The sequence below is a fragment of the Tinamus guttatus genome, unplaced genomic scaffold, assembly GCF_059628265.1.
Source record: "Tinamus guttatus ecotype Peru unplaced genomic scaffold, ASM5962826v1 Tinamus_guttatus_pri_ptg000150l, whole genome shotgun sequence".
NCBI classification, from domain to species: domain Eukaryota; kingdom Metazoa; phylum Chordata; class Aves; order Tinamiformes; family Tinamidae; genus Tinamus; species Tinamus guttatus.
This window is the reverse complement of record NW_028288684.1, coordinates 9,600,706-9,703,890: the sequence shown is the minus strand read 5'-3', so window position 1 is coordinate 9,703,890 and position 103,185 is coordinate 9,600,706. Positions and strand designations below refer to the sequence as shown.

At 41.9% G+C, this 103,185-nt stretch overlaps 2 protein-coding genes across 2 annotated transcripts; both read right to left on the bottom strand.

Moving 5' to 3' along the window:
• Positions 1 to 4,250: 4,250 nt before the first annotated feature.
• On the bottom strand, positions 4,251 to 12,436 carry EEF1AKMT1 (EEF1A lysine methyltransferase 1). Its single transcript, XM_088522130.1, has 5 exons — positions 12,417 to 12,436; positions 8,236 to 8,386; positions 7,246 to 7,328; positions 5,912 to 6,192; positions 4,251 to 4,458 (listed from the first exon to the last, which is right to left on the bottom strand). The coding sequence occupies exons 2-5, from the start codon at positions 8,380 to 8,382 to the stop codon at positions 4,331 to 4,333; spliced, it is 639 nt and encodes a 212-aa protein (XP_088378256.1). The 5' UTR covers positions 8,383 to 8,386; positions 12,417 to 12,436; the 3' UTR covers positions 4,251 to 4,330.
• A 9,864-nt stretch (positions 12,437 to 22,300) lies between these two features.
• On the bottom strand, positions 22,301 to 90,533 carry XPO4 (exportin 4). The gene is made up of 23 exons (XM_088522300.1): positions 90,414 to 90,533; positions 71,883 to 71,988; positions 68,361 to 68,502; positions 67,960 to 68,098; positions 56,165 to 56,281; positions 55,210 to 55,363; positions 48,026 to 48,138; positions 45,382 to 45,539; positions 44,930 to 45,104; positions 40,442 to 40,618; positions 38,188 to 38,330; positions 37,944 to 38,089; positions 36,458 to 36,635; positions 34,625 to 34,784; positions 32,896 to 33,065; positions 31,811 to 31,985; positions 30,490 to 30,783; positions 29,737 to 29,917; positions 28,229 to 28,347; positions 27,120 to 27,250; positions 26,228 to 26,345; positions 24,926 to 25,018; positions 22,301 to 23,012 (listed from the first exon to the last, which is right to left on the bottom strand). Exons 1-23 carry the CDS (start codon positions 90,489 to 90,491, stop codon positions 22,815 to 22,817), a joined length of 3,465 nt encoding a protein of 1,154 aa, XP_088378426.1. The 5' UTR covers positions 90,492 to 90,533; the 3' UTR covers positions 22,301 to 22,814.
• Positions 90,534 to 103,185: the final 12,652 nt, after the last annotated feature.

The window sequence follows — 103,185 nt, the reverse complement described above, 5'->3', positions numbered from 1 at the left end:
CGCAGCTTGCATTTGTTTGGATTTTTTTCCTTCTTCCTTGCTCTCATCACCTCATGGATTTCTATCAGCTTGACCTCAACTGTGGCGTGACATTTTCCAGCTTCTGGCCTGCTGGTGACAGCCCCGCATGGGGAGGGGGCTCCTTGGAGTTGTAGCAAGGCTCCCAGGCTGCTGCCAGCAGGCAGATACGAACTGCCTCACTGAACCCCCCCGGCGGCCAATAAATGCAAACAATTCAAAGCTGAAACTGTCTGGCAGCTGCAGCTGATTTGAGAAAAGTTTTGTTGTGCCAGGAAAATCTTTTCCTTCAGTGAGGTTGTCCCTGGAACACATTAGGAGCCCCAAACCAGAACAATATTCTCAGGGTGGAGATTATTTTCTTCTCTGTATTAGTACTTAGCAGATATTGGAAAGGGCCTGTCATGCAGGACAGTGCCAACGCTGAGACATTAGCTGTGTTTTATCAGGCAGTAACGGTGCATGCGTGAGCAGCCAACAGGCCAGCAGCAGGAGCAAGGGGCAGAAGGCCAGATGTTACTTGTGTTCAGGAAGCCCACTCACCTTTGCGGGACAGGGCACAGCTACAGCCGCTAGGCCACACAAGGCACATCTCGTCCATCGTTACACGTTTTGCTGAGCAGCGCTATGAGCTATGCTTGTTCCTGCGGCACAGACACAGCTGGCAGCGGAGAGATGCCCCAGCTCTCATTGGCTGAAGTGGCTTTAGAAGCCCCAGGGTCCTGTGTTAGAGCTGTGTGCCCCAGCGCAGGGGCTGCTCCCTGGAGGTGGCAGTGACAAAACGCTCCAGCAGAAGAATCTCCCATTTGCCCTGCTGGGAGGAGGCCTGCATGCTGGGAGCAGGGGCGTCAGGGCAAGACGAGCCCAGCACCCCTAGCTCTAATGCCAATGAAAGCAGCACAGTGCACAGCGGGGCGGCAGGCACCAGCCGCTCCAGCAGCTGCCCTCGTGTCAGGCTGCGGCAGGACCCTCTCCCCGCACGCAGCCGTCAGCACTCACACCATCACGGAGGCCTCCTGTGCTGCCAGCACAGGGGAGAACCTTCTGGAAGAGAGGCGCAATGGATTACAAAGCCAATCTGAAAAAAAAAGGAAAGCCAATCACTACTTGACACCGATCAATCTTTTTTTGGTAATCTTATTACAGAAAAGATTTTTTTTATCACATTATAATCTTTTTAAAATTAACACAGCAACACAAAGTATAAATTCATTATCAGTTTTTCCAACTTTGTGACCTTTCCAGAAACACAGCTATTTCCTCAGAAAAAAGTATGACAGAAAGAGTTTAAATCCTATCATCGGTGACGGTGGCCAATGCTACCAGTTGAGCCCAGCTTGTGCAGCTGCCTGAGCTCACAAAGCTTTCAAAGAGGGAAGCCACAGAAAAGAGGCTGCTCTACTGAGGGCATCTGCAAAAATTTACGCGTGCCCTCATTTTCACAGGCACGCATCTTCGTAGGGCCTTTTTCCAAAGCAGCCTGGCCCACGTGTGAGCAGAGCCGGGCATTTCCTTGGTGATAGAACTAGACAGTCCGAGCGCCGCTGGGCTGAACGTCCCGAGGTTTATTTTGCTAAGACAGTGAGCAGCTCTCTGACGAAGCCTCTTCAAGGCTGAGGTGGGGAGCCCAACAACATCTTCAGCAGAAAGCAACAGACAAAATAAATGACCTTAACAGTGAAGCAACCAGACAGGTAAAACTTGCACCTGAAGAGCATGTTTGGTGATAAAGGTGATGAACACAACGCAGTTTACAGCTGCAAAGCAGAGATCTGTTCCAGTACTTACACATTTAACCTTGTTTCGCTTTCATGTTTTGAAACTCCAGTCACATGAAAGCAATGGCTTTGCCTTCTGGAAAGCAGCTTAACTCAGCTGCGTGTCACCAGCAGGCAGTAATTTCAGTGGGAGATTCTGGCTTCCATGGGATGCGTGGCAAGAGTGGTCTCTGGTTTGAAAGGTAGAACAGTACCAAGCACTTGCTTGCAGGACCCCTGTGAAGGCTCCATCTCAACAATTCCTGGGAGTTCTTCTGCTACTGCTCTTTCCTCTTTCCAGCACTACCTGCCACCTTCACACCCTGTATTACGTGGTGCTACCTACTACTGATCACTCTGGTTTCTGCCAGCATGAAAAAAGGCAAGCTCAGCATGATGAAACACAGGGGCACTGCATGGGCAGAGAGACAGAGGAGAAAATAAAACAGATGATTAAAAAGGAAAAGGAAAAAAAAGAAAAGAAAAAAAAGAAAAAGAGGGGTAGCAGACGCCTTAGGAAATGAGATGATCCCCTGGAGAGCAAGAGTGCGTTAGAAAGCTGTTTATGAAGCAGCCTTTAGTTCAGTCCAGACGCCGGGTGAGGGGGGCATGACCCCTGCAGCATCTCTGCCCGCTTGTTTATTCCTCTAAATGGGGGGCATCCACAGCTCTCCAACAGGAGCACTGCCCACAAAGGGACTGCCAGCCCTAACTTGCTAACTAACTTACTAAAATTCTTGTCTCAAAGCTTAATGAGGTTCATCCTCACCACAAAATACATTTCCCAGTATTTCCTTTTTGGAGCCTTCCTTTGCAGATGCAGCATTTCTGTTAGCCTTTTACATAATCCCAATACAAAAATATGGTGTGTAAAGACAAATATTTATGTGTCATACTTATAGCCGATAAAACTGTGGAATGCTTTGGAATTTAGCAGTCTACCCCAAAAAATCAGAGAAACCTGGCTTTAAAAATTCCCGAAGTTCCAAAAATATCTACTATCCCAAATGACTTTTTTTTTTAGTACAGTATCTGTTTTGATTGAAATTGACTGGAAGACAGCCAAAACCGCTTATATAAAACTTAACATTTGTGTATTAGAAACAGAAGTTCATCAAGACACTATGTTATACCTCAGCAGTCTTATAAAATCCAGCCATTTCTAAGATATTACTTTTCTACTTCTCTTGTTCCCATCTGTGGAACAGGAGGCAAAGATAAAAAGGGGATACTTGGGAAAATAAAGGTCTGTTCTTGAAGTTACAAACTTGACATACCCATAAATCATCTTTAACTTGATTTTGAAATCTATTAAAATGCAGGCATTGTATTTACTCAGATCCATTATGAGCCAAGATTTAAAGAATTAACGTGTACAGGCCACAATACGAGAAAAAATATCAAGAACAACTCAGGCTGAAACCACATGAGCGGTTTGAGGCACTAATGCAAGGTTTGCCTTGCCCCGTTTCTTACTTTTCTAGTTAGCACTTACTTTGTGATCTAATGTTGAGGATTCTTAATGAAGATAAATCTCCCTTGAAGAAGGAAAACCTTATTGTGCTTTTTTCAACAAAGCATTGGTTTTACAATAGCTCTGCAGAGCTTAACTCACCTGGTAAATAAAAAATACCCCATTTTAAGACAAAAAGCTCAGGAGGATTCGTTGCTGTAATAAAGAAACACTCCAAAGGAGATGCACTGCATGTCTGCAGAGAGATGCATGGTTACTTACAGCACTTTCTCCTAGTGCATAAACATTCATACACAAGATTACATGAGGACAATTAACAACAAAATATGTTCTACCTTTCAAAAAGAAAGCATGGATTTCTACTGAGGCTTCAGAAAAGGCAGACGACAATAACCACAACTTATTAAAAATGCCAATCTAGCAAACAGTGGGCAGTTCTTCCTATCCTTTCCAACTCTTGGGTAGTTGTAGGGATACCTGAAGCCACGGGAAAGGCCACCCCGGAAGGAGACCTTCATCTTCTTCTAGTTGGTCTTAAAAGAAAATAAGAGCCTGGCAGCTAATGAATCTCAAACAAAACAAACAAAGCCCCCTGACACATTCCGAGCAGATGTGTCTCAACCCTTTTACTAAGGTAGCATCACTGGAGGTTGAAGGAATATTCATACTCATACCTGTCCTCATGCTCCTTCTGCCACCCACTAGCCACCAAGCTACCCGTCTCTGTAAATCACCGCACCACTGTCTGTGAGGCAAGAACCCCTGAGAGGTTGTTTAGCCTCCAAAAAAAGCAGCTAAACCAAACACATTTCCGAGAGGTCACTGATGAGGCCCTGGATGGTCAAAGTACCCATGAGAAATAAACTGAAATGCTCACAGTTCACAGTTATTTAGCAGGTAAAATACAAGCTGCAGTCATTACAAATGCTCACATGTTTAAAAGAAAGGCTGTCACATGGTGTTAATTAGAGTTGGCCCAGAAAAAAAAAAACTCAGAGCCAAATATTAAACACTGAAAAATGCAGAATTCTGTCATTCGAAAGGAACTTGATTGCACACGTTAAAAATCTTCTTATGAAGGTCAGTCTAGTCCAGAGACATAGTTCACATAACATCGAAACTCATTGGCTAAATTGCGAGAGTGTCTTGGAATAAACTTGCACATCTTCACGCCAAGATGCTTTGCTGCCTGCTCCTCCATGACTGCACCTGCAGCAAAAAAAAAAAAAAAAAAAAAAGAGTATTTGATAAGAAAATCAGCAACAGAATGCCTGGAGCTTTTAGAGAGCTCCTCCCAGATACATGCATTTAGCTTAGCTTTTTAAGGAAACAAGGCTCAAAGGAACTGCAGTTTCAGCCCCCTCTAACAACTGAAGCTTTGGGAAATTTTAACTAAATCTGAAAGAGGTCCTGAAGATATTAATGTCCTCAAAGTTTAGTCAGATTAGGCAGACAGTAAAAATCACTGCCCCTTTTAGAGAAAACACAGGAATTTGGACTCCTGTTACATGCCAAAGAAATTACATGGTAGGAGTCATGGGAAATGCAAACAGATTACACGCATTGTACACTTACACAAACCCTACAGTGATATTTACAGCTACACTCTGAGAAATCTCTCCCTTGAGCAATATTTCCAAAACTCTGTAATCTGAGGGACCATGTGCCCATTGCAAGAGAAAAAAAAACTTTCTGTGAACCATCTCGTGTCAGGACTGTTATAACAAGGTGACAAGCTTTATATGTCCAGATACTCTTCTCATTTAGTCTTGACTTTGCAGATCTGTAAAATGTATTTTGTTTTTAAAGATGTTTCTTGAGACACCTTCAGATGTTTGACAGATTACAGTTTATGCAACACCAAGACTGATCCAGTCATTCAAAGCTTTTTAAATTAGTAAGTGCATCTTCAAAGAGCAAGGCCTGCAACTACAGGTGGTAGTTTTCTATTTTCGCAGCTCCCATCATTGGTATTTTATCTCTTTTAATGTCTACTTTAATTTTAATGCCTAAGAACTGATTAAAGTAATCCTCATATATATATAAATTCACATTACAGTTTCCATGTTCACCAGAAAGCAGCAGGTGATATGAATACACTTTTTAAAAGGCATGGTTAAAAGCACTCCATTTTACTGAGCAAGGGCCATTCCAACCTATTTGTCATTCTTTCTACTGTGATTCTAGTTCAGCTTAGGTATTGGTGAGAAGGAAGCAACAGTTTAAATCTTGTAGCTGCTGATTTTTATGAAAAAGGGTATTAAAATAATGTTAGCAATAAACTGCATCTATATGTTTCATAGCAAGACTTCAAGCAACCATCACGATTATAGAAAACATTCACTTTTCAAGAAAAAAATACTTCTGGAAAAGTCATAGGATTATCTTTCAAGTCTTCACAAAAATTAGGGAACACATTGTTCCGTGTGAAAAAGTTATAACGCTAATTTAACAGTTACAATACTCATTTATTCAGGTTAAAGAAAAGTTGAACTAAAGCCCTTCAGTGAAAAGTTTACCCTTTTCAGGAAAAATATTCTTCCTAGAATTAATTATAAATCAGTATTATTGAGGTAGTGTCAGTCTCATTTGAGAAACTGAGTTTCATAAGAACATTCAGATCATCATTAAGCACCTTTCTTCTCCCAGAAGACAAACACACCTGTGCAAAGCAGAATCTTTCCCTTTGTTAAGTATTTGATGGTCTCTGCGGTTTTCTCAAGACACTCCTCAGAGAGATAAGGTGGATCTGCTACTACGATGTCAAAACTGTGCGGCAGGAGGCTTTCAGGTAAGCTCAAAGGATTGTTATAATCATAGAAGACAAATTCTTCCCCATACACAGAAAACCTCCTGTCATATTCGAGTATGCACACGGAAATGGACGGGTCCTCCCGCTCTTTCAGCTTCTGGTACACGCTTGGGGCACTGATGCAGGCAATCCTGAAAAGAGACAACAACTCAGAACGCCAAAAGGTGACAAGCACAGAACTATCCAGAGCAAAGACAATTCCTTAAATTCTCAGGGCAGCTTTGGGTAAATATCTTAAGCATTTGTTCAAAAACTAACTAAGCTGCTTCTTCATTCTAACATATCTTACCGCAATTTTGAGATTCAGATTTTACACAGTAAAAAAAAAAAAAAGCACGCTATTGCAATAGTAATAGGAGAGAGGAAAACAAAGAAAAAAAAGAAAAAATAGATTCTTTCTTCGATAAAGATTTTGATAGGAATTGGCTTGAAAATTCTCCCAGACATATTTTTTCCTAAAGCTGTTTTTAGTCTATTGAAATGATAGAATATGTCTATCAGTTCCATATGCAATTTTGCATGACAGAATCCACAGGCTTGACTCACAACTGGGGCTCTCACAGGTGATCTCATTAGGTCCCTTCTCACTGCTGTAATCTAACATGTTATGACAACCAACCGCAACCGCCTGGTTCGCTTCTCCTTCGGAGAAGCGCAGAGGACTACCAGGGTCGTAACACCTCAAAAATACGTCTCATCACTTCAGTACAACTTTTGTAACTATGTGTGAAGCATTTAGGCCTTTAGCTATCCAACCTCCACACTACACGAAGACTTTAAGTGCAACTATATAGAAAAGCTTATTTCACAGAGAAATTGGAAACTTAAAAATCACTCTTTAAAAAAAGCTGATGTACAGCACTGTGTTGAATGAAAACAGAAAAGAAGTACAGGTCATATTACATGACATTAAAACACTGAAATCAAGGTCCTTAAAAAAAATAAAAAAAGGACTCACATGGCAGCACCTACAAAAGTCAGTGAAACGTTACATGGCAAGAGAGTCTGAACTATTAACTGTATAAATAAATAACGGCAAAGCACGTGCAGCACCAACTACCATGTGCACCACCAACTACATAAGTACCACCACGAAAAATGAATTAAACTTACACTCTCTTTTCATACATTGACTATTTACATAAAGCACAAAATAAATCTACAAAATAATAATTAGAACTTACTTGCCATCTTTTCCAGCTGCTGCAATAGCTTCATTAGCCAGGCAAGATGCAGTTTCCTCACTGTACCAAAACTGGCTCAGTTGCTGAGAAAAATAATAGACAATTATTAACAATGTGAAACCCTCCAAATATGCTGCGCACAGTCAGGTTTTGCTAGGCCGTCTTCGAGAAAACTAAAATCCACAGCAGCCTCTCAGTTAGCAAACTGTAAAGCTGGAAGGGAGGTGATTTTCCTGAAAGTCTCTTTACTTTCCTAATCCAGAATCAGGAAAATCAAGTAATACTGCGTCACTGGCAAGGTTAGCTCAAACCCAAAACGCAGATTCATGGTATTTGGTATTTAGGTATTCTTACATTGAGTTATTTTAGGAGAAGAGAAAGAAAGAACTTGGAAGAGTGACACCATGGACGGAAATAAAGGATAAAAACACCAATTGGAAAAGAAGACCAGAAACAATGTGACAATTGAAAATCTAAAACAACCCACAAACCCAGAATAGTGAATCAAAGATCAGTCAAGCACAAGAAAGAAAAAAACAAAGGAAAAAAAAAAAAGCAGTCATTCACAAAAACAGAGAAAAAATTATAGAAACCATACAATGCGAAAGGAAGGAGAATGATCTTGTTGTATTGTGCTTGTCTCAATTTCAGGGAGAATCTTCACTACTTTTAGATTCCAGACTGGAGTTAAAGTTTCTAGAAGGGATAGATATCTCTGTGGGCAGCTTTATTGCCCCTGTGTAATTTCTGCTGGAGCTCCTCCATACACGCAGAACAGAAAAGTATATCCAGATTTACTAATGCAAACAGCCACACAACTAATAAAAATAATCCTACAATATTATTGCTCATGAATACTGCCAGATTTTGCTGCTCTGCTTTTTTCATCTCATGATCTCTACAAAAGAAACCTGCTAACGGCTGTTCCTCCCCTCTGCGTCACCAGTGGTGACTGGGCTGGGCTTCAGTCATGGAGGTTTAGATTCCTACCCAGTTCTCCTCTATGGAGCCAACAGAGTATTGACTGGATCCCTGGGAGGTCTTCGTGCTCTCTCTTTGCTCTTGCTCCAAATAGAATTCCTGGAGGGCTGCCAGTGCTTGCGATGAAAGCTGGGGAATGTCGTCATCATCATCCATTTTTCTAGATATCAAACAGAAAAAAAAAAAAAAGAATTGTGAAAGCCAGAAAGCATTCAATACCAGCCTATTCTCCTACAGTAAAATAGCACCCATGGACACTGGGGGTTAGTTTAATACCTGAGCAGGAAGAGCTCTTTCCACGTTCAAAATGCATAAAATTGTGTATCAAAATATGTAGACTGTTTTGGAATGAACATCACCTCACTTGAACTCCCTTAGTGCAAAATACTCCTCTGAATGCTTGAAATGGTCTATAAAGTAAACAGAAGTGGACAAGAAGTTGTTTAAGGAGATCCTTTTGTAAGATAAGATGACTTGACAGAGAATCTGTGTTTTTCATGGATGAGAATTGGCCATAACTAACACCAAGCAGACACGGCGCACACTAAGGGAAGAGAGCAGCCACTTGCACACACAGCACGAACTGAGTTACGCTTCATGGTGTCACTTACCCCTGGGGCTCCCCGGCAGCTGAACAGCAGCCGAGCAGAAAGTGGGAGCGACCGAGCTCGTCCCAGGGGAGGGACAGTGCCACCTCGTGGAACACAATGGATGCACAAGAAATGAAACCCAAGAAAACTACTGGAGAAAACCAGGCAAAGGGTTTTCTTTCAAGAAACACTTTCTTTTGGCACTTGATCTAAGAATTACTACACAGCCAGGGCCTTTAAAAGAGCTTAAGAGAGTAAAAGGGCAATTACTGGGAGCACAGGAACTGTGCAGTCCTGTATAGAATCATAGAATAGAATCATAAAATGCTTAGGGTTGGAAGGGACCTCTAGAGATCATCTAGTCCAACCCCCCTGCACACGCAGGGTCACCTAGAGCACGTGGCACAGGACTGCATCCATAGGGTTTTGAGGATCTCCAGAGAAGGAGACTCCACAACCTCTTTGGGCAGCCTGTTCCAGGGCTCCGTCACCCTCACAGTTCCTGTGGAACTTTTGGTGCTTCAGTTTGTGGCCATTACCTCTAGTTCTGTCAGTGGCCACCACTGAAAAGAGGCCAGCGCCATCCTCCTCACTGCCTCCCTTGAGGTACTTATAGACACTGATCGGATCCCCTCTCAGCCTTCTCTTCTCCAGGCTGAACAGGCCCAGCTCCCTCAGCCTCTCCTCATAGGGCAGATGTTCCAGGCCCCTGATCATCCTTGTAGCCCTGCGCTGGACTCTCTCCAGCAGCTCCACATCCCTCTTGTACTGTGGAGCCAAGAACTGGACACAATACTCCAGATGTGGCCTCACCAGGGCTGAGTAGAGGGGCAGGATCACCTCCCTCGACCTGCTGGAGACGCTCTTCTTAATGCACCCCAGGATCCCATTGGCCTTCTTGGCCACGAGGGCACACTGCTGCCTCATGGTCAACTTGTCGTCCACCATGACACCCAGGTCCCTCTCTGCAGAGCTGCTCTCCAGAAGGTCAGTCCCCAGCCTGTACTGGTATCTGGGGTTATTCCTCCCCAGGTGCAGGGCCTTGCACTTGGCCTTGTTGAATTTCATGAGGTTTTTCACCGCCCAGTTGTCCAGTCTGTCCAGGTCCCTCTGGATGGCAGCGCAGCCCTCTGGGGTATCAGCTACTCCTCCCAGTTTGGTATCATCAGCAAACTTGCTGAGGGAGCACTCTGTGCCTTCATCCAGGTCATTGATGAATAAATTGAACAGGACTGGACCAAGGACTGACCCCTGGGGAACCCCGCTAGCTACAGGCCTCCAACTAGACTCTGCACCGCTGATCACCACCCTCTGAGCTCTGCCATCCAGCCAGTTCCTAATCCACCTCACTGTCATACTGCATGCGCATGTCATACTGCACTCTGCAGCTCGCACAGGGCACACAGGACGAGGACATGGAGGTGACCAAAGGCTCCCCAGCCCTTCCCTGCACGCAGCTACCTTGGCCCCTACAGCCGCCAAGCCACCCCATTAAATGCCATCAGTACAGAGCAGAATGTCTCCAAGGAGCACAGAGAAGGAGGCATCTCAGTGTACTCCTCACGGAGGCGCACGCTGCTCTTGTGGAGCTGCTCCCAGCAGATCTCTCTGCAGGCCCCGGCTGCCAGCCCCATCAGTCAGGCAGCGTCTCACCTGCTGCCTCCTGGCCCCCCTGCAAAACCTAAAAATGCTGTTTGGTAAACGCGTCAGCGGAGGAACACGCCGCTGTGCTGCTCTTGTTCACTCTTTCACAGTCCACTAAAGAGGTCACCTTACTGTAATAAAATGCCCCCTAGCTGGAGAGGGGAAAGACTGGCCAAGAAACACTGGTGCCACTGGAAAGCCACTCTGCCAGCCTCTGAGGGAGTGAGGGACGGACAGCACCAGTCCCTTGGATCTTTCACCAGCATGACAAAGGGCACATATGCAACTTCAGAAAGGATTTTATTCTACAGCAACTTGAATCTAAGGACAAATCGCACAAAACTTTGAGCAAAACATAACTCTGATCTCCCCAAGCCATGCAAAACGGCATCTGAGACACAGCTCATCACCTATGATGTGTGCAACACAGACCAGGGAAGGCAGGACTGTGGCACCCCTCCCTGCGGAAAGGCACCCGGCTGCGCCCCAGGAGGTGGCTGGAGACAAGGTCTCCATCAGAGGGACTGGATAGCGAGGAGAAGGGTTCACACGCGCCCCGCTGCCCCCAGGACAGGCTTCGCTGCACTCCCTTCCAGCTCCAGCTATTTCACACGTGCACGGACCTCAGCCCCAGGTCCCCAAAGAACGTGAAGGGTGGATGAAAGGGAAGGCTGAACCACAGACCTGGGCTTCTGGTTCACACTTTGTGAGCCACAAGCAGCTCCCCTGTCGCAGGTCTGAGGGGGATTCCATTTCAAGACTAAATCTGGACAGATTTTTATTGACGTCCATAGCAAATGGTTCATAAAAAAGCTGCATTAGAGTCATTCAAGGGCCAACAGAGACCAGTCTCTTGCCTCTAAAATAAGTCAAAGCAGAAGCCTCAGAGAGAGTCACAAGAGGCAAGCGTGTGGGTGCTTCCTCAGTATATATTCCCCGACTTTAACCATTTTTGACTGGGGAGATATTTCTGAACTTAAACTCATTATTTTGTGAATTTAGTTCTTTTCCGAACACTTTTTTCAGCCTCATTTAAATTCACATGAAGATGTTCTTAAGATTGACGGTGTTCCCTAATATAGCCTTCGAGCTTACGAAGAGCTTCTTGCCGTGAACGCGGCTACCACTTTGGTTTGACGGGGAGCTCGATCCCTTGCCCGCTCTCCCGCTGCTGTTTGGGCTGTCACAGACACTGAACCTGACCCCCTTCCCCACTCTGCAATCTCTTTTCCGTATGGAAGAGTCTTAACCCACCCCATTTAACCCATTTACTGTTTTACAAGTATCTTACCATATAGCTCATCCTCACTGCCCTTTTTGAAGGCAACTGCAGCTGCACATGATATTTAAGCTATAGGTGACCACAGATTTATACTGTGGCTTGGTGGTTTTTTTCCTGGGACATTCATTCCTTTCCTGCAAATATCTAATATTTGACATGCTTTTTAACTGCCACCGAGAACCAATTGTTTCATCTAATGATATACCTTACTTCCAAATTCTCATGCGTGAGCATGAATGCTCTTGCATGAAGAATATAACTATATAGAATTTAATGCGAAACTTCAGAGTATCTGCCAAGATCAGCACACACAGAACAAACCTACACACCAGATCCAGTCCCTACAGCAAAACAAAAAGTGGGGGAAAACAAAAAAAGAACAAAACAAAACAAACACCAAAATACGGAGGACCTACAGAAGGCTCAAACAGGGCAGGGAGGCATCACAAGACCAGAACAGCTTCGGAAGGGGAATGAACGAAGAAGCAACCGAAAGGCCCTGCGCCCTCGCCGCCGCTCCCCCCGCTCCGCTCCCCCTTTCGCACCCTCCTCGGCCGCGCAGGCCGTTTCGTTCCCCCTCCCCGCCCGGCCGCGGGGCGCTAACCGCCGCTAACGGCCGCTAACGGCCGCAGCCACGTCACCCCCGAGCCCACGTGCCGCCTCACCGCACCCACCGGCGGCCGGATCCCTCCGCACCCCCCTCCCCACCTCCCGCGGCCCCACCCCCCGCGGCGCTGCCGGCCAATCAGCGCGCCCCGATGCGCGCGAGTCCGGCCGGGGCGGGGCTAGCGCTTCGCGCCGGTGCGAGGTGCCAGAAGCTGCTCCGCCATTGGCTGGAAGGCGGCGGCCGCCGTTGCCATGGCCACGGGCGGATCTCGTCATGGCGGGCGGAAGTGCCATGGCGGCGGAGGGGGGTGTCGAGGCCCCACACAAAACCCTTCCAGTTCCCCTCCGCTGTTAAAGTGTCCCGACGCTCTTTTAAGATTTCTGGTTATTTCAAATGCCTTTCCAGAGCTCTGTTTCTTGCAGACTAGCAGGATTCAAGTTTAATTGTAGGCTTGCAAGGATAGTAGCTTTTACTGGTCTATTCCCTGTTTGAATTAACTTCCTGGCTACCTCTTTCTCATTTTGTGAAGGTACCATGTGCTTTTATGGCACTTCTGCTAGTCTGTTGCCTGAAAACAAACAAAACACTTCATAACTTGATTTTTTTTAGTTACTATTCCTTCCTTGTAAAATAAAGCCTTGCTGTAATAGTTCATATAAACTTTTATTACATATCTTTAACTGAGTCATCTTTAAATAACCTTGTAGCAGCTGGCCCAAGGGGTGTTACCAAATTAACCTGGCACCGGCATCTCCTGCTGCTGCACAGCTCCAGACGCTCCCACTAGCGAGGGGAACCTGCTGGGATCCCTTCCTTGCGCCCCTCCAAACCTCATCATTTGTGGCACTTCACTGCTTATGGCTGACTTAGAAAGTCACCTGCACCTGTGTCTACTCGTGTTACCACTGCTGAGGAAAATTAAACCCCGAAGTGCCCAAATCCCCCTTTCTTTGTGTTGCTGCATGAGTTACCCAACATCCGCACAGTATTACCAAGTGCTGTTAAGAAGTCCAGATAAGGGGCACTTGTGCTATCTAAAGTAATTTACCTATTTAATTATAAGGATTTAATACAAATTTGTAAAAGATTTTAGGTGGAAGATGTTATCTAAGACTGAAGAATAAGAGGGTAAAGGAGATGGGGCAGATACATAATTTCATAAAGTTCCAGATTCCCTGGGCAGTTGTCCCTCCTACGCCTAAGGATCCCCTTTCCTTACTAAAAGGGTTGCCGAGACCACACAGTTAAGCGCAGGTGCAGGCGGCTGGGGAGGGGCATGGGGGCAACAATATTTAGGTTATTATAACACGTTCCGCATTATTTGGCAGCAAGTTTACAGTTCAAGACTTGTCTCAAATCTGAGTTACAAGATGGCCTTGGAAGGGAAGATGGCCCTTTAGAAGGAAAATGGGTTGTCTTGAAACGTGACTTCTTTGTCGGAGAGAGGAAAGACAAAGCACAGAGATGGGAAGACCTGCAGAGTGCTCCCTGAAGGAAATTTCTTATGAATGGTCAGGTTTTCCTGTTTTCCAATCCTTTTGATCCTTTTTTTTTTTTTTTGGTTTACTGAGTCCTCTTGCAAAAGGACAAGCCATAGCCCTATGAAAGTGTATACAGTGTAAAAATGGTTACATTTTTAACTTTGCTAAAAAAAAAAAAATCAGTTTTAGAATCTTTGCTGTTGCCATTGTGTATATCTAAAAATTTATTAAGAGCTTCCTTCTCTCCCCCTTTCCTCCCGTTCTTGAGACAATTTTAGGCCTGCCAGGCCAACTGCACTTTCGCTTGGAATACAGCCAAGGCTGCAACGCGTCGCATTACAAGGACCAAGTCTAGCGAATGTCAACATGATCCCACTTCTGAATCAAGATGGAAAGTAACATAAAATGAAGTATTGTATTTGCAGAGCAACCTGTAATATCTCATCTGTGTAAGGGAAAACTCGACATGCTTTTTCTTACAATCCAGAGTAAAACACCCGCCAGGGCCCATCCAGGCAGTGAGGTGGGCCACGGGCATCACGGCTTCCCTGAGAGCTGAGGTTGCGCCACAGCGCTCATCGCCAGGCCGCCTTTTAGTGCGTTTCAGCCACGTCTCAGACCCAAATTCAGGCTCCAAATTCAAGTAGAGCAGTAGTTAACCAGGCCAGGGATGCCCAACTCCTTCCCTACTGGAGCTACAAACTGCTTAAGAAATCCCAAGGAAGAGAGTTTTTATCATTCCTCCCCGCTCTGTTGTCAGCCTTCGTGGGCCCTTTGCAGGCATTGCAGAGACCACAGAAAGGTCTATGAGACTCCAGCTTGGAAAATGCTCTCCTTAACTGGGGAAAACCCATGGCATTTACATTCTGGATGGGTTTTACAGGTCATTTTTGAAAAAAACGAGCGAAGTTGCCAGTACCCACTGCACTGCACTGCTGGCCACACTCTACCCCGGCCATACCATACCACAGCCATACCATATACCACATACCGCCGTCTCTCCAACCCAAGGGAATTCTTTGGCCAGAGCCTTCTTGTGCTCCATTTTGTCCACCCCCCACTCCCCGAACAAAGATGTAGTCACTCTGCCATCACAAGAACCAGGAAGGAAAATATATAAAATATATTTAGCAAAACCAGTAAAATTAAAGTGGAACAGAAAATGCAAAAAGTAGCAAACATTATGTACAGCAGCAGATTTTTTTTTTTTTAACAATTTTTCCTATAGATACTTCTGCACTCATTTCACACACTCTTTTTAAGGAGGAGGAAGAAAACAGAAATAGGCTAGTGTTAAGAAAGAAAACAATATTTCCCCAACAGCAAATGGGATTTATCATTGTTTTTGCTCTTGAAACTCCAATTCACACAATAGATACATCTGAGAACCATAAGAAGAGGAAAAAATTTTCTCAGTCCCCAGAATCAAATGACACTGTCCTCCTTTTACAGATTATATTGGTATTTTAAATACAGTTACACTCGCAGGATCTAGCCATTATCTGGCTTTCTTAAAGGATGTAGTAACATACATTTTAACTAAGATACAAAACAAGTGTCTAATTTTTCCAGCTTTCCTGAGGCTGAGTGAATTGTTTAAATACATGTGCGCTTATCAAAATCCAAGTTACAGTACATTTTTTAACAGTAGTTGTTAAGAAATCATGAAAGTGCATAACAGCCTAAGAGCAGGCAAAAGTACTTGAGAAGAACAGTCTTTCCTTAAAGTGGCAGGAGAACATGGACCTTCCCGGAGCAGCGCCCGGCGTGCGAGAGGACCTCCGGGATCTTCCTGGAGGTCTCGAAGTGGTGGGGTTTTGGTTTTGATTTCCCTCCCCCAGAGTAACAGACATCATTTGAATGAACAGAAGACCACGAAAGTAGTGGTGCACTACTAAAATAAAGGAAATATCCTGGCAGCTTTTTAAACCAGTAGATGCAAATGATGCTTTCAAATCAACACCTCCAAGGGAATCTAGCGGTGATTCTCATACACGGCGTCAGGGTGGGAGTGATCCGAATTCACCAGGGCCCTGGGCTGCCTGGCCCAAAGCGCCGAGTTACAGCAAAGGAAACCCCTGCACCTCCGTGCGAGCCCCAGGGGCGCCCCGGAGCTCTGGCACGCGGGACTGCTCCCGTCCCCAGCCGGCGAGGGACACACAGCGTGGGGAGATCCCCCCGGGACTCCAATGCCCGTGGAGAATGAACACGGACAAGGGACGCGGGAGCCACAGCAGGTGACGCCCACGGTGCAGAAGGTGGAACTTTGTCTGGCTTTGTCTGTCCAGCTTCTACCTACATAAAGATTTAATTCATTTAGTTCATGAAACTTACACTGGAATCATCAAATTTCGTCTCCAAAATAGCACTCTCTTTCCCTACTAAAAGTGTTGAATAAATTATAGAATTTACTAATCCCACTAAGATTACGCTGGTTGACAAATTCTGCAATGACACTTGTATTAAAGTTTCTTTTTCTTCCTACAGATCAGCTTGATTTTTGCATATGGTTTTTACTTTCTTCTCCTCCTTCCCTCTCCCCATTCATTTAAGGTCTCCTCCTTGTTGGCCAACAGTGCCAAATTCCACTTGGAGGGTTAAGATCTCCTACTTTCTTGCTTATTAAGTGGCAAATGGTGAAGAAGAAAAAAAACTAAGTCTGTAATGTAAAACTGAAGCAAATGTAAGTTTCATAAAGGCAAAAATGAGCTTTTTTTTTTTTGCATACACTTAAACAAGCAGATGCAGATAAAGGCTTTGTACCCAAGTCATTCAAGTTTATTCCAGACCTCGGATTTACGGTAAAGCAAAATAATTCAATTTTCTACATCAAGGGGTCTCTTGGATACGCTGCCGTTTTTCATTTTGCCAGCTGTTTTCAGGGATTTGCTCTTTAATTAATCTTAAATGTTCTGTCCTTCATCAAAATGCTCACTGAACTAAATCAGGCCAATATTTTATATTTCTTCAATAATTTTACTTCTGTAACCAATAAAATTCAAGCAATACATAAAACCAAGATACGTAGCAAGCTGTCACCATCATAGTCGTAGTGTAGTTTTACTTTCAGGATTTGTGAGGGTGTTTTTTTTAAGAAAATTTGAATATGTCAAGGGGAAAGAGCACAAACAGCTGCTGTTCACCCAAATGCAATTACATTATCACACATTAAGAACTGCTGCCAGGAACTGACTCTCCGAAATGCACACATTACCATAGTCCACTGCTGCCTATAACGTGCAGGGGAACACACTGCAAGCCTGGAGAAGACTCCCAGGCCGGGTATCACAACGAAGTATCTAGAATAAATCTACACAACCAATTCAAGTCCCAGTGATTTGTGGTTTTTTTTCCGGGTGTACAAACATCACCTACAACAGCAAGCAGGAAAGTCTCCATTAAGCTTTTTTGTTTGTATCTTTTCAGGATAGGAATAATATGTAGCCTCATTACATATTCATTAATAGCCACTATTGGAAATTTAAATATGTTTTATTTTATCCCAGTGTGAGATACTCCTGCCGCACACCTATTCACTTTTTTTTTTTTTTTTTTTTTTTTGCTATTGATGGAAAAACTCATACTCTAAGTGCTGATGTAAATCTCAAGTTACCCAGTTAATTTCAGCTGAATTACTGCTGGTTTATGGTAGCAAAAGAGCACAATGTTTAGCTTGAGGTTTCATAATGCCCATATTTTTGTCTCTGCTTTAAGGTGGAAGCCATAACAAATGCTATTTCAGGGATTCAACAGGTGAGAATTTAGAGAAATAATACTAAACAAGAATACGCACACATCACACATGGCCAAAACAAAAAAATAAGTCTTTAGTGAAAACAATTTTATCCGCCTCCTGCTTATCGATTTTAGAAATACAGAAAATATTGATTGCAAATTTGAAAATTCAGTTGTGATAAGGCTCAATTATACAGCCATTTCCCAACAAATTGTGAAATATTTCTATGCAACTTCATATTTCAACTGCACAAGTAAAACAATACTTGAAATAAAGTAGCACTTTAATCCCTGCCTTTTTATGCTTATTGTTTATAACCTCAAAATAGTACTGAATTATACATTTAAAATATTTACATACTTGGCAGCAGTACCAGCATTTATTGCCTTAAAACTGCAAGCTCACTGCAAGGAGATTCCTTGGTCTGCACAAAGGGAACAAATAAAAGTGGATTTTATTTCTCCTAATTATAAAATCTAGTCTAACTCAATGGGACATTGGATGCATGGAAGAAGGCTAGTGGAAGGTATTTGATTTCAAACACCAACCTGCCACGGACGCGGCAGGGACCTCAACGGGTAGTACCTTCTGGGTGCGCTTGGAAGGGTCTTCCCAATCTCTTGCCAGAAGGGTGAAGATGGCATGGCCCGTGAAAGGGAGAAACAGCAAAGCAGACGTCGTTTTCCAGGAGAAGACCAGGTGCATCCTGGTTCTCCACGGCTAGGGCACCACTGCCTAACAGTAAAGAAAAGAGTTTGCTTGAGAGCAGAGAGCTCACGGCTCCGGAGCAAATCGTGCTTCACGACTCGCCTCATGGTTGGCGCTGTGAAGTGCTAATCTGGTACAAAGCAAAGAGGGGCTTCACCTTCTACTAAATTAAGGTAATTAAGGTAAGGGTAGGCCGAGGAGGGAAACCCCAGTTCTCTACACTTGAGCCGTGTCCGCAGGCCCCGGCTCTACAGAGCCGGCCTGGTGCGCGTGGGGCAGGCGGGAGCAGCGAGCGGGGCCCGGTGTCGGCAGCGGCGCCGCCACCACAGTGGAGGCCCCGCAGGGAGGAAGCGGAGCACAGGCCACAAAACACCTTTTTACCCGGCTGTAATTGAACCCCCTACGCGTGACAGCGAGTTCTGCTGTCCCGCTGTGCGCGAGCCCCGGGGAGGACTGCGCTCCCGCTGCACCTGACACCTCTGAAAACCTTCTGTCTGCATTGCAGTAAATCTTACACCTTACAAGAACTAAAATTAAAATATTTAATATTTACAGAGCATTTCAGATCCTCAAATGCATTTATAGGCATAAACTAATCCTCACAACAGCCCTGTGAGGTAGGTAGGTATTGTCGCTATATATTTTATTTTTTTATTTTTTATTTTTGTAACAAAGACAGGTTCAGCGACTTGCCAATGGCCACGGTGGACCCAGTGGAAAATGTGATACAAAATTAGAGGAGACTGGCTCCTACTCCTGCACTTATATTCATAAACTACGTCCATAAAAAACACCCTTTATGTAATTATTTACCTGAAACGGAAGTGAAGGTGTTCTATAATAGAAACATGACATTTGTTTTTCTCAATGGTTTCACAGATCACTGAAAGCAGAATTTGCATTACCTTTCCCAGCATTAGATTATAAATGGACAATTGATTTTTCTGTGCAAGCTCATTTTCTACAACTACATGGCTTAAATAAAACGGGACTTTATCCAAGGGCTTTAGTAAGTGCTGTGCACTATCAAGGAGATGACCCAGATTCAAATCCCTCTCTTTCAACTAGTAGGATTTGGGCATGCCAAGAAAACGAGTTTCTCATTCCTGAGGAAAACAGTGAGCCCTTTATCACTAGCCAGTGAAACACCAAGTTTTGGGCAAGAAGAAGTAGCAGATCCTGATGGCAGTCAGTGAAGATGATTAAGGCATAACGCGAGTCAAAGTGGAAGTCTGATACAGCCTGGGCACATGGCCCTGCACTACGCAGGCCTGGAATTCATGATCCAGCTAGACAGTCAGGTTTGCCAGCATCAGAATAAATAGGTTGAGCCACAGAAAATTACCAGGCTAGCATGTGAAATAGCTATTGCCAGAGGGTAAGGGCTGGAGGAAGGGGAAATAAACTACTTGATTTCTTGAATGAAAACATCGAGGCAATAATCTATTTTAGCAAGGAAGTTTTGCGTCTAGACAAATATATTTATTACAGCTGTATTGTGCAGCATTTATATTTCTGAATAGCATGTGTTTTTTGGAAAAAAAAACACATGCATTTTTAAAACCATTATTCACTTTGCACAGTGAATGGAAAATCAATGCAGTGATGCTACAAAATTTCAAAACAGTTTCTAAATCCACTGAAAATGGTCTATGGATCTTTCTTATGGACTTGGATGAGCTTCGCATCTAGATCTACAGCAGCTGGATGTGCAGAAGGTCACCAAAGGATGGAGGGTGAGGGAGGATATCCAAGCCACACAGTTTACCTATATGAGCAGTCACCTACCCTGCTGAAGTATGAAATAAGGAAACTTATTCCCACAACCTTCTGTAGCAACTTCATAGATGTCACTAAACAGAAACATCTTTTCATTTGCTCTAGAAGAAAGATAAAAAAAGTATGGAAAGAGCAAAGTTGAACACACAAGAATGGAAGGAAAAAAAGGAAAAAATAACAAGATAGGAAGAATGTTGTCTAGAATAACATTACGCAATAAAATTATTTTTAAAAGACCCTTACTTGGGCAGCTTCCCTTTAATATATAACATCAATTTTAAATAAAGGGCAAAACAAAGTTATAAGCTATCATCAAAACTACTCTTTGAAAGCAATAGTTCATAATTAATTTAGCAGGTCTTGATACAAACATTGTGTGTCAGTGCTTCTGACAATACTCTGGGCCTGATTAGAGCACGGGGTTGCACATTACTTTATTCTGAGCATTAACTAAATTCATACTCCCAATCATCAGTTACAATATTCAAGAGGATTTCCTAATTTTAAGTTCATAAATATTTTTAAATATTGAGCAAACTTTAGGAAACGATGTCTGGGAACACCAGTTTTTCAGTCACACAACAAGGTTGAAAGTATTTGCCATTATCTTTTTGGAGACTATGGCCAAATTTGACACTTTTGAACCTCACAACAAACTAACAGGTCCTGCTGCTGCTTCTGTTCCTAGGCTTTAATGCCCCGCATCTGGGAGAGAAAAATTGAAAATCAAGTTTCAGAATTGCTGCACTACAGAATGCACAAATTCAACTTCTAGAAGCAGCTCTAACAACAAGCCAAAAACCCAAGCAGGAAAAAAAAATCTGATGTTGAAACAGTTTAGAAACAGGAGGATCCACTAGGACCATTATTATTAGTGCAAATGCACAGAAAACTTTTGAAGAGAAGGATTAGTTTCTTTTTCCAGGAAAAAAATGAGGGCCATATCCCCGTTCTAAAACACTAGGTAAATTGTCTTAGGAATAGAACATAGGTGGGAAGGTATATCATCTAACACATTTTATGGTTGCTTTTTATTGGATAAATCTGCCCTCACCCAGTTCTCATAAACATGCAGTTCTCACATAAATTAAAAGAGAAAAGTATCCTGACAAGATGGCATTTTTGGCCTTGCAGATCCATGCTTGAGACAGGTATGGATTTCACTAGAAAAGAAATGTAGAAAGGCCTAGGTTGCTTACAGCACAATAGTACAGATTTACGTCTTTTCAATTCTGACTATCGTGGCTAACCTTGAGATGAACAGCTGAAGGATGGCACAGATGCAAACATGATGCTATACACAGCCATGGAAAGGTGTATATAGTGTACATTTATAGAAAGGTCAAAAACGAACAAATAAAACCAAAAACACAGGAAACATTCAACAGCATCATCTAGCAGAGGTCTTAGCAAAAGACACACCTTCTCCTGCCTCCATGTGATTCCACAAACAAGGACTGTCACTAGACGTGCAGCCTTTACGTTTGCTTCAGTTTTCTCTGGCTCAAAAGCAGAGGCAAAGCCTGCCCAGCCACTCTCCCTCGTTGGTCCACTGCGCTCAGGGCACCGCCGCTCTGCTACGGTCATAGCTAAAGTGCTGTTATGAAAAACTGAGCAAGAGCAGAGCAGCAGGGAGGGCTCTACAGAAGCGGAGCTAGTTTCAGGAAAAGAAAAAAAAAAATCCCTCTCAACAGTGCAGATCTTGATCTTTCTCGACTCAAATCAGCTAAGTATGACCTTTGGGAGAAAGGGTTTCAAGCCCCTGTTCTAGCATAATTATTTTACCTAATGCCCTAACTTAAAAAGTTTGTGTAAGTCAATAATTTACACCTCTTGAGTTGTTATTGCTTTAGCAAACAGTTCAGTGTAGAAATACATTGCAGTCGTGTGCAACCTGAAGAAATCTAAACAGATACTGAAAGTAAAACTACACCTGAACCTTGCACTAGACACTCATTCCAAAATGACACATGGCAACATGAAGGGCTGCAACATGTACACAGCAGCTTAATGCCAACATCCTAACCCAACTCTGAAGACTCAAATCTTGCCTTAGATTTCTCATCTAGAGTACATGAACATTTTTTTTTTCTTTTAAATTAAGGCAAGGAAATGGCTACCGTTCCTAAAGTTCATTTCAGGAGAACAAAAATATACACCTTTTTTCTTCTGAACTTTAGGCAGCAGAACATAATGTAAAAACCTGCATTATGTTGAACATGCAACTTCAGGTTGACGTAGAAAAACAAAACTAAACACAAGTAAAATACCATTTGGTGTTTTCTTTTTCCATTGGAACACAAACTCAAACTTCAGAGAGGAAAAAATAAAGCTTAAAATCAGCTAAACTATTCAGAGCTCTGTATGTGTCTGCATCGCACTCTAACATGGTTTTGGGTAGGAAAAAAAACCTGTATGTTTATCCAGCTACTCATTTTAAACCAGTGAAGGGCAAAAGGCACCAAATTTATTTTTCATTGTGCCCATATCTGTTTGCACGTATATGGAAAGAATTTAAAGTCAGATTTTCTGTCCATTCTTTTCACACACAAGTATGACAGATTGCAGCTAACACATAATAGCAGAAGCTGATTCAAAGTTGACCTCTCCTATTCCACTGTGTTATGTTCAAACTTCCAGGCTCTCTAAAATCTGAGATGGCTGCAAAGAACCCAGAGACAGGTACAAGATTTAGTCAGCATTCAGCATTTCTCAGTGCATTTTGCAGAAAGGGTCTAAAGTAGGCATAGAGTTTTGTTGTTTATTTTACACAGAGAAGTCCACCAACATTTGCCATAAATTCTTCTAAACTCTTTAAGAAGGCCATCTTCTGCTTACGGTCCAGTGTGGGAGGAGTGCTGCTTGCAGTAAGCTTGTTGAAGGCATCTGCTAATCGCTGGTAAATTACTGGATCTTGTTGAGTTGATAGCAAAGTTTCAACTAGCTCTGAATATTCAGCCTGTTGAATAAACAACAGTCTTATTAACTTCAAACAAAAAATTGCATACAACTTCTCTTGCCAGGACAAAATCCAGAGTCAGGGCTGTGACAAAGAGCCACCAGTCCTGCTCTCCCTGCAGTCCAGTCTCACCCACAAGTGCCTTTCCCCTCTTCCAAAGCAGAAAAAGCCTTGCAGCCAGGCGAGTTTCTCTGGAAACCATGAGAAGCTGCAGAGCTGGGCACTGCTTTGGAATGCAGAGGGAGGAGAAGGCTTTTGGCACTCCCTTCAGGGTGCTTGCCAGCTGTCCCCTAGCACAGGCTCGTTTCTATAACCTGCACTTCTTCCTTCCTTGGAAAGGGCAGCTCAAACGACTGGAGCTACTCTATGTGCTGGACAAGGGCCTGGCTGACCAGGGCATCCATAGGAGGCCCCCAGTGCAAGCAGGGCGCACGCAGGAGGTGGAAGTAGGGCAGGGTACCCAGGAGGAACACAAACACGCAGAGAGGGCCATCAAAAAACAAAGTTCAACTAAACCTGAAACTGGCAAGGGACATGAAGCAGAGATTCTATCAGTCCATTAACAGTAAAAGAATAAAAAAGGGCAAGTGTTGCTGTATAGGGCAGGGGACAACACGCAAATAAGGCTGAGACACTCAATGCTTCTTTGCCTTGGTCTTCACCGACAAGTCTTTCCTCTTGTGACTAAAGGGAGATCAAGGAGGAGAGGAACTATGAGAAGGAAGGAAGATCGACTTAGGAACTGAGAATTCCTCTTGAGAAAGTTCAACCCATACAAGTCCCTGCGACTCCACAGAATTTATGCAAAAGCACAGAAGAAGCTGGCTGATGTCAATGCAAGGCTGCTTCCCAACACCTCTGAAAGATTGTGGAGACTGGAGGAAGTCCCCAGCTCTGGACAAAAGCAAATGTTGTACCGTTCTCCAAGAGGACTGGACAACTCGTGAAACTGTGGGCTGGTAAGTACCACTAGTCCCTGATGGGGCAAGAAGAAAGACTTCCTATAAGCCACTAGTAGGTACGTTAAGGAGGAGAGCAGTGGGGGTCGCCCTCCCTGGTTTCTGTAAGGTTTTTAGCAGTCACCCGTGGCCTCTTTGTAACCAAGCTGGGATGGTACAGTTTAGGTGAGGGGTCTATTACGTGAGTGAAAAACTGACTGAATCATCAGGAACAAACAGTTGTGGTCAATGACTCATTTTCTACCTAGAACCTGGTTCCAAGAGGAGCTCAGGGGTCTATCCTGGGACCTGTCCTGTTCATTACTTCATCAGTGACCTGAAGGATGACAGGAAATGCACTACCTTCATCTGTGGATGAAGGCCCATTGTGGAGTGTGTGTGAGGGGAAACAGCTGATGCATTTAGGAACAGGGCTGATGCATTCAGAGACCTAGACGGTCTGGAGGAATGGCTGACAAGAACTTCATGAAATTTGAAAAGAACAAATGCAAAGTTCTGCAACGGGAAGAGACTAGTGCCCTACAACAATATAGACTGGGAAGTGACCAAACAAACAACCAGTAAGTCAAAGAAAGGGATTATTTCTATTTACATGGCACTTCTTAGATTACATATGCCATACTCTATCCAGTTTTGGGCTTCCTAACACATGAAAGATTTTGATGAACTTCAAGTCCAGCCACCAAAACGGTTAGGGGCAGGAAGCACATAACTTACAAGGATAATTAAGCATTCAACAGCTCAGAAAGGCTCTGGAATATCCATCTTGCAGGCTTTCAAAATCAGGTTGGAAAAAAGCAACACAATCTATATTCAGTGTTGACCCTACTTTGAGCAAGAGGTTGGCTACAGATCTCCTGAGATCCCTTCCAATCGCAGTGATTCTGTGATTTCAGTCAGATGCACATTTGTCCACTCACAAGCAAGTGGTTTCCAAGTGCCTAAATGCCATACCTGATGCAAACACACTAATGTGTAGAACGCTTCACCTGCTGCAGTTGTCATTTCTGTATTGTGCTTCTGAAGTACCAGCATATCAAAGACCATCTGAAATCATAAAACAGGAGCAGTTATAGAAGTATTCTGAGATGTAGACTTAACTCTTTTGCTTTACTAACAACAGCTGTCGAACTTCACTTCTGATAATAATGAAGAACTTGCATTTACAAACATTATTTTATTTTTTTTTTTTAATTTTAGGTAGCAGTAATTGGAAAACAGGTTCTTTTAGAAGCTGAGTTTTGGCTTAAAGTCACAAATTCACACCTCAAAGCACTGAAAGCTACAGTGTTGACGTGTTTTCAGAAGGAAATAGCATCTCTTGCAGCTTTCCCCAAAAACCGCTGCTAACTCGGAAAAAAATATCTTCTAGAATAAAAAGAAAGCTTGTTCTTCAAGTTATGGAGATTCCCACAGCTCACAGAAAGCCAAAATGGGAGCAGATTAATATGGCCGATTATTAAAATTTAGAGAAAAGGCAGAAAGCTAGGTGAACTTAGAAGTAACACAAAAATGAGTAAAACTATTTGAAGATGTTTCTCATTCACTCAGTTTAGCTGATTCAAGCTCTTAATGAGCAATTCCCCCCAATAGTCTGGATGTCAGTTTGGCAAGAAAATGGAAGTTTTCAGAAAATTTGGCCTTAAGTGAAACTGAAATCTTTACTGAATCAGGAGAAAAGCACAGAAGTTCTCCAACTAGCTTAATCCTGATTAGCATGAACCTGGCTGTTCACTCCAAAATTCAATGTATGGTCCTTTTAGGATCAATGCATGGTCCTAAAAGGAAAGTCCCAAATATGACACTAGATTAAGAAAGGGCATAATTTATCAGATAAATTGAATAAATAAGAGCATTTTCTTTTTTTTTTTTCTTTCCAACTATGTTTTCTCTTGCCTAGACTTCAGTTCACACAATTTCTATTTCACAGCTTTTACAGCAAGTTTAACTGCTGATCACCTTCACTCTAGAACTCAGGCACAGAACACAGAAAAACACACTGCACTCCAAGAAGCAGAATCTTTTGTTGATTAGAGACAAATTATTTCCTCCCTCTGTGCTTCTATTCTCCTTTGTACTGTAGTCCGTGTCCTCCTCCTCCTTACAAATTCTCCTGCCAATTCTTTAAGTGAGGGTCTCTTTCTTAGTATTTCTGCATGGCAGCAATTAATCTTGTAAAACATGATCACTGCTCCGCTTCTTAACATTACCTATAAGCAAAAAATACCCCAAAGTAACATGAGATAGATAACTTACCTTAAGAAAGTGCCTTGTTGCTAGAAAGAGGGTTGAATCTGTTTCTTGTGCTTTTGCACACTGCTCTGCTAATGGTGTTACAGCCTCCAGGCAGAGCTGGCAAACCTCAGAGCTCATTCTGATAACACGTATTAAGGAATCAAAGTCAGATTTCAGTCTTGGACTTGGAGTAAAACATCCTCGACCCGTCACTCAAAAATGTCTTAAATTCTTATATGCTCCAAGATTTCTTTTTACTACAGCACTGTTAATAATATATAGCAATAATAAAGCAGACTATTGCAACTTTGTTGCCTTCTTTTATTAGCTACACACTCTAAGGTAACATAAGCCTCTCTGACATAACATTTTCAGAAAGAAGCCCTTATGGTCAAGCTCATCTGTTTCTGACACGTGCCGCAGATTAGTGAAAATGGTGCTCCCGTTATAAGAGGGAGAACCCATTGGCAACCTGACAGGAAATGCTCTGGAGCCAGCCCAATGGACAGCAGCAGTGTTTTGCATTGCCAGCTGAGAAACTAATTCAGGAATGGCTCTGGGATACCAGCTGGAGGCTTATGAAGTTACACACTCTGAAGTGAAGTAATGGAGGAGGCAGGAATGGCTGCCAGAAAAAACTTATGTGCTCAACCACTTAAATGCTGCATTTGAGCAACACGAGTCAGAGGAAACTCAGCTAATACGAGAATTGGAGAAGATGTTACAGTGAAACTTTCAATCATCAATGGAAAACAGAGATTAAAAGCTGATGACAGACACATAGTTATTTACACACACACACACACACTATACAGAAAATGAAAAAAACATAAAAGAAGAAATCAAAATTATAATGTGTTTTGTAAGATAACAAATCAAACATTTAAGCAGTCCCAAGCTCTACAAAGGATACGATGACATCCCTAACTCCAGTGAGTACATTAGGCTCTTAAAGAGGTCCTCTGGAAGCTGTGGAATTTTCTCAGGGAATATCTCACAGATGAAAGTGATTAATTTGTAATATTGATTACACAGGGATGGAAACTGTCAAAAGAAAAACATTATCATTTTAGATTAAGTAGCTTTATCCAGACATTATTTCCAGCTGCAAAAAGAGACAGGTCTGCTGCTTTCTCCTGAAAAAGACAATACTTATGGTAGACAACTTCAGAGTCATCAGTGGCTATAACTACATTAGCAAATAATGTGGTGTAATAGATGCAGATTTGCAAAGCCAAAAAGCTGGTAATGCCTCTGTACACATTTGTAGAGCTTTACTTCAGGGATGACCAAGTCTTGTGCTGTGCAGCAAAGCCTCATTAGCTTCTGCAGCACATAAGGGGTGCTCCTAGATCATCTCTTTTGCTTGGTTTTAGCTTTGCAGTGGTTAGGAGGGGACAACTAAGATGCACCCAAAAGGGGTGTCCAGACGCATGAAATACTGTCATGGTCACGCTGTTGTTTCATTTGTTACTGTTCTACTAACCAACTGCACATGATAACGATATGAAAGCCTACAAAAATGCAAAAAATAATCCAAGAGTTACTGTGTTCCTACCAAAAAGGCACTGCTATGCAACACTCAGCAGCTACAAAACAGAAATAGTAACTCACACAACATGAGCAGTTTTTTGGCCAACTTATCAAAAATAAAACAGTAAGTCAACAGCTCCCAATTTTTTTTGACTAATGATCACTGTTAATGCTCCCTATCAGAAAAGGGATTCCAGAACCCACATTTCAGTTTTGGCTAATTGTTAATCTACCCATATTCACTTATAGAGGAACAAAGTTTTGTCTTGTTTAGGCCCTTCTTGTACACATTTGGTATACATTTTCACATATATATTCTTCTTTTTCAAGCAATATCTAGAACTTGGGAAAAATTATTTGCCTTTAAAAGAAATGATAGAAAAAACATTCAATTTGTAGAAGTGGAATGCAATATAGAACCTATTTTTAGGAAGTTATTTCTATAACACTTTTTTTATTCTAGCAACTACATATTATAACTATACTTACCTTCAACAGATCTTGGGACATTAGAGGCAGGACTAGATTAACACCATATAAGACAACATCTGCTGCTGATACAGATCTATTTGTGGCTTGCCCAGGCTCATGTCCTCTAAATACTTCATCTGTAGAATAGATGAAATGTTTATATATATATATATAAAAGTAGCAAACATATTGAAGGAAGGGTCACATTTTCTTTAATGGAGACATTTTTTAAAAATAGAACTACTCCCCTCTTTCCAATTGACCAAAACCATGAGGCACTGTATTAAAATAGAAACTTATTGAGGAGAAACTGCCACATCGCTCTATACTTATATTCATTTCATAATCATGTAAGCACTTCAGGCACTTTCAAGAGTTACCTTCTACTACAGAAATCTGTATTTGTTTCTAATGATGCTTCATAAGCATGTGCATAAGCAGATAGTGAACAAATTATTATTGCATTTTTACACCAAATGTGTGCAACAGCTGCACCACAGTTTAATACATGAGGGGAAAAAAAAACAAGCTATTGAGGAAAATACTGTATGTTAAAACTTGACAAGACTGGCAGTTTGGCATCAACTGGCAGTTACTTTACTTTTATAAAACCTGTATTAATTCTGCAACAGTATCCAGACAAGCCTCAATATAGTTGATATGTGGGTATTATGTTTAGGCAGTATTCACATTCCTGTTTCATGGTGTTTTCTATGCAGCTAACACGCAATGCTTGGACTCAAAAGGGCTAAGTTACACGGTGCTGAATGGTCCATCCAGTGGACAAAGTCTCAGTCTGGTTCTGTATTGCTGTGCATGTGCAACAGAAAACTTGTTGGATTTGAGTCCAAGGTTCTCTCTCTTCCAAGAAGTACCTCAGAGCAGCAGTGAAGAATATCAAAACAATCCAGGCAGACTGAGTTTGTTATTGGTCTCATGTTTTCTGTGCAGCTGCACAGGACATGGAAAGATCTCCATCATGCCAACCTGTTTTCACTTATTCAAAAGCAATGCAGTATGGCCAGGTTACAGCTGGCAGCTCGTATTCAGGGCTAATGCAATTTTGGGTGGCAACAATATGAAAGAAAGCAACAGGCCAGAATGCAAAAAAAAAGGACCTCAAATTCAAACCACAACCACATAAAGTATGTTCTGTATATGAGGAACAAAAAAGAAAACAAAAAACAACCAACCAACCAACCTTCCCCTTCCCCTCCCCCCCACCCAGAATTGTAATAGTTCAGCATTCCACGAAATTTGGATCTTGTACTAAGATAATCCATCCCTCCTCTTGCAGTCATTTCTAGTTCTGACTTCTCTATGCCTTTTTTTTTAATACTCAACTGCTGCTACAAATGGGCCATACTGTGAAATGTTTCCTTTGCTACTAGCACATTAAATAGTAATTTTAATATGCTGATCTCATTTTCAATTTTGACTTTGCCTGGATTGAACACATGATCCCTAACATTTTTTACTGTTTAAGTATACAAGTTAAGGTTCATCAGTGCCCATCTGCTTCATACCTGTATCACTGAAATCTATGAATTCTTTTGACAGAAGATTAGTTAGAAGCTCCATGATAAGAAGGAGATCCTGGTACTGGTCTTCTTCTGCTGTAACATCTATCCGTTGTCGACCTAGATTATTCTTGGAATATACCTGAAGTAGAGTTAGGCAGGCCTCATACAAGTTCATGGCTTTGGCCTATTAAAAAAAAAAGTAATAATAAGAAAACCTCTATGTGCTAAAAATTACATACTTCGATATAATATAGTGTTATATGGTCAGTGATAGTTCAAGGTTTTAATTTCAGTTATGCTACCCCTTTTTTTTTCTAACAACCACACACAAAATCATAATGGATCGGCTATTTCAAATAATAAGAACACTTACAGCCATGTATTGACATGCTTTTGATTAAAACATCACTTTTATCAACATCTCAGTCTTAAAAAAGATAATTGCCAATAAAATCCCTAAAGAAGTCATCTCTGCTACCAAATTTTGCAGCCATAATTCACTGTTAGTCCATGCGTAGTTTGGAGTAGGCAGAAACGTTTCTAGACACAAAAGCAAAATTAGCCAACCAAAGACCAAAGTGCCCTGCACCAACTCAATTTCCTGACAATTTCTTGGTATCATTTGTACCGTATTTAGGACCAACAGGTGTTCCTGTAAGCAGTTTTCACCCTGCAGAATCTAAAACATCACTACAGTTTGTTTACACGCACACACATACCCTGCCTTCCCCTCCTCCTCCTTTTGGTTGTATTTACCTCTCCAAGATAGCAAATTTGCTTATGTGCAACTTCAACAAAGACTTCTATTATGAGATTAACAGTCTCTGGGGTGTTTTTGTATACTTCCATTAAGCCAATGCAATTATTAAGGAAGTCCATTAGGAAATTAAAGAGAATTGCTACATTATCAATCTGGGTAGCCTCAGCAATGCCACAGAGTGCTTCCAATGTAGCTGTGATTTCCTGCTTCACTTCCTCCTCTTGACAGATCTGCTGAAAGTTTTCTTGGTTTATCACATTCAAGAACCGCTGCTGAAGTGGCTGAAGAACCTCAAAAAGACAAGTCACACTGAGATAAGCACCGTATTATATGAATCAGAGTGCAGCTTTAAGTAATTCAGCAAACTACTTTGGCACAAAACTACAAGAACCAATCACTTCCAGATTGCAGTGGCTCAGTTAGGTTATTATGTGTCACATCAGTGTCAACTGAAACACTAGTGATTAATGATTCTCACTGAGCATTATCACCTGCAGGCTGGTTTCAAAAGCAGCACCTACATAGGTTATTTTGTAATGTATACACACATGAAAATACATTCCCTGACTCAACATTATTTGATTCTGTTCCAAATTCAGTGCCAGCAAACAAGAAGTTGTTCTGGGGCATCAATAAAAGTCCTAAGATGTTCACAATAATCTTTGTCATAGTATGATTCTGTATAGTACAATCTCTCTTATAACTTTTCACCTATTTACCAGCCCATATGATTGTGTTTGTAAACTGAACCATTTAGAAGTTCCCATAAAATAGTTAAATGCTTCTCCCAATTACTTCCAGTGCTTGTGATCTTACCCTTGATTACTCATTTCACCCCTTCGCTAATAAAACTGATTAAGTTTCTCTCAGAATGCTTTATAAATTTACATGATGCTTCCTGACCACATTTCTGCCTTCCTGGTAATAGATACCAGAGCTTTAAAGGCATTAAGGTGTGAAAATGCTGATAAGGGGGCTTCATTATTTTTCATGTGTTGTGGTGGTGGGGAGCGTATGTTTGTGTGTGTTTTTAAACTTACTGTCATTACCATTAAGTCTGAAAAATTTAATAACACCACCAAACTTAAAAAGGAAAAAAAAAAAAAAAAAAACATTTTGGGCAGCTCGCTGGTGCCCAAATATATAACTACTGACCTCCAGAGAACCATAAAAGAAGTCAGTATCAGATGTTCAAAAGATTCTGCAACAGCTGACTTCATCATTGCAAAATTTCCTAAACTGACTTAAAACTCACCTTTAATTCCAGAACTGTATTACTTGCTCAAGTAAAAGTAACAGAAGCATCAAATAGCTTACCTCTGTCCAGTACTGTTGTTTTGTTTCTGTGTCCATATGAGCAAAGCCTCCTAAAACTAAAGCTTTCATTAGTGTTCTTTGCACAGAGCTGGACAAATAGTGAAGAGGAGGACTTCGCCTTGCAAATTGTTTAGCTAAATTCCACCAGTTTTCACACTGAATAACTAAGTTTGCCCTAAAAGGGAGGAAAAAAAAAACAACCCTTTAATTAAAGAAAAAGCTTCACAAAATTGAATGAACAGACATCAGCAGTTGTCTTTTTATTTTATTTTAATTCTTTTATTCTAAGACTAAATAATTTTTTGACTTTCATTTGATCTCCCATCTAAGATTTCTAACACATGTACTCAATAAAATGGCTCAATTCATTTGGGAGAAAAAGGGAAGTACTCTAGTTTTACACACATGCACACAATTAATAGACATATTACATGGATTAAAAGCTTAGTCTCATTATGTCATGATAAAGGAAGCAGTTTATTCCTGAAGTAGCTCCTGTGGGCTTTAAAAATCTTTTTTTTCACCCCCCCTAAGAAAATCTCAAACATTTAATTCCTCAAACTTCAGAACAGTCTTTCAAAAGAATTGTGAATTCATGTTTACACATTTAATTGCATGTCAATTCACAAGAAAAACATTCAAGAATTGCTTGCTTCACGATTTCTAATACCGAAGAAAACTTTCCAATTTATCTGCCAAATTCTAGATAATTTTACAATTTTACACTGGCTTATGCTGATATTTGACCTTTCAGTCTTAAGCCTCTTGTTCAGCACAAATCAGCAACACCCCCAAAGCCCTCGCAATAAGAGTGGAGACCAGGAGAGTTTGCCTTTCTAGTGAGGCACAAAGGCAGGGGAAGGAGAGTGCACTTCTCAACAGTAACAAATTAGGTTACGTTTTGTCAAATCTTAGGTCTCACTCCTCGCTTTGCCACACCATTTTTTTCCCATTTATGGCAGGTTACTAAAGTCTTTTGACTTACAGACACGAATATGAAATGCCCCAGATCTGGATTACTTTGGCCAAAAAAATTTAAAGGAAGCAAAAGAAATGTTTTGACTTCCAGAGGTACAGCAACTTACCGCTCTCTCCTTTCCACTAATGTTACTAGCAGTTGTACAGTATCATTTGCAAGGTCCTGCTCTGAACTCCACACTGCCAGGTTACTGATCACTTTTTCTAAAAGGTAACCCACAATCCATTGGGAACCCTCTGTATCAGCACCAAATGCTGTACTAAATGGCAGACTTATCTATAAGAAAAGCATTAAAATGAGTGAGTTTTACAAAAGCCAGAACTCAAACGTGTATGGTAATCAGTCAGCAAATTCTTTTCAGGCTCTTACTTCCCTATTTAAAATACACAAAAGTTACATAGACAAAGGCAAAGCATACCTGGAATAGAAAATCTTTGCCAAATTTCCCCTTCAATTTTAAGCACAACATCCAAAAGAAAAAAAAAGCTTAAACCTCATTACAATTTGAGCATGACTAGCTTTTAGTGCTAATGAAAGTTTAAAAGCTTTAAAAATTAAAAGATCCCAACTTCACCTCCCAAAAGTAGTTCTAATAATTTATGAAGAAATTCCTTAAAATTAAATAATAAAAATGTTAGAAATATATCTAGCTCTTAATCTCAGAGGTCAGTTTTGTAAGAACTTATTTTCATCGCAGAGAATTCTTTTCTGCAATGTTCCTTCAATCTCTATGGAAAGGGGCCACATTCTGGTCCTAGCACATTAACATCTGCTTGCTTGAAACTGAAAAGTTCTCCCATCTTTATAATAAAGTTTCTGAAGAGTGAAACTCAAAGACTTTTAGTAATCGTGCATAGGCTTCATGACAGCATACCACAGTTATACCTAACTTGAAACTCCTAGTATTTTCATGACAGAGCGTAAGATTTAAATAAGAGTCCAATCACATGAGATACCATGGGTAAACACAAATTAAATGTGTGCTTTACCCAGATATTCTGTTTTGTTGCTTTGCATTGTTTTTCACGTACTCCAACTCTTTCCCATCTGAATTACAAAATCCTTGCTCTACTTTAAGTAGAATAACATGTTTTGAAGTAATCACAAGCCTTTGGGATCCCCAGTTTGGTTAAGGAAAGCCTTCCTGAAGCGTTAGTATTCTTAGTTGCTTCAGCAGTAGAAAACTCTTCCTTCTTAAGAGTTACCAGTCAGCAGGACCTCCTCTGGATGAGTGGCCTCTGTTAGCCAGCTGGGTTATAGTTAGTTCTATAAGCAAAATAGTGATCAAGGCCTAATGATGTTTAGTGCTGTCCAAACCAGTACCAAATTGCCCCTTACAACATAAATCAGCAAAGTAGACTGAGAACACGAGAGAGTGGGGAGAGGTGAGGCATGAGCATGACGTTAGCCAGTGTATAACCACCTTGCAATAGTGTGAAATGTCTAGTTCCAAATCATCATCAAGTTACTGACTGACCATCACCCACCAAGCACACACACTGTAGCAGAGATGGCCCTGTAAGAGCTGATGGATAGTGAGAGGCACTCAAAAATCACTGCGCTTAGCGAGTTCTACCCAGGAAACCGCTTAAGAGAATACTCAGTTACTTTGCTACGCTAATGGCTACAGAAATCACCTTTATGGCAAGATGTGCAAGTAGAGTCCCCTTACAATTTACATTCCTACTTAAAAGAAGAAAAAAAATCCACTTTCATACCAATTCAACCATAATATCTCATATACTAAAAATACTTAATTGAAGCTTAAAATAGCTACACTGACATCTGCATTACTGCTAATACTCACCAGATGGTTCATACAGTTGTGTCCTTACCTGATCATACAGCTTTTCGTCCACCAAGAGGTATGTCTTTGCCCAGCGCTTGAGGAACCATACGATATCTTTGCCCATCTGGGGACTCAGAAGATGTGTGAGATTTGCCCTTATTGCTCGAGATTCTACTTCTGAAACCCTTAAAATAGCAGATAACAACCTGCAGGATTTAAAATTAAGATGCCATGAGTATTTTGTGGGAAAGCAATGGGACTGCATACCAAACACTCATTTTTTTCCCATAAAATATAACGGATGAAACAAGGTAACAAAAATTATTTCATCACTTCACTCCAGCAGGGTAAAGAGCACCCGAGTTTACTGTCTTACATGGAGAGATAAGACAGACTAGCAAATACAAAGTCTGAATATGCATTTAAAGATAAGGCAATCATCTTCAACTATGAAATAACTGTAACCAGAGAACCCCTGCCAGCATTCTTACATCATGGGAATGATGAGAAATGGGAATTTTTCCAGCTGGATCACTACCTGGTGTGCTTGAAAAGCTTTATTTGCAAAGCTTTTTGCCTTTCTTGCATCAACCACTTTAGTTACAAAGCTTGGACTAAGTGTGCAGCTTTCACAGTGTGATACGCACTAAAGAGCAAATACAAAAATGACCACTTGCTTTTTACTGTTTTTATTATCACAAGCAATCTGGACTAGATGATCACCAGATGACTGCATGAATACAGTCACTCCATAAAACTGTATTAAATATTAGCTTTTATAGACTACTCATTCATAAATTTGATAAGAATGTGATAGTCCTCAATGAATTTAGGAGCTGATGGTGGTCCAATTCTTCAAGAAGTTTTAGAGCTGGAGACAGCCTCAAATCTCTTCACTTAGATCTGATTTTACTCCCATTTTCACTGAGACACTGCATCAAGAAATTTCATTTCTATTGACTTCTTCCTGTAGCTTGGCTAGATTGGTATGAATAAACAGTATTCAGACTCTAAATTAATTAACCCATGAAGCATATCTTTGCCGAAGAAGAGTCATTTTTCTAGCCTCTAGCAGAAGAATAAAATGCAAGCACACAACTAATCTTGGGTGAAGATTCTTCCATGTCAGCTAAAAATGAAACATGGTCTTCTCAGTTTGCATCTTCCATCATCAGGACTCCTTTGTGGGTATTACCATCTTGCAAAAAGAGAATGGAAATCCCTTATGCTGCTCCTTAGGCTAATATTAAAATGCTTACAGAAGTGACAACAGTCTTCCCCCACTGATGGCCAACCGAGCTATTACTGAGGCAGCAACTCGTGCTTTGGAAATCATCTGCTTAGGCCATGCATGTGTGAAATTCATTACAGAGCCTATAGTATGTTATCCACCTGTGTTGATTTTAAGGAGTCTTCATTAATTTAAGCCATTTTGAGGCACTTATTTCAAAGACTTGGTATCATGTTCTCCGGTACGACTATTTGCTCATGAATCATCTTAGCCTACTCATCCTCACTCTGAGCTGTAACTGTTTTGATGCTTTACTTCCATTCTTCCTCTTAATCCTCCTGATGAAGGGATCCCCTAGATTACGTCAACTTGGAAATTCATCTATAGTCATTCTACTTTTCTTTACTCCCAGAAAATGGCTTCACCTTTTCTGTCTTGTCTTAACCTCTCTCCTAAAATTGCCATAATATGCCTGTTATAAAAATCACTCTTATAAATTATTTGCTCTTAAACTAGTGAAAAGACACATTTCTTTTCCAACTTTAAATGTTTATATGTTACTTTTTTTTTAATTTGCAGAATTCCACACACACTCCCACTTTCTCTGAAAAAATATCTGGCATACTTCAGTGCACGATGCATTCTTACCTAATTACAGAATCTGTTCTGTTGTAACCTGGGATGGAAGATGCCTTTTCTCCTGGAGATCCCAGAATTTGAAGTGTTGTATTGATGTCAACCTCAGTTGAATGCTTAATGGAATATTCCATTACTTCTGGAGGTATTAGCGGAGTCTCTCCCTGAGTATCATTAGCCAAGAGGTAGCCTTACATTAAAAAAGAAAGAGCGATCACAAATTTCTACCCTACGGTAACTTATGGCCTTTGATTAGAGAATCCATTGATTTAACTGTAGACATGGCACTAGAATCAAACATTTGTAGAAACCCTGACTAACACTGCTTACACAAGGATATCTAACTTCAAATACGTAAAGCCATACCGCAGAGGAGAAGCTAAAATGATAAAAAAGACAGACTGAAAAATAAGCCACGAATTTAAAAACAAAGAGCAGCTTTGCTCTTTGTGCTCGTGTGAAAGTTCAACAGCTTTTTCTTCTATAGGATAAAAATAATTTTATACAATATTTTATAGCCACCTTTTTTCTTCTTCGGTCACGTGATAAGAAGTGCCCTAATTATACAGTTTCCCCCTATCCAGGGCTTCTGTTCTACTAACATTTCAGATCTGTTAGAGGGTTTCAGACACTCAAAAGACATGCTGTAACAAAGGAGTAGTAACCGCAGATGAGGTGAAGCAAGAGTTTTTACAGTACAATATGCTGTTAGGCAGACAGTTAACATTCATTCCAGATTCAGTCACAATATTCAATGTCTGGCCTTATAACCAGCTGACCTACAGATACAAACTTCACCCCACAGTGATACAAAAATATTGTAAGCGTATATATGTCAACTTCTGAGAAGTACTACTACATCAGACGTTCACAAAACATTTCATAATGGAATATACATTTTTCCTAACAGAACACAGATATTGCTATAGCTACTATTATTCTTTACAGACAGATGTGAGATCATTCCAGCTAAAAATCAGAAAAAAAAAAACAAGAAAAAAACAAGAAAAGAAAGAAGTTTCTATATTCAAGTTCCCTGAAACATAACCAGACATCAATACACAGATCAGCGGCACTGAGAGATTGTGGAATTTGCTCTATTCGTTGCCATCCTTGAGTAAAACCATTCTCCTGATCTCATGCTGGTTCCTCGACACAGTTGCCCGACCCCAGATAATACAATTGAAAGCTCAAAAACAGACTGATTACTTGTTCAAGTCGACCAACAGCACACCTCGAAAACATGTAAAATTAAGTCACAGGCATTTTCAAAAGACATACCTTATTCAAAGATTTAATTAATCTTAAATACTACCCTCATAGTACTTATGGCAGAAGAAAGGAAGATGATTTTTTTTTGCGACTAGAATATGTAAGATGAAAGCAACATAAAGGATTAAATAGATAGTCATTTGCTAGCAGTGGGCAAATTAGTATTTTTTTCATAAGATGTTCCAGTTTCATTAAGAATAGGCACTGCTTAAAGCTGTTCACTAACCTGTGACTAAAATAAGCCAATGAATATCCTCATACAGGTCATCAAGCACTTTATTGTCCATTGAGCCTGATGCTGGTGAGGCGAGTAACTGTTGCTGATGTCTCTGCAGCTGCCCATGGAGCCTTGTCACTCGGTCTTCTAACAAACTGCAGACAAAGAGCAGTAAAATCACTTTGCAGAGTCCTTAGAGGTTTTTGCACAAAGGGGCTTTCCCCATTTGGTGGCTTTTCTCATTCTGTCTCACCTGGTGAGCAGAGGAATGCAGTGCTCCGCCGCGATCCTGCCCAGCATGCCCACGCTGGCCAGCTGGTCACAGAACTGCTCTCTGTCGTCCTCCTGGAGCTCGCTGATCTCCTCTTCTTCCCGAGAGGCCACGCCGTTGGCCGTCTGTTGGGGTTTTGCAAGTGACCAGTTAATGTCACATTTTCCAAATACCATCACCACATTTTTGTGCATCTTCTTATTGTCTTCTTTCAAATGTTTCTTTTTGTTTTGCGTGGATGGGCAACCAGATCAAACTAAGTTAGCCAGAACAGTAAAATGGGGCAGTAAACTTTGCCTCATGGTATTTCCAAATCAGCATTTTACATTAGCAAAATGCCATTTTGAGTTCACTGTACATTTGCTACTGTTTCCAACAGTGCTCTCAAATCCAAAGATCCATTGTTAGTAAAGAGTCACAGAAAATAGTTACAAAAATTGATACTTGTTAATAAGAGGGTAAGTACAAGCTGGATAAAAGCCACACAGGTTTTGCACTCCACAGCATGTACAAGTCAAGGCCATCAAAAGCATCCACTGCTGGAGGTAAAATACAAAGTTCTGAATGAATCTGGCTCACAGAGCTGGTCCATAAATCCACTGGTCTGAAGATTGTTGAAATATATATGTGATTTGAAATGCCAATGTATCAGGCCAAAAGCCATTTTAAACCCTGAAACTTGCTTGTTTTTTCCTCGCCTATGTTTAGTCATACAAAGGTATTTTTCCCAGTTCTCTGAGATCTTACATGAGTCACAAAATGAGGTAGGATTTATGTTATAACCTCAGAAAAATTGAAAGCAGATTAAAAAAAAAAAATGACATTTTTAAAAACTTATTTCTTACCGAAATCTCACTCTGATTTTTCCAAAGCTTAAGTCCTTCCTATATCATCAAACAGCTACACAATAAATTGGACCTCATTTCCTTAAGGAAACGTACGTAGAAGCCATATATTATTTTTTTCTTAATTATGTTTTAAACATTGATAATAAAAAAATTAAAGGATTATAGTTTCCACAACTGACAAAGTAAAATAAACATGACAGAGAACGCTATTGCTCTGCATTTTTTTCCTCCAAAAGCTCTGGAAAATTGAATGCACACTCAATTCTTCATCCAAAGTGCTTTTAGCCCATCTTTCCTTTATCTAACCCAGCAAATCATTCTCTTTTGGCAACTTCAAAGCTGCAGCTGTTTATGCAGAGCGAGTCCCCGCTCGCGGAGCGGGGCCGGCGAGTTCCAGCGACCGCTTTGATATCTAACAAGGAGCATTCTGAAATGCCAGCTGTGGCTTTTAAGAGGTTGCCCACGGGATAAGTGACTTATCTCACAGAATGACATGAATTAACCTGTATATACAAGTTATGTCAAGCCCGCCGGACATGAATTCAAAGTTCTCTCGCGAAATACCTCTCTCCGTGCTGGCACTGTTATTGCCATCTGCTCCCTATCAAGATATCAGAATTAGGTTTTACATTAAACTTTTCAGAAGGAGGTATCTCGGAGATCTCTGCACAGCCTCAAAATTAGGGAGAATAATATATTCAGTCACTGAATCAAATCTAGGCAATAATTAACTCATTTAGAATTTACCTCCAACTTTCTATAGTAGAATCTGTTTCAGTCAGATGCAAACTCCTGACAAAGAGACTTCTTCTCCAAGTCAAATAATTTTAGGTGTTCTCCAAAATGGTCACCTCAAAATTTCAATATAGAATTCATATACTATTCTATTCAGAAGAACCACATAGGATTGCAAATTTTCCTCATAGTTTGTGCATAGCTATATTGTTTTCGCAGACATTTTTACATGTCCATTTTATTTCAAAATAGACCATTCAACTATATTTTAAGGATGATGTACAGAGAGGCAGCAGCAGCGCCCAAAGACTTGCAATTTCAGACTGTAAGATACTAGTCCAGTTTAGTCACCCCATCCTCTGGGATGGATCAATAGTATGAACGGCAATTCCAGAATAATGGGTTTTGTTTTTAATTGATATCCTTTTTGGAAGTGATTTTTGACTTTTGTATAGCATTTATTTCTCCTTCTGAAAGAGAAGCGGACTGAAACAAATCACATTTTCGTAAGAAATTCAGCAAGTTTTTTATTTCTAATTGAAACCATAAATAATGATTCTATATTAGCTCCCTTGAGGTAACAAAGTACCACACATCAAAAGAAATGTCTCAGCTACTATATATAATTAAGAACCACTAGAGTGAGGGCTTACCAAATTCCTTGTACCATCAGGAGCAGCTAGATGGCACTGAATATAAGAATTAAAAACCTGAATGGCATGTCGGGTAAAGAAGCCTTTATGGAAATGTTTGTCATCTTGTACCAAAGTCAGCCAAGACTCCAGCAACTTATCATATGCTTCCATATACACCATATCATCTTTGTCAAGCTGCAAGACATGAAAGAAACAGATATTCTTCTTAATACTGAAGCAATGTTTAAAAAGTCACTAAACTGTGGAAGGATAGCCAGGAAAAACACAGATGAATGGAAACAATAAATGAAAAGGTTAATGTCATTTTCAGGCTTGTTTGCTACGTTTTTAGTAATTATCAAAGTGTTTAGCTCCATCTCTTCCCCTAATGCTCAAAAATCAAAACAGTCTCAAATTAAACCTGGAAGATACCTGATACAGGCAATAGCACCCACAATTACCTACACATGAAGAATGCCAAAGCACCACTAGTAAATACATATACATACATACATATATATATATGTATAAAGAACTGAGATGTTTCTATTTAATTAGGCAAAACCATGTGCATAGATATTTATACATATTCTGCTATTTTTAACATTCAGAGACAGAAGAGATGCTAAGTCTGCTTGAGGGAAGCACTGTAAGACTGCGTGTGCTCAAGAAACCCTGCTACAGGTAATCAGTTCTGTTGATGAGAAGCAACTCAATCCCATGGACAGAATACATGGGTGCAAATCCAGAGAACAAGCCAGCACTTCCAATTGCTTGATGGATTTTAACTAAAACACCATCTTTTCATTATTCATGTCTTTCTATAAACGTGTGCTACGTAAGTTGCAAAGGGAAGTAACATATGTTTATACCTGCCTGGGTTACAGGAAAGCAAAGCAGCCCTGTCTTCTGAAAAGGGTTTTAAGTGAAGGTATTGACACTTCCTGAAATAAGGCAAAAATTGAACTTCACTTCGTAACCAAATGATTCACATCAACTTAATTACGACTGCATGCACACTGGAGATTTTCTGCTATGTATGGCAGGACTCCCCTTTCCTCTAACAGGTTTCTCAGCTTTTAATCAATCAGATCACTCACACAAGTTACTTAAACATAGCATAGCTTAACTTGATCAAATAAGGAACTATTAAGGTCTTAATTATGCCCCGGGCGGAAGACTTCCAGTTCCCGACTTCCAGCAAAGTTATAAACATGCCTGGATGAACAGGCAAAGAAAAGAAATCTGGCTGGATGGCATAACTGGCATCATTTTGGAAACATTTAAAAATATTTCTACAGCATCATTCTCCAACTGCAAAGTGGTCATGATTTACAGAAGTTACAATATGGGACACTCATGGCACTCTGTAAAAAGAAAAGCTGAAGATGATGAGAAAAGAGGCAAAGTTTTATTCAACATTCACAGAATAACTATTCAGGAGAGATGTCATTATCTTTTTAAAATTCCACTAAAGGACATAAATATTCATGGCCATTCAATCTTGAAATATTTAGTCACGTATGTAATCCAAGTTGTATGTAATTCAAAAAGAATTCAGAGCACAAACCAAGAAGCAGATATGCCCTTTTGTGAAGCACAACCCAAGTCAAATCCATCTCTTCCTTCCTTGAGAAGCTAATGCAATAGATACTGCCATGAATAAAGATTTTGGCACATTATGGCATTCTCATAAGGAAATGGAGAAGTAAGATTAGAAAGTGCCTCCATAAAGTACATGCACAACTAGCAGAAATGCTTTGTCCGTATCAAACAAACTGGGTCACAAAGAAATCTTAGTAAAAAGTCCCAGTCCTTGTTTCAGATGAGTGATTCAGATGACAGGATCCAGCTGGGCCACCAAACTGTTTCATGGCAGACAAATTATAAATGACCTGCTGCAGTGTGGGCTGCCAAAATGTTTTGATGAACCCAGCAGAAACTGCAGCACTTCCCAGTTCACACCTTCAGCAGGGGCAAGATACAACCAGTGAGCAGAGGCCTAATTCCTCCAACACAGGAAAGGAAAACTAGTACTTCTTCCTTCATAGTCTATCCACCATTTGAATAAAATATTGCAGGCGCCTTCTCCCAGAGGCAGTGTCACCGAGGGAAGAGACGCCTGTCCCCAGCGCTGCCGACACCGACCCCGTGGCCAGCCACGGGGGCTGCTCAGGCAAACGCTCAACCTTCCCTCAGTCAACCCCAACAGGCAGCTCCGTGTGAAACAAGCACCTCCTCCTGAGCTCTTCAGGTTTGGGTCCATCTCTCTCTCTTTTTTTCTCAGCAAAGGTCACTATTAGCAGCAAGTGCCACCAGCAAGCGAAGCGGACTGGGCATTACGGGCTGGGATCTTCTCATTTTGACAGTCTCAATAGGTGGCCTTTGGCTACACGGATTCCTGGTGCTTGGTGGGATTTCTGCAATGTTCACATGAGCTGCTTGGCTAGCATGTGTGGTGACAGAAACATTGGGAAAGAGCTTTTGGCACCAGCAGAGCTTACCAAGTACGTCTGCCTGCGTTCAGCCGCGGGCCGGCGTCGTGAAAAGCTCCACGACTTTATCTCGGTGCTCCACGGAGCCCAGCACACAGGGTGGCTCCTCTTTCATCAGAAGCTCTTAGCTATAAAAATGACGTGAGCTCAATGTCACTGCAGGCAACCCAATCTAGACTTGAACGAAGACATGAACCATGTCCGGGACTTCCCCAGGCCACAGAGGGCCTTCAGGGTCTCCTAGTTGTATTTAAGATGACCATATCATGTGGGCCACAGGCACCAAGCAATAGCTCAGTAGGCTGTGTAGCAGGTCTTACTGCTGATAAACTGTTATGAGAAGTTTTCTTGAAAGTCCACAAGCAAAGAATTCTGAAAGATCCTGAAAATCAGAGAAACAGCATGAAGTTGCAGTGCACCCTATATATCGTCAAGACCTAGGACACAAGCGAACAGGTAAAAGTATAGTATTTCTTTTACTACAGAATGATTTAAGGATTCAAGGGAAGTGTGCAAACTCCCTCAAAAAAGAAGAGTCACGCATTTTATTTTTCTGATGTTGCTGAATCTGTGAACATTTAAGTCTAATACTGTAAAGACTTTCTATAATCCCATAGTTTTCTGCTGAAGAAATTAGGCAGCCCTAGCTCATTAGATGCAACCAGGCAGCCATTCCCAAAACCCAAACTGTTTGAGGAAGCTTCTGCTGAGAGATGAACCGTTCCAGTTGGGATATACTGTGTACTCCTGAAGTCCAATGTGGCTGCATATTCCAGCTCTCATGTAGCAAGAGGCTAACAGATGAATGAATATATGTTCTCTGATTCCCTTAATTGAAATAATTGGTATCCATGATTCTTCTGAGTATTTATATAAAGGCTTCGTGAACACGCATAAATGTGCTGGCAAGATTTTTTAAAGATTTTTTAAGAATCTTTAAGATTCTAACTGTAACCACCAGTTTCTTGGCTGAAACAGGAACACTGCAACGTTGTGTGAACACTGAGCCAAATGAAATACATATGAATATTGCAGCAAATACATCAGTTCCAACATTCTGCAATGAAGCTTAACACACTTGTGTTCTCCTCACTGGTAAAAATACTTGCCTGTCAACTTTATAACTAAGTACTTCTATAAACACTTTAAAATTTGAGTATCAAAACAGACAGCCATATTCTACTGCAATGATAATCATGGTAAATTGGCTAACATATTTTTAGCCTTAGTAAAAATATTTTAATCAATAACTACCACGCACAAATAGTCCTGATGCTGGATTATTTACCTTAATAAAGTTTGTTGTTGCTGTTGTTGTTTTTTTAAGTTAGGTATCCTCAAGAGTTTTTGTTTTTAATGTTATTGTGTAGACAGAAGATAGAGAAGTACTACTGAATGTTATAACTGAAGTTTCAAAGTAAACAAAAGTCCTGTGAATTCCTGTGCCAGATAAATACATAGAATTATCTTCTGACCCATGTCAGTAACAGTGGCAATTTAAACAGCTTAGTAGTGTAGGGTTAACAACAAAAGATCTTAACAGCTACATCCACTTAAAAGCGGAGTCCCTGGCTCGTAAGCCCTGCCAGCAGTAGTTTCAGCCTGTCTGTATGTGCTCATATAGCCAGGCTAAGCTTTCAGAGCTGCAGCTTATTAATCACCTACAGCAGCTCTCAGAGAAGTCCTATGCAACCCAGTCAGCAATATTTAGTCTTACTTTTGTTTAATAAAATGACTCTTTTAAGAGAAGAAAAAATACAAAGCAGGTGCCCTAAATCAAAACAAAGCTTTGCACAGAGACTGTAATCGTTCATTATGTTTCTCGAAACAAAACCACAAACCTCTCAGCTGTGATTTCAGTAATATATAAACAACCACAGATTTTCAAATGTTATAACTGCATAATATATAATACCAAAAAAAAAAAAAAAAAAAGCCAAAGTCTCATATCACTTAGACAAATAAAACGGGAAAAAAAGAGAACACTTACTATTTGAGAACAGATACTCACCACTTCTTCCAAGGCAGCACTTCTCCCAAAAGAACAAGTGAGGTGTGCGAGGCAGTTAACAAATGAAGAGAAAAGTTCATTTGGAATGGCAGTTAAAATATTGCGAGGAAATACGGTTATCAGGTTGCTGATAATACTGGAAATTCCCACTGCTTCAGAGTCTTCTATTTCAATTCTATACATAGAAATGGCAGTTAGTATTCTGTCACTTAGAAAAATGCTAAAAGCTAATTGATTTTGTTGACACATTTTCAACCAGTTAGTCTGTTTCTTGTTATTTAAGGACCACCTACTTTAAACTGCATTTAAAAAAAAAAAGGTTTCAATAATCCAAAGTGAACACAAATTTCACCAGAACTAAGCAACTCCTACCCCTTCTCAACATGCATACAGCATGCTCCAAACTAAGGATTACAAGATGCCATCTAAATTTAGAGAGCAGGCATACATACCCATTGATAGTATTCAGTAATCCCTCAATGAAGTGTGCCAGGTAATCGACTTGGGAACCTTCATCGGGAAAGACCGGCCCATGCAAAGAGGCCAGCTGGGCGAGGCACTGCAACGAGTCTTGGGCCATATCTGTATCCTCTCTGATTTTCCGATGTACCTTTCAGGAAGCGAGATAGTTAATAATACATGGAAAAGAGAATGTTCTTGCAACAGTCACATGGCTCTCGATCCAAAAGAGCACACACCAAAAAAAGCTTACTCTAACTCCTATTCAAGTCTGAAGCGGAAAGGTTTCTACAACTCTAAAAATCACAGTAAATGTTAAGATTGCATCGTAGTTCACAAATGTCACAAGCCATGAATTAATCCTCTGAAGCTAATGCTTAGCTAGGTCTTACCTACATTTTGAAAATTGAACTGTCTACTGAATGTTGTGTCTTAAGGAGAGAAACAGATGCCAGCCAGGCAGACATACTGCTCCTTCTAAAAACAGCAATAATGACAGTCATCCCTATTATGCTAACTATGCCTAGGCTACAGCGTCGTGCTAAAGTTAGTCAACAAGCGCAGTCAAGATCCTACAGATGCTCCTTCAGCAGAGGTAAACACTGAAGACGTGCACAAAAACGAAGGCATCACTTCCTTGGCAACACCCTGACATTGTACAGGGCCAGCAGTGATCTTGGCTCCTTGGGCGACCTGCTACGTCACCGCTGCTGCTGGCAAAGGGGGCGCGACGCGAAGCTCCTACGAGCGCAGTGAGCACAGATACCTGCTGCAATCTTCAGGCATGGATGTGCAAGACTATCCCCAAAGGAACCATGCCTTCTACTTTTTCCACATAAAATTGACTGAAAAATAAATGTGGGGTAGTTTTTTCTCCCTCCAAAACAAATTTAGTTAAAAACATTTCAATGGTGTTACTAAGAGTGCAATTAAAACACCCTACCCATTTCTCTATGCTTTAGAGTTCCGGTTGCATCCAGGTGGTAACTGGATGGATTAGCTGCACGGCTAACTTCTGAAAGGTCAAACTACCAGGGAAAACAAACCCTGAAACCAAAACGCAGTTTTAATGCAAGTCCCACCCTAGGAAGAGATTAGGCCTGAAGGTTTCATCTTTAACATGATTGCCTTTTTAACCATTTTTTTAAGGTTATTAAAGTCTCTTAGAAGTAAATGAATACAAACTATCACAATCCACTTGTACTACCTCAAGTGGGAAACTAATACTATGAGACTCAACCATTGCAAATTAGGAATTTAAAACAAAAACTGACAGCAGTCTGTTCTGGCTGGCATTCACTCAAAAACAATCAAATGCTGGCACTTTCCGATTACTAATAAAGAAAACTTAAATGCATAAAAGCAATTCTGCAGGTTATTTAAACCTCTATTTTTATCATGAATAGTTAACTGACTTATAAACAGCTAAAGCAACAGATATTTAACTTGGACACCTTCATACTATTAAACAAGAACGGGTTAATGTGGAAGTCAGAAAGTTATTTGCATGTGGAGATTCACAGCTGACAGTAGCAACTGTCTGGATAGTCTAGACAGCTGTTCAGATTGTGTGTAGCTGCTAAGAGATCTGCCAGCAATTTTTTCACCTTTTCACAACTCCTGGATCAGATGAACTTTCAGTTAAAAGAAAAAAAAAAAAGAAAAAACTAAAAAAATCATTTATCATTTATTAAAGACAAACCAAAAAAATACAAAGTAAGAACATGGCATGCAACATATATCAAACAGCTTCAAGCCGTACTGAAGATTTACATCCACTTTGTCTAATAATCACTTTGACCAGGTCTGTTTGAACATGTTTTTTCTCTGCTTTGCAAAAACGAACGCAGCCTGAAGAATGCTGAACGCACATCTCACCAGATGCAACACAAAGTGAAGTTACCAGATTATAGTAATTTATAAACCATTAAATTTTGGTGTTGCAGTAACTTCTACTTGAGCAAAGACCATCAGCTTCTCCCCCAAAACTGGTAAGTAAAAATAATAAAGTAATAATTGTATCCAGTTTTCACATCAGATTTTTCAAAATGAAAGCAATGCAGCATTACATTCCCTCTCCCCACTCTGCGTGTGGAGAGCCCTATCAGTCTTATATTAATCTATCTTGATTTGTTTGAATATGCTTTGTGCTGGGGAAAAAAAGGTGTACAATTTTGAATACTGCAACCGTCTAGAAAACTGCAATTGCAAATGACTTATTTTCAGCTGTTCTGCTGAGCAACTGCTAGCAAAAAAAAAAATCAGTAAAAACACACAGTTATTTGGATCTTTTTCAGAGATGCTACACCTTAGCTAAAAACACATACATAGCTATTACAGTTCCTCATGCTTTGTTTCATTTGATGAACACAGGTCCAAAAGCATTAAATGTTTAAACGCTGAGATAACCATACTTTTTTTTCTTTAGTTAATGGTTCTCAATTTAAGGCAATACATAGACAAAATACATATTCTGTTAGCAACACATTACGTCTGCTTGCTTTGATAAACCAACTGAAGTTAACAGAATCAGTCCTACCTGATGCAAAAGGAAGACTCCCACAGCAAGGGTTTAAAACAGGAAGGAGCTGCTTTCCCTGTGGATCTGTACTATGAAAGTTGAAGAATGAAACTTACTGTAAAGAAAAGCTCCATAACTCTGCTGTCCAGGAGGGTCTCGCGCCAGGATTCTGTTGGCTTTAGCATCACATTTTGTGAGGATTCAAACATAGCTATATAATGTCTGCCCAGTTATCTGGTGTCAAGGTCAACAATAACATTCCTACTTGGCTTTAAAAAAATCCTAGATACAACAGGATCCATTCAGAAAGAATGTAATGGAAACAAACTTTAAGCCTCTTCACATACACAGCATAATTCATGCATGAGGCCAAGGAATAAAAGGTATTAAGTATTGAAAAAAAGAATGCTCCAGGAATGTTAGATAACAGTTTGATCATAATTATGAGACATACCATAGTGATACGATCACTTTGATAACCAGGGTGTCTAATGTGACACGGCAAGAAGGGAAAAAAGCAACCGCGATTCAACAGGTGTTAAAATTTATGCAAAATGGGAAATCATTTTCTAAAAATTTTTCCTGGCAGCTTTTATAAAGGCCTTATGATAGCTAAAGATAGCCCGCTGAAATCCATAGCCTATTTTTCTGAATAGCCAAAGAGGCTTCACAGAATGCAGATATGTTAGCCCTGCATGAATCTACATTTTTATTATGCTGTGAAGAACAAAAGCATACGGCATCACGGGGCACTGGCATATTAAACATGCATTTATAAGGGACAGGCATAAAGAGCGCACGCACACTGAAAGCAGGACTTTATCGCTACTGCATGAGTTCTTGCTATGCATTTTGGTATAATTTAAATTTTTAAAAATTCTCCAGGTGCTCCAATACAGAAAAAAAACCACGGGCAAACCCAAATGTATGTCACATTCTTTGTCAGTCACCATCTAGAGTAGTGTTCAAAGATTTCTGGAAGTGCTTCCTTCTGTGACACTCCCAGTCACATTCGTAAATTGTAAAACTGCGTGAACTGCACAAACCAGCAGCTCAAGTTTTCATTTAAGGAAAACAAAAAATATCCTCTCTACCCTCCCTGATCCCTCTCTAAATCTACGGTCAGAATGATAAACCATAAGCTCAACTGCATGCAATGTGCCTACTGGGGATAAACCGTATTAATTTGAGTACTGCTCCTCACCAGGTACTAGAAAAAATATGTTCACACACACACACAAAAAAAAGAATTTATCTCCCTGCAACAAAGAAAGTTCTGTGACGGTTTCATTTGGTAAAGCAGATCCCGTAAGTTTTGGCAGGTTTTGCTTAAGAGAAGGATATACAAAACTAAGATTTAACTTAATACGAAGTGCTGTGGCTCAAGGCAGAATGCACAACTTTAGCTTGAATATATGTACATATATAGAATGCATAAGAATAATTAAGAATGTTCATATTACTATAAAAGTAGTTTTATCATTTTTAAAATTATCAGCAAGTTTCTGTACAAGACCACAACTAATCTACATTATTTTAGACAGAAAACAAATTAGAGAATTGCCTACTTTATTTCCATATTAGGTACAGGTATCATTTTAGTGATCAAAAATGTCTTAGTTCTTCCAGAATAAAATAAAATATGGGCATGAAATTATCACATGCAAGCATCCCTTATCGGGGCAATATTACAAATTAAGACTAATGCTATTGGATCTGGCACAATAAGCTACGTATTTTCCTCTTGTTTTGGAATGTTTTTAGAAAAAAAAGAGCACTTGTAAATTGTTTATTTAGAAAAGTATATTTTCTTGTAATTCTCCAAGAAAGAATTTGCTAGGAAATACATCAATACCAGAAGACAAGGAAAGATACATTATCAGCCTCTGCAAACCACTTTGCTCTTCACTTGGTTTAGTTTACAGAGGGGACAAGTTACATAACACACTTCACATGGAATGAACGAAGGGCCAATTTGCTGTCACTATTTTAACAAGCCTCAGTATTTAGCAGTCCTATCCTGTTATTTTTAGGACTGAACCTCAGGCTAATGGGCTGATGACACATCTCACAATAGTAGATTTGTAGGTAAAAATATTGGTTCACTTAAACTCCACAAATTATACCTGCACCCACAGTGGGGGTATTGCAGCCATCTTCCAACACCAACCGGCAGCAGGCAAACACCAGTGTAAGTCGGATTTCAAGAGGTCTGTTGGTGTGAAATATCCTAATTTGGTGGGGTTCAGCCCTACTGATAACAGTCACTTGTGCCAAACTAGAAAAAAAATGGCACTAAATTAACCAGCACAGGGACTTCTGCAGCTACCCAGAGCAAATGGTGCCTTCATCATCAAAATTTAATCGATCAGCTCAACGCTACAGAGCAAGGACAGAACTAGCCCAATACCAGTGCTAGCCCTAAGCACTCAAACTGTAGCACAGATTTATGGTAAGCATAAATCTGTCTATTATGACACCTCAGTAACTTTTCAAATGAAAAGCAAGAGTAGAAGCTTTTCTGATAATAAATACAGAAGTTTACAATATTGACTAATGCTATTGAAAAATCAGTAATTCTCATTACAGCTAACTGTAGATGACAAAGAAACCAAAGTTAAGAAACACTTACCCGAAGCATGACAATATTTTACCCAGTAGTAAGACTACTAAGACTAAAAAATAACTGTTTTTAATAAAAGATTATTCATCAAAATCTATCAAGCTCTTCTGAAAAATATAAGAATACAATTAAATGCCTTCATATATGGTAAGGCCCATATGTTCACTGGTTCATGCCCAAAGAGGAAGAGGACAAGACCGTACTCTTTAAAACAGATTTTAATTTATTTTAGCTTCAATTTATGTATGCAGCTACTAGCTCAAAAATAGGTTGTTTCAAGAATCATAGAAATAAGAGTGATTTCTTTAAAAATGGGAATCAAAACATATATTTGAAGTTCTACATGTTTGTTGGACAAGTTTGTCCATAGGACAGAAGAACAACTCAGAAAGGGAAAAACTCCTGGAGTGCCTTTGTTTACAAAGTTATGTTGATCACTTTACTTTTGCTGTTTTGAATCTTTCTGGAAAGCTTTGCATCTTAGACCTGTATTTTACAAATAAAAAGCTGAATTAAACAGGTAATGGTCTGGAAATGTGCCATCCAGTGGTACAATGCTAACACAGGGATTTGTATTTAAGATCTCCCCTGGATTGCTAGTCAGCCAGGCACATGGAATGAGTCTCAGAGCAACTTGCAGAATTTATGCAGGGAGTCTGTTGATCTGCCCTTTTCTCTTTTGCTCAGCTTTGTCTTAAAACATCGTCCAAAACCATTGTTAAGAAAACTTGTACTACTATTCAGAAAGTTTCAGAACAGCTTGGATTTCAAAATTGGGCAACTTTTCCCCTTAAGAGTGCTAATACTGATGAGAGTAAAAATGGAGCCACCTCTTTTGTACTTCCTTGCACACAGCTCTTAGTTTCACTAAAATTTTCTATACATGCCAGAAAAATAGCCAGGGTAGCATCTCATTGCTTTATCTTTTGGATTACAGATAAACTGCTGTTGTAAACTCCGAATATCTCCTGGCTACTAATGAAGGTAAGATCTAGAGGAGACAGCCCTTCTGCTGATGGAAACCTGTCCGCTGCTCCTCAGCACAGGCTGAAGCATCCACGTGAGCATTCAGTGAACCAAACCAGCAGCCTCATCCTCCTAAAAACACTTTCAGGCAGTTCCCTGTGTCACAGCTCACAGGAGGTGCTGGGACAGGATGCTTTTTCAGCAGCGATGCCAACTTGAATCATTCCTCAAAACAAATCTCGAGGTTTCTAGAACAGTCTGTGTGTTTTTACATGCATGTCCATTATGTGCAACAGATGCTGCCAATCTGTTGGAACTCGACTGGATCGAGTTCCAATCTCGAGAGTCTGCCGAGCTCTACGGCTCACAGCATCCCCCAGAAAGGTCTCCCATCCCGGCCTGCGTATAAAAGGCAGTTCCACAACAGAGATATGAAAGTCTGGTCCTTTAGAGACGTGGCTGAGGAACATGCAGATGAAAAAGCTTTAGATGAGACAAAAGCTTAGCCAGTTGATACAGCAATTGCAATGGAAGAGCAACTATGTGCATGGGCAGGATGCATCATGTTAGGTTTATGAGGCGTGTATTTTAAATCCAAGCCTGTTCTGCATTAACTTAATAACTTGCCAGCTTTCTCTAGGCAACTAGAGGCATCAAATCCAAAAAAACTAAAACTCGAGTTGTTCTTTATTCATGAAGCACTAGTGCTGTTTACAGAAAGCTGTAAAAATCTGTTCCTTAAGGAATCAAATAAGGAATGACTGGTTCTGTGGTAGATCAACAGATGATGATCCTCTTTTTGTGGATGGAAGACATCAGCACACAATCTTACACTCTGTTTAAGAAGTTTGGCATTGCTGGATACGCATTCAGAGTACATAAAAATGTGGCTGTCAAGAACAGACAAATTCCAAACTCAAGGAGGTCTTGAAAACATCTCCAGAGGTAATAGGACATAAATTATAATTACAACCTGATTCCACAGATTACAAGTCCATGTCAAGGTGCATTAGAGTCCAGGAACATTGTGCTCCTCAACTGAAGACCTTGCACTTATAACACACTACAAGTAGGATTCTTGAAGGCACACTTATAAAGGAGAGGGCTGTACACCTTAGCACTGACCACCTGCATTTCCTTACTCTTGTTTAAATAAATAAATATTTATTTAAAAACAGAAGATGCAATGGAACTGGTTCCACCCAAGTGAACAGTACTAAACAATGACGTAACAGCACTGAAAAAAGAAACCCCACTGAAGCCAACATGCCACAGCCGACTGCCACACGCTCCTAGTGCAAAATAGGAATTCAATGTTATTGTCATTTCCAACAGTACTGCCAAAAACCTCTGAAGCATCCACAAACACCAGGTCAACTAATGCCTAGAGGTAGCAGATAAAAATAACAATGTGCTTCAGCAAACGCGATGGAAGAAACTGCACGTAACTGGAACGAGACCTCCCAGATCACCATGCGCCACCCCTACCACTGCAGGCACTGCAAGCTCTTCAGAATTACTGAAAATCTTTAAGCAGGCGGATCCCAGGCTCTCTTCTTTCACTGTCCCAATGAGGTGGCTATTCCAGAATGTATCTCTCCCACCAGCTCTTCTTTCCAGCAACAGACAGCACAGATATAATACAACTCTTCTGCAATAATAGGTGGCAGCATTGTCCAAGACTGCTTTGAGCAATGCAAAAAATACTAAGCCATCCTACAACAGCGCAAGAGCTGCTTAGGAGTGATATGTTTTGACATAATTTTCTTAACTCAGTACTTTAAATTATACTTCAAGAGATACTATATATCCCTTGAAGATACTCATTGAAGATCTAGCTAATGGACATTTATGCTACTTTTTTTGAGAGAGATAAGAGAATCTTGCTGAAGATTACATGCCAGGACTCAGGTTATTGCTATTTTGCAGAGAATACTAAGAATGATACTATACAAACAGAAAAAAATTATCAGCTAAAAGAAAAAAAAAATATGTATCTGTGAATGATTATTGGATAGATGTGGATAAAAATGGATGATTTTTTAATCAATGCCTTAGGTATCAAATGTGCACCCATTGCTTTGGTGAATATTCTGTCAAAGTTGGAAAGAGGACACCAACTGAACCACAATTTTTAAGTTGCTACATGTGCTGCCTTTTTAGAAACTGCAGCCAAGTTAGATGCTAATGTTCAAGAGCCTACAGTCCACAGTGACTTTTTAAACCTGTCTTTTTAGGGAAGAGGGACTTATGTCACAATATCATCAACATGTTGATATCACTTCAGCATTACTGAATTTTAGTCAGCTGAGATCCACACTGCACTGGTGTTAAAGTTGATCCAACTACAGCAAAAACAGTTTGTTAGATAGAAGTGGGAGGCCTAAACTGGTGCTGCAGTTCTTACAGCAAAACATAATGCCAAACAGTAGGAGAAAAAAGGTGCTACAAAGTGGACAGAAGATTCTTTTCTAAAAGGTGTTTGCACATCTTTTGGAAGCCTTTATAAGATGCAAATGATGTGACTCCAGCCTCAGGCTTGTAATCACATGGACCAAATTCTTCCCTGGACCCTGCCAAATCACTTCAGTGATTAATAGGAGTGGGATGTTTACTTTTACCTCAAGGCACCTTCTATAGAGGCAACGTAACTGGAGCTCTGTTTTACAGATGTGAGGGAAGGAATAACCAGTTTCAAGCAAAGAATTTTCACTTTTGCTGTCTCCTACGGAATCAATGGAGACAAAGATGATGGAGACGCAGATAATGCCTTCTAATGATCACATATATTATCAAATCCTTCACAACACATTTGGAGGCAACAGTAAGATTTCTGCAGTAGGCATAATTTAATACCATGTTATTGAAAAGGTTTTTAAAAAAACACATTTGTAAGCCAACTTAAAAATGTAGGGTAGAAAATTTTCCTCTAGTCTTTTTATTGGGCTGAACATTTGGGTTATCTTTTTTCATCTCTCCCTCCCCAAGATTATCTTCTTTCTGATATTTCACCATATGCCCCTGTTTCCTTCTCTGTATCCCACCTCCACATTTCCTTGGACATTCATAATCAGCAGACATCAAGATGAGAAAACAGAAGCAGTGGCAACTGCATGTTGGAAAAAGAAAGAAAGAAGCAGGGGAGAGGGATGCCATTTTTTATTTTAGCTTATTTTCTTCATCTCAGAGAGAACCTATTACCTAGCATATGTTCTAGTACAGGATCATCTGTGCTTAAGGGGAAGAGAGTCAAGCACAAACATTGCTTTGTGAGGGGCCTTCACCTGAACCCTACTCTTCTTCAAGGAGGAAAGCATGACAGATCAGACCTTGCATAGAACTCCAGAAACACATGCAATACTTTACATCTACCCACATCTTGGTTCAGCACTAAAGCAGTATTTTACATTCCTCCTCCCCATGCACTAACCAGATATATGTCAAATGCACCATCAGCTTCTAACTAGTTGAGCTGATACTGCCTTTTAAATAAAATACTTGAAAATTTTAATGAAAGACAATAGCAACTTGAACACATAAGCATCTAAGCAAGTCAGGGGTGTCCAAGGGTACTAATGAAAGAAAATATAAACCAGGGATTAAATATAAGGCTTACAGAATTTATACTTTTCTCTCCTCACAAACACTCTACTTATGAGGTAAAAATGCCAAAAGTCAAGTGAAATAGAGGGCCTGACACTCAAAGGATATAATTTGGAGGAAGGAAGTTCCAGCTTAAGACCTGATTGGCTAGTGCAAGATAACGCTGAAACACCGAAGACATCTGAGCGTTGAGGTTCTCACGTCTGCTGAATTCCTGAAGTACCTCTACCGTGAGCATGAAGATCTGCCGCAGATCGTCCTCCTGCAGCCAGGACGAACACAATGCATTAATACACACCCTTAGTAATTAAAGTGCTGATTTAAAAAAAAAAATCCATTTTCACCCTATTTTCATTAAAATAATAATAATAAAAAATCCAAAGTCAACAGTCAGATCCTCAACTCATTTGTCACAGCTAACGTAATGCTTTTTAAAAGTAAGAAAAAAATATATGTATATATTATATATATTTATGTATTAATCATTGAAAAAGGAAACTGCTCACAGGATTTTTTTTAACAACTGCTAGGGAAGGGGGGTGGTCTTTGGCATGAAAAAAAATTGCTAAGTTGTTCCACAAAAGTCAGAGCTTAAAGCAATGCCTTCACAAAAACATTTCTGCCTGGCCAAACAATACATTTGAGACAACCAGACTACACCATCTGCAATAATATTTTTAAATACATAGCTCTCCTTGGCATTAAACCAAATCTATATTTAAGACTATCATTGTTCCACAGAGTATTCGTTTTGTTTGCGATTGGTAGCCAAGGACTTAAAGAGTCCGACTGTGCATAGATCTACAGCTCTACCTTTATAAAAAGGCAAAAGGGATTGCACCTTTTTGATACAATTATTAAAAATACATTATCCATTTTTCTAAAACCGTCAATATCTGTTGCATAGCATAGTATGCATAGCATAAGTATACGCATAGTATGTGTTTACTCTACTCAGTGCTGTTTGGCACACGACGTAGCTTAATGTACCTGGTACAAGACAGTACTGTTTCTTAGTATTTGAGAAACACATAAAGCACACACTGATACATAAGGAGTTTACCTGAAATATACGTTTACAGTTACCATGGAACTCCATGCTTAGTCCAATGTTGCTGGTTTTACTTGAACTCGAGAACTCACTCAACAGTGCCGTTAAAATGGAACAGGCCAAAGTTTGCTATAAAAAAAAAAAGGGGGGGGAAATAACATAACTAAAAGATGTCCGAAAACGTAATACCACATACTTGTCCTTAAATTATATTATTAATATGTTTCTATGACTATTACTTCATTGATATTCTAACAGAAACTAGAAAAGCTCCAATTTTCCAGGGTATAGACCCTTGGGTGAACTATCTTTATAATTACCCAGGCTCTAGGCCTGATCATGGGATTTAAAGAATTTGAGTGTTATAAGAAACTAGCACCTGTAGAGCCTGCAATGTGGAAACCAGCTTACTGCAATCCCTTTGCCAGCCTTGCTGGTGTTTCCTCTCCCCCTGCAAGGGCCTTTCAGGTGTCACTCCCAAGGAAGATGCAGTTCCCTCTTGTTTCCATCAGTCTCTCTGGAGTCTGTTTTCCTCTTTGCATTTGCTACACTTACTGTGTTGGCATTTCATAGTAATTAAATTTATACCATGAAGTGTAAAAGCTGTTCACAACCAGCAGTGCTACTCACCACCTACCTGTCCCTCTCATTCTCCCTCAGAAGAGAGGGAAATAAGGAGCTCGAATGCTGAAGGAGACCTCCTTCCAATGCACAGAGCCTCCAAAAATCCCTTAAAGCTCTTTCAGAACCATGTCCCAGAAGCAATATCAGGTGGATGAGCAAAGGTCATTTTAGAGAAATAGATCCCCCAAAATTGATGTTTTAAGTATCATTCTCATCCCAGAAATGCAAGGTGAGGTAAACCAAACAGTTACCCTAAAACACAACTTCAGAGCCAGCCTGCCTCTACAAAACACACTGCACCAGCCATTTGTTGCTTTTGTTTTTTGAAATAACAAAGCTTTTTTTTTTTTCTCCTCATATCAAAATCCACTAACCATTACCACCACTTTGGACATTTTAACTGACCACTCCGCACAAAGGAAAGTCAATGTTGTACAGCAGGGAAGCGAAGGGTACTGCAGGAGTGTTCAACGCACTGCTGTAGCAAGCACAGTAGAAATGACACACCAAGAAAATGAAAACACTTTTTGTTAAATGCCATGTTCTTAACACAAAACTTCAAAATTACTGGCTTTGCTTCTAGACTGTTTGGAGCCAAGGTGCCAGGGCTGCAGAGGAGGACAGGAATTGCTCAAGGGTCAGGCATGCCAGCAAGTGTCCAGGGGTTAAGCAGAAATATGCACACTACCTCTGAACACCCGAAAGATTAAAGTGGAGATGATACTATTTATGCAAGCTCAAGCAACAGCTGAGAGCAGTGCCATCCACCCACCAACTGCAACATCTTTGTTCAGAAATGCCTCTGAAGTCAGTACCTTGACCCCCCAGACTAGTTATCTTAGCTAGTATACACTAAATTAACATTCTTACTTGCTAAATAAGTCCCAGACGGATCCAACAAACAGCATCTTCATAACAACACACGGGTTTTATTTCCGTATATATAATAAAGCTGTACAGTTGGCCAGCCGGTTGCTGACCAATTGCTAAATCCAAACCTTCCTGTTTTAAACAGATAACTATCTATTGCAAGTAGACTGCTCCTCATCTACTACAGCCACAAATGTCACATGTCACTCATGGTAACAGCGAGAAAAAAACAGCAGTAAACTTTAAATTTCATCAGCAGATGGGCAGTTTTGTGAGTCCTATACAAGGCTTCAAAATATTTCCAACCGGTTCAAGCATTTCTGTATTTTGGTGCAAACTAGTTTTGCAGAGAAAAAATTATTTGCAGGAAACCCAGACTTGATCCAGTGTAAGAATCAATGCAGGCTAACACTGTGAGCTTTAAAGTCAGCATTAAAAGTCCAACATGGAAACAAATCAGCCATAAAAAGGTAAACCACCCCAAGTTTGGCTCTAGAACAACGCTACAGACAGAGAAATAACACAAAGGTGCCAGGGAACATTATCCAGTTTCCTTGTATGCCAGCAGACAGACAGCTCACAAGGCTCTCTAGATACTTCCATAAAACTTTGCATTTTGTTTCAGCTACACGGATGTTTTTCGGCCCTGAGAAGCAGCAACCTAAAGAGCCCTTGGTGACAATCACACATTTGCACAGTTTCATGCTCTGTAACAGACTGGTTGCTACATGGTATTAAGGATTACAACCCAACAAGAGCCTGTCTACAAGTAAAGCTGCCTGCGCGTCACCCCCTGCAGAGATCCTGCCACCCTGCAGAGCAGCACAGGACAGCTAGGACAGTGACACAGACAGGCTCTCACTTACAGAGGCTGCCAATTATAGTAAAAAAAGTGAGTTAGAACGAGCAGAAAGGAATAAATGGCGGGGGGAGGGTTGTTCCCAGTATGATTAAATAGTTAACATTAGCTGAAGAGACAGACATTTTCTCCTTCTGTTTTTCTGCAACTTGTTTGTGTGGCATATGACTGTTTATCCTTTCTTTTTGTATATTCATGTGCTACTGCACATAAACAAGTATCACAGATTCGTGATGCCTTGTGCCTTCCTCCCCCTCCCGAGGAGAAGTGTAAAAGGAAGCACAAAAGCTCTGAAAAGCTGTGAATGGGAAGGATGCAGCTAGGCCTGATTGAATCTAAGAGCCCCATAAAAAAAGCTGAGTGGTGACCTGCCCCATCACTGCCACCTGGAGCTATTGGGGGTGGCACAAACATCCATGGCATGAAGGTGGCAGAGAGGTGACACAGTACTAGAGAACAGTCCCCTGGCCTACGGCAAGCCGCGAGCGCCCACCGGAGCCCCTGCACCTCACTCGCCCCTTTCCCCAGCCCCGCACCCCTCACTTGTCCCCTTCCCAGCCCTGCACCCGCTCCTTTCACGGAGAGCGCCTCAGCACAACCTCCTCTGAGGAGGAAGATGCCGGAGAAAGGCTCCGGGTAGGGCGGGCTACAGGAGCAAGCACCAAGGAGGCCGCTGCTGGAGAAGGCTGGGGGTCGAGCACAGGAGTTTCAGTCACAGACAGGCGCAGCAGACCAAAGCGGGAGCTGTAACTGACCCTCACCTGCTTGCTGGATCTCGCAGCGTTGGACGCAGAACACTACTGCACCCCAAACTGCCACCACCACTGCCTGCACTCACACAGACTGTAGTGCATTACCATTGCCATACAAATACTGAAAGACAACTAACTGGCATAAAAATATACACCCAATCATCTATTAAGCTCTTTGGAATATACAGGAACATATTCCAGAGCCACTGGTAAAAAAAAAAAAAAAATAAAAAATTACTTATTCCCTGTTAACAATTAAAAACTTCAAATATATTTTCTGACCTTACATGTGTTTGGTATGAAGACATTTTTCAAGTAGGTCAACACAAATGCAGGCTGAAGAATTGTAAGGTTTCAAAAATCTGAAAAGTAATCTGAAAACCAGTACAGTTGTGCTTTGTGGAATGAAATAATTTCCTCTTACATGTAGTAAAACTGAATACACTTCACACATCTGAAGCTCAAGGTTTATTCAGGCTTTCTGCCACACCACAAGAGATGAACAATCCGGTTTAAGATTACCATAGAGTAATAAGTAGAAAATGCAAATGATTCTGGGCATTGTATTAAAAGTCAAACCTGAATGTCTATTGCCCAGTAATGCCATTAACTTCATACCAGTAAGAGTACCCCTCCAAGTGGAGTTTCGCTCACTCGCTGGCAGTTTCCCTAGCTCTGCCACAAGCGCATACCCAAACAATAACCCCATCTAACAAAATAAAATACTTCTCTTGTCGGGAGCGGGCTGCCTCTGAGAATAGCTTGGCACTCACCCCAGTTAGCTTTATTACCAGGAATAAGCTTTCTGAAAGATCGCTATACATAAAATAGACTCTCAGCTGCTCAAACAGAAGATCAATGAGACCTGGGATAAGAGATTAACTTGGCAATCAGATACCCAATAGTAGCACAGGCTCCGTGGGTTTCTTTTTAAATTGCACTAATAAAATATGGACATTGCAGAAAGAACATGCACCATTTTAATAGCAAACAACATTTGTACACAACTCATTAAAAAAAAAAAAAGTAAATACAACTTCTTCCTTTTCATGGAATGTCCCTTATAACAAGGGCTGAAGCCGTCATGTTTGAAGGGATTTCACACTTGTGCCTGTGCTGCCCATGGAACAAGTGAAGGGCTTCACTGGGGGGTAGTTAGGTTACAAAGCCTCTGAAAGGAAGCAGAGTTCAAGAATGGCTTAGGAAAAAATGGACATGTGGTTCACCAGCCCCGTGGCAGCAAAGCCAGCAGGAACGGCAGCACCAAAATCCTCCTCTCCTCTGCGGTTCGGACTCGACTACTGCCAGGTTCTCAGGGGCTTGGTACAACCTTAATCATTCACTTCTCTGCATAAAAATAAACTGTTAAGTTAAATCTCTACATGCACATTCTGTAAGTATCATTTATATCTACAGAAAAATGAGGAAGAGAATACTTAAGAGAATAAAGGCTTTACCTCCATAGAGCAAATCATTAATTCATAAAGTAAATCAGAATTCATGGTTTTAATGCTTTTTTGTCCCCATTCTTATAAGATCTGATACTTCAAACAAAGGAAAGCCACGAGAAGCATTTAATAACATTCCTAAAAACAGCTCCTTTTCACTTGTGCAAACCCAGGCTGCAGGTACAACCAGGTACAACTAAGGGTACAATTTGCTGAGCTGTTCCTAGATGATAAAAATCTGCAATGAGAATATGCCAAAAGCAGTTTTACCATATAGGTTAGTTAAAGGCAGGGCTTCCTTTGTAAAGGAGATAATCAGACTTCTCTTTACCTATTTTTCCTGCATAAGCACAGCTGAATTTCTTAATATTTTCAGAGTATTTAAAATCCCCAAATGTGAGCTGCAGCTCCATGCGGAAAGGTGGCAGTCAAGAGGGTGGTCCCAGCACCCAAAGCAACATGCACTGCATGCAGATGCACAGATATTAACTGAGGCAGCTTCGCTTCTTCACCTTCGGAGTGGGATTACAACAGGAAAAGATCAGGGGAGGAGTGTCAGGTCCCAGCCTGCCTGTTGGCAGCCTCGGCCGGCCAGGCAGGACACCCCATCCCTCCTCCTCCACATGGTGTTGAAGGCTTATGGTTGGACTTGATGATCTTGAAGGTCTTTTCCAACCATTCTATGATTCTGTCTCTTACATTCCTAGATACCCTTCTCCAGCACCATGCAAGGATGGAGGAGTGGAGCAAGGTTACGGCACCGTGTCTGCTCCTACACCATGGGCAATGCGGTGACTACCGCCCCTGGGGCAAAGCAGACTTGCCAAGCACAGAAACCGGGAAAAAAAAAAGAGAGAGAGAGAAACAATGGCTGGGAGAATCATTGGGAGCAACAGGAAGGTGACAGTATGGCATTTGAAGTAGGTAGACTTTGCCAAAGGGAGCAGAGAAGTCTCTACTGCCTCTACTGAGAGGTTGAAGAGGCCCAGACTGAATTTCTAGGAGCTTAGGGTACAAAACTTTCCCCTCCCCCTGCCTTTTTTCTTCTTCAGTCTCTAGACAGGCAAAGTTGGAAGGTTGAAATCAGGATGCGGGAGGGTAGGGAATAAACGAATCCTAAAAAGTGAACATTGGAAAAACATTCATCATCCCTCCTCATGGCTCTTGCCTGAAGTCTCCAGTAGGATCGCCTGCTACTGCCTTAGCAGAAACAAATCCAAGATCTTCAATTAATTTAAAAATAACAAACATTAAGGCCTAGCCATGCCATCAACATCACACAGCTTCAAATATGCATCGTGCACTACTTTTAGTTTTGGCAGGTCATGCTCTTGGCAAGTGCTCTATAGCGTACAGGTGTCCTCTTTCCCCTTCTTTTTCCCCTCGAATATTTGTTCCTGGTCCTTTTTACTCCTCTATGCTTTCCAAAATGTCAGATATGCCAAATGAGCTGTGTTACATGGCTGTGCTCCAGACCAGATCTGCTTAAAAACAAGTAGATAGGGGGCTAGGAGGGAGAAGGCTGCTTGTTCTTAAGCAAACTGCTGCACAGATCCAGCTTATTAATGAACTTGTACCATTAAAAGGGCAGTATCACTGAGGAGAAGAAAGTATGAACAGCCAGGCTTAATACATTTTTTTAAAGAGTCTCTGCCCCTGAAGCCAGAAGTAGAAGAGATTCCTATGTAACGTCTTCATCTCTTCCTTCCCAGGGAGCCTGTGAGGCTGAGAGGTGAGGAGCTTGATCTCGGCTGTAGATGATAACACTGGGAGCCATTAACTGCTAGTCTTGACATTCCTAAGCAACTAAGTTGGACCCACGCTCTACTACATCCCTGTAACATGAGCCTGGTGAAGAGGCTCTCTCAAAAGAGAAACTGGAAATTATTAAAGCGTATCCTGCTTGATACAAGTATTGAAAAGATAGTTAGGTTTTAAAGTTATTTAAAATCTCTATTAGCAACTTTTCGCTTCATATTTGAATACCTTTTGGATCCCTACAAGTCCCAAAACATTTTTGTTCAAACACATTAGCACAGATCTTTATAGACTTCTTATCAGCATGAGGAAAAGAGGGCTTAATTATCTGTTTTGCCATGTGGTTTTTATAATCAATATACCTCAAAGTTCATCCAGAAACGTAATAATTTCATCAGACAGAAGATACAGCTGAAGGTGGGGCAGGGAGAATAATGGTTTGGAAAATCTGTCAAAATTTACAAGTCAACAGAGACTCTCCATCTCCCACCTGATGCATGAGATGGGGACAGCTAGACAGATATCCAGGAATAAAATTACTCTTAAAGATCAGAAATAAGAACCATAGAATCTATGTAACTAGTTACCCATTTATTAATAAGAAGCTAATTTCAGTGAAGAAGAATGCCCAGCTGGGGAAGTTGGACTGGATGATCTCCAGGGGTCCTCATCAACTTCAACTACTCTGTGCTTCTGTGAGACTGCTTACTACTACTACTGCTAATAATTTCCCTCTGTTCACATGGGACCCACATCACATTTTAGGTTTTAGGTAGCCTGTAGCATTTGAATCTCTTCTCCAGCCTAGTTGAGAGCAAAGGAAAATGAACTAAGATCTGCAGGCTTTAACACAGGAAGAACTGTTAGGATCCCAGCATATCTCCAGGTCTTGACAGGGCTTTTGGCAGGTACAGGGTAATTAGATATCAGACCTCATGCTACAACACACTGGATCTCAAAAACACGGCCGCTGTTGCCCCCTCACCTTGTGCCAGGTCTGCAAGAGTTGCACCCCTTCTGCTGCTGACCATCTCCACTCTGGGAGAAGTCCAGACATAATCCGCACCCTAGGGTGGTTCTAAACCACCATTCCACCTGATGCTGCTCACGTGCAGGCAAGTTCCTCCTCCTGGGAACTGGTTACTTCAGTTGCCAGGATTCCTGTCCTCCCATCGGGAATGAAGAAATACAGTAAGCCTTCAGTTATACAAAAGGAGAGCATTCCAACACCAAAAAAAGGCCAAAAAATGTCAAGTATTTATAGCTGAGAATACCTTGGCCCACACAATCCTCCAAAATTTTGAAATCAGTGGTGGAAAACATACTTACTGTTCTACGATTGGCCTACTGCACTGCGCCTACTGCCAGCAGCTCTGTTCCCAGAGACACAGACTTTGGAAAAATTTGCTGGATTTGCTCTCCTGGAGCTACAGCCTCTGTTGTGCGAGCAGAAGGATGATTTGGACGGGCGTTACACACGCCAGGAAAGACAAAAACAGGAGCTCCAAAGCTGACCCACGTGGCCACCCAGAGGGCTGCCACCTAAACGTGCTTATAAATTAACAGGTATCCATACCCTATATACTCATGTACACATACACACACACACACACCATGTATCCTTCCCATCTGCTTTCCACGTGGAATTGTGTTACTCCTCTTCAGCGCCCTGTTATTTCCTGAACGTCTGCTCTGTTTTCCATGGTTAAGAGATACTCAGTGATAGAGCCAAATTTTCTATCTCCTTTCATCTATATCCCTCTCCTTCTCTACTATCCAACCCCTATCCCCCTTGGTATTTTTCGTTCTCAGCAGTTAATCCTTCGGTCTTGCCCTCCTGTCATGTTTGTCACATTATTGAACACATCTTCAATTTCCATCCTCAAACCCATTTCTAAAGAAATTTAGAACTTACATGCCAGAAATCAAGATATTAAGCATATGGAAATATACAGAAGGATGCAGACCCAAAACACATAACACCAGCTACATTTGCTGTTCTCCTCATTACATTCAGAGCTTGACCCTGACAGCATGTTATCCAAAACCCATGGATTTTATGAAGCACAAATACCTAGCAAACAAAAATCTAGTGCAGATGTCTGACAGGAATTAGGAGGAGGGTTGCGGGGAGTGGAAAAGATGAAGCACTTGCTTCGTTCTGGCAAGATAAAGAAGGGCCAGGTCATTTCAGATCCAGCACAGATGGGAAAGCAAGTGAGAAGTAGGCAAGACACCGACTTACTTTCTTACTTTTTTAGGACAATTTCAATTACAAATTGTTATGTAAATTAAATAATTTACACATTCATCTTAAGATAGCTCTTTCTTTCACACAGGATTCTCTGCTTGCACAGTCTTTTTCTGAGCAGACCAAAAACTGCCATCTTTTCCCTGCCATGAGGGCAAAAAATATCTTCTTCAATATTTTCCCCCATGCACACTTTTTGGTAGTCCGTAAGCCTGACTCAGCCTAACACTTGTACAAAGCCATTATCAATGGCTAAAAGTCATGTTTGAATCACAGAAGCATTGAGGTTGGAAGGGACCTCTAGAGATCATCTAGTCCAACCCCCTGCTTCAGCAGGGACACCTAGAGCACGTGGCACAGGGTGGCATCCAGGCGGGTTTGAAGATCTCCAGAGAAGGAGACTCCACAGCCTCTCTGCCAGCCTGTTCCAGGGCTCTGGCACCCTCACAGGAAAGAAGTTCTTCCTCACATGGAGATGGAACTTTCTGGGTTTCAACCTGTACCCATGGCGGGGGTTATGCCACCACCAAGAAGAGCTTGGCCCCATCCTCTCTGCATTCTCCCCTCAGGTACTTGTACACATCAATCAGATCTCCTGTCAATCTTCTCCAGGCTAAACAGGCCCAGCTCGTTTAGTCTTTTCTCATATGACAGATGCTCCAGTCCCTTAATCATCTTTGTCGCTCTGCGCTGGACCCTCTCTAGAAGCTCCACATCTCTCTTGTCCTGAGGAGCCCAGAACTGCACCCAATACTCCAGGTGCGGCCTCACCAGAGCTGAGCAGAGGGACCTGCAGGCAACGCTCCTGCTGATGCAGCCAGGATCCTATTGGCCTTCTTGGCCACTTCAAACATTTTTAAACACAAACGGATTTGCTGCTGACTATGTGGTACTTCCAAAGCTGCTGGACCAAACTACGGGCAGGAGGACACGGTTGTCAGGCAGCAGACAACAGGGGAAAAGCAGCAGCCTGGGTAGGACACAGAGGGACAGCAGACTAGAGAGAAGCAAGAGTCAGGAAGGTGAGACAGAGAAGCAGGAGTCAGGAAGGTGAGACAGAAGTACAAGGCTGGAGGAGACGTGCACAATGCATCACAGAAAAGATGTGATAAAGACAGTGAAAAAAGAGCCAGGGAGGCACATACAGAAGGCTGAGAAACATCTGCTGATCTGCCCCAACATACCCACTCCTCCTCCTGGTTTGGGTGGCAGCCCGTTTCCGTACATGACTAAACTAAGCACATCTGCTGTGGAGGGAAGCCCAGGTGGTGCCTCCCCAGCACTGTTCCCTCACATGATGGTGGGCTGGAAAGCAGCACAATTTCATTAGCCCTCCACAGGCTCGGCCGTGGCAGGGACTTACCCACACGCACATGCAGTGGGAAAAAAAACAAAACACTTGTAGGGTTTTGGTGCTGCTCCTTATTCTCTATTAAAATGCCAAGACCCAAGTCACAGGAAGCAGTGTCAGTACAAGAATTGCTCTGACAAGAAAGTCTCAGAAAATTACACAAGCATCTTTATGAACAAGGATTCTTTTACAACATGATGCCTCATGGCTGGGAACATGTGTTGACAGCAGCCTGTTTAAGGCTTAAACACATTCTGCACCATACAGAAAAGAAGTTCAAACAGCATCACATGTATTTTTATGATAGTAAGTAGGATTAGCATGCCAGAATAGAAAATACCATTACATGCTCAAGACACATTTAATACCCTTCCTAAAACTTGAGCACAACTACTTTGGCAAACTATGGTGCAAGGGGGATGCTTGGGCAGGGGATGTGGATAAAAGGAGGGAAGCCACCGGGCCAAAAGCTGCCTCTGCAGCGGAGCCGCTCTCCCCTCGGCCCCGCGGCGGGATCTACAGCCGGCGGCTTTTCCCTGTTCCACACCACGTTCAGCACCCCCGGACGTACATTAATGCATGCACAGTGGGAGACATAGGACTGTGCAAGAGCTAATATAGTGATAACTGCTCTGTCAGTATATGTGTTTTTTACTCCATTTTTGCATCTCTGCAGGAAGGTGATATAAACTACACAGGCACAAGCTGGTGCACGCAACTGGAAAACCTTAGTCAGAATTCCATTTTTAAAACACAAGGTTATACTCCCTGTGGCGCAGGGCAAAAAGCTGGGCATTGTTCTTTTAAACAAATACATATTCCTATCCAAATTATGCACAACCACAGACTGCAGTTTTTTCATTAAGCTAAGTAAGAGCAACTTTAAAGTTTTGAAATAGAACTGAAACTTCCATACCCAGCAGAGATACCACTTGCACTCAGAGGTGACATACTATTTTTAGGACCATGACATTAGCTGCATTACTCCTAGCGCTGCTCTTTGATTGAATTTTCAGAGTTAGACATTCGCAGCTTTGCATCTAGTATAAATGTCGTTCTAAATGCCCAGCGACATTAACAGTCAGAGAGGCTTTGTCTGAATAAAGCTTCAGTTAAAATTTTCGGTATGGAATCTACATAATCTTAGATTTGCATTTGGTAGGAGAAAAATCACCTCTCTCTAATCTCTAGTTACATGCCTCTATTATGACCTGTTCTAAACTTATCTCCTGGCATAGCAAGCGGAATTCCATTAAATGCACAGATAGATATTGGACACCTTGTTTCCACTTTGAGCTCAATAGGGAAGGTAACACTCACCCCTCGAGTGACATTAAATCTAGAGTAAGTTTTGTATTTCCATTCCATTTTTTACTTCCTTGCATCCCTTCCTCTCCACCCTCCCGCCCGGCGGGGAAGGGCCGAGGTCGAAGCCGCTTGTTCCGCGGCCGATTCCGACAGCTGAGCCCGAGGCTGCAGCGCGGACAGATGGGAGGGCAAGCGATGGAGCGGGAACCACCTCCCGCGGGGGGAAGCCCGTTTTAGATCACACTGGTTTGTTAAAGAAACCCAGGGAAACACACACATTAGTGTGACAACTGGGTGACAATTCAGACAGACCTGCTACCTAAGAAACGTAGCAAGCTACGCGCCAAAGGACTATTGCTAATCAATCACAAGGGATTCTCCTTCCGAAATCTAAACAGTCTTAGCAGATGATTGGTTGAATAAAGCTATCAATTTGATTACTAATTTTAATTTTTGGATAAGAAAAGTATACAAGATCTTATGCTTACTGAGTATATAACTGAGTATATAATAATTTATTTTATTGATACAGACTACTTAAGTGTTGGGGGGGGGGAAGGGAGGAGGGGAAAAAAAAGCTACTTACCACCGTGGGGTTACCGCTGCTGATCAACTGGCTGACTTCATGGAAAATGCTTTTGCAGTCGATTGATTTGTCTAAGGATCCCCGTTTCACTATTACTGCTACTGCTAACAAAATCTGCTCCCGAACATACTTTTGAAGGCTGTAAACAACATCGCAAAAACACATTTGCAAGTAAGGTTGTACATTCATAGCCACTAAAATTTGAAATACATTTTTTTCCCTAAACACTCTGTGTGAATGCGTAAGGGAAAGCCAACAACATCCCAGAAGTCAACCAAGCCTTAAAAAAAGGAACACATGAGTGTTGAAACAGTCTTTCGCCACAACATTTGGAAACAAAAAGCATAACAAGATGCTACGCCGAATCTTATTTGTCTAAGAGTTATTTTTTCTGTACTTACTTAGGCCTCTGTAAGACATAGGTTAGAAGGAATGTTCGCAGTGACTCAATGCTTGTTTTTTCCAGCAGAATCCATTCTCGTACAACTGCTTCCATTATCGCTGTAGCAGCTTGGAAAAGGACATAGTCCACTTTACTAGTTTCTGTTGAGAAAAATAAAGGCAATTAGAGTATCGGAAGACACACATAAATTTAACTTGTATGTATTTCCAAGGAAAAAAGATTATTGGAATTTTAAAGATTATTCTGTTACTATGAAAACAGACAAAGAATTTATCTTTCACAAGGGAGAAAGTCTATCAGTAACCCAATTATCGAATTGTCTAACATTATTTCAGTTGGGTCAGAGATTCAGGTGAAGAAAAATTGGCTGCACATGGAAACTGAACCAAATATCAAGACTAAAAATGGTAAAATGCATTTCTGGATCTACTGCCCCCCCCCCCCTTCTTTTTAAACTTAGAAAGTGCAGGTCGCATGTATATTACAATATTCAAGTTTAACATATACCTAAAAATGAGCCAAATTATTCCTCTGTGGGAACCTTAACTCTGGCATTTTCTAACTTTTGGGTCTCTGACTTTGCAAATTGTACAAAGCTCACACAAACAGAGAATATTATTAAAAGACAGGGGGAAGAAATGTAATTTCTTCTTTGCATCAAGGTCTACGTATCCAGAACTGTAACCATTAACAGCACAGACATCCAGCGCTTAGTGCAAGTTTGTAACTATTATAAACTATTATTTTCTCTATGAAGTCATTAAAGGAAGACAAGAAGAGTTTTGCCACTACATTCAACAGCTATCAGCTTTCAGCAGAAGAATGTAGACCTTTGTGGGTTCAAGCCCAGGTTTCTAAAGAAACTGTATTATATTGACCGCTCCTCTTTTCCTTTCACTCATTATACCTGTTTTTCTGCTTGTGTGGCTCTTCTTTCCTTGCATGCCACCTACATCCTTGTTAACTTTCTTCTCCATCACAGCTTGTTTCCCTCCTCTAGATCCTTGATTTTGTAATCACTGCTGCCCCCTTCTCGCCTCTCAGGTAAAAATCAGCTCTTCTGCCCCTGTCGACCCCATGACCAACTCAAGAAGCACAAAACTTTGGAAAAAGGCTCCTCGTCCAAGTCTAAACATTTTAACTGCTTAGTGGAGAAGCTGCTGCAACGAAAGCCCTATCCCAGATCAAGGCAAGCTTATTCTCAATGGACCGTTTAAAACAGTATTTCTGAACACTTGAAAGAGGTTAAAAATAGGATCACATTCTTTGCAAGCAGGAGTATTTCAGAAGAAAAAGGAAGATGCCTGCAGTAATAGTTCCACTATTAATGCTAAACTGCATTCACCTCTTCAAGAACAAGATGCAAAGATGCACCTTAGCAAAAGTCATACTGCTAGCTATTTATCTATTAAATTCCCATTATTTACTTACGGGTAGTGACAAATATACCACATAAGAGAACTGGAACTGTTGTATAAACAAATTAAATATATCATTTTGCCTGTCCACAGTTCTGTAAGAATCAATGTGAAAATGAAAAGCACCAGTTTGGATGACCTCTACAACGAAGAAGGTGGTTATACGCTTTGGGATCCAAAGAACTGCTGTAACATACTAAAAGACAAAGAAACTCTGTGATTTGTAGAGAGTTCGCTTGGCAGCATAGAGTATGAAAGAAGTTAAAAACACCCTGCTAATTACGTATTATACTATAATTTAACCTGAGGCCTGCAATATTAACGTAATAAATAACATCCACAAATTGTATTTCTTTGGCCCAGGAAATTCTGAAATAAATGTTAAAGAAATACGTCAATAAACATTATTTTAAATAATATATTAACATTCCTCTTTTCATTCTGGCAAACTTTCATATAGAAATTGCTTTCTAGTTTTGGGGGGATAATGTTTCTTTCCCTAAATTTCAAGGTTTTTCTGACCCGGTTTTGGGGTTAGCCTTTCTCCAAGAGCTCCCTCCTGCGTCCCCCATTGCTCACATCGGGGCAGCACAGAGGTGGCAGGCAGCAACCCCACGTACTGAGGGCAGCTGGATCCCTGAGAATATTCACCTGCCAGACTCTAGCAAGCCTCTCAGAGGCAAAAATTGGGTGGTTTTGGGTGTGTTTAGTTTGATTTTTTTTTTTTAAGCCTTGCAGCATGACCAAGTTTGAAGTGTTTCCACAGAGATCCCTCAAGAAATTTCTGGTAAAAGGGTGACACCTACCTAGCTCTTTCCCTTCACTGCAGCTCCAGCCCCTCAAACCTTCGAGCCTGTCCCATGCTACTTCAACCAAGCAGGCCAAAATGTTTAACTGTTTGGAAGCAGTTGGGCCCCAACTGAAACCCAGCGAGACCCTCAGCCCCCAAGGGACTCTTGCCACGCTCCTGCAGGGCCTGGTAACGCGCACGAAGCCGTAGTGCCAGCGGATCTCTCGGGAATGCCCAGCTCGGGCACCGGGCAGCTCCGTGAGGAGGCAGCCCTGCCAGAGGCCCCTAACAGCGCCGGGCCGACTAGATCAGTGGAGGGCTTTAGCCACCCGAACAAGCTGCACCTGACAGACACCACACCAGAAGGGCACTGAGGGCCTTCACCCCCGTTATTGCAGCCCAGCCGCCCTGCAAACATTTAAGCTGTCGCTTCCCCAAGACTTCAAACCCTAATGCCAAAGGAGCAGCCCTGCCCTCTCCCTGCTGCATCCAGGTGCCTTCCCGCTCTCCCAGCCAGATACGGTGCAAACATTTGCAAAGCGAATCTGGAATGGCCCTCTGGTTAAACCTAGCCTCTTGACTTGCCACTCCATTACTCAGGTTATTGTGGAACCAGCCAAGATGCAACGTATGGGCAAGGTGGCTGTGAGGAAGGGGGGACCCGCTCTCTCAACAGAGGTGCCACTTGAAAGCTACTGCACAAGTCTGGCCTTAACATGCATCTGTGCAAGGTACTGTTTAAACACCCAAACTTATTGTTTTACTAATACAAATCATTTTACTAATTGTATTCTACTAATACAATTTTGTTTGCATTTTAAAAAACATTTCCATTTGTAAATTTGCTTTCATTTCTTAAAAGAACAGACATCTCAGTCATCTTAATTATGACAACTACTCCAGGTTAAAAAATAAATAAAAATAAAAAATTTGTTTTCAAGTGTTCCAGTTTTAAAGACCCAACTGAACAAAGCCCTAAGCAGCCTGGTCCAAGTTCAGTGCTGACCATGCTTTGAGCAAAGACTCAAAGACTTCCTGAGACTCCATCTGAACTCAGTTATTCTGGCCAATCTGAATTGACCTGGCAAATCAGTTCTGGCCAAATTGATTAACTAACAGAGTCAAAAATACCGTACAGAAACAAATGCACAAAACATGAAATGCAGGTGGGGAAAAAAACAAACAAACAAAATGCAAACAAAATCTGCCCCTTACTGAAGTCAAAATAATGTTCGTACTCCAAACTGCAGAACAGCACTGTCTTAGTAATAAAACAGAAATATGTTTAACACCTTCATTTATTAAAACTTACCCAGAATGTGTTTGCAGACAGCAAATGGCGATTTTGATTTTCTAAATGATAAGAATATGTGCTCAGCATGTTGTCGTTGTTCATTATTGACCATGGAAGGTGGTGCCTGAGAGTAAACAGCCAAAATAAAGTTACTTAAATACTAAGGATCAGTTAAAGTACATCCCAATTGCAAATATCTCTGAGGAATATTACAAGCTTACAAATATCTGCTTTGTTAAATATCAAAAACAAGTGCTATCTCATGCTACAACTGCCCATTACTCCTCAGTCCCAGGCTCAACTTTTTTCTCATTTCTCTACATTTGTTAGAAAAGTTATTTGTGCAATAAACCCAAAACAAATTGTGAACGTGCCTAACACTTAGAAATAAAGCATTGGCAGTAACATACCACCCTCTAGCGTTTAATGCAGGAGTGAAACTCCTGCAGAGTGAGTGGAAGCTCAACTTCACCATTAATATTTTCCAATTTCTTCCATTTGGAAATTTAGCTGAACAAGTTCCCAGCACCAAATACAACTGGAGGGAATCCCAAATACAACTGGAGGGAATCAACAGGACAAGGCAGTGCAAAGTGCACCGACGGGCTCATGGAAAGGAGAGCCTGGGAGCGGGAGGATGTTGACAGTGAGATGGTTTGCACAGAAACCGCAAAGCCAGTTCCAGGTTATACAGTCTGTTATTAAACTTGAGCTTAACTTATAAACTGCAAATCTGAGCCCTAGCTACCTCTGGCAACCCAAGGAAAACTGCACACATCTTTCATCTCTTATATATTACTCCTGGAGCAATGGCACCAAGGCCTTAGCATAAAGAGTGAGGTTTTTAACTAAAGATATATTTTCCACCAATAAAACACATATATTAAATCAAATTTAATTATTTCACCCTTGACAAAACACAGAATGAGACGTTAACATAAGATAACAATAACCCAGATTAAACCTGATGCTCCTCAATCATTTCCTCAATAATGTGATTAAATGAATCTTAACCATTCTGTGATCTCATCACGGAGTCCTAATAGACAGTCTCCTTACAAATTGCTAACTTACTTATGTGCACTAGCAAGTGCACATAAAAGAAATACCTGGGAGAGGAGCACAAAAGAAGGAAGAAATAGAGCAAGAAGAAAGCAAGTTCCTGCTCTTCTGGATGCAGGATAAATCCCTTTGCAATCCTTCTTCCCTTGGGGTGTGCTCTGCTACAGGCAGCTGAGGAGCAGGACATCCTCCAGACACTGAGTTTGTGTGTCCAACCAGCTGAGACTGAGCTTAGTCCATCCTCAACTCAAATCTTTGAAATCCAGAAAACCTAAGCTTTTATTGAGTTATTAAGCAAATTTAAACATGTAAAATAGAAGCCTCCCAGAGGAAATGTTCAGGGTGCTTCTGTGATAAAAACTTATGGGCTATGGGCTGCAGTTTGTGCTATGGAAAAATTGATCCCAACAACCCAGCAACTGCAGCCAGACTGAGTCACAGGAAAATATTTAGAGGAAGGCATCAAACAAGCATGCAAACCTTGGCAGATGCCTCTTGCCCAATTTTAGGGACAAATGATATAGCTACAGCTTGACATGCATGTATTTATTTTATTTTTATTATTTTTTTGTATCGTTTGCAACAAGCAGACCAAAACAAGAAAAGAAGTCCCTGCTTGTTCAGTTGTTACTGAAAAGTGACAACCAAAAGGCATCCCACCAAAGGAGGTTATTTTGCACCATGATCAATCCCCCCAGGGCTGCTTCTCCCCAGGACAGCAGGAGCTTGTGCTGGCGCAGGACGTAGCGGCTGCTCTTTCCAGCACCAGTTACAACTTAAAGCACACTCAATCCACCGCCTCTGCACAGCATCGTGGAACTACTCCGGAGTCGCTCAGACTACACACCTTGGGCCAAGGAGGTTTCATGAGAGCCAAGAATGAGGCGCTGGAGATGACTGACTTGCTCGACTACCTCAGTGCCACCAAAGGAAGAGGCCCTGCTGCCTTCGCCCCTCACCTGCGTGGCCTTGTCACCCCCTCGCACCAACCAGCCTGCCAGAAAAGAGGGGGAGGAAGGGAACGGTCTCCTGTTGCTTCGACAGGCATCAACGTGTCAGACAAGCGGCACATACAGCGCAAGGAGGGAGGACAAACGGAGACAAGCATTGCCACCCCTGTGGCGACAGCACGTTCAGAAACACCTCACAAAATACAGCTACGGCAGAGGGGATCCTTAGGGCACAAGTGACAAGAAGGGACATTTTGCATGGCTGGGGTCACTTATATTTATATTCGTATATAAGAGCACGGACAGCAAATGAGGGGCTATCCGATCTTGGCCCAATTCTGCATTAACGCAGTAACTGTTCTCCACAGAGCTCACATCTCCCTCCAGTGCTCTGCATACATAAGGACAGAGGCTTCCAGGGACATCAGCTGCAAATTAGGGCACTACTGAGAAAATGGCAGCACTGAAGTTGTTGGACAAAAAATACCATCTTACAGTAACTAGGAAAAAGAGCTCTAACTTTATTATTTCAACTCTTAAATTCCGCATTTCTGAAGTCGGATTATAGACCACCTTTGGCACACCGTAAAAGCATAAGGCACATCATCTCCCCATATTAATTCTTAAAATGTCAATAATTGTATGTTACCAACTCAGACTCTCAAAGTCATCCTGGATGGGCAACTGCTACCGAACAAGCATTAGACTGTAGAGCGTAACCACCAGAGGGAGCTTAGAGTTCATACTCTATTTCCTTCACAGCATTCAGAAATTAGTTATCCGACATCCATCCGCCCTCTCTTTTGCCTTAGGTTCTCCAGGAAGAACATAAGCATTTGGCTTCAGCACAGCAAGACATTAGCCCCGAAGAGAGAGCTCCTAGCTCAGACAGTGTTAAAACACTGTGACCATCAGTCTGGCTACAGAGACTGAACGTCAGCAGCAGCGTCTGTCACCGAGGCCAGCAGGTGACAATCACTCGAGTGAAGATTATTCACCTCAGGGAAAGAAAGCCTGAAAACGCAAGACTAGAAACACTCTACAGACTGGTATAGATAGTTTCATTAGGGCACCTAATAAGAGTACTGCAGACCCCACCTTTCACATCCATCTGTTTATGAAAAGAAAAAAAAAACCCTAATTTATCTTTACTAATCATAACCTATCACTACAATGGAGGAGGAAAAAAAAAAAAAAAAAAAAAAAGACCAGAAAACCAAGACAAATGATGACAAAATTGCAGCAAAGCAAAGAACTATCCTTTAGAAGACTTAAGTCCTGTGCAGGTTTACGTAAGTCCCCTGTTTTACCAGGGCTCTGTTAAGATCCTGGCCTGCATTTCCTGTGCTCAAGGAGGAAGGGAAATGGGTCTTCTCTTCTCTGGCTTCTGCAGATCACAGACGTGATGTTCTCCAGCAGCCGTCTTCAGCAAAAGCTGCAGGGAAAGCAGCTCTTTTCAAAAGAGCAGCAACGTTAAACTTTCAGGAACACAGTCTGCAAAGTCAAAAATAGAAAACTCCCATAATATGCCACAGTCAAAAATGAGGACTAGGGAAAAAAAAAAAAAAAGAAAAGAAAAACAGACAGGAAAATCTGGTCATCTGATGTTATCCATGCTACCATAAACACTGGGTTGAATCCTTGGCAGGTAGCATCTGCCTGGCATTATTTTGGAATATGGAGAGGTCCAGGGGGCACAGACCAATCAAAAGGAAAAGCAGTTTATACTACAGGTATAAACACGTTTTTCTGGTGTACTGCAAGTACGCTTCAATTTCTTAAATAATAATAATAATAAAATGCAATCTTTATAAGGATTAAAACAAACGAACAAACAAAAAATCAGCCCACTTTCAGACAACTCTGTTGCAGACTACAGTGGTGCTAATGAGACGGACTTAATGTGAAGGGCTGGGACCTGCTGGCGTAAAAGCAATCCCAAGTCAGCTTTCATCTTCCTTGAATTCCACTAACATCTCAATCAAAATGCTGTGCAGGGTTAGATCGGGTACCTTACAAAGACCTAGACATCTGCTGTGCAATTGCCTTTTGTTTCAAATGTGAAACCTGGTAACAGTGCCATGAGATTCAGCTTGGCATCCAAAAGCAAGATGCCATCTCAGCAGGTATTAGTTCAGCAAATGCTCTTTCAAGCCTTTTCTTTCCAGTACAAGGAGAACATTAGGTCTTTTCCAACCATAATGACTCTATGATTCTATGATTACAAGGGACTGTACCATGGACAAAGCTTGGGCTTCTCTCTGCTTAGCATCCAAACGGTGACTGTCCCACCGGCAAACGTTGGGAGGGATAAGCGGTCCCATCCATCCCGTAGCAGCATCGCAGAGTGACGGAGCTCTTGGATGGGGCCTTCCCAAACCACCCGTGTGACACCCCCCCCCCCGTGTGTCCCCCATGTCCCGCTGGGGTAGCAGCCTCCAGAGCACATCTCCCCCCTGCCACCAAAGCACGAGCCTCGCCTGGTGCTGCAACCTTCATTTGGCTCCTGCCCAAAGAGGAAATCTCCTCCCATGGCTTAAAAAGGATGAAGATGTAGCGAAGGTACAAATTCCTACCATGGATCAGACTCCCAGCTGTCCCTCCAAGGTAAGGTCCTTTTCTCAGACTGAGCAGCAGTAAGTGCACTGGAATATGATGCCAATAAAAAAATATCTATAATAGCTGCTGCACAGCCATAAAGAAATTTTCATAACCTCTGGCATATACTCCAAACATCAGGGTTTATTTTTCTTATAGACATTTATCCTGACTAGCATAGTTAAGTGGGTATTTTCATTGCTCATAATAGCTATCTACTTCCAGCAATCTTAGTATAACTCATCCACTAATCTGAAAAATACAAGGGTCATAAATCCAATAAATTAACAATAGCGAACCGCTCCAGAAGCCACTGGAAGGATTTTAGGATTTTAGTTAGGGCACTGGGAGGTTTTTAATTTGTTTTTCCATTTGTATTGCCTGCACCTTCCCTTTTGTTCTGTGAGATGGTAAAGAACAGCACTTGACACAGTAGTACCATATAACTCATGGAAATGTTGCCATGAAGGAGAATGCCAAGCAATTGAGGTCAATGAAGATAACAAAAAGGGGGGTTTTTTGGGTGATAGATGCATTTTTTTGCCAGGCTAACTTTGAAGGCAGCAAGCACTTGTCATTAACCTAGTCAAGAAGTAACACTTCATCCATGTCTAAAGCTGCATCCGCTTTCTCATCCCCTTCCATCTACTGTGAAATACATTGAGGGGAGAAAAAGAAAAAAGATAAAAAGGAACAAGGTATCAAATCCATTTTCACCACCTATGTGAACCTATTCTGGCAGACAGTGTCATGTTAGACACATAAAATATCACCTTCTTGATGATATATTAGGAGTAATATCATTATTAAGTTTCTTCATGATCTTAGCTCTCAGAGTATCACCAGTCACTTGTGACATTCTCTAAAATTAACAATTTCTAACACTCAAGTGACAGTGTTGTTATTAAAATCAATAACCATTTTTTTATTTTGTTTTAGCTAACCTGTTTGCCCTGTTATCTCAGAACTGCACTAGATTTTTCCTAAAATAAATGAATATCCATCCATGATAAACAAATTTAAGAAGGAGATAGACAAAATTAATTCCTTGCAGAGTTCATTCTACTGGATATATAAATTTTGCTTTTTCACCAATTTCTGGCAATAGAGCATGGAACATGGCTGAACTTGGTGTATTTCTGCAGCTCCACAGAGGGCACTCAGCAGGTGGACAAGCCAAGGACGAGCCAGGTGCTCACTCCTCCTCCCGGCTCTGCTGCTCTTTAGGAGAAGGCAGAGAGAGAGCACCTGAGGGTATTACACTGGCACCCCCAGGATTCCCATCCATGAAAAACATGTCCTGCAAAGAGCACAGGCTAAACACTAGCAGCATTATGGAAGGGCAAATGTGCCTACTGAGATCTTGGATACACCAAAAAAAGAAAAAAAAAATTGCTTCTACCTGCTGCTACTAAAGCCAAGAAGAAACTATCTTGCCAAAAGCAGTGTTTGCGTCTGCAAGCAAAGTACACTACAAACTCAACAGGAGTAGAAATAAAAACCTGAGATGCCTATGGAAGGCGCAACTTGGTAAAACTCCCCACACTGAGACTCCCCAACCGGGCAAGGGGAGGCAACCTTGGCTATCTGGTGGTAAAGGGGTCTAGTGTAACTGCTCCCAAATCGTGGCCTATGGGCGTTACTGACTTATGAAAAAAAACAATTAAACAAGTTAGCTGTTTTTTAATACGGCGTCTAGGCTTTTTGCTAGAGAGCGAGCCTGGAAACTGAAGTAAGGAGTAAGAAACTGAACCTGCACCAATACATGCAGACAAGCAGCAGCCACCAGACAATAACTTCGCCAGCGGGCCTGCACCTTGCTGACAGCCACCACGAGGCAGGACGTGCCGAGGGAAGCAGGGACAAGGCAGCCATATGGCAGGACAACACGTGCCAGCAGGCGGGCCAGCCAAGCGGCGCTCAGACATATGCAGAGGAGGACGACCAAAAGGGAACTTGAGAAGCATGTGCAGGGGAGCACCATGTGATAGCGCTCATGTAGCTCAGGAGTATGGCAAAAATAGAAGGAGAAAAAGGGGAAAAAAATGTATCAGACAAGAGTGGGCAATGCAGTGTTGTTAACCAGCACAGGTACTACAGTAAGGACAATAAGCATATTACTTCATTCACGCAATCACTTGTTACAGCTGCAAGGTAACTAAACTACCATAAATCAAAGAGTTCTAATAAACTATGCACATTTCTATTAAGACGTTCTAGTTCCCCTAAAGAAAAAAAAAAAATCACGTTCTTTAAAGACCCTTAAGACAATCACTCCCCTGTACAGTTCTGCTCTACAGGGGAGTCAGTTAGACAAGAGAGTCGGAGCCTCAGAATACAGGGGCTCTAAGTTTGGCTCTAGCAACACCAGGACAAGCCTACCTGGCTCAGCACCATGCCCGTGCAATTCAACTTCTGTTAAGCCCATCCATAAGGCACAGTTTCCATCACAGTTTTATTTACAAGCCCTTAAATGTTCATCACCTTTTTCTTACGGCAAAATATTAGGTAACTGCCATATACCTTATTCAAATAACTAACCAGGGATGAAAAACTGAGGTTAGGCACAGAGAGCAGGGTATCTGGCAGCACTTCTCAGCTATTTGCCCTGCTCTTCCGGCAGATGACGTTACCCACAGGGCAGAAGTGCCCGAGCCGCTCACAAAGCCGATTCTGCCCCACGAGTCGGCGACCTGGGTTATATAAATATGTGGGCTGAGCCCTGCAGCGCCTGGGAGCTGCTTCCCTGGGATCAGATATCCTCACCTGGGCATCAGCCCAGGGGCTCCCTGGACAACAGTGTCAAGAGCCGCTTTGGCTGCCCAAGTCCAATCCTCCCTGCACAGGGGGGTAACAACAACCAGGCACCGTAATGAACGACCTGCTCCATCCCACAGAGGATTTGCACTTGAACTGTGGAGTAGTCATTCAAATCACAGAAATATTTTTCAAATTAAAAAGACACCTGAAGCTGTTTCTGAAGGTTGATAGCAAAAAGGCAATAGATGGCTTCCAACCAGGCCTGCAGTTGAGACAACATATGTGGATTTGAGATAAATACAAAAACTGGTTGCCTTTTATGAATTTATTTTTTAAAATCAAACAAACACTCCTCCAAAAGCAACTTATGATCTGAATTATTTAAGCTCCAGAGTGCCCAGTACTTTTCAGCTTATATTTGGAAGAAATGCGTGACTGCTGGAGGAATTACCTCCTACACATCTACTCACTCGCATCTTGCCTTCTTGGAGGGAGACTTTTCTTCACATCAGAACTTGTTTTGTACTTTATTTTGGGACTGAAGTACTTGATTAAGTCTTTTGCAAGTAGACTAAGCGATAGATCTTATTACAACCACTTTTTGTTTCTCAGTTTTGAAGAGGCCTTACCTAATCATGCACACACTACGCATATATACATATATTTGTATATAGACACACATACAATTAAGGAGAGATCCACGATATATCAACCACTGTCAATAATCAGAACATCTTCCAAAATACAACCTTCTCTCCAAGATGAGCAAAAATGACTACTGAGATTTTATTTCTTTACTATCAATAACCTGATCCTTGACACTAATATTAGCAATACAACACCTGTCCAACACATTTCACGTGTACCCAGCCCATGGCAACCAGTCGCAGGGCAAACTGCCCTCACTGCACAGGATGCACTGCTCACCCCAGCTTTTTAGCATTAGAGCAGGTAGCCAAGAAACCCACTTCCACCCCTGGCCATCATCAGTCTCCTCACAGTGCTCACTGGTGATTCTCCCTTCTCTGCCCGCATTGCTCAACAAGAGAATCCACAAATTGAGCTGAACTAAGGGTATACTGGCACTGCCATTAGGTGACCACCAGCAGTCCAGACTCCATGCAGCCTGGGAAGAGTGCTCCAAAAGAACTGAGAAAAATGATTTTATTCCGCATGGGAAGTTCTGTCAATCCTAGGAGTTATCCCTTCAAACTTGTCAGCGCTGGACCAAACACACAGCACTCATAAGAAGTATCACAGTGGTGGCACTCGGTTATCACAGGCTTCACATACCCTTTGATCACAACCTTTTTTTTTTTTTCTTTTTTCCCTAATGTTTTGTTTATGATCTTTGAATCAAAAATGTTACTTAAAAAAAAAAAAAAAAAAAAGCTATGTAAACTTTCATAGTCTTTCATTTCTCTATATTTATGTTTTTCATTTCTTAAATTACCTAGTAAGGAGGAAAAAAGCTTTAAAAAATAAAGTGCTATATACTGTTTGTTACTTTTTCCTCCATAACTGCAGTTACGACACTGGTATAAACACATTGATAACACAAATCGGGAAAGCGTCCTATTTTATACATACAGTTTCTGGTAATCTGGCCTTGGACAGCCAGAGGGTGAATGATCACATGAGGTTATAGTTAAGGTTCTCAACAGAAACTTAACACCAGCAGAAGACAGTCTTGACCTCAACTTACACTGCAGCCTCCACCACAAGATGAGTTATCCCCACGAAAGGTCCTGCAGGATTAGACAAACTGGCAAGTAGGATGTTCACAGGGAGGGAGAAATTCTGACCCACCCACAGCCTCTGAATCCACCATCACAGCTGGATGGTGGGATCCAAGTAGGTCATTTCTATACTGCTCATTTCTGAACCTGCACCACACGATAAACACGGCTTAAAAGAAAAGCCAGGAATGTGACAGTGGATTATAAGATAATTTTAAGAAAGAAAAAAACCCTAGGGTTCCTCTTCTGCTAGGTGCCTGATCACAGTAATGCTGGAAACGGCCCTACTAATTTTTTATAAGCTTACAAGTTGAGATGCAGATGATATATAACCTATAATAATCTATAGTATAGATAATATATGCAGATGACATAATGCTTTCTGTACAAACATGAGCAACTTCTCTCTTACCACAAAAGAAACTCTAATTTTGTTATCCTCATGTAAAAAAGGCTCATGGAGTCTATTTTTTCCAGATGTCCAACTTCAAATTATCCATGCTGCCACCAGAGCTATAACCACTCACTCTTGCATGGGTGACATTACTTTTACTCCTAAGCACTCAACTATACCCACATAGTACTACTCCCTCTGCAAAGCCTGCCAAGGGTTGCAAAAGCATCGGATTGTGCAGCACGTAGCTCCAGGTATCACTGCAACGCGGCCCAAGGCCACCGCAAACGGCCACAGACCTGTCAGCTCCCGAAGGTCAAGGCTCCTGCTGAGCATGGGGATGTGCAGGGCTGCAGGAAAGGGGCCCTTTCTCCCACCACATCAACGAAGATGGACAGACACCCATGGTGTTTAAGCTTCTCCATCAAAAAAATCTGTTTTCAGCACTTCCTCCACTACCAACCTCTCTAAAAATTTCAGCATCACCTTTTCTTTCCAGGATAGTTACTTTGAAGGAGCTGATTAAAAGCAAGATTAAAAAAATAATAAAATTTTGAAGGTTTATCTAAATTTCACATGAAAAAGCCTCCATTAGCTTAGTGTATTTTCAAAATGACCAGGCCTAAGAATGACCTAAGAACACCAACCTTGTTTTCTTACCTCATAGCTACCATACACTAATGGAAACTTAAAGATGGTCAGAGGAATAATACAAAACACAGTAACCAAATCATGCAAGCAAACAGAAACATCACTAGAGCAGTAGGAAAAAAAAGTTTTAGTAAAAAGAACAGCACACAGCAAGAGAAGGGGCCTGAGGAAGAGGCACATGCACACACCAAAGCTAGGTGATCAGGTAAGGAAGTGAGGAGAAATTGGGAAACTTGAAAAGATTTTGTAAAGTGAGTAACTTGCACTCAAAAAGCAGCAAAATGGTGGACTTCAATTCATACCCCTCCAAAAAAGCTCTTTTTCTTAACATTCTCTGCATTACTAGGAAATGACAAAAATATAAGTAGAATTTGACACATATTATAAGACAGAAGGCCATTTACTTTTACTCCATTTTAATTTATTCTGCTCTTCCAGATACAGCTTGGTCCATAAGTTACTGGAGGAGCTGCTCTTAACTCCACTTAAAGCAATCTCACTAAGCAGACACTTTGCAGCTAAGCCTCCTTAATACTCCCTGCAGAAGTATGTTTGGGTTTTGGGTTGGTTTTGCTGCTATTATTTGTGATGGGTAAGGAAAGTGCTATTCGTATCTTCTTCACCAGAAAGGGAAGAGTGTACTTATATTGCAAACTGATTAGTTGCTCAATAATGATGAGGCCTATTTTGCTACCTAGGAAGTACTCAAATAAGTGGTCAATGGAGAAACCGAATAGCAGCATTCTAAAGTTAATATTTTTGGCAAAATTAATAGTAAAAGTCAGCAACTCAAGAGATGATAAAGCTGATCTACATTTGAATGCTTATAACCTTAAATAAAAAAGAATGTGATCAGTTCCAAGTATACCAAAAGTCCTGCTTGTGTTTTGGAAGATCTGTGAGAATTTAAGTAACGCTCTTCAGTCACTGCCTTAACAACCACATGCTCAGCTGTAAGATACCTAATATCAGACCAAGTGACCTGCAGCCACATATCTTGTGCAGACACAAGGCCCTAGTCCTTCTGCAACAGAAATACGGATCCCATGGATCAGGTCTCCGATATCCTGTTACTACACGCATATATATGCATACATATGCATATGTATGCACACATACACACACACACACACACACACAGACTGCAGAGGAGTCCTTGTGAAGTCTGCCAGGGAGAAAAGTGTGTAAAATGCACATTTATGTGGCTGTTGCAGCAACAGAGCAAAGCGAGCGAGTTGCAGGGCGGCCAGCTGCAGCCCCAGCAGCTCTGCAGAGACGGTGACGACCCCACGGATGACGATTGCTAGGTCAGATACCGTCTGCATATAATCTGCTCACTAACACTACGGCTAGCGGTTGGAATCCTGTTTTGTAGTAATAAGGATGGCAAAACTCTTAACTCCTTGTGCCAGTTGTCAGACAGTTCTCAGTTGATCTCTGTGCAAATCCATACCGAAGGTGCAAATCCACAGCTGTCCTGCAGGATCCACCAATGCACTGAATGTCACATTACACCCAACTGCTGGATTTTGAGACTCTATATAAATGAGGTTCCAACCTGCTGTGTGTTGTACCAGCTGTCCCTGCCCTCCTCTACCTGTTGTTGGGGCCAAAAATCTGACATTTGGGGTATCTACTTGGGATGTAAAGAGCAAAGTTCATGTTGCTTCCAAAGCAGGATGAAAAACTACTGGAAAAAGGGTCACCCACCATGGCAGTCAACTGCTTCAGAATCAACTTTCACTTCATCTTAAAAAGTTATTTAAGAAACCACCTTAATATTAAAGAAAAAAAACACTTTTTAAATGCAAACATGTCCACCCTGAGAGCATTAGCTCCAGTGAATCAACTAAAAAAGAAAATACACGACTCTTACAAGCCTGGGACTGTAAATGCTCTCAAACCCAGCAAGCCCTTTGAAATACCACACTGAGGATGTTCAAGGCATCACCATCAGAAATCAAAAAACTCCCTCACAAAATACCTTTGTTCACTTCATTGACTCCACAGCCACAAAAAGGTACAGGAAGCATTCAAGAGACAGCCTGTATTTGCAACTCTGTCACAGCTACGGCTACACCACTTCACATAGCTACACATACATGAAGATAAATACTGAATTTCATAATTTCAGCACAAACTATGGGACATCGTTGGCCTTTCTTCATATAATTTTCATAGGTCTAGAGATTCTGAGGTCAGTAGGGACCACTAAATCAACATATCTGATCTCTAACATAAACAATAACATTCTATTTACTTGCTCCTATATTGAGCCAAATAATTTTCTCAAATATATTTACCACAAAAAAACGTCTTGATCAGAGGACAAAGAGAACAGGCACCTGCTACTTCCCAAGCACTTTAGCAGCATAATTTGACCAAATTTTTCTTGGGCACCAAAGGCATCTGCCTATGTCATCTCAGTCACTGTAGTAAGAGTGTTTATAACACAATGCAGTGTTATACCCATGCCAAATACCCACTCCAGTAGACATCAAAATTGCTCCAACTCTTTCTGCTACCCAGGCTGCTGCAGACAGCAGTTCCACTTCCTTCCATTCCAAGGGGGCCAAGGAAACCTGGGAAGTGGCAAAGCAGACACATCAGGAATACACTTCCCACTGGCAAAAAAACAAAAAAGATACAATTAACAAAGTCCACAACGCAGCTTCCCCCACATCAAGCCAGGACGTGCAAGTGCAAAGGCATTCTTATCTATACCTAATCTAGATGGACTTTTTAGCATCAGAAACATGGTCAGAAATTTAGGGAAAGGAGTATATTGCTTACTTGCTGATGCTGTCACAAGCAAGATTACTTCCTCTACCCTTCCATATGGAAAACTGTTAATTAACTAATGAACACAGATTAGCATAACAACTGAAAGACTCTTAAGAAACTGCTAAAGTGAAGACAGTAGAAACTGCCTGAAGAAGAATTATCCAGATGGAGTAACTCACTAACAGAGCCAGTTCTAGGAGCAGACGCACACTATTTTCATTAACAGCATCACAAAGTATAGGGATATGCTAATGCAACGGTGATACGTCCAGCGAGTGTGAAATGTCACTCTGATTCATGAAGATGAATGTCCCCTCCATGAAGCAATCAGGAAAAAATCACAAGTGTGGATCATTTGTGATCCAAATCACGTTGGAATTGCCGTTCACCAGATGCTGCATCCGCTTTCTGGAGGTTTCAGGACTGCATCATTCCCTGTTCTCAGTTTCTCGCCTTCAGGATCGAGCCCTTCGCGTGTGCTCTGGGCACCGCTGTCCTCAGCTGCCAGCTGAAAGTTTCCTTAGGGTGCCATGCACTGGAGGGGCCCATCCCAAGGCAGCATCTCAGCTCTGTGACTGAAAAGAAGTGCCAGCCTTACCAGTTCCCAGGCAAAAGGAGGAAGAACTGGCCCTACACAGTGATGGAGCCTAAGTTAGTACCACTCCAGGGAAAGATCCAGACTGCACTGGCAAAGTCCCCTGAGAGCATCACCCTGCTACTCTGAAGTAATAAAGAAAAGCACGATGTTAAGAAAAGTTAGGAAAGAATACAGAATACAAAAGATATATATACAGTTACACCACTACATAAAGATAGGTCACAAAAGAATGCTCTCCTGGTCAATCCATCTCAAAAGGGCTTCATAAATCTAAAGAAATGACAGAGGATGGATAAATGCATAAGGTGTCTCCCAAGTGGAAAAAAAAACCCTGCTATATTAGAACCCTTCCACACAGCTAATAGATGACTGGAGAGTGAGATATGATAGCTATAAAATCACCAAGGATGCAGTGCAAGAAATCCCCAAGCAGCATTTGGAACTTCTCGGAATTCAAGAATGAACAAATGAAAGGATCAAACACAAGGCTTCCATCAAACAACAAAATGTATTTTTTCAAGAACACCTGTAAAGTTCATTACTACAGGACATGTATAATATATAAATATACAAAAAAGAGACACATTAATGGAAGACAAGTTCATCAACAATCATTAAACACAATGCTACCTCAAGCTCTTGAAATTGCTAAGATCAGATAAAGTTAGTCCCATGCCAGTGAAAGGACCACCATGTCACTCCCATGTTTTAGACTCTAAATAGCTACCAGAAGCCATCACTGGAAACAGATCTCTCAGCTATGCAGATATTTGGTTGAAACCAGCACTATACACACACAGTTTCAGTTAGTTGCACCTGGCAATGACCTGGAGGACTTAAACAAGTCCTCTCAGCACAGAGAGGTCATTTGTCCAGATTACTTCCAACAGGTAATCTACCAAAACCTGATCGGGGCTAGTCCATCCCTTCCTTTCACTTTGCTATTATACAACCTCCCTAGTCTGAAAAACTGACCCACAAAAGACAGCCCTCAATGAGCAGTTGAGCTTCCTTACAAAGGAGTTTCGTTATGGCTCTGTATTCCAAGAAATGCAAGTTTTTAGAATACAACATATGTAAATTCCCAGGCTGGATGATACAGCAATTTGTTCTGGAATTTTAGGGATACTAATGTGCTCCCTACACTCTTACTTTACAAGCCTATTTCACCATTTGAAACAGAAGTTTGTTTGACCAGTGTCCAACAGCTATCCAATTTCCAACTAAGTGAGAAGTCCAACCACCACCCAGCTTTACCCAAAATGTCCATCAGAACGCTGGGATATGCTACAAACTAGGAAATACATCCAGAAAAACACTAATGCATGGAGGATGAGCTTCATGCCCTCCAGTATCACCCCAAAAGCAGAACACAGCAAGACCAGAATATTTCTGATTCTGTAGAAGAGGGAAGTCTTCTGCAGCCTTCACTCAAGTGTTCCTGAACTCAGTCTACCAACACTACGCAGAACCATACGGTGTAGAGCAATTTAGGATGAGAATGACCTCATACATCACTTAGCCCAAAGCAGAATTTCCTACTAAGACAGGTCAGGTTACTCAGGCCTTGGTTCAGGCAAGTTTTGAGCATCTCCAAAGACAGGAGATTAACCCAGTAGCTTGTGCCACTTCCCATTCCCCCGTTTAATTTATTCCCTTGTCTAATGGGTTCCCAGAAACCCATTCCCTTGTTTAATTCTGTATCAGCTTTGTGATATTCACCTGTTCAGCACAGGAGAACGGGGCTGTTGCAGGCAGGAACAGGACATGCCTCATATCGGGGGGACAACAAGCTGTAGCCTGAAACTAATTTACTCTTGGGCTTCACTGAAATTTATTTTTCCGATGACATTCATTCTGCTCTAGTAAACTGCCAATTCCAACTGTACTGGACAGTCCTGCACGCCCCTTACTTTCCCCTGTCACCTATAGCATGAGGTTTATGTTTCTTCCCTTAACAAAGCAGTCTGTGTCTTCTGTCATCCATGAGGACAGTTACTAAACAAGTGCTTAACTAATATCAATTATATTCAGCATTAATTACCACCAGAGCTAAAAAGAACATAACAGATAAGAAGTGGTTACACTTGGGTAAGGGAAGCCTGGTCATGTGGAAACAGAGATACATTAAATTCGGATCACACAGATGCTGGTGTATCATCAAAGCCAAAGCCACAGGTTAAAGATATGGGCAACCTGTGGCACTCGAATACAGAATTTCAAGTTTTAAATTACCTGAGGTGTAAAGGTGATATGGGGACCCAATTCCAAATAAACACTGTTCAGCTTTCTTGGGAAGGAAATAACTATAAAAAGCACATTTTTTTTTTAATACAGTAAATACTCTTACACACACCAGAGACAAGACCAGCATTTAAAGTCACATTTGGCAACTAATGACTACACAAGCTTAATCTTTTCTAACAACTCTTCAGCTTAGGTCAATTTTTAAATCATTTTCCAAACTATGCCTTTTGAACGTGGGCCACCTAGAGCCTGTTGAAATACACTACTGGTAAGAAAGGGCAACTTTTTTTTTATACAGAGGTAAGAGCAGCTTGGTGAGAAGACAGACTAAAACCTTCGAGGCCCTCATACACTGCAGGTCAGGATGTGTAAAGCCCATAAAGATGACCAGTTTGTGAGGTGAGAACAAGTTTGATGTACCTCATATTCCTGATAAGTTTCCCAAAGGAAATCTCATCTAAGACATAGCAACAAACACGAATTATGAGAATACTTGCTGAAGATCTGTTAAAATTGGGATAATCCACATTTAACTCTCATGCAAAGTTAAACAGATTCATTTTCTCTTTTTATTAGCATAGCCAAGCGCCTCTACTCCTTTAATGCCCCGCTCCTCCACAACCCCAGGCTTGGCATTTCAGTTGAAATCAAGACAGATGTCACGTAATGTCTCCCCCCAGCACACCCCATCCTCAGACACTTGGCCCTACTTCTGTTGCTCCCTTGCAACAGAGATCACAGAGATCACCAGCATCTCCCTCATCTGCTGCACTGAAACCACGTGCTCCCTTGGATGTCTCTGCCACTCCCCACCTAGATAAAACTCCTCACTGTCTATTGTCGAGGACATTCCCAGCTCTGCCTTTTCCTATTTCTCCAGATCTCTCTCCAAAGTGCTAGCCTCTTCTGAAGGTCTCCATCAGGAGCACCAGGTTCACCACCCTCCTCAGTTTTTTCCAGAAACACCTAGCTGATCCCATTGACCTGTTTCACCCATTCAGGTCTCCCAACCGCCATGCGCAGGCCCATCCCCAAACACACCTTTTAACCAGATTTTACCAAACGCTTAAAGTAGTTGTCTGGCTAAATTAAACGAAGATCAGCACTGTTCAGGAGCTGCCCTACACTTCAGCCTGCACATTCCCACTGTTGCTGTCAAGAAAGACCAGTGGCAGAGAGCACAACCCTTCCAGTCCTGCAGCCCCACAAGCCATTTTGCGGAGCAATGCGGCCGGCTCCTGGACTTCTCTCCTCCGTCATGCCAGGGACATGATGGTTCTTAAGAAGAAGAAACACAAAGCAACAACTTGTGAAAACAAGTAGTTTTCACAGCTCATCCTTTTCAGAGCCTTCTCAAAGCAAAGCCCTCACAGGAAGCTTTGATGACTCTCTCTGCTTCCACACGGCTTCCTCGGGAAGAGGGATGTAGTTCTGTCGAGTTCAATTCTGTTTCAGGACTCTCAGGAGCAGTAGTGAAAACACAAGAAAAAGCAGCCGATCAGTCTTCATACTGTTAGAGGCTAGAAGGAGAGGAGAAGCTGGAAAATGCAGCAAATACCCTAAAAACCAAATGTTTGCAGAGCTGAGTCAGGATTTTATCAGCAAGTGCAGCAACTGATTTCCAACAGAAGTATAAGCATGCCCATATAAATCCTGCATCTTTTCCCTGTACAAAAACTTTTATCTAATTAAACTCTGCGAGGCCGTTGCCTCTCTGTGCTACCGGGGGAGCTACGCCAACACAACACAGGCTATGCCGACACAAGCAGCCTGAAAGCTTTCCAGTACAGATGCACAACTTTGGAGAGGCCGCTCCAAACAGTGGCAGTTTGGTACTAAAAGCTCCATAACCTCTGGCTTTCTTCCCCACACACACTCCATGCCGTAATAACATACGCTCTCCCTTTACACAGTCAAGAACAGCTAGTAGTTGGAAATACTCTTCCTGAGATACTTAGATGCTATTAGCACATCTAGCGATGCTGTAGTTAAATTTTGAGGCAACATTAAAGCAACTCAAAGTCATATCATGATTTGCATCCTTAGGTTTTTCCACGTGGCATTAAGTCTTGCTGCAGAATCACCTAACTTTATTTAGTTTGGGTTTTTTTCTTTTGGAAATACACACAGCGCTTTTCCAGCTCCAGTTGTGCAAGGGCCACACGTGGGTGAGGGCTCCACGCATGGCTCAGTGCCTGCTCCGGCTCCAGCCTCCCTGCTCGGTGCTTCTCCCGTTCCCTTACTGCTGACACCTTCCCAGCTTTGTTGGGCTGGAACCTCATACCCGAGCAGGGTGTGAGCGGGTTTCACACGACATCCTCCTGACTAGCCGCATTTTGGGGATCTGCAAAAGGCACGTGCCCGCACGCCAATTTTCATTCAGAAGCACCCAAGCCGCTCCCGGGCGCCGGAGACTTTATGTTTTTAAGGAAGGGGCTGCCGCGGGTTTCCATGAGCAACCCCCCAAGCCCCGCAGCCTCCACCGGCCGCAGGGCCGAGCAGGGGGCCCGGGAAGCGCCGGCGGCCCCGCACGTGCTCGGCCCGCGCCGCCGCTCGCCCCGTGGCCACTTGCCCGGGCCCGGGACCCCCCCAGCCCGCCCGGGGAACGGGGAAGGAGAACGCGGAGTGGGGGTGGTGGGGGGGCGGTCGGGCGCGGGAGCCCCCGCGGGGCTCGGCGGGCCGGGCGCCGGCAGGAGCAGCAGGAGGAGGAGAATGAGGAAGGGGGCGCCGCGTGCGGAGCGCGGGGCTCGGGCGGCCCCCCCTCACCATGAGCACTTTGGCCGCGTTCTCCAGCTGCGCGATCACCTCCGGGGCCCCCGCCGCCGCGGCCGCCGCCGCCATCATGGTCTCTCTTCAATGACGCGCCATGCGCTGCATTCTGGGGCGAAGCGGCCGCGCAGCCAATCGCGGCCCCGGCGGCGGCACCGGCGCCGCCGCCGCGGGGAGAAGCGGCCGCTGCCGAGCGCGGCCCCCGCGGCAGCGCCGCCGCCTCCCGCCGCCCCCCCGCCATTTCACGAGCGCCGCCTCCTGCCGCCCCCCCGCCATTTCACGAGCGCCCCCCCCCGCGCCGCGGGGGGGGGCGCTCGTGAAATGGCGGGGGGGCGGCAGGAGGCAACTCAGGTGCGAAATCCATGTGGAAAAATCTCCCAGTGGGAGATTGTGGGATCATCCTCACGATAATTGCAATTTTCAGCCCCTAGGACCATGAGGCTGGTGGTCCCTCGCAACGGTACCACGTGGGTTCTCATCAGCCGTCCTGCTCCATGGACCCTGCGACCCCAAAAGCGGCGTGTAGTTCTTCCCTCTGGATAAGTTTTCTCCCAACTCTCGATATTAACAGTTTAATGGCTCTTAGTTGGCTTTTCTTGCCAAAGTTATTCCAAGTTTGGAGCGTATCAACCAGCTGAAGAAGGGAAAGTCTTGAATGCTCACAGTCTGTCCACAAAAACTGAGTATAGCCAGTGCTTTCATGCAAGGGAATACAGTGGTTAGTGGCATAAGAAGTGATCAAGGAATTAGGGCAATAAGAATAAAGATGAGTTGTTCTGCACTCCTGAATGAGACTCAAATGTGCTTCCCACAAAGCAGCAGTTTTCCCCATTGAGGAGGGTACGGCCAAGCTCAATACAGAGCAAGTCCAGAAACAGCGACAGACATGTAAAATGTGGTTTATCTAGCATGTAATTTAATCCATGCTGAAATGTTAAATGTTTTTCAGGGCAAAGTTCAACTTCATTTTTGTAGCATTTGGGGGAAGATTAGCAATGCCCCCATGAAAGGCATAAGACAAGTTGAACCAGCGGTCAGAGATGAAGGAGTTGACAAGGAATGGACTGTGACAACACACTTCAGCCCTGAAATACATTTATTGGATAAACAGTGGGATGTACAAGGAGTCTTACTCTAAAGAACGGTAAAATAAAAGTTGAAGACTTTTAAATTTACAAATAAAGGGCATCAGAAAATGTATTTTAGGCAATTCTGTGTTCAGTAAAGAACTACTTCAGTTGAATCCTTCTGTGCTGCAGCTTACTTAGCATGCTTGAAGATCCTCCCTTCTTCTGTGCATATGTGTGTTTAGTAACACACCTGAATAATTATGGGCGCAATAGAAATAGCATAGACTCAGTCTGATTGGAGAGGGTCGTAAGAGCTTTTCAGATTAACCTTCTGCTCAACACCGAATTCAGAGCAGGTTGCTCAGAGCTTTGTCCAGTTGGGTCTTGGAAACCTCCAAGGATGAAGTGTGAATAACTTATGTGAGCATCTGGTACGAATTTTTGGTATTCGTCACGGTCAGAAGCTTTTTTTCCTTGAATCTGAATCTTTCTCTTTTATTTATTCATTTTTAATTTATCCCTGCACCTCCATCTCCTTGACAACTAAACCAAACTGTTGTGCCAAAATTAGCCATATTGCATTTGCCATATTGTTATGAAAAGAACATATTGCCTATATTTCCAGTGAAAGGAGTGAGGTGAGTAACCTACTGCAGTAAAAATGAACATGCTCAAATAGTCATATTATTTTCAGTCATATTGCAGCCTAATGTTCTTCTGGCTAGTCTCATTCATTTATCTTGTCAGAGGGAATGCTGAAGCTATTTCTGCTGCTGGCTAGAAAACGATGCATCACATTCTTCCTTAACACTTCTCTCTTTTGTGGTGTTAATACTTTTAAAATAGTTTAAAGCTGTTGGACTCAAGGCTAGAAAGAGTGATGTCAGTAACGGAGCCTCTGCTTCCTCTTTAGCTGCCCTTATCTGTCTTCTTCACAGCTGAAGGCATCCTACTGCTACTAACTTATCAAAGATTAAAGTGTTAATGAAAACGAGCCAACAGTTTTTAGCCAAACAGTCATGAGTTCATTTTTTGTTGTCGATCAGATGGCCATGTACCGCACGTAGTAAGCAGGAATGATCTGTGGTAGTAGGGAGCCTGTGAGAAAGTTCAGGAAAACAGAAGTGGTGAAGCAGTAAGCTAGTGTAAGACAAGGAAACCAAACTCAGCAGGGAAATGGATTGCCAGTATGAAGGAGCAGTAATAATTGCAAGGATGGGAGGCATACATCTTTCATCATCAGTTGGCTAGAATTATTTGAAACTGTTGTCTGCTATCAGGAAATTGCCTTCAGATACCTTGGCTTCATACCTGGGTATCCATGCAAATGGCCTAAAAGTTACATATCCACATAAGTCACTGTACCTCTCAAGCAAAAGCATCTGCCAAAATTATTGTAAACAGGCTTGATGATGGTGCTGTTTAGTGCTGCTGCTCAGTACTTCCCATTATGAACTAATTTCTCAATTGTCTTTGAAGTTGTGTGAAGTTTATAGTTTTGTAATATGCCTATGTGCAAAGTATCTTAGAACCATATAATCATAGAATCTTTATGTTTGGAAAAGACCTTCAAGATCATCAAGTTGAACCGTAAACCCATCCCCACTGTGGCTGCTAAACCACATCCCTAAGTGCCTCATCTATGCATTTCTTGAACACTGCCAGGGATGGTGACTCCACCACTTCCTTAGGCAGCCTGTTCCAATGCTTTTAGACTTTGGATGGAAAGACTACTCTTTCCGTATAGAAATTTTTCCTATTATCCAAGCTGAACCTCTCCTGGTGCAACTTGAGACCATTGCTTCTTGTCCTATTTTCGGTAGATATTCTGGACAAGAGATGGACCCCCGCCTATGTACAACAACCTCCTTTCAGATAGCTGTAGAGAGTGACAAGTTCTCCCCAGAGCCTCCTCTTCTCCAGACTGAATAACCCCAGCTCCCTCAGCCGCTCCTCGTAAGGTCTCTGCTCCAGCCCCTTCACCAGCTTCGCTGCCTTCTTTGGACACTCCCCAGCACCTAAGTGTTTGTAGTGAGGGGCCCAAAACTGAGCACAGGATTTGAGGTGCAGCCTCCCCAGTGCCGAGTGCAAAGGAATGATCACTTCCCTGGCCCTGCTGGCTACACTGTTCCTGATACAAACCAGGAGGCCATTGGCCTTCTTGGCCACCTGGGCGTCCTGCTGGCTCACGTTCAACCGTCTGTTGCAAACTTAAAATATATGTGTATTTAAGCTGAAATTAGTCTCTTCTGAGAACAAGTGAAAAAAGAAGTTTGAAGGGAAGCTTTGTAGAAAGCCAATTTATTTGGAAAATAGGTAATTGCAAAGAAGAATTCTAGGAACTCTGGAGGCAGCGTCTGTCCTCGCATTGCTCTGGTCAGTGACTTGCACCAGACTGTGTTTCTGATGCTGCTGGACTTGACTTCTTTTCTGGAGTCCATTTGTAGAAACACTAAGACTTACAACTGCAAATGAGAGCTTCATTGAAATAATAACATTTTATACAAATAAAAGAATCTGGTGGCCGAACTACAGAAGAAGAAAAGAGTTCCTTTACTTCAGGTTGTGAGAGCTCTAAATTAGGTCATTAGCTCTTCAGTTGATTCCTTACAAAGCAACATACACAAGTGCTGCAAAGCTTCACTAGTCATTCATTTTTTATTATTACAGCTATGAGCAAGCCTTAGAATTCCTCATTTTAATAGGAATGGAGTTTAACTAAGAATGGAGTGTGTCATGAGTGAGGTTGCTTGAGAAGAGATAAAATAGTGAATACCCAAGTGAACAATCTCTGCATTGTAATGCAAAGTTTTATTGAAAAGATGGTATGAATCATGTAGCTACTGTGTGCACACCTGGAGATGGAGAAGACAGGAACTATGTTTCAGAGCAGCAGTGCATTGCATCCTCCTTGTGCAATTCCTGTGCACTGCTCAGTGGGGAATAGTCTAGCGGCCACTGTGTGGGTGAGCACTTAGGTACACTGAGAAAAGGGGAGCTGAGGGAAACAGTCACTAAGTTTACTTATTTTGACCTTCAAAGTTATCTTTAGGATTTGGGGTTGGTTGACTAGAACATTTTGCTTAGAATACGCATCTAGGAGTTTATCAGCAGTAACGTGGCACTAAAAACAGGAAAATATGCTTGTGTTTTCTTCCACAGACGCCACCAAGCTCCATGGCATTCAGGAACACTTCCCTGGTATACTACTGGTGGATTATAGTTTAAACTAGCCTGTTTCTTCTTGTCCGTAACAAACACTTTAAATCCTTCGGGCTGCAGATAACATGTGTTCAGGCACAGATCATGCCAGCTCAGATTGGCAACTTCTTGCCTCTTTCATCTCGCACGGTTGTGAAGGCAAGCTCTTGTCAACCCGTAAAGGATCACCACAACACCAGAGTATTTTAAGTGACTGTCTAGACATGTATCTGATTCATAGAGACATTCAATCCAGATTAAGTCGTTCTTCTGATTAGTGTAGGCTACAGTACTGACACTTCAGTCTCTCCTGCTTGAGATCATTCTGTGCTGGCCATGCTGTAAGGATTCCTGTAAAGGGCTCCATACTCCCAGTAGTTAATCCCCAAGGACATCCACTTAGGAAGTGGCTTGTCCTTCCTGTCAGTAGCTCACAAGTTCAGCCAAGTTCTCACTGGTCCTATATAAAGAGCAAGGATGTAAGTCAAAATCTTCAGCAAGAGTCTCAGTAAGAGCTTAATGAAGTCAATGAGGAAAAAAAAGAGTTGTATGACATGATAAAAGAGAAATGCCTTACAGCCCCAGGCCTGAGCCCCACACTTTGCAGAGAAGCATGGGTTAGATCCATGCAAAAGCTGGTTGTGCCTAAAATGGATTAAGTTTCTTGTTCTCTCATCTCTTGTTGAATGTGGTTCCAGAATCTGACTTCCCATAGTTGTAAACCCTTCTGCTTTCCTGCTTGTTTACTTTCAGTGTATTTGCTTTCTGGCACCAGAATAGATATTTTTCTTTATCATAACTATATATTTTTTCTTCCTAGTGTTTATTCTAGGTATATTTAGAAAGTCTTGTTTCCCTCCTTCCTTATTTTGTCAGCTCATATAGAATTAAATGAGCTGAGTTCTGTCCCTCTGGCACACCTCGTATCAGTTCATCCATCTCAAAAAATAACCAGCAAAATGGGTAAATGCTGATCTTCCAGACTAGATTTTACAAGGGTATTGCTTTTTCTTAGCTCTGCTATAAATATGTTGACCAGTGTTGTAATGTTGCCTTCGCTAGTTTCACATCTGCATCATTTTAGTGACTTAGTCATCCCCAAAATATCTGATACACATGAATAGATTACAGTAGTAATGTTAGGGTGTTAATCCCACAAGTCTTACAGAAAGAAACTTCATTCCATTTCTATTATTCCATGCATGAGTCCTTTGTTTTTTCCTTTTACAGTACTTTTACTGTTCTTTACTGGAATGTGCCTAAAGACTAATTGGAGATTTCATTAGCGTGCTCTGCTTCTTGCTCCAAAGCCATTTGTAGAAGTATTAAAATTAGGTCTATTTATAGGCTATCTACCCCTTGACATGGTCCTCTGCAATGAAGCCTATGTGGCAGAATTACTAGCTCTATTTTTCATCATTAACTCCTCAAGGACTTCACTGTAGAATATCTTAGCACTGGAACAAGCTCTGCCTAGGGCAATTCAAGAAAACAACTGTATAGAAGTTTTTATTACTAATCCTACCAATAAATTCCTAAGAGGAATTCTATTTTTTTTCAGGAGGCTTTTTCTATTCTACCAATCTTAAGTTTCTCTATTTAAACTGATTATTTTCCATGTGACAATGGAACAACTATTTCTGAACTCCAGAAAATTAAATGTGGAATAAAATAATGGTTTGATTTTGTAATTTTTTTTCAAAATAAATGAATAGATAGGCAGGCATTGCCATTTTGGATTAGCTCTTACATACTAGATCTACATATATCTAGAACTGATAAGAATGAAATGATGTGGAAAAGGAGGAGTAGCTGATACCCCAGAGCGCTGCGCTGCCATCCAGAGGGACCTGGACAGACTGGACAACTGGGTGGTGAAAAACCTCATGAAATTCAACAAGGGCAAGTGCAGGGTCCTGCCCCTGGGGCCCAGACACCAGCACAGGCTGGGGACTGACCTTCTGGAGAGCAGCTCTGCAGAGAGGGACCTGGTTGTCATGGTGGACGACAAGTTGACCATGAGGCAGCAGTGTGCCCTCGTGGCCAAGAAGGCCAATGGGATCCTGGGGTGCATTAAGAAGAGCGTCTCCAGCAGGTCGAGGGAGGTGATCCTGCCCCTCTACTCAGCCCTGGTGAGGCCACATCTGGAGTATTGTGTCCAGTTCTGGGCCCCCCAGAGGGATGTGGATTTACTGGAAAGAGTCCAGCGCAGGGCCACAAGGATGATCAGGGGCCTGGAACATCTGCCCTATGAGGAGAGGCTGAGGGAGCTGGGCCTGTTCAGCCTGGAGAAGAGAAGGCTGAGAGGGGATCTAATCAGTGTCTATAAGTACCTCAAGGGAGGGAGTGAGGAGGATGTGCTGGCCTCTTTTCAGTGGTGGCTAACGATAGGACAAGAGGAAACGGCCACAAACAGAAGCACCAAAAGTTCCATAGGAACTTAGGGAAAGATTTCTTAACAGTGAGGGTGACAGAGCACTGGAACAGGCTGCCCAGAGAGATTGTGGAATCTCCTTCTTTGGAGATCTTCCAAACTCACCCAGATGCCACCTTGTGCCACGTGCTCTAGGTGTCCCTGCTTGAGCAGAGGGTTGGACTAGGTGATCTCTAGAGGTCCCTTCCAACCTTAATGATTCTATGATTCTATGAAAAGAAAGGTGGAAGTAATTGAGCAGTTGGCAGACAGGGACTAGCGCCGGACATATCTTTCGTAGTTGGAGGTGCACATAAGCTATCATTTCCACATAAGCTATCATTTCCATAGCCCAACTTACCTCTTTCGAGAGAATTTGCTTGTTTAGTGTCTATTTTGTTAAGCCTTTGTCTTGAAATGCCAACTGTTGTACTGACTGTTGCCTACCAAACAGCACCTTTCTAATTAATGGCTGCCCTGCTAGCTATAGATTATAGTCTCCAGTTTACAGTTTATAGTTTAGTTATAGTCTCCTTTATAACTGACTACCTAAAATGTCTTTTATCTTTGGCTATTACTGCATTTCCTGCACATTCTCCTAATAGCTTTTCAGTTCAGCTCCATGCAGTTGAACAAAATACCAGGCATTTCTGACACATGCATACTTTACTGAAAGTTAAAATACTTCTCATGGTTTGTACAGCTGGGTTTGAATTTCTCATCTGATACTAATGACCAGAATGTCTGCGTCTAGTTTCTCTCATTATTTCTTTTGCTATTTTTTCTTCTCCAGTCCTTTTATAAGAGTTTTCTTCATGTATTTGTTCCACAGCCTATTGCAACTCTGTCTAATCTCCAAAGTATCCTTTTCGAGAGTGGATATGCTGCTGTGTGTCAGGTGCCACATGAAGACATTTCAGTAATTTGTGTAGTATCATTGTATTTTCTCTCATCACTGTAACATCTTTCCTGTTTTTATGGCTATAACTCCATACCTAACAGAAGCCTCCAATAAGATGCCTATGTTCAGATGCAGCTGCTTTTCTTGAGTTGATTAAATGAGAGACTTTGAAGGTGCACGGATAGTTTACAATTTTGTCACCAATATTTATTATATTGCATTTATCACTATTGAATTTTCATTTCACATTAGTTGCTTTCTCGGGTACTCGTATGAGATCTTGAGTACCAGAGTACTAGATCTTTTGAGTACCGTGTCCTGCTCCCCGTTTTTAAGATAATTACTTCACTTGTACAATTTGCAGATTTTTCTACCCATTACTTCCCTTTTCAGATGATAATATATTAAGCAATGCTGAATTTAATACACAACCTTGAAGCACCTTTGGGTTTTCATATTTCAATCAGTTCAATAGGATCAGATATAAAAGCTGATAACCTGAAATCCGCTGCCTCCTGCACCCTCTGGACGGGGGCGACCACCACACTGGGAGCTGCTTCCATCTGAAACGAAAACAATCAGGCATTTCTGTTAACTTATTTTTCAGCAAGATTAATTCCCTGTTTCAGAATACCACATGCTCATAGGGACACCTGTGTGGGGAAGGAATGACGTGGGGCTGGAAAGGCAACGGGGCAAGGAAAGACACAGGGTACCGAGCCTGTGTGCAAGGCGCAGAGCTGCTGAACGTCAGGGCTTCAGTGAATATGCAGCCTAATCTGCCCTCCCAAAACACTGAGGAAAGAGCAATAACAGCTGTATAATGAAGACATATTTTGCATCTTGCACTTACTAAAAGCTTGCTTCCCAAACACAGTGGAATTGACAGAATGACACCTGGGTTTGGATTAAGTTGGATTTGTTTGGCGGGGCTGTAGTCTGTATTATTTTAAAAAAATACCAAGTTTAGCCAACTTAATTATTAAGGGAAAAAAAAAGCAAGCAAACAGTCCAGGAAAAAATGGAAAATTGGAAAAATTGGAAGTAATTGTCCTATACAAACTAAAATGGTGAGAGGCACACACTTCAGAGGAAGAGAAGGCAGCAATCCTCACAGAAAGAAATGAAGGAGATTTTCTTAAAATCAGTCTCTACCCATCACCTGCAAATGCTCTGACAGTTTATTTTGAAACTCTTAGTGTCAGAAGCAAATTGATAATTTATTAATAATTTGCCATCATGAAAATACACCCTCTGGGGATTTTAATTTAAGAAAATAAAGATTATCTGTTGGATTACTCATCTCCATGAGTGCACGGTTTTCATATGCAAATCACCTGACTGCTTCATGGTATTTTTAGCTGTAGCATCTGCCAAGACATTTTTCAGCAATTTTAGCTAAAGTGTCTTTCAAAAGTGAGCATTCAGAGTAAACAGTCTGCCTAAGTGACTAGATGTTGAACTAATGAGCTAAACAATTTCATTAGCCTCAGTGACAGCATTATGGATATACATAGAGGCTGATTTCCCCCAGACGCTAATTGATCGAGAGGGCACAGCGTGAAAGTTTTCAGTAGTGGTGCTGTAAAATGCAGAGGAGTCAGGAATCTGTAATGCTTGGAAGCTCAGATTTCTGCACAAAAATAGTGACTAATATTTCTCCTTTGCCTTGACTTACAGAAAATGATATCATCCCAGCCTGAGTCTGAGAAATCCTAAAACATGATATGGGTAAAGGAAGGAGCAGTGTCACATGTGCAATGTGAAGCTATTTTGCATTGTTAGATGTGTTTTGTTCCTATTGAGAATTTAAAAGACTTATTCATGGAGTTCAAAGGAGCTATACACGACTCAAAATACTGTAGGAGGTTTCCTATCAGTGGTTATTTCTATGAGAAAAGACCAAGTGAGCTGGGCCTGTTTAGCCTGGAGAAGAGAAGATTGAGGGGAGATCTGATCAATATGTACAAATACCTGAGGGGACAATGAAAGGAGGATGGGGCCAGGCTCTTCTCGGTGGTGGCCCGTGACAGGACAAGGGGTAATGGATACAAACTGAAACACAGGAAGTTCCATGTCCATATGAGGAGATCCCTCATGACCATCTTGACTGTGAGGGTGACAGAGCCCTGGAACAGGCTGCCCAGAGAGGTTGTGGAGTCTCCTTCTCTGGAGATCTTCCAAACCCGCCTGGATGCCACCCTGTGCCACATGCCCTGGGTGTCCCTGCTGGAGCAGGGGGGTTGGACTAGATGATCTCTAGAGGTCCCTTCCAACCTCAACCATTCTGTGATTCTGTGGTTCTGGCAGTAAGTTTGACAAGAGAAAGATTATGACTGTGCTTCATTTGTTCTGTGTTACTGGACCACCTTGTGTCTTGAAAGGTGTTAGTAAGTAAATGTTTTACTTTAGCTAGATAGTTTACCACAAATACGATTTGTTCTTAGCAGTTGTATTTGAGAATAATTCATCCCAAGTAATGTAAATAAAATGTGTTTTACTGCTAATATGCTGAAAATTGAAAAGGAACACATCCCAGCTGGCAATAGCAGGTCAGTAGGCTCCAACACATGAACTTTTTAGCAGCTCTAGCAATGGGGTTGGCAATGACTCCCTCTCCTGAGGTTCAGCATTGCAATATCCCCTTTCCTGCTTCCTTTGCTAGCTGCAGTTCTGACGTGAGGATGTTTCTAAAAAGGAAAAAAAGAAATGTAATAGCATTGTTTGGGGATGAATGGTCCCTGGAATGGAAGGCCAAGGTGATTAAGGCAAGTAGACTCTGCGATTGTGTTTATTGGCCAGGAAATGGTTATTACTAAAGTGGCAGGAAATGCGCGGAAGGCCAGTGTACCAGCTCCAACACAGCTACACACATCACTCAGTGTTTACATAGTGACGCTGAAGTCTTGTAAGAGTTACGCCAACTATATTAACTTTTTTTTTTTTAGACGATCCTACAGTTCAATCCACCTTCCTTCAGAGGGAGTGCCCCTAGTTTCTCTACTTGAAATATTCTTGTGGAGATAGGGCTAATGAAACGGGTCGGCCCCGCTCGCTGAGGGTGTTTGTACACGTGGCCATTGCAGCACATGGCTGAAGTCATGCACACACAAGGGGCTGCTCAGGGCGAAGGGCGACCTGCATGTCTCAGTCCTCCTGGTAAATCTGCAGGTGCAGAAAACGTCACCATTAACTGCACTGGGCCCATCCGCACAAGAAACTGTGAAGAGCTGGATATCCACCTCCTCTTTCTGTGGCATGGCCCTGGTGTCAGGGCAAGCGTGGACATTGGCTGGGGATTCCCTGTGCGAAGTCTCTGACAGCGAAACTGGCTTGCAGCCCCAGGGGCGGGATGCTCACAGCCACCGCCTCTTTCCCCACGGGCTTGAGCGGTGCTGCTCCGGCACAGCTCAAGGCAAGGGGAAAACTCTCCCAATCCTCCAGCTGAGCAGGGCTGCATCGTGCACGCGCCTGGCCTCGTGCTGCTCCGCAAGCGCTGCTGCAAACACAGCTCCTCGGTGGGGCACAAGGCGGGAAGGGCAGGCACAGGCTGGCTCTGCCCTCCCCAAAGCCACTCGGGGCCGCGTTCCACTTCTCTGGCACCAAGGTAATGTGTCCCTTGCACATCTTCCCCTCTCTTTTGTCCTGGAGCTCTCGTGCAGCATTTTGCTGTTGCTTGTTATTTGAAGCAGAGGATTGGCTCTCAGATCCACAAATAGATGCTTTTCCAAAAGCTGAATTTTGAAAATGATACAGGTAAGTGCTATTTGCGAAGCATCAGTATAGGTCAAGCCAGCCTACGCAAGCATGAGAATACTTTATTGGAGTAATTCAATTCCCATACTTGTCCTTTTTAAGCAAAATTCAATGAATTAAAGATATCTTAAACTATTTTTGATGTTTTTCCTAACTTTTCGGTTCAGCTAAAATGGTTCTAATGGGAGCCTGAATATTACTTCACAGTGTTGCTGGGCCCCTACCCAGGCTGCATTTGATGTGAAAGGTTATTGCGCCATCATCGCTCTTTTCAAGCATCTAAAACATTATCAAAAACACTAAGCGGTTCAGTGAGGCTCCAATTATTCACTTTAACCCAAGAACATCTACTTTCAGGCTGTTTTAAAATGACTGTGCAAGTGTCTTACCACAAGATGGCCCCTGCCAGCCGCAGCTCGCGTTGGTGCCGGCTGCAGTTCAGGTACTGAAACTGTTCGCTTCTGGTTTGTACAAATACCCTATCCAGAGACTGTTACCTGGTTATGACCCTTAGAAATAGCTCTTCGACACACTAGGCCTCTGTAAAGGGGTTGCCCCCTGTTTCCATCGTGATTCATTTCTCAGTGTTGAGCACACTGTGCCTGCCTCCTGAGCCCATACAGCAGCCACCATTTTAAATACCCAATTTATTTGGTTGCAGCTGTGTGAAGATTCAGTAATCTCTAAAGTAATCAGAATTAGGATGAAATGTTAGCACCTTTTCAATACATTTGACAGAGGCAGTAGCCAGGATGGGCTGTGAGGAGCCAGCTTGGATGAATGCCGCTGCATGGCACTGAGAAGGCCAGACACAGAAAACACATTTTGCAGGATTAAACTGAGTTTGCAGCATGTTTTTCTGCTCCTTGGCTGCTGGAGTGAGACTACACAGCTCAGCAGTTACTGAGGTTAGGGCTTAATCCTGAGAGCCCCCAGGCTGCCATTAGTACTTGGGAAGGACATCCAGGCCTTAAAGATAGTTAAGGGTAGATTAACCAGAGGGACTTCAGTGCCTGAAATCTTCGTGTCCACTGTAGTCTGTACCCGCAGGTTTCATGGTTAGGTCCCAGAAATAATCCCTAGGTGTCTTCTAACAGGCTTATAGTGAGTACAGCCCTTTGCCAAGGGAGCCACCTGAGCCAGCCAAGTCTAGTAAGGAGAAGAGCGACCCTGCTGCCCCTCATGTGGCACCTGTGGTCGGGGATCAGTGTTGGTGCTCAAGTCCCTCAGTGCGAGCGGGCAGGGAAGTGCCTTCGCTGGAGGACGCAGTCACCTCATGGCTCAAGGACTCCGGTGGTGGGTGGGACACTGGTTCGCGCTGGCCTCGTCCTCTCCCTTTTGTCCTGCCCGTCTTGGCCTGGCTGCTTCGCCAGACTGCTGGCCATCACATCACAGATGCCCTCAATTTCTCATGGCAAACATGCTTGA

Coding starts and splice junctions, on each gene's coding strand:
- EEF1AKMT1 (XM_088522130.1), bottom strand. CDS start 8,382: ATGGATGATGATGACGACATTCCCCAGCTTTCATCGCAAGCACTGGCA. Junction 7,329..8,235: donor GCTCCATAGAGGAGAACTGG/GTAGGAATCTAA, acceptor TATTTTTCTCAG/CAACTGAGCCAGTTTTGGTA. Junction 4,459..5,911: donor AAAGATTCTGCTTTGCACAG/GTGTGTTTGTCT, acceptor TTTTTGCTGCAG/GTGCAGTCATGGAGGAGCAG.
- XPO4 (XM_088522300.1), bottom strand. CDS start 90,491: ATGATGGCGGCGGCGGCCGCGGCGGCGGGGGCCCCGGAGGTGATCGCG. Junction 45,540..48,025: donor TTATGGAGCTTTTCTTTACA/GTAAGTTTCATT, acceptor GCTTCCTGAAAG/GTACATCGGAAAATCAGAGA. Junction 27,251..28,228: donor TGTCCCAAGATCTGTTGAAG/GTAAGTATAGTT, acceptor TTCTTTTGACAG/TTTCCATCCCTGTGTAATCA.